Below are 121,896 nucleotides of genomic sequence, written 5' to 3'. Positions count from 1 at the left end.
AAACATTGGCCTTGCCAAGGCAATATGCGAAGGCTCCCACTCTTACTAAGCGTGATCGAGGTGCCCAGGGTATGTTTGCTCTCCCAGTTTCCGTCAAATTTACTGCCTCCTTGGAAAGCATCCCATCCTTTTGTTTCTTCTGACATCCTAGGGCCACCTGTCAATCAATTTTTTCCTTGGAGATCACAATGCAAACAGGTCCCAGAAATCTAGGGGCCCTGAGGAGTTTGCTCTCTTCCCTAATCTCTGTCCCCTCCCGCATCTTCTGCCCCACTCACTGTACTGGATGTCCGGTCAAAAGCTAGAAGATGCAGATCCCTGGAAAATTGAAGCAACAATGTTTTACTTTTAAGTCTCAGGCACTAAATGTGATGCTGCATTAGCATTCTGATCTTTCTCGAGCCTTTACCCTGAATTTCTGCCTTTGGGCAGAACCAAAACATGTCAAGGACAAAGGAAGACACCTTATCTATTCCTTAGAATTGTGGAAGCCACAAGGCAGAGCCTGTGGCCTTTGTCATTCCTTTTGACAGCCCACCCTGTTTCCTGAATTCCAAAGGATCCAGTGCTTAGGTGAGCCACTAGAAATACTGAACAAACCAACACTTGCTTTGAAAAAAGATCTTTATTCAGCTTTTCTATCATAAGTAAAGGCTAAGAAGTATACCACATCCAAAGAACCTAGCTTATGATAAGTAAAAAAGAGAGAGAGAGAGATTCCATCTAGAAAGAGCTCTCCTGCTTTTTTTGTTCTCTGTTGGCTCAGAGCTGCCTGCAGGATTTGAAGATATTGGCATCTGCTTGCCTGACATTTTGTCCCAGCATCAAGCCTGTGTTTCCAGGAAAACCGGCCACTACCTGTCTGCACTTGCCCTTCACCTTGTGCCTGTGACAAGGTAAATAGAGTTGGGGGGCTGCTGGGTGCCAAACTCTGGGGTCCCTTTTCTTCCTTTCTCACATGGGTTCCAGAGCTGGTGGGGCCAATGTTTGAGCACCACTTAAGTCCTCCTGGTTTTACATCCTAGGGCTCCAAGGCCAACCACTGGCCATGAGGGTGCCATGAGGCCCTAGGGTGAAGACTGCCACAGCCAGGAAGACTCCAGAAGAGATGGCAGTGCCTGCGGCGTCCCTGTTGGCCCCCTGTCACCAGTCACCCTGTCCTGTGTCCTCTCCATAGCTCCCACCCCACTGGAAGTACGATGTACTCAACTTATCTCTGAATAGCATCCCCTCCCCATGGAATGTAAGCTCCATGGGGACAGGGGGCAGGGGGCAGGACTTTGATCTCTTTCTGTTTGTCTCCTGGCACATAAGAGTCCTTCGACGAATGGTCACGGAATGAGTGCTTATGTGAGGTAAGAGCCTAGAATCAGCTGGACACGGGCACACCAGGACACATGACACGAGGAGACAGAGCCACCAAAGATGCCGCGTGGGGTGGAACCCAAGAACCCAGAGGAGGGTTTGTGATGACTACCACTACCCCACACCTGTCCCTGTCACCGGTGCTACCACAGCTGTTGACCTGTCTCAGCCTGGACCAGAAAACCTGGGAATCAGTCTGCTGATATGTCGTCATCCACACCGCCAACAAAACAGCAGAGCAGGAAATGCGATCCCTGTTCTAGAAGAGGAGGAAAGTGGGATGGCCGACCCCCGAGGAGACATCAGCCTTGTGAGCAGCGGGAATAAACCGATCCTGCCTGCATCCCCACGGCCTAGACCCCGATTCCGCCGTGCCCGGGGACACGGGCCCCTGTTGTTATTACTGTCATGCGTCATAATGTTATCATTAATGTTGTGTTGTTGATATTGGTGACAATGACCATAGTAACAAAAGCCACCATTCATCACCCCCAAGAACTTAAACCAGGTAGAGGCCAAGGCAGTTTAACATTATTTTATTGTAGCTCCTCAACAGTCCTAATAGGGAAGTATTAACATTTTTGTGTTACAGATGAGGAGTATGAGGTTCTGGGAGTTCAGATCCCAGAGGACAAAGGTATCGGTGTCGCGGGGGAGAACTCTCTTGCCCGAGCACTACACATGGTCCCCCGTAGACCGGGAGCCCATGGAAGAAGGCGGGAAGCAGATCTAGCAAACTCCACATCGCCTGGTGTGGCACGGCAGGCCTGGCACACGGTGGGTGCCCGATTTGAGGCAGACCACGACACCGACAGAATCATCCCGGGTCCCCGCGGGCCACAGGCCTAGGGGTGGGAGGGCGGCCACCTGGCCAGGCTCCTCTTCACAGTCTGCGGGGCCTGCAGCTGAATGGGTCCCAGGACGACGTCCACCTTCTCCTGGTAGGAGCCCACGTCCCTCTTGGACCTCACGATGCAGCCTCTGCGGCAGCGGGAGAAGTAGTCGTCCGCCCGGCACACCACCATTTTACACCGCAGGTACACGGAGGGGAAGCGCTTCAGGAAGTAGAAGGAACTGAATTTGAAGCGGGCAATGCGAGGCGAGGGCGGAGAGTAAGATTGGTAGGTTCTGTCCTTGGCACACCTGGAAGAGGAGAAAAGCAGCCTGTCAGCCCTGGGTGCGCTGCCTTTCTCAGGACACGCCCGGGCCGGGCGTGGAGCCCCACGGCCTCCTCTAGGCCCGCGTTCCCAGCTGCACCTTCCTTCCCTCAGTACGTGTGGTTCACACATGGCCTGGCAGCCTCCAGGAAAATCCTAGTTCTGGTACCTCAGCAGCATCTTAAAGTGGGAAATCAGCCCAGGGTTGCCGCACAGACAAGCAGGCCCCGGATTGCACAACGGGTGCCCAGTGACCATGTGCTCAGTGGCCCTGGCAATCCAGGTGATTCGGGGAGGTCGCGGGGCTCAGAGAGAGGGCAGGCAGGCAGGCAAGAAGATGGCATTTCCTTTCCTTTCCTGGTCTCAGGGCCAGGCAAGATGACACTCGGCTACTCTCCAGTGTCTCTGGTGCCACCCTCTCTCCGGGGCTGTGTCTGCTGACCTGGCCCGGGTGGCTGTACTTTCCACACGAGCCTGACTACCCTCGGCGTCCCCTACTCCAATATCAACCACCTCCTTCTTCCCTCAGTCGCCTCATCTCCACTGTATTAGAAGGAACATGACCAGAATCCCCTGAAAGAAACTGTACTAAGATATGGATGAGGAGTATCTCCCAGCTCCACCCCGAGCTGAGGAAGGAGCTTGCCTAACCCGTGAGTGTCTCCTACGGTAGGATTTGGCATGATGTAGCGAAGAGGAGAGCAAAGAAACTGGCCCGTGGGGTTTTAGGCGGAGATTTTTTGTGGTGGACGGGAGCTTTCCCTAGGGCGGCCCTGACTCTGCCTGCGAAATGTGACCCGGGGTCTACTCGCTGTCTTCCTTCTGCCTTCCAGAGGTTCCTTCCTCCACTTTCAACACACATTCTCTCAAATACCATGTTCTTTTTTCCCACAGGGGTCACTTTAGCCGCAAAGGTGAGAGGGAAAGTACCCAGAGCCTCGTCAGGAAGTAGGACAGTTGTAAAGGAGGTCAGGGTAGCTCAGGGGCTGCCGGGAAATGATTGCATTCCCCAAAAAACCACACTAGTCATGGCGGTCTGTGTAGGCCAGAGCTCCAGAACCCAGGCTGCACTTCAGAATCACTGGGGGAAATTTGAAAAATACGGATCCCCAAACCCCACCACAGACCAAATAAAGAGAATGTGCAGGTGGGGCCTGGGCATGGGTGTGTTTAAAGCTCCAGATTACTCTGAAGGGCCCCCAGGTGGGTGATCTGGTTGATGGCGAGATGTACCAATGCATCCCTGTACTCTAGGGACAGCTGGGCCCACATTTACCCCCCACATGCACATCCCCCTTTCCTGAGGACACTGCATTATCTTATATACATATATGCCAGAATTTGGCCAAAAAGAATCTTTTAGCAGAGAAGAGCCAAATCACTCATTTGTGTTAATCTCAATCGTTTGACATAAATTCCAATGTCACCGTGTTACTATTTGTAGAAAGAGAATTTGGGTAAGCTTCTCTCCCATCTTTGCTGCCAAGGGGGTGGGGGGGGGGGGGCTGCCGTGAACGGAGCCAACTGCATAGATGGAACGAGACAGGCCTTAACACCTATTTACCAAATTGACACATACTCAAACTGTGCCTGGAAAGAGATGCTGTTTTTAGTATCTCAGGGAGGTGTAAGATTTAACCTCCCAACCCTGATTCATAACAGAGCCCCTTAGCCTATCAGCACAACCTCTAAATTGTGCTTCTATGTGATTGTTACTGAGGTGCCAAGGGGCGCCTGGGTGGCTCAGTCGGTTGAGCGTCCAACTTTGGTTTAGGTCATGATCTCGTGCTTTGTGGGTTCAAGCCCCGTGTTGGGCTCTGTGCTGGCAGCTCGGAGCTTGGAACCCGCTTCAGGTTCTGTGACTCCCTGTCTCTCCTACCCTCCCCTACTCATGCTGTCTCTCTCTCTCTCTCTCTCTCTCTCAGAAATAAATAAATAATCCAGGGAAGCAGGACTGTAGTAGAGAAGCGCAACCTGGGTACCAGTAACCGCAGTCTGGCCACCACTGGCCACCAACTGGCTTGGTTGGAACCACAATTCTCAGCTTCTAGGTTAAGGGACTCTTGCTGACCCCTGCTACTCACCCACAGCCTTCCTTGTGGACCACCTTCTGTGCCTGCTGTTTGCCCAGGGCCGCATCTACTCCCTCCCATCTCATCCTCCCAACAGCCTATGATGTGGGCATCACTATGAGCATCTGATGGGTGGGGAGACCGGCTCAGGATAGATGCCCCTGCCCGCCCACAGCAATGCAGCTGGTCCATGGCAGAGCTGGCATCTCAACCTCTATCTGCTGCAGAACCAAGGCTTTCCCCACCACACACATGTCTTCTTATGGAGTTTGGTCACCTGGGTCAGATCCCAGTTACAGCTAACCTGCTTGGTGACTGCTGGTGACTCATTCACTTCTCCACCATCTCCACACATCTGTCTCCCTATATGTGAACCAGGAATGACAACCTGAATGGTTACATTGGAACCACCAGAACCCAAGTCTGCATTCCTTGAGACTTTGGGCTACTTGGGTTTGAACTGTCAGGTGAAGGCTAACATTCACTCCATGCAGACACTCCTTACCCACTCCGGATAAGATCGTAAGTCAAAGATGTAAAGTCATTGGAATATGGGGACGCCACACAGGTATCCACAAACAAGGCCAAGGAGGCATCAGAATGGAGGATCTCAGCTTGAAGGTACAAGTTCTGGTTCAGGTCCACATAGTACGGACTGCTGGTCACAGGATACAAAAATGAAGATGATGTATAAAAGGAAAGGTTCACATTGAAACTGCTATACTGCACTTCCTTGATGTCGACGGTGTCATTAGCAATGTACATGGTGTCAATCCAGGTGTTCTGGAGCACCCTGCAGCTGATATGAATGCGGAAGTCCTTATGCCTCTTGATGATGGCATTTGAAGCAGCTGCTTCGAGGAAGTTGGAATAGATGATGGTATCATTATTGGCCTGGGAGAGGAAGGCGAGAGAGCAAAGTCAGGCAACTGTCACCTGCTAAGGGAAGCTCATTGCTGATTTGGGTGACAACGAGGGGAAAGTGACTCAGCCAGACTTCAAAACCCTCCCAGGACCACACAGAGAAGGCACGTGGCTGCTACCATGGCTCCCACGACCTGGGCTGGGCATGCTGCTACACCAGCAGGACTCCTTCCTTTCACACAACTCCCTTCCTCTACCATGTGATGGGGACCACAGTGTGGGCCAGGTGTTAGGGTTTCCTGGGAGCCGCTCCTCTTGGGAGGACGGGCGTGTCTGGATGACCCCTTGCCGTGCTGCACAACTAAGCTGCCCGGACTCTGTGGCTCAGGGCCCTCTGTGCTGGCTTTGCCTCCTTCTCACCATGGCTGGGATAAACCAAGGGAGGTGGCTATGTATTTGACGTATTTGGAGGAGAGGCTGGTGGGATCAGTTGTCACTGTGCTGTTCGGATGGCTCAGTAGCTATTGCAGCTTGGTGTCTGAGGCTGCCGGGACGGGAAGCGACCTCAGGGGTGGGGGCTCCCCCAGAGGCTCAGGTGGGCAATTGAATGGGCTGCAACAATGCTGGCGTCCTTCCCGTCACACTCTGCTTTTCCACTCCCCCTACCACGGGACCGCTTCCTACTGTGCCTTTTACAGCAAATTCATAGGAATGTTGATCTCTCATGCTGTTCGATGTGCCTAAGAGTGACCTTCTGGGGATGAGAGCCTTGCACTCCATGGTCTATGAGCATCTCAAGGGAAAAATGATGTCATCAGGACTTGGCATGGTGTCAACAGTTCTATCAGCATCAGTCAAAACCGTGGAATGAATTAAAGGCACAAGGGACAGGGCTCAGCAAAAGTACTGTCATGAATGAAAAATGGGGCCCAGATGGCCAAGAAGACACAGATAAATGCGGCCCTCTGGCAGCTTCATGGTCATGATCACCTGGCCCCAAGCGAGGTGAGCCCAAGCCAATGGTTGCCAGGCAGAGGCAGGGGTAACACTCCCCCTCCCAGTGTTACGATGGCCAGAAGCAAACTTCTTTTTGCTAGCCAAGTATGAATTCTCACAAGCAACTGGTGCTTTTGCAAGAACAAGAATGAAAATAACACCATGGTGGTGTCCTAAAATGTGAAGCTAAATTACTCTTAAAAAAAAAAAAAAAAAGCAGTTTGCCATGTGGTCACATTTCGTTGTGTGCCCTGTCCAGAACAAAACCCAGTTCCTATTTGGGAGTCTAGACAAGTTCTCTGCTGCATCCAGCACCTGTATATACACCTAAACACCATTGTTCTTCAGAACAGAGTGTGTTGGGGGCCAGCTGGTGGCTCAGTTGGTTAAGTGCCCGACTCCTGACTTTGGCTCAGGTCATGATCTCAGGGTTTGTGAGTTCGAGCCCCACATCAGGTTCTGTGCTGACAGTGGGGAGCCTGCTTGGGATTCTGTCTCTCCCTCTCTCTCTGCGCCTCCCCCACTTGTGCTCACTCGCTCTCTCTCTCCCCAAAATTAAAACCAGAGTTGTTCGAAAGGCTTTCACTTCCTGCCTGCAGTTGCAGAACTCAACTGAATTTGTCCCTTCCAGAAAAACACGTGGAAGGAGAACATTTTAACAAGTAATTTAAAGTGTTTTTGCCAGCACTATAACCCTTCCTTCCCCTCCTTTTCCTTTTCTCCACTGGGAGGCTGGGGAGGTCTCTGCAGCCCCCAGACAGCAGGGGAGTACCAGAACCTTCTGGACTCAGGTCTGGGGAAGGCATCCTTCTGGTGGGGTTGGGAGACCTTATCTCTTCTATGCCCACCATCCATGCATGGAAAATACACTATATTTTCTAAAACAAATTAAAGAAAAAAGAATTGGCTTTATGTTTGAGTGAAAGTGGTTGTCAAAGGCAACCATATAGATGTCACTTGGTTACTCCTTCAGAGACCAGCTGAGGTGCCTTCAATGTCACTCCAGATACTGAAACCAAAGTTTTCTTAGAATTCATATTTGTCCCTGACTTCTGCGGTCAAGCTAAATTCTGAATCCACTCCAAGCAATGAATGTGGCGTGAAGGTTTATTTGTTGATCATAAAAAGCAGTTCTGACTTTATATTACAATTCATTATCAGATGTCTGCTCAGTCTGGAAGGAACTCACTATGTAACGGGGAGTCTTGCACATAAGTCAACTACTATTCTCATGAAGTCTCAGACTCGGGATTCCACTTGGCGTCCCTCCCCTGTGGTGGGGGGACCTCACCTATTCAGACACACCAGCCAACACTTGTCAGATGCTGCGTGCCGTCCAGCCTTTGAATCCTGGCTCTGCAGTTCATGACCAGGTGGCCTCAGGCAAGTGGCTTAACCTCTGCAAGCCTGTGCTTCCTCACGATTACATGGGAATAAAAGTTGCCCCGAGAACTTCGGAAGTCATGTAGAACTTAGTTCAGTTGCTGGCATACAGATTAGTGGTTAATAATATGATTATAAAGGGTTGGGCACCACTGGGAGCTGCAAAAACGAATAAGACGTTGGCTCTGCCCTGAGGCCCTCAGCCCGGTAGGGGACGCAGCCATTTAAATAAATGGAGGAAGGACAACGTAGCATGTGTTGCCCACCACCAGCCAAGTTAGAAGAACCAGCACCGGCACGTTGCTTTGGTGGTTCCTAATGGAGACGAAGGAACATCGATGAGGTGACCCAGATGTCAGAGTCTCCAGGCTGCACGTTTGGAACCAGGAGGGATAATCACCTTTGGTGCGCTGACTCCCACTGACTAAACTCATGGCACACCAGAATCCAACAGAATTAAATTATAGGGCAAAATATAAAAAAGCCAGGTTGACTAAAATGTTTGCATGGTGTGAGTGATACGCTCCCTTCTCTGCATGTAGGTCTCCCTGACCCACTCAGTTCATCTCAGAAGGAGAGCTGGTGTCTGTAGGGACTGAGGAAAAGGAGCCCGTGTCTGTAGGGACTGAGGAAATGGCCACAGTGGCAATTTAGACCCTCAGGCCTAGGCGCCCACTCATGGCCGACAGGCCAATCTGTTTGGCTAAATGACCATCCCCTTCGTCTCCCGTTGTTTCTTACGTGTCAAAGGATCAGGAATGACCTTGCCAGGTAATGAACAGCATCTTCCCGGCACCTGACCCAGTGCTGGGTCACGGCAAATGCTCAGTACGTCTTTGGTGAGTTGACACCCTCTGAATGTGTGTGTGTGCTGCACACATTATATATGTTTGAGCATTTCATGTTGTGTGTTTACTGCAGTCCTAAGCCACGTAAAAACATTTGCACTGCGCCTGTTCCCTGAAGACCAAATCTTGAAATGATTACTTAGGTGTCAGCCAAACGTTCAGAACTTAGATAATTTAAAGTGAGTTTACATAACATTAAATGCCACCATTGTAAGGATGCCACTCAGCGAGGTTTGACAATCAGCACCACCACAAGAGATGGAACACTTCCACGAACCAAAACAGCTCCTTCCTGCCCTTTTGCAGGCAATCCCCTCCGACCAGGTTGGCTTGCCATCACTCACTTGTTCTCCGTGTCTGAATTTTACACACAGGGGATCGAAGAGTAAGTACTCCTGTGTGGCTGGCTTCTTTCACTCTGGGGAAGGCTTTTGGGATTCCCAGAGTCTGGCATTTGCCCTACTGTTTCTTGGCCAAGTGGTGTTGGGCAACCTGCTTGACCCCTCGAAGCCCAACCTCCCTATTTTTAAAGTGGGTTGATAATGAGAGAACACTTGACGGGGATTTGGGGAGCGTGACACCGGCTAATCCCAGTGTCTGGTCCCCGGTAGGATGAGCAACCGTCCAGTTTGCTCAGGATCGAGGAGTTTTGTGGGATATGGGACTCTGCCATGCTGAAATCTGCAAAGTCCCAGGCAAGCCAAGACAGTCGGTCACCCTAGATGGTGACAGCTCAGCAAATGGTAGCTGCAGAGGCTGATTTTCTGTGAAGCTAATGAAACTTAAGCCTCAGGGCTTCCCACATGCATGGTTTTGTCCAAGGCCTAGTGGTGTGTTGGCATAGCCATATATTTTTATGAGATTTATAAAAGGTCGCATTGTTCTCTTTAATGAGGCACCCCTCCACCCCCACCTCACCAACCCTAATCCCAAACTCTATAAGCTTCAGGCCCTATAAAACCTGGAGCTGCCCCTGGGAGACGCTACGGTCATTGCTGATGTGAGTGGCAGCCTGCCTTGCACCCTCTATGCCCGACAGGGTGGGGAAAACTGGGTGCGGAAGGCAGCCTCCTTCCTCATCCTTACATTTGGAAGTGGCTGTAGCTACATCATAGCATCAAGGGACAGGTTGAAATCTTCACCCTGATTACACTGACTGTAGCATCATGAATTCAAGAAACACAGCATACATCACTTTAAGAAAGATCACTCAGTAGGAGAGAGAGTAGAAAGCCTTAGGCTCACCTGCTTGATGGTGCCACAGCCTGAGTATGGAATTGTGAATGTCACCTGGCTGGCCGTTATCTGGGGCTGACACCGGTAGCTTTCATTCCAGCTGGGAATGAAAAGGTCCCTGGCAGAGTAGCCCAAGGATTGGAGGTAGCTCCTGCTCACGCTGGCTTGCATGTGATTTGGCAGACAAAGCAGCTCTGGTGACCAAGGGAAAACAACACCGGCAGTCAGCACCGCAGCAAGCCCGCCAGGCACCCCTCCCGTAGAAAGGCGCAGAGACCAAGATGGCGGATGAAGGCAGTCCGCATCGGAACAGGCTTCATCCCAACCCCCACCTGCCCCCTGGCTCGGGTCAGTGTCATTCTCACAAGACCCCTTTGAGGGCACAGGAACTTAGGATTCCCCTGATGGAGAAATGGAGGCAGGACACGAAATGGGTAAAATGTTTTGCCAACCTGCCATTTATCCATAAAGTAATGCTCCAGTTGAAGGGTTGGAAATTGTAAAATAAAGTCCTTTAGCTATGGAACAAGTCAATGCTTAAAATCCTGACTGCAAAAGAGAGCTTGGATATCACCTTGCCCGGTCCCTAAGCCAATCTGTAAATCAGTCCATTTAACAGCTCAAATCGTGGCCATTAGCTGGAAGCAGCTGAGTGAATGGTTCAGTCCATCTTGAGATCACAGCCAAACGTGCTGTCTCAGGACACAGTCTCAGTGGCCCCAAGGTCACCTGTGTCCCCTGGTGCGGACATCTCACCATGTGCTGAAAGTATGACCTCACATTTAGTCTCTGATGACCACAGTAAGGTCACCACACTGCCCATCGGCCAGTTCTGGCCCTTGACCTCATTTCTGGGCAGCCAGAGTCCAAGACCACTGCTCTCGGCCCCTCCCAGCACCAGATAAGCCTCGGTGACCTGACAAGGTTGCCCTAGTTTCTTACTTCACAACCACAGAAGGGTTGGGCAGCAGAAGCCTCTCAGAGGTGCCCTTGACAATGAACTCTCACAAGGGGACTTACGGGTGCTGTCATTGGAAGGACGGGAATAGTAGTCGACCTGGAAGCCCCTCTTTGTGATGCTGCCATCGCTGACGAAGCGAATGGACATGAAGTTCGATGATGAAGTGAAGGAGCCCCTGGCTCCATCACAAACGCGGGCAATCAGAGGGGAGCTGTGGGAGGGGCCGTCAAACACTTCGATATAGTCGTAGTTACAGCCTCCTTCAAGCCTGCAGGGACAGAACACAGAGTTTTGGCTTCGATTTCAGCCAGGATTTAATGCAGGGGGTCAGACTTCAGTGACGGGGGCCACACCTTTGTGCCAGAAATGGCGACTTTCTGAAAATAATAGCTGAAGATAATATAGTGACATTCACCTTCCGGTGACTTCCATGGATCTTAGTCCTGCCTTTTGGGGTCACACATATGAATCTACAGCCCCTCTCCTGACACCCCTTTGCACCATGAAAGGAAGGGATCACAGCCTGCCTTAGACTGTTTCTTCAATCAAACAGACCCTGGTTTCCGATAGAATAATATAAATATTCATGAATTCATAGTGATAGAAATAGGCAACTGAACTAATAAATATTGGGCAAGTCAAATAACCTCTCTGAAGGTTAGGTGGTCAACCTTCCTCCAGAGGATTGAACGGGCTTTAAGTACAGTCTCTGAAATCCAAATTGAATTATAATGATGAGGAAATTAAAATAATATTATATCTTTTACAAGACTCCAAATGAATTTCCAAGGCAGAGATTCGCAAGGGCACCGCAACCAAAAAGCAAGAGAGAAAACCATTCTGTTCAAGAATGGCTGTTACAGAAAAAATAATGGTACCCTCCTTCCTGGACTCTAAAATACCTCTGCATGGTCACTCCCTTCCTTGGACCAATATTATATTAATGTGGCTTTGATGTTGTCTCTCCTGCTTAAAACAGTGATTCCCACTCTTCATTGAATGAGGAACAGATAAATTAACCTCTGCAGTAGTGACTTCTCCACCTCTGCTTGACCCCAAGAACTCATCCCAAAAAAGGAAGGAGTGGAGAGAAAATTGTTTAAAAAAAACAAAACAAAACAAACAAACAAAAAACACAACCAGGGTGGTTAATAGGATTCTCTATGTTGCTATTACTCCAACAATCATCCCTCCTATTGGATAATATTTTCCAAGTATTTTCACATATTTCTCTCTTTCACATATTTCTTCCCAGTAGCCAGAGAGGAGAGGGAAGCAGGTATTTTATTCTCTTGCTTTGACTCAGGTTCAGGAAAATTAAGTGACTTCCTGTGGTCACATAGCAAACTAGTGACAGACTTGGGACTTTAAACCAAGGCTCTTGTCCTGGCTGCACCTCCACGGGCTGCCTCTGTGCTTGATAAACAAATTGAACCCATAAGAGAACATGTCAACTGGGCAAACATCATTCCTGAAGGGCTAGGTGCCATTTGCTCTGTTCTGAAATATCCGTGAGGCAGCCCCACACACTTACTGGACATCTCTGAAGACAACAGTCACACGGTAGTTGTTTCGGACCTCGATGTCCCACAGGCATTTGGCATTATTTGGATAGTTCCCAGGATAGAACGGGCTGGAAAAGTGCCCCGATGGTTGGGACAGGAAGCCTCCACAGGAGTAATTTGCTGTCGGGATGAAACAAAAATGTTGAGGACCCCCAGAGCCCACGGCACAGTCACCTGGGGGAAATTTTTAAACAACTCCCTAGACAGAAACCCAGCAGGAGGTGTCCTAGACCCAGACTGTCCAGAGAGGCTCTCCTAACCCCCGTCGCCCCACCTGGTGGCACTGTCACTGAGGGGAAGAAGAAAGGGATTTCTCAGAGAGCCCAGAACTTACTGTTCGGGTAGGTGACGTTGTAAACAGGAGCTGTTGATAAAGAGAAAAGATAACAATCAGTTTCCCGGCATCATGGACACAGTTGTTGTCCTCGCTTGTGCTGGGAGGAAATGTGCCGACCCTGGGTTCAAAGCCAAATGCTGGATACTTGCCCTCAGGGAGCTCACAGCCCAGAGGGATGGATGGGAAGGAGCAAATCCCAGCATAGCAGGATGGGGCTGTGATCAGGGTAAGCCCAGGACATGGTGGGAGCCCAGAGCATTGGCTCCTGACCCAGACTAAGCAGAGGAAAGAAGGCAAGTAATTTGCTGGGGGTGAGGGGGGGTTGGGGTTGGGGGGATGGATCAGGCAAAAAAGTACAGGGGCATTCCAGGCAGAGGGAACAGAATGTGCAAAGGGACCCAGGTCTGAGAGTACGTTGCACATTTAAGGAACATCAGTGTGGATGGAGCAAGGAGGGGTTGGGGAGGAAATGAAACAGACAAAGGAAGTGGATCATGGAGAGCTCTAGAGACTCTCCCAAGCAGTGGGGATCTGTGGCCAGATGGCCCTGGGGAGTCACATGAAGGGTGCAAGGGTGTGGAGGCTGGGACCAACACCTGCATTTCATAAGGATGCCCAGGTGCTGTGTGAAGAATGAAGGCAGGGAGGCTGAGGGGTCGCTGCTGCAGGAAGCAGGTGGTGAGGAGGGGAGGGGTGGGGACAGAGGGGAAAGATCTCGGGAGCCAGGGGTGTGTTGTGCTTAGAGCAATTTTGGCCACAGCTCCGGAGCAATCAGGAGCTCAGTTCTCCGGGCAGTCAGGAGCTTCTACTGGCCCTGCATGGAGTTCAGTGATGAAACAGGACCCACTGGCCTGCACTGAGCAGGGTCTGGTGTCCTAGGGATAGGCAGGACCTACACGGGTGGCTGGCCTTTCCTAGGGACTGACCAGAGAGCTGAATCTCAGGCTGGCCAGGCTACTGATGAACAAAGGGAGCCGAGAGAGAGGCCCAGCCCTCCTCAGGTAGGGACATTAGTTGCAGGGTTGCCCCCAGTGCTGGGGAAGGCCTTGGGGACAACTCTTGTGAAACCGAGTGGGACATCTTGCGCCAGCAGTGGAGAGGGCAGGCCAGGCAGCGGGCAGGAATCACGGGTACTTACCCTGTGTTGTTGGGTAGCTTCCTGTAAAGGGATAGAAAAAAAGCATCAGTCACTGAAGTGTGTCTGGAGGAGGGGCCAGAATGCGGGAGGGGCACACCCAAGTGACACAGTCTGACCTCTTCAGTGAGCGCATTGTGCTGTGGAGACCTGTGTTAGCAGGGGGAGGCCTGCACACATCTCCCCAGCTGCTCCCCCAGCCCCATCGTTACCTGGGGGTCGCCAGTGCCACAGCCAAAGTCACACCATCACTCATTCCTCATTTCCTACTTGTCTGGAAGCGTTCTAAGGGTTCATGCGCATGAGCCACTTAATTCTCTAATCGCCCTTGGAAGCAGGCTTATTGTGACCATCTCCTCTCCATACACGAGGAGACTGAGGCCTACAGACATGACCTCATTGCTAAAGGTCACAGGGCAGATAGAAGGGTGAGGACACACTGCACGCCAGCTGTGTGTTCAGCGTGATGGCTCTGGGGCCCAGAAACCCACCGGAGACACAGTGGCCCCTGCATGGTCTCCTGGAGTGGGAAGGCCAAGGGCATAAGCTGACAAGCTCCGGTCTGCCTCCACTTCCAGAACTGGGCCACAAATACCATCAGCCACCGGCCCTTAGCTGTCACTCTATAGCAGGTCAGAGGTGAGAGGGGCCTTCCATGAATGACGTCATGTGGTACCTGAGCAAATGACTCCAGCATCTTCCCGGTGGGCACAGTCATGGGAGAACCAGCCTCGGTTCCGGCACTGCCAGAGAGTAGATTCTGTCCCCGAGCACACCACATCGTCCAGGGTGATGGGACCAGAGCCGGGCCCAAAATGGGCATTTCCCAGGGCTGACACTGCATATCCACACCGCAGCTGTCTGCAGACCACTTGGGCATCCTGAATGTCCCAGGAGTCATCACAAACCGTCCCCCATATGCCATTGTGGTAAATTTCCACACGCCCGGCACAGGCACCGTAGGAGGAATTTGAACTGACTAATCTCAGGCTGGCATCTGAAAGACACATGGCATAAGAAATGATGGCCACTCCCACAACAGACCTCAAAGGCCAAATAACCCATGGGCCTTTCTCACTCCTAAAGTCACCAGGCGGCTGATCAGGGTACAGACGTCTCCAAGACCAAGCTGGAAGGGGCTCAGACCCTCTCACCCTCCAGATGGGAACATGTTGGTTCACAGTAAGGTCAGTCACCAGGTCTCCAGGGAATTTCGTGGCAAACCCAAGACCAGGCTGTGTCCCCCATTCCCTTCATCTCTTAGCCTTCGTTTACCAGTCAACTGTGAGACAAGGAGGAGGGATGTTTGATTTCATGTGGGAACCACGATACCCAGAAGCAGGGTCCACATAAACACACTGAGCCTCCAAGGTCAGGTTGATCAGGTTTAGTGTGAACGCACCTCGAGGAAAGGAGTTATACCAAGCAGAAAAGCCGGTGCTTTGGATACTGATGTCACTTCGAAATCGAACGGTCATTCGGTTGTAAGAAGAGGTGAATATTTGCCTGGTGCCATTACAAATTTTCCCCAGCAAGTTACTGCTGTTCAGCGGTCCATCAGAGATTTCGACATAATCGAAATTGCAATTGCTGTTCACCTCCAGCCTGTATGAAAAAGTGGATTCATGTCAACATTGAAATCTCTATCACTCCTGTATTTTACAGATAGTTTGGACTTTCACGGGCAACGTTACTGAATCTAAAATATTCTTTGAGCTGTTCCTCAATCAGATTAAAGGAATTCCCAATGTTGCCGGACGCTTCATGGTAGGATCAGAGCAATGTGACATGTGGTCCATTGCATCTGAGAGTGTAAAGCATCTCAGCCCCGCACACAGCCCAAACCGTGGAGGACCATCCTTTGCCAGATGACCTGGCTGTTACTCACTGCAGACTGTTGAATCCCAGATTTATGCGATAGCCGGGGTTCACTTCTATTTCCCAGACACACTCAGCATTGTTGGGGTAGTATCCAGGGTAAGATGGGCTGAAAAATGTCCCGCTGGCATTGAATAAGAAGCCACCACAATTTGAAGAGGGTCCTATAGAGGAGAGAGAGGGACACACCAACATGGCAGGTTTCAGGTGTGTTACAACAAGCAATTGTCTTTTGGGTACGAGTCCTCTGACCTTAGAACATGACTCAGTTTTTCCTCTCTTGGGCCTGGTCCTGGGCTGCCTCACATTAGGGACCTTGATCTGAGGATCTACCTCCCCCAAAGGGCCTAGAAAAGTGACTCTCTGTCCAGAGGTGACCCAAGCTTCAGAGAGAGCATGAGTCACCTTGAAGCAAAAATGCCAAGAAAGCAACAAAGTGATGATTGTCATTGTTCAGGGGATTACAAGGATAATGCTGGCTGAGTGGGAGTGTTGGCCCATGGAGAGCGCTGTGTAAAGAAACTTATTCCCTAGGGTCTCCTGCCAGTTGACAAGAAGCAGTGTAAAGTGGGGTCGAAAGTAGGGTTTCTGCCACAGAAGGCCTGGGCTTGCAGCTTGACTCTGCCGTTATCAGCTCCATGATCTTGAGCAAGTCACTTAACCTCTCTGCCTCAGCTTCCTTATCTGAGAACTGGGAGTGATCATAACATCTGTCTCATCAGATTCTTAGGAGTATTAAATGAGACAATACGTGAAAACTCTCAGAGCATTTCCTGGCACATAAGAAGCACCCAACAGTATTAGCTATTACTATTTAGCAGAGAATGACAAATAGTATTTAGCATTCAAACTTTCGTTGGCCAGTCTAATAGGCCATTTAAAAATATTTAGATACTCAGGTGCCTGGGTGGCTCAGTCAGTTAAGTGTCCGACTCTAGATTCCGGCTCAGATCTTGATCTCACAGTTTGTGGGATCAAGTCACGCATTGGGCACTGCACTGACAGTGTAGAGCCCACTTGGGATTCTCGCTCTCTCTCTTTTCCTTTCCTGCTTGTGCACTCTCTCTCTCAAAAAAATATATATTCTACATCAAGGATCATTCATAATAATGAAGAAATATAAATAGCAATTGGGGATTAGTTAAATAATTCGTGATCATAACTGTGTAATGAAATACAATGCAGGCATTAAAACGATGGAAAGAGAATATTCGATGACATAAACAAGTGGCCATATAATTTTTCAAGAATGATGGAAAGCTACTGAACAATAGCCATATCACAAGGGAAAACTGGTACAAACATGGTTATTTGTGAAATTACCCATTTATCATCTCCCTTCTCTCAAAGCTTTGGAGAGCCTCCAAGAAATAAAAGCCTTTAAGTCTATTCCTTGAAGAATCACTTATTTCATTTCCTTAAAGGAAAGGGAAATAGATCTCCTTATGAAAACAAAAATCATCTACCTGGCAGGGGGGACGTAAGGGCTGAGGGTGTGGAAGGTAGATGCAGGCTGTGTGTGTGGTTTGGATGCGGTGTGCAGTGGGGCAGACCTAGGGAGGCTATGTGTGCACGTTGAACTGGGCTGTTCATTTACAGGCATCTCCTGCCTGGACAGCCAAGCCTGGGGATGAGAACCCCATGCGCTCAGGTGGAAGAACGTGATACTTACTCCCAGTGGTTGTAGTATGTGGGTACCACCAATCTAGAAAGAAAATGAAATGCTTTTAGGTTTAAATTCCACGGTCATTCATTTGGTAGAGAAAGCTCAATTCTTTTGCTTAATAAAGGGCTTCTCAGAGCCCAGACATTTCTCATTTACACTGCGAATGGTTGGGGTGGGCTAGTGTGTGTAACACTTCCCCACACACATGGCACCAAATATTTTTGCAGTAGGGCAAGGCACACTTTGCAGATTGCTCTCTCGATGTGAAGGGATTCTTGAAACAGACAAGCACTTGTACAAGTTGTACTGGGTCGTGTTTCTTAAATGATCACGGTTCTGACTCGAACAATTATTTCATCTGAAATGACCAGAGGGTCCCAAACCTCTTCCACAGCAGCCTCTCTGAACAAGCGCTGGCCGCAGAGAGTGGCAGGGGCCCCAGAAGGGCCCTCAGGCTAAGCTAAGTAAGAACTAAGGTCCTGGGGACTCAGCTGGTCACTGCAACATATCCCAGAGTCCTCAAAGAGAAGAGCCTGGTCTTCTCCTCCTATTTCTAGAAATATTAGAGGAGAATTCAGGAGAGGGGCCCACACTGTGCAGAGATGTGCCTACTCACCTGGGGTAGTAGAGGTGCTCTGGGAGGCTGTGAGAAAAGAAAATACCTTATCAGTCTCTGTGAAGGACATTCCGGAAGAAGCCACTCAGGATTCTGAGAAACAGAATTGCTGAGTGCCTGTCCCGTTTATCACTAAGAAAGACTTTCTAGGAGTGGTGCAGAGGAGCTGAATGGTAAATGAAAAGCTTCGAGGCAGGTCTCCACAAAAAAAGTGTTGCAAGAATTTGTTCTTACAACCTTTATGCACATTAATATGTGGCTCTGCTCTATGGCCCCAGCTAGAGAAGATGTTCCAGTCCTCCCACAAAATTCAAGGACACCAGGGATGATTGGTCATGCAGTGTCTTTCAAGATATGAAGGAAACTGCCTGCCATTAGAGAACTTCAGAAAGATTAAGAGACCTGTGAGAGAAAAGAGCTTTTTTTCTAGAGAAAATTACAAATAATAAATACAGTCCCAATTTTGTGAAGACCAACCTAAGCAGATGACACCAGCATCCTCCCCATGGCCACAGTTGTGCGAGTTCCAGCCGTTGTGGGGGCAGCGCCACAGGTAGGACTCTTGCCCGGAGCAGCGCACGTTGTCCAGGACAATGGGCCCTGAGCCCTGACCAAAGCGGGCACTTCCCGGGGCCGACACGGCCCAGCCACAGCCCAGCTGACTGCACACCACGTCGGCGTCATTGGTGTCCCAGTCGTCATCACACACGGTGCCCCAGGAGCCTCGGTACAGGACCTCCACGCGGCCCTGACACCGGTCACTTCCATTCACCAGCCTCAGAGCCAAACCTGATTCATTCCCTAGCAGGAGACAGAAAAATTATCTTCTTTTTTGTTACTGTAGGAAGAGTTCCTGAGGTCTGAGTGGATAAGACTTACTACAGGGACCGTGACTTCTGGGATCAGGTTAAGGTTGCCCAGCAACAGGACTCCCTGAAGCTTGCTCATCATTATTCATCATCCAGGGGCTACTTTAGGTGCCCTTGAGTGTCAGATGACTTATGTACGTTCACTGATTGGTTGCCCACAATGTCATCGTTTCAATTGCTGACCCAGGTCATGGGATACAGGGGCGATGGTGAAAGCCAGCAGCATGACCTAGTACCTCAGCAACCAACCAAGCACTTACTTCAAACCCAGAGATCCTACCCAGCCGCCACCAAGGAGATGTCTTAGGACCTAGCATTTGGAGTGTCTACCTTTACCTGACTGTCCTATATATCATGGACCCTACCTCTGGGCCTGAGGCTTCTTCTGAAGGTTCCTTTACTGCTGACCACTAACTCATGTCACCCTCAAGCCCGAAGGTTGTACTGAATCTTTAACAGTCCATGAACCCTCTGAATATCATGACAGTGAGCAGGAGTAACTATCACTGATTCCTAGCTGTGCATACTTAGAGCTGCCCAGGTCTGTGGGTGGCAGAAAAGAAACAAAACATGGTAGCATTAGGCCTGCTGGCAGGAAGGGTATCTGCCAGATTCAGCACGAGACCAGACATCATGATTCCTCAGGCTCACCTGGACCCTGCCCTCACTATCCCGTGAGATGTGCTTTGGCACTGACCCTGGTGTGGTCCTCAGGCCTTCAGGCATTTATAAAATGGGGGCCATGCTCTCCAAGCAGATGGACACATGCAGCAAGCACATGAAAGAAATGCCCAATTCTCTAGCCGTTAGGAAAATACAAATCCTAACCACAGAAAGATAGCAACTCCTGCCCACAAGGATGACTACAATAAAGGACCAGAAGAAGTCTGAGGATGTAGAAAAAGCAAAACCCTTAGATGCTGCTACTCCTACCCAAAATTGGTGCTGCTTCTGTGTTAAACAGTTCAGTACTTCCACGAAAAGTAAACATAAAATTTTCATTTGACCCAACCATGCCACACCTAGATATACACACAAAAGGTCTGGAAACAGGTGTTCAAACAAGAAAATTGTACACAGAAGTACATGGAAATACTACTCAAAATACTCAAAGGGAGAAACAATCAACATGCCCTTCAACAAATGAATGGATAGAAAAAAGGATAGGGATGCATCCTGACAATGCATACATGCACCACGATGGTGAACCATGACAGAGTCTACTGCCTGAAAAAAGCCAGTCACACAAGGCCATGTATTGGCTGATTCCATTCATATGAAATGTCCAGAATGAACAAATCCATTGGCACAGAGGTGATGACCAGGCTATAAAGGGGCTTGGGATGTGAATGGTTAAAGACATGGGATTTCCAACAGAGGTGATGAAAAATTCTGGAACTAGATAGTGTGATGGTTGTACAACTTGGTGAGCACACTAAAAAGCTCAGGATTCTACACTTTAAATTGATAAGTTTTGTGGTAGATATAGCCCAGAGACCCAAAAAGCAGAAAAACAAAAATTATTTGGCCATCTACTATAGTCTTGAGTCACAGAACCCATAATCAGAGTTTACTGCAGAATTAAAATGAGCAGGAGCTGAGACTCCTGCTGTCCCTATGGAAGACGAGCTACCAGAGTCTAGGGGAAATCCAGGCGCTCTAAGTTGCCCCATAGACACTGTACTGTCCGCACAGAACTGGACCCTATGCTAGAGGCCAACTCCAGAGCAAAGTGCAATGTGGGCTGACACCCCAGGGAGAGGCAATGCTCTGTGCCCGGCTACACAAGCATGGACAGCATTCAAGAGAGACTACCTGGCAGAGGGGAAAGCTGCAACAGGGGAGGTCTTTCTTCATGTCAGAAATCTCTTGCCCTGAACTTTAAGTACAGAAACCATCCTTCCTATTGTATAAACCAGTGAAGACTTCGTTCCATAAGGTTTAAGTAGAGCATAGTATCACATCCAGTCCCTCTCTCCTGAGGAACAGGAAAGTGGGCATGGGGACCCTGACCAGGCTATCAGAGCACATGGACATGGTTCTGGTGACTTATCTACTGCCAAGAAGGTGCTCAAGTCCTTGGAAGACATGTCACCAGAGATATGTGGACAAATGGAGTCTTTCACCTGGTGACATGGAGACCAAGGGCTGGCAACTGCCCCCCACATGCAGAAAGCACCCAGGGTGAAGCCATGCACATAAGAAAGTGCAAGTAAGGGGGCACCTGGGTGACTCAGTTGGTTAAGCAACCAACTTAGACTCAGGTCACAATCTCACAGTTTGTGGGTTTGAGCCCTGTGTCGGGCTCTGTGCTAACAGCTAAGAGCCTGGAGCCTGCTTCAGATTCTGTGTTTCCCTCTCTCTCTGCCCCTCCTCCACTCACACTCTGTCTTTCTGTCTCTCAAAAAAAAAAGTAAAACATAAAAAAGTGCAAGTAAGAAAAACAATGGGGGGAAGACAGTGCTATAACTTTTACATCCAGTTTTCCTGAGCTAGAGCTTGCACTACTGTCCTCAATATGTGAGCCATTGACTCTCTACTAGCATAAAGAGGCTGAGCTAGTTTCCTATCACTTGTAAACAAGAGTGCCCTGACTAGTAGCTCCCACAAAGCGTGGGTGGTGGAAATCATAATTCTTGTGGGGAAAGGAAAACCCCACACTGGACAGGGTGGGGGGAACAGAGGCTGAACCCAACATTCAGAAATTCACCAATGCCAGTTGATTAATTTGTTTCATGTTTGCTGGTTTGACAGGATCCAGGATGCTTACCATAGAAAGAAGTCGTATACCACCAATCTGGAAAAAAAAAAAAAAAAAAAAAGCACAGTCAGAAAGGAGGGGGATAGGATCAAGGTTAGCTAAGTGACCAGTAAGTAGAATCAAGGACAGTGGGGTCTCAGGAGTTCTGCTGGATGAAGTGGAATGTGGCCTCTGCGGAGAGCCTACTATGAGCCAAACGCCTGCCCTTGAATGTTCACGACAATGGCAACAAGGTGGTACAATCTGCAATAACAACTGCCATGCACTCCTGACAGAATGTTCTTAGGAAAGGCATTCCTTTGGGAAGGCTCCATGTGGGATAATGACATGAAATACCTATTTTCCCATCCCTGTAGAATTTGGTCCAGACGATGCTTTCAGACACAACTGACCCTGGAAGAGAACATTGACTGCCACCAAAAGCATAGAGTGAAGATTGTGCAGTTAGAGTGTACTTAGACCACTGAGCCAGACAGGAAAATCGATTGTGGATTCAACCAGAACTGTCTACAGGATAGAGAGTGATAAGGGAAGGTTCAGGGAGTCAGAAAGATGCCACAGTCCTATTTGTAGCTATAACTGGGGCCTAGGACAGGAGGAAGGTGAGAGACATGGGAAAGAGTCAAGAGGCAGCAGAACTCACCTGGTCTGATCGTGGGCTGGGACTGGGCAGCTGTGAAGAGACAACAGCACATGAGAAGGGTGCACAAACCTAGCACAAATGGATGCAGAGGGGAAGGAACTAAGCAGGTAGACACCTTGGAAGTGAGTCCCCAGCTATGGAGGTGGGTCATGTGATATCCACACCCTGGAGGATGCCTGACTTCACAGGGCCTGGCAGACACAGAACATGATTTCCCAGGTCCATGTATACAAGCGGTGCTTGCCTCCATGTATACCAGCGGTGACAAAGTTGACACAAACCAATCAACTGCCTTGAGCTTTGAGTGGCTCACGATGGCAGCAAGACAGAGGAATACAACTACCCCAAAATGCATGTCAATCTTTCAGGCTTAAACAGCGGTCATAACAAGGTATATCTGGAATCACAATTCTCGAGGGGGACATATACTGGGACGAAGGACCTCAAACCTGGAGCAGCAGTAGGAACACATATACTGGTCTGCAAACCTGATCATAGGATGCCCATGAGAGAACTCCAGCAGGCGGATCTTTTGCCACTGGCTACAATGTTGCAGGAGGCAAAGAATGGCATCACGGGGACTTGCAGTTAGGCATTTGTCCTAATTTATCATCTAGACAAATGGCAGCCTGACAAAAACTGACACTGACACTGACACTGGAGGAGAGTAGAGGAGACGTGAGGAAGACAAGGATGGTATAAAGAGCCTCTAACGATCTGATCAGAACATGACGTCTCTCTTCCCTACCCGACAGCAAGAGAAACTCCCAACGACAAGAGGCTCACCTGAACAGATGACACTGGCGTCCTCCCCATGGGCACAGTTGTGCGAGTTCCAGCCGTTGTGGGGGCAGCGCCACAGGTAGGACTCTTGCCCGGAGCAGCGCACGTTGTCCAGGACAATGGGCCCTGAGCCCTGACCAAAGCGGGCACTTCCCGGGGCCGACACGGCCCAGCCACAGCCCAGCTGCCTGCACACCACGTTGGCGTCATTGATGTCCCAGTCGTCGTCACACACGGTGCCCCAGGAGCCTTGGTACAGGACTTCCACGCGGCCCTGACACCGGTCACCTCCATTCACCAGTCTCAGGGACAAACCTGCCTCGTTCCCTAGCAAGACAAAGAACAAAACCCACTGTCCATGTCTATCTTCTGGCCAAAGGCTTAAGGCTTGGTCCAGAATCAAAAGCTTGCTCACGGCCAGTCTTCCCTGGGCATCATTCCCCTTCGAAATTGCCAAGAGCTTAATCTTCAGCCCATGCACCCTAAGAGCTGAGACACCTAGACAGACCTGTCCAAAGGATGTCACGATGCAGGAAAGGACGCTATGACGCAATGCATGTGAGTACGAAGACAACCCCCATCCACACTGGGCAAGCTCACAAGGGCACCTTCTAGACAACGCTGTCAGGCCAAGACCACTGCCCTGTTGGGCAGCTTGTTGGCTTCTGTAGGGTACTGCCTGGGTTCAGGCAGAGCCCAGATTGCCCTGCAACTTGGCAACAAAAGGTGGAATACTAGCACATGGGCCCCCTTCTTCCCAAGGCTACGCTCCACGGCCTGCCAGCCATGAGAGAGGTCTCAGGATATTGGACAGACCTCCAAGCATTACATTAACCTCCTGAAGAATGGTCCGCACTGAACATCGATCCCACTGGGGTCAGGAGGCCAGCCCCATAGCGTCAGACCTGGGATCTGAGAGTCACCTCTTTCTGCTACCAAACACACACAGAGGGGCAAAGAGAGCAAAGACACACCCCGAGTCTCCTCCTGTGACTTCCATAACCAAACTTTATGGAGAAGGAGAGTGAGCCAGGGACTTGGGTACGAATATTTACTCCTTGTTGGTCTTACAGGTGGGTAGACAGGGGGGCCAGGTACCCAGAAGTCGTGACAGAGGGAAGAGCGAGACGTAGACATCTCGGGAAGGAGTCTTCGAAAAGAGTGTGTGGCGGGCCTCTTGACCACTGACACCTGCAATTGTCACCTTGCTGCACAGGCCTGCTGCTCGGCCAGCCCTGTTGGGAATGAAGGCTCTGCAGGAGGACCACCGGGTCCGTCCACGCCCATCTCGAAACCTGGCATGTCATTGTCTCCCTCAGAGGGCCTTTGCATCCTACCCACCCTGAGGTACGCATGCCTGAGTGGTGCTGGGTCAACCTGAAATGAGTCAGATATCCCAGTGCCTGTAACACACCATCACTGGTTACACTTTCACCCCCAGGGCACTGTTCATCTGCTTTGGATGGATGCACGGGACACAGATGAATCTGAGGGCGTTCCAAACAGCGAGCGATGGAGAGAATCCAGCATGCTCTGAGGTCCCTTCAGGAGAAGGGCAGTGGTCATCCGTGTCCCTTGTTCCACCCAACGTGTCGGCCCAGATTGCATTACAGCTGAAATCCAAACACAGAGGCCAGTTCCCTGAACCTGCACGCAGCTGTCTCCTGGGACAGCCTGAAACAACTAGATGAAACCTCCTGGGCTGATGGCCAGACGGGCCTCTTAGAGCTCCAGGTCTCTTTAAGAACCGCTGTGGTGACTAACTGACAAGCAGAAACACGGGATACCCATAATTTCGACCAAGAGCGGTGCTTCTCCCTGAGCGCCGAGAAGAAGGATGGGAACCATGAAAAGAGACATTCCCAGTGGGGTCACCTGAGACTCACCCGGGCAAACTGTAGATTGGGGTGAACAGCTGTAATAGAAAAACACCTCAAGGCAGACACAAAAGCACACAGGTGCTCCAACTGGATCCAAGGTCGAAGAAATCAGCCTAATCTCACAAACAGATGACTCCACGTGTCCTTGGGCAGACACAGCAAGGGCCCTCCATGAATCTCTCAGTCCTCTGGGAGCCGCACCCTATGTGGGGCCCCACTGCCATTGCTTGCCTTGCTGGGCCTGAGGACCGGCTTCCCGGCAGACGGAATGCCACCAGCAGGCCCACGAACACCCTCAGAACCACTGCATCCACGCCACGTGGAAACAGCTAGAATGGGTTGGACAGTTATGCTACGAAGATCCCAAGCCTCTCATCCCAGGTGCCATGCGCTCAGCCTTGACAAGGTTTCACAGGCTTTCTGCAGGGGGCCAAGCTCAGGCCCCGGGGTCCTAGGTGGCTCATCAGTGTTCCATGTACCACTCACCAGCCATTCCCTACCTCGATCCCCTTCTCCACCACTATCACTGTCGCCCCAGATGCGCCATCTAGACTGCAACCCTGCTCTCTAGGTTGGCTTCATGGAGGACCCAGAAGCAGAGGGCCACAAAGGAGTGAAGGTGGCTCATCTTTCAACCACATTCCCAAAAGGTGCGCCTTGAGAAAAGGGCCCTAGGAAATCAGGTGTGGACTCAGCAGATGATCCAGCTGACAAGCAGGGGGTCATTTTGCCTGCCCACCGAATGGTGAATGCACCTTGTCACCCACAGCGTCACCGATAAGCCCAAGCAATTTCTGTCCACAGAAAGAGGGCAGCTGCCCCTGTGGTCCACCTCTGTGGCACTCCAGGGGACAGCTGCGCCCAGGAGACCTAGAGACACAGATATCCAGGAGAGGTCGGGTGGGGACCCTGGAGAAAGGAGTGTGTCGGTTCTCAGTATTTGCCATGAGAGTTTTGAAGTTCACCTGAGCAGATGACACTGGCGTCCTCCCCATGGCGACAGTTGTGCGAGTTCCAGCCGTTGTGGGGGCAGCGCCACAGGTAGGACTCTTGCCCGGAGCAGCGCACGTCGTCCAGGACAATGGGCCCTGAGCCCTCACCAAAGCGGGCACTTCCCGGGGCCGACACGGCCCGGCCACAGCCCAGCTGCCTGCACACCACGTCGGCGTCATTGGTGTCCCAGCTGTCGTCACACACGGTGCCCCAGGAGCCTCGGTACAGGACCTCCACGCGGCCCTGACACTGGTCACTTCCATTCACCAGCCTCAGGGACAAACCTGTTTCGTTCCCTAGCAGGAGACAGGAAAATTATCTTTCTCTTCCTCCCTGGAGGTCTCAGTGGACAAGAATTACGTCAGGGACCATGACTTCTGCATGCAGGTTAAGGTTGCCCAGCACAGGACTCTCTGAAGCTTGCTCGCCATTATTCATCATTGAGGGGCTATTCAGATACCCTGGAGGGTCATGAGGTTTACGCATGTGCACGGTTTGGTGGCCCACAATGTCAGCATTGGGATTGCTGACTGGTCATGGGAAGCAGGGGCGAAGGGTGAAAGCCAGCCGCGTGCCTCCCTACCGCGATGACCAACCCAAGCGCCTACATCAAGCCCAGAGTTCCTACCCAGCCACCGTCAAGAAACTGTCCTAGACCTAGTGCTTGCAGACTCCACCTTCCCCTGACCGTCCTGTATCGTGCGCCCTACTACTGGGCCTGAGGGTTCTTGTGAAGGTTCCTTTATGCTGACCACTGACTCGTGTAACTCTTAAGCTCCGAGCTTGTACTCAATCTGACACAGTCCGTGAGCCCTCTGAATATCCTACCAGTGGGCAGGATTAACGATCACTGACTCTGAGCTGTGCACACCTACAGCAGCCCGGACCTGTGGGTGGCAGAAAAGAAACACAACATGGCAGCATCAGGTCTGCCGGCAGGAAGGTCATTTGCCAGGTTCAGCATGACAGCACACCTCATGAGTGATTGGGCTCACCTGGACCCAGCCCTTTGCACCCTGGGAGCTGGGCTGGGGCATGACCATTGTCTGGTTCTCATTCTTTCAGGCATGCGTTCAATGAGACCTCTGGTCTCCAAAGAAGATGGACACATGCAACAAACCCATGAGAAGACGACCGCTTCCGCAGCATTAGGAAAGGCAAGTCCTATCCACAGAGAGATGACTACAATGAAAGTGACAGAAGAAGTCGTGTCGTTGAGGATGTAGACAAAGCACAACTTCCAGACAGTGCTAATGGCACCCTACTTTGGTGTGGCTACTGTGGCAAACAGTACAGTGCTTCCACAAGCAAGAAACATAACGTCATCACTTGACCCACACATTCCACCCCTAGGTATATACCCAGGAGATCTGTAAACAGCTGTTCAAATATCAAAATTGTACACAGCAGTCATGGAAACACTATTCAAATGAGTCAACGATAAAATTAATCGACATGGCCTTCAACCGATGAATGGTTTAAAAGAAAAAAAAGGCTAGGGATTCATGGGGCCACTGTGTACGTGTGCCATCATGGTGAACCTTGAGAGAGTCTGCCATTGAAAGAAGCCAGCCACAAAAGGCCACATAAGCACGAATCCATTCATACGAAAATGCCAGAGTAAATAAATCCATACTGATGGAAGGCAGACAGGTGATGACCAGAGAGAAATGGGATTGGGTGTGAATGGTAACGGCATGGAATCTTCATCAGGGGCACGAACAATTCTGGAAGTAGATACTGTGATGGTGGCACCACGCTGACTATCCTAAAAACTCCGCACTCTAGACCTTAGGCTGGAGAATTGTGGGGTAGCGGTTATGCCCAGAGACCCCAAGAGCAGAAAGCAAGCACTATTTGGCCATTGGCTACAGTCCTGAGTCACACAGACCATCATCCCCGTCCTACTGTAGGACTGAAAGAAGCAGGAGCAGACACCCCTACGGTCCCTACGGAAGACGAGCTACCAGGCTCTGGGGGCAATCCAGGCCCTCTCAGTTGCTCCACGGACACTGCACTGTCAGCACAGAACTGGACCCGAAACCGGAGGCCAGCTCCAGAGTAGAGCGCGACATGGCCTGACACCCCTGGGAGAGGCAAGCCTCTGTGCCTGGACTGGGCAAATGTGGGCAGCATTCAGCAGAGAGCACTTGGGACAGAACAAAGCTCTGACAGGGAAGAGCCTCTTTCGGTCGGAAACCGCTTGCCTTGAGTTGTAGGTACAGACGCCATCGGTCCTATGAAGTCAAGTGGCCAAGACCCCTGTCCATGAGGGTCAAGGAGGCCCTAGTATCACATCTTGTCCCTGTCTCCTGAGGAATAGCACGGTGGCCATGCGGACCCTGACCCGGGAATCGGAGCCCATGCACATGGTTCCGGTGACTCATCTCTTCCCAAGCAGGTATCAGAGGCCTCCCAGCACATGTCAGCCAGAGAATGGGTGACAAACAGAGTCCTTCTCCTGGTGGCATGGGGACCTGGCGCTGGCATCGGCCCCTCATGTGCACAAAGCACAGCCATAGTGAGCCCGAGCACATAAGAGAAAACGGTGCTAAGACAAACACTGTGAGCAGCCGGTCCTGGGACTTGTACATCCCGTTGTTCCTGAAGCAAGACCCACCCACCACTAATGTCCTCATTATGGGAGACACTGACTCTCTCCTAGCCTAAGACAGGTGGAGCTGGGTTCCGGTCACTTGCAAACAAAAGCATCCTGACTAGTAGATCCCACAACCGGTAGGTGGCAGGAAATCATAATTCTTGTGGGGAAACAGAACGCCCCACACTGACTACGGTGGTTAGGGCGGAAGCCGAACCCACATTTAGGAATTTCACCCACGCCAGTTGGTTATGGTGTTGATGATAATATTTCGGCAGGAAATCAAGGATGCTTACCGTAGGAAGGACTTGTATACCACCAATCTGGAGAGACAGAGAGAAAGACACAAAAAGTAGAATTAGAAAGGAGGTGGATTCAATCAAGGTTGGCTCAAGTGACTATAAGGTGGGGCCAAGGATGATGATGTCTGAGTAGTTCTGCCGGATAGAGGAGAAAGGGGTCTTTGCCGAGAGGCTGCCAGGAGTAAAATCCCACTGTCGAATGTCCACCACAACGGCAACAAGGTGGTGCCATGTGCAAGGGTAACTGCCATGCTATCATGACACTGTTGTTGGGAAACGCATCGCATAGGCTCCACGTGGGGAGTAGGACGTGAAACATCTCTATTCTCACAACACATGGAGCGTTTGGTCCAGACAATGCAATCCAGCAGAAATGATCCCGAGACAGCCTGTCTGTCACCTAAAGTCTTAGTGAGGACGGTGTACCCAGAGGACTCTTATTTCACTGAGCCAGTAAGGACAGTCCGTGTGTTGTCAGCTCAACTGGGAGTGTCTACATAACTGAGAGGGACCAGGGAAGGCCCAGGAGAGAGAAAAGCTCCAGAGTCCCCCTTAGAAGTAAAGTTTGGGGCCAGGGCTGGCTTACAAGAGGAGACAGATGCTCAGGAGTCAAGAGGCAGCAGAACTCACCTGGTGTGGTCGTGGGCTGGGACTGGGCAGCTGTGAAGAGACAAGAGCACGTGAGACACCGCACAGAGCTGCCCCAACCGGACGCAAGGGGGAAGGATCTGAGCGGGTCAGATGCCATCGATGCTGGTCCCCAGCCACGGAGGGTAGGGCCCGTGACATCCACACCCTGGAAGGACGAGCCTCTTCAAAGGGCCAGGCACACCAAGAACATGATTTCCCATGTCAAGGTGAGGGGCTCCATGGCTACGAGTGGTGAGCGAGTTGACACAAACCCAACGTGTGCCTTGGGCTTTCAGCTGCTCACCGTGGCAGCAACACCGAGGAGTCCAGCCCCCGCCAACTTGCCACGGCTGATCTTTCAGGCCTAAGCAGGGCTCATGACAAGGTTTGTCTGGCAGTCATTGCAGAAGAAGCTGGCCCATCGCACCACAGACCCGCCGCACGGACCGGGCGTCACCCCTCCAGCGGGGGACACGCAGTCAGGGGCTCAGGACCCCAAACCCGCGGCGGCCGTAGCCACACGCATACAGGTTGGTCTGCAATCCTAGCCCCGGGATCCCCGCGACAGACCCCCATTCAGCAGGCTGATCACTCGCCGCCACCTGCACTGTTGCAGGAGGGCCAGTAACGGCTTCGCGGGGACTGGCAGTTTGGCACGTGTCCTACTTTGCCATCTCCACACCTGGCAGCCTGACAAAAACCGACACTGACACTGGAGGAGAGTAGAGGAGACGTGAGGAAGACAAGGATGGTATAAAGAGCTTCCAACGATCTGATCAGGACATGACGGCTCTCCTCCCTACCCAACAGCAAGAGAAACTCCCAACGACAAGAGGCTCACCTGAACAGATGACACTGGCGTCCTCTCCATGACCACAGTTGTGTAAGGTCCAGCCGTTGTGGGGGCAGCGCCACAGGTAGGACTCTTGCCCGGAGCAGTACACGTCATCCAGGACAATGGACCCTGAGCCCTGACCAAAGCGGGCACTTCCCGGGGCCGACAGAGCCCAGCCACAGCCCAGTTGCCTGCACACCACATTGGCGTCACTGATGTCCCAGCTGTCGTCACACACGGTGCCCCAGGAGCCTTGGTACAGGACTTCCACGCGGCCCTGACACCGGTCACCTCCATTCACCAGCCTCAGGGACAAACCTGCCTCGTTCCCTAGCAAGACAAAGAACAAAACCCACTGTCCATGTCTATCTTCTGGCCAAAGGCTTGAGGCTTGGTCCAGAATCAAAAGCTTGCTCACGGCCAGTCTTCCCTGGGCATCGTTCCCCTTCGAACATGCCAAGAGCTTAATCTTCAGCCCATGCATCCTAAGAGCTGAGACACCTAGACAGACCTGTCCAAAGAATGCCACGATGCAGGAAAGGAGGCTATGATGCAATGCATGTGAGTAGGAAGACAACCCCCATCCACGCTGGGCATGCTCACCAGGGCACCTTCTAGCCATCGCTGTCAGGCCAAGACCACTGCCCTATTAGGCAGCTTGTTGGCTTCTGTAGGGTCCTGCCTGGGTTCAGGCAGAGCCCCAGACCGGCCTACAACTTGGCAACAAAAGGTGGAATACTAGCACATGGGCCCCCTTCTTCCCAAGGCTATGCTCCACGGCCTAGGAGCCATGAGGGAGGTCTCAGGAGATTTGACAGACCTCCAAGGATTACATTAACCTCCTGCAGAACGGTCCGCACTGAACATCGATGCCACTGGGGTCAGGAGGCCAGCCCCATAGCGTCAGACCTGGGATCTGAGAGTCACCTCTTTCTGCTACCAAACACACACAGAGGGGCAAAGAGAGCAAACACATACCCCAAGTCTCCTCCTCTGACTTCCAAAACCAAACTTTATGTAGAAGGAGAGTGAGCCAGGGACTTGGGTACGAATATTTACTCCTTGTTGGTCTTATAGGTGGGTAGACAGGGGGGCCAGGTACCCAGAAGTCGTGACAGAGGGAAGAGCGAGACGTAGACATCTCGGGAAGGAGTCTTCGAAAAGAGTGTGTGGCGGGCCTCTTGACCACTGACACCTGCAATTGTCACCTTGCCGCACAGGCCTGCTGCTCGGCCAGCCCTGTTGGGAATGAAGGCTCTGCAGGAGGACCACCGGGTCCGTCCACACCCATCTCGAAACCTGGCATGTCATTGTCTCCCTCAGAGGGCCTTTGCATCCTACCCACCCTGAGGTATGCATGCCTGAGTGGTGCTGGGTCAACCTGAAATGAGTCAGATATCCCAGTGCCTGTAACACACCATCACTGGTTACACTTTCACCCCCAGGGCACTGTTCATCTGCTTTGGATGGATGCACGGGACACAGATGAATCTGAGGGCGTTCCAAACAGTGAGCGATGGAGAGAATCCAGCATGCTCTGAGGTCCCTTCAGGAGAAGGGCAGTGGTCATCCGTGTCCCTTGTTCCACCCAACGGGTCGGCCCAGATTGCATTACAGCTGAAATCCAAACACAGAGGCCAGTTCCCTGAACCTGCACGCAGCTGTCTCCTGGGACAGCCTGAAACAACTAGATGAAACCTCCTGGGCTGATGGCCAGACGGGCCTCTTAGAGCTCCAGGTCTCTTTAAGAACCGCTGTGGTGACTAACTGACAAGCAGAAACACGGGATACCCATAATTTCGACCAAGAGCGGTGCTTCTCCCTGAGCGCTGAGAAGAAGGATGGGAACCATGAAAAGAGACATTCCCAGTGGGGTCACCTGAGACTCACCCGGGCAAACTGTAGATTGGGGTGAACAGCTGTAATAGAAAAACACCTCAAGGCAGACACAAAAGCACACAGGTGCTCCAACTGGATCCAAGGTCGAAGAAATCAGCCTAATCTCACAAGCAGATGACTCCACGTGTCCTTGGGCAGACACAGCAAGGGCCCTCCATGAATCTCTCAGTCCTCTGGGAGCCCCACCCTGTGTGGGGCCCCACTGCCATTGCTTGCCTTGCTGGGCCTGAGGACTGGCTTTCCGGCAGACGGAATGCCACCAGCAGGCCCACGAACACCCTCAGAACCACTGCATCCACGCCACGTGGAAACAGCTAGAATGGGTTGGACAGTTATGCTACGAAGATCCCAAGCCTCTCATCCCAGGTGCCATGCGCTCAGCCTTGACAAGGTTTCACAGGCTTTCTGCAGGGGGCCAAGCTCAGGCCCCGGGGTCCTAGGTGGCTCATCAGTGTTCCATGTACCACTCACCAGCCATTCCCTACCTCGATCCCCTTCTCCACCACTATCACTGTCGCCCCAGATGCGCAATCTAGACTGCAACCCTGCTCTCTAGGTTGGCTTCATGGAGGACCCAGAAGCAGAGGGCCACAAAGGAGTGAAGGTGGCTCATCTTTCAACCACATTCCCAAAAGGTGCGCCTTGAGAAAAGGGCCCTAGGAAATCAGGTGTGGACTCAGCAGATGATCCAGCTGACAAGCAGGGGGTCATTTTGCCTGCCCACCGAATGGTGAATGCACCTTGTCACCCACAGTGTCACCGATAAGCCCAAGCAATTTCTGTCCACAGAAAGAGGGCAGCTGCCCCTGTGGTCCACCTCTGTGGCACTCCAGGGGACAGCTGCGCCCAGGAGACCTAGACACACAGATATCCAGGAGAGGTCGGGTGGGGACCCTGGAGAAAGGAGTGTGTCGGTTCTCAGTATCTGCCATGAGAGTTTTGAAGTTCACCTGAGCAGATGACACTGGCGTCCTCCCCATGGCGACAGTTGTGCGAGTTCCAGCCGTTGTGGGGGCAGCGCCACAGGTAGGACTCTTGCCCGGAGCAGCGCACGTCGTCCAGGACAATGGGCCCTGAGCCCTCACCAAAGCGGGCACTTCCCGGGGCCGACATGGCCCGGCCACAGCCCAGCTGCCTGCACACCACGTCGGCGTCATTGGTGTCCCAGCTGTCGTCACACACGGTGCCCCAGGAGCCTCGGTACAGGACCTCCACGCGGCCCTGACACTGGTCACCTCCATTCACCAGCCTCAGGGACAAACCTGTTTCGTTCCCTAGCAGGAGACAGGAAAATTATCTTTCTCTTCCTCCCTGGAGGAAAAGCCCTGGAGGTCTCAGTGGACAAGAATTACGTCAGGGACCATGACTTCTGCATGCAGGTTAAGGTTGCCCAGCACAGGACTCTCTGAAGCTTGCTCGCCATTATTCATCATTGAGGGGCTATTCAGATACCCTGGAGGGTCATGAGGTTTACGCATGTGCACGGTTTGGTGGCCCACAATGTCAGCATTGGGATTGCTGACTGGTCATGGGAAGCAGGGGCGAAGGGTGAAAGCCAGCCGCGTGCCTCCCTACCGCGATGACCAACCCAAGCGCCTACATCAAGCCCAGAGTTCCTACCCAGCCACCGTCAAGAAACTGTCCTAGACCTAGTGCTTGCAGACTCCACCTTCCCCTGACCGTCCTATATCGTGCGCCCTACTACTGGGCCTGAGGGTTCTTGTGAAGGCTCCTTTATGCTGACCACTGACTCGTGTCGCTCTTAAGCCCCGAGCTTGTACTCAATCTGACACAGTCCGTGAGCCCTCTGAATATCCTACCAGTGGGCAGGACTAACGATCACTGACTCTGAGCTGTGCACACCTACAGCAGCCCGGACCTGTGGGTGGCAGAAAAGAAACACAACATGGCAGCATCAGGTCTGCCGGCAGGAAGGTCATTTGCCAGGTTCAGCACGACAGCACACCTCATGAGTGATCGGGCTCACCAGCCCTTTGCACCCTGTGAGCTGGGCTGGGGCATGACCATTGTCTGGTTCTCATTCTTTCAGGCATGCGTTCAATGAGACCTCTGGTCTCCAAAGAAGATGGACACACGCAACAAACCCACGAGAAGACGACCGCTTCCGCAGCCGTTAGGAAACGGCAAATCCTATCCACAGAGAGATGACTACAATGAAAGTGACAGAGGAAGTCGTGTCGTTGAGGATGTAGACAAAGCACAACTTCCAGACACTGCTAATGGCACCCTACGTTGGTGTGGCCACTGTGGCAAACAGTTCAGTGCTTCCACAAGTAAGAAACATAACGTCATCACTTGACCCACACATTCCACCCCTAGGTATATACCCAGGAGATCTGTAAACAGCTGTTCAAATATCAAAATTGTACACAGCAGTCATGGAAAGGCTATTCAAATGAGTCAACGATAAAATTAATCGACATGGCCTTCAACCGATGAATGGTTTAAAAAACAAAAAAAAAAGGAAAGGCTAGGGATTCATGGGGCCACTGTGTACGTGTGCCATCATGGTGAACCTTGAGAGAGTCTGCCATTGAAAGAAGCCAGCCACAAAAGGCCACATAAGCACGAATCCATTCATACGAAAATGCCAGAGTAAATAGATGCATATTGATAGAAGGCAGACAGGTGATGACCAGAGAGAAATGGGATTGGGTGTGAATGGTAACGGCATGGAATCTTCATCAGGGGCACGAACAATTCTGGAAGTAGATACTGTGATGGTGGCACCGCGCTGACTATCCTAAAAACTCCGCACTCTAGACCTTAGGCTGGAGAATTGTGGGGTAGCGGTTATGCCCAGAGACCCCAAGAGCAGAAAGCAAGCACTATTTGGCCATTGGCTACAGTCCTGAGTCACACAGACCATCATCCCCGTCCTACTGTAGGACTGAAAGAAGCAGGAGCAGACACCCCTACGGTCCCTACGGAAGACGAGCTACCAGGCTCTGGGGGCAATCCAGGCCCTCTCAGTTGCTCCACGGACACTGCACTGTCAGCACCGAACTGGACCCGAAACCGGAGGCCAGCTCCAGAGTAGAGCGCGACATGGCCTGACACCCCTGGGAGAGGCAAGCCTCTGTGCCTGGACTGGGCAAATGTGGGCAGCATTCAGCAGAGAGCACTTGGGACAGAACAAAGCTCTGACAGGGAAGAGCCTCTTTCGGTCGGAAACCGCTTGCCTTGAGTTGTAGGTACAGACGCCATCGGTCCTGTGAAGTCAAGTGGCCAAGACCCCTGTCCATGAGGGTCAAGGAGGCCCTAGTATCACATCTTGTCCCTGTCTCCTGAGGAATAGCACGGTGGCCATGCGGACCCTGACCCGGGAATCAGAGCCCATGCACATGGTTCCGGTGACTCATCTCTTCCCAAGCAGGTATCAGAGGCCTCCCAGCACATGTCAGCCAGAGAATGGGTGACAAACAGAGTCCTTCTCCTGGTGGCATGGGGACCTGGCGCTGGCATCGGCCCCTCATGTGCACAAAGCACAGCCATAGTGAGCCCGAGCACATAAGAGAAAACGGTGCTAAGACAAACACTGTGAGCAGCCGGTCCTGGGACTTGTACATCCCGTTGTTCCTGAAGCAAGACCCACCCACCACTAATGTCCTCATTATGGGAGACACTGACTCTCTCCTAGCCTAAGACAGGTGGAGCTGGGTTCCGGTCACTGATCCCACAACCGGTAGGTGGCAGGAAATCATAATTCTTGTGGGGAAACAGAACGCCCCACACTGACTACGGTGGTTAGGGCGGAAGCCGAACCCACATTTAGGAATTTCACCCACGCCAGTTGGTTATGGTGTTGATGATAACATTTCGGCAGGAAATCAAGGATGCTTACCGTAGGAAGGACTTGTATACCACCAATCTGGAGAGACAGAGAGAGAGAGACAGAAACAAAAAGTAGAATTAGAAAGGAGGTGGAGTCAATCCAGGTTGGCTCAAGTGACTATTAGGTGGGGCCAATGGTGGTGGTATCTGAGGAGTTCTGCCGGATAGAGGAGAAAGGGGTCTCTGCTAAGAGCCTGCCAAGAGCCAAAATCCCACAGTCGAACGTCCACCACAACGGCAACAAGGTGGTGCCAGGTACAACGGTAACTGCCGTGCTATCATGACACTGTTGTTGGGAAATGCATCGCGTAGGCTCCACGTGGGGAGTAGGACGTGAAAACATCTCTATTCTGCCAACACATGGAGCGTTTGGTCCAGACAATGCAATCCAGCAGAAATGATCCCGAGACAGCCTGTCTGTCACCTAAAGTCTTAGTGAGGACGGTGTACCCAGAGGACTCTTATTTCGCTGAGCCAGTAAGGACAGTCCGTGTGTTGTCAGCTCAACTGGGAGTGTCTACATAACTGAGAGGGACCAGGGAAGGCCCAGGAGAGAGAAAAGCTCCAGAGTCCCCCTTAGAAGTAAAGTTTGGGGCCAGGGCTGGCTTACAAGAGGAGACAGATGCTCAGGAGTCAAGAGGCAGCAGAACTCACCTGGTGTGGTCGTGGGCTGGGACTGGGCAGCTGTGAAGAGACAAGAGCACGTGAGACACCGCACAGAGCTGCCGCAACCGGACGCAAGGGGGAAGGATCTGAGCGGGTCAGATGCCATCGATGCTGGTCCCCAGCCACGGAGGGTAGGGCCCGTGACATCCACACCCTGGAAGGACGACCCTCTTCAAAGGGCCAGGCACACCAAGAACATGATTTCCCATGTCAAGGTGAGGGGCTCCATGGCTACGAGTGGTGAGCGAGTTGACACAAACCCAACGTGTGCCTTGGGCTTTCAGCTGCTCACCGTGGCAGCAACACCGAGGAGTCCAGCCCCCGCCAACATGCCACGGCTGATCTTTCAGGCCTAAGCAGGGCTCATGACAAGGTCTGTCTGGCAGTCATTGCAGAAGAAGCTGGCCCATCGCACCACAGACCCGCCGCACGGACCGGGCGTCACCCCTCCAGCGGGGGACACGCAGTCAGGGGCTCAGGACCCCAAACCCGCGGCGGCCGTAGCCACACGCATACAGGTTGGTCTGCAATCCTAGCCCCGGGATCCCCGCGACAGACCCCCATTCAGCAGGCTGATCACTCGCCGCCACCTGCACTGTTGCAGGAGGGCCAGTAACGGCTTCGCGGGGACTGGCAGTTTGGCACGTGTCCTACTTTGCCATCTCCACACCTGGCAGCCTGACAAAAACCGACACTGACACTGGAGGAGAGTAGAGGAGACGTGAAGAAGACAAGGATGGTATAAAGAGCTTCCAACGATCTGATCAGAACAGGACGTCTCTCTTCCCTACCCGACAGCAAGAGAAACTCCCAACGACAAGAGGCTCACCTGAACAGATGACACTGGCGTCCTCCCCATGGGCACAGTTGTGCGAGTTCCAGCCGTTGTGGGGGCAGCGCCACAGGTAGGACTCTTGCCCGGAGCAGCGCACGTTGTCCAGGACAATGGGCCCTGAGCCCTGACCAAAGCGGGCACTTCCCGGGGCCGACACGGCCCAGCCACAGCCCAGCTGCCTGCACACCACGTTGGCGTCATTGATGTCCCAGTCGTCGTCACACACGGTGCCCCAGGAGCCTTGGTACAGGACTTCCACGCGGCCCTGACACCGGTCACCTCCATTCACCAGCCTCAGGGACAAACCTGCCTCGTTCCCTAGCAAGACAAAGAACAAAACCCACTGTCCATGTCTATCTTCTGGCCAAAGGCTTAAGGCTTGGTCCAGACTCAAAAGCGTGCTCACGGCCAGTCTTCCCCGGGCATCGTTCCCTTTCGAACATGCCAAGAGCTTAATCTTCAGCCCATGCACCCTGAGAGCTGAGACACCTAGACAGACCTGTCCAAAGGATGCCACCATGCAGGAAAGGACACTAATACGCAATTCATGCGAGTAAGAACACAACCCCCATCCACGCTGGGCATGCTCACGAGGGCATCTTCCAGCCATCGCTGTCAGGCCGAGACCACTGCCCTGTTGGGCAGCTTGTTGGCTTCTGTAGGGTCCTGCCTGGGTTCGGGCAGAGCCCCAGGACCTGCTGGCAACGTGGCAAGAAAGGTGGAATACTAGCACATGGGCCCCCTTCTTCCCAAGGCTACGCTCCACGGCCTGCGAGCCATGAGAGAGGTCTCAGGAGATTGGACAGACCTCCAAGCATTACATTAACCTCCTGCAGAACGGTCAGCACTGAACATCGATCCCACTGGAGCCAGGGGGCTATCCGCATAGCGTCAGACCTGGGATCTGAGAGTCACCTCTTTCTGCTACCAAACACACACAGAGGGGCAAAGAGAGCAAAGACACACCCCGAGTCTCCTCCTGTGACTTCCATAACCAAACTTTATGGAGAAGGAGAGTGAGCCAGGGACTTGGGTACGAATATTTACTCCTTGTTGGTCTTACAGGTGGGTAGACAGGGGGGCCAGGTACCCAGAAGTCGTGACAGAGGGAAGAGCGAGACGTAGACATCTCGGGAAGGAGTCTTCGAAAAGAGTGTGTGGCGGGCCTCTTGACCACTGACACCTGCAATTGTCACCTTGCTGCACAGGCCTGCTGCTCGGCCAGCCCTGTTGGGAACGAAGGCTCTGCAGGAGGACCACCGGGTCCGTCCACACCCATCTCGAAACCTGGCATGTCATTGTCTCCCTCAGAGGGCCTTTGCATCCTACCCAGCCTGAGGTATGCATGCCTGAGTGGTGCTGGGTCAACCTGAAATGAGTCAGATATCCCAGTGCCTGTAACACACCATCACTGGTTACACCTTCACCCCCAGGGCACTGTTCATCTGCTTTGGATGGATGCACGGGACACAGATGAATCTGAGGGCGTTCCAAACAGCGAGCGATGGAGAGAATCCAGCATGCTCTGAGGTCCCTTCAGGAGAAGGGCAGTGGTCATCCGTGTCCCTTGTTCCACCCAACGTGTCGGCCCAGATTGCATTACAGCTGAAATCCAAACACAGAGGCCAGTTCCCTGAACCTGCATGCAGCTGTCTCCTGGGACAGCCTGAAACAACTAGATGAAACCTCCTGGGCTGATGGCCAGACGGGCCTCTTAGAGCTCCAGGTCTCTTTAAGAACCGCTGTGGTGACTAACTGACAAGCAGAAACACGGGATACCCATAATTTCGACCAAGAGCGGTGCTTCTCCCTGAGCGCCGAGAAGAAGGATGGGAACCATGAAAAGAGACATTCCCAGTGGGGTCACCTGAGACTCACCCGGGCAAACTGTAGATTGGGGTGAACAGCTGTAATAGAAAAACACCTCAAGGCAGACACAAAAGCACACAGGTGCTCCAACTGGATCCAAGGTCGAAGAAATCAGCCTAATCTCACAAGCAGATGACTCCACGTGTCCTTGGGCAGACACAGCAAGGGCCCTCCATGAATCTCTCAGTCCTCTGGGAGCCCCACCCTGTGTGGGGCCCCACTGCCATTGCTTGCCTTGCTGGGCCTGAGGACTGGCTTTCCGGCAGACGGAATGCCACCAGCAGGCCCACGAACACCCTCAGAACCACTGCATCCACGCCACGTGGAAACAGCTAGAATGGGTTGGACAGTTATGCTACGAAGATCCCAAGCCTCTCATCCCAGGTGCCATGCGCTCAGCCTTGACAAGGTTTCACAGGCTTTCTGCAGGGGGCCAAGCTCAGGCCCCGGGGTCCTAGGTGGCTCATCAGTGTTCCATGTACCACTCACCAGCCATTCCCTACCTCGATCCCCTTCTCCACCACTATCACTGTCGCCCCAGATGCGCAATCTAGACTGCAATCCTGCTCTCTAGGTTGGCTTCATGGAGGACCCAGAAGCAGAGGGCCACAAAGGAGTGAAGGTGGCTCATCTTTCAACCACATTCCCAAAAGGTGCGCCTTGAGAAAAGGGCCCCAGGAAATCAGGTGTGGACTCAGCAGATGATCCAGCTGACAAGCAGGGGGTCATTTTGCCTGCCCACTGAATGGTGAATGCACCTTGTCACCCACAGCGTCACCGATAAGCCCAAGCAATTTCTGTCCACAGAAAGAGGGCAGCTGCCCCTGTGGTCCACCTCTGTGGCACTCCAGGGGACAGCTGCGCCCAGGAGACCTAGAGACACAGATATCCAGGAGAGGTCGGGTGGGGACCCTGGAGAAAGGAGTGTGTCGGTTCTCAGTATTTGCCATGAGAGTTTTGAAGTTCACCTGAGCAGATGACACTGGCGTCCTCCCCATGGCGACAGTTGTGCGAGTTCCAGCCGTTGTGGGGGCAGCGCCACAGGTAGGACTCTTGCCCGGAGCAGCGCACGTCGTCCAGGACAATGGGCCCTGAGCCCTCACCAAAGCGGGCACTTCCCGGGGCCGACACGGCCCGGCCACAGCCCAGCTGCCTGCACACCACGTCGGCGTCATTGGTGTCCCAGCTGTCGTCACACACGGTGCCCCAGGAGCCTCGGTACAGGACCTCCACGCGGCCCTGACACTGGTCACTTCCATTCACCAGCCTCAGGGACAAACCTGTTTCGTTCCCTAGCAGGAGACAGGAAAATTATCTTTCTCTTCCTCCCTGGAGGTCTCAGTGGACAAGAATTACGTCAGGGACCATGACTTCTGCATGCAGGTTAAGGTTGCCCAGCACAGGACTCTCTGAAGCTTGCTCGCCATTATTCATCATTGAGGGGCTATTCAGATACCCTGGAGGGTCATGAGGTTTACGCATGTGCACGGTTTGGTGGCCCACAATGTCAGCATTGGGATTGCTGACTGGTCATGGGAAGCAGGGGCGAAGGGTGAAAGCCAGCCGCGTGCCTCCCTACTGCGATGACCAACCCAAGCGCCTACATCAAGCCCAGAGCTCCTACCCAGCCACCGTCAAGAAACTGTCCTAGACCTAGTGCTTGCAGACTCCACCTTCCCCTGACCGTCCTATATCGTGCGCCCTACTACTGGGCCTGAGGGTTCTTGGGAAGGCTCCTTTATGCTGACCACTGACTCGTGTCGCTCTTAAGCCCCGAGCTTGTACTCAATCTGACACAGTCCGTGAGCCCTCTGAATATCCTACCAGTGGGCAGGACTAACGATCACTGACTCTGAGCTGTGCACACCTACAGCAGCCCGGACCTGTGGGTGGCAGAAAAGAAACACAACATGGCAGCATCAGGTCTGCCGGCAGGAAGGTCATTTGCCAGGTTCAGCACGACAGCACACCTCATGAGTGATCGGGCTCACCAGCCCTTTGCACCCTGTGAGCTGGGCTGGGGCATGACCATTGTCTGGTTCTCATTCTTTCAGGCATGCGTTCAATGAGACCTCTGGTCTCCACAGAAGATGGACACACGCAACAAACCCACGAGAAGACGACCGCTTCCGCAGCCGTTAGGAAACGGCAAATCCTATCCACAGAGAGATGACTACAATGAAAGTGACAGAGGAAGTCGTGTCGTTGAGGATGTAGACAAAGCACAACTTCCAGACACTGCTAATGGCACCCTACGTTGGTGTGGCCACTGTGGCAAACAGTTCAGTGCTTCCACAAGTAAGAAACATAACGTCATCACTTGACCCACACATTCCACCCCTAGGTATATACCCAGGAGATCTGTAAACAGCTGTTCAAATATCAAAATTGTACACAGCAGTCATGGAAAGGCTATTCAAATGAGTCAACGATAAAATTAATCGACATGGCCTCCAACCGATGAATGGTTTAAAAAACAAAAAAAAGGAAAGGCTAGGGATTCATGGGGCCACTGTGTACGTGTGCCATCATGGTGAACCTTGAGAGAGTCTGCCATTGAAAGAAGCCAGCCACAAAAGGCCACATAAGCACGAATCCATTCATACGAAAATGCCAGAGTAAATAGATGCATATTGATAGAAGGCAGACAGGTGATGACCAGAGAGAAATGGGATTGGGTGTGAATGGTAACGGCATGGAATCTTCATCAGGGGCACGAACAATTCTGGAAGTAGATACTGTGATGGTGGCACCGCGCTGACTATCCTAAAAACTCCGCACTCTAGACCTTAGGCTGGAGAATTGTGGGGTAGCGGTTATGCCCAGAGACCCCAAGAGCAGAAAGCAAGCACTATTTGGCCATTGGCTACAGTCCTGAGTCACACAGACCATCATCCCCGTCCTACTGTAGGACTGAAAGAAGCAGGAGCAGACACCCCTACGGTCCCTACGGAAGACGAGCTACCAGGCTCTGGGGGCAATCCAGGCCCTCTCAGTTGCTCCACGGACACTGCACTGTCAGCACAGAACTGGACCCGAAACCGGAGGCCAGCTCCAGAGTAGAGCGCGACATGGCCTGACACCCCTGGGAGAGGCAAGCCTCTGTGCCTGGACTGGGCAAATGTGGGCAGCATTCAGCAGAGAGCACTTGGGACAGAACAAAGCTCTGACAGGGAAGAGCCTCTTTCGGTCGGAAACCGCTTGCCTTGAGTTGTAGGTACAGACGCCATCGGTCCTGTGAAGTCAAGTGGCCAAGACCCCTGTCCATGAGGGTCAAGGAGGCCCTAGTATCACATCTTGTCCCTGTCTCCTGAGGAATAGCACGGTGGCCATGCGGACCCTGACCCGGGAATCGGAGCCCATGCACATGGTTCCGGTGACTCATCTCTTCCCAAGCAGGTATCAGAGGCCTCCCAGCACATGTCAGCCAGAGAATGGGTGACAAACAGAGTCCTTCTCCTGGTGGCATGGGGACCTGGCGCTGGCATCGGCCCCTCATGTGCACAAAGCACAGCCATAGTGAGCCCGAGCACATAAGAGAAAACGGTGCTAAGACAAACACTGTGAGCAGCCGGTCCTGGGACTTGTACATCCCGTTGTTCCTGAAGCAAGACCCACCCACCACTAATGTCCTCATTTGGGAGACACTGACTCTCTTCCAGCATAAGACAGGTGGAGCTGGGTTCCGGTCACTTGCGAACAAAAGCATCCTGACTAGTAGATCCCACAACCAGTAGGTGGCAGGAAATCATAATTCTTGTGGGAAACAGAACGCCCCACACTGACTACGGTGGTTAGGGCGGAAGCCGAACCCACATTTAGGAATTTCACCCACGCCAGTTGGTTATGGTGTTGATGATAATATTTCGGCAGGAAATCAAGGATGCTTACCGTAGGAAGGACTTGTATACCACCAATCTGGAGAGACAGAGAGAGAGACACACACAAAAAAGTAGAATTAGAAAGGAGGTGGAGTCAATCAAGGTTGGCTCAAGTGACTATTAGGTGGGACCAAGTATAATGGCATCTGAGTGCCGGCTAGAGGAGAAAGGGGTCTCTGCTAAGAGCCTGCCAAGAGCCACAATCCCACCATCAAATGTCCAGCACAATGGCAACAAGGTGGTGTCATGTGCAAGGGTAACTGCCATGCTTTCGTGACCCTGTTGTTGGGAAACGCATTGCGTAGGCTCCACGTGGGGAGTAGGACGTGAAAACATCTCTATTCTCCCAACACATGGAGCGTTTGGTCCAGACAATGCAATCCAGCAGAAATGTTCCCGAGACAGCCTTGTCTGTCACCTAAAGTCTTAGGACCGTGAACCCAGAGGACTCTTATTTCACTGAGCCAGTAGGGACAGTCCGTGTGTTGTGGGCTCGACTGGAAGTGTCCACATATTGAGAATGGTCAGGGAAGTCCCAGGTGGCAGAAACAGTCCACTGTTCTCCACTTAAACTACTGACTGGATCCCCAGGTAGGCAGTACCCTGACTGAGATACTCAGGAGACAAGAGGCAGCAGAACTCACCTGGTGTGATCGTCGGCTGAGACTGGGCGGCTGTGAAAACAAAAGTACATGAGACACAGTGCACAGAACTGATATGACTGGACACAGAGGTAGAGGACCTGAGGAGGTCACAACTTTTGAAGCTTGTCCCCTGCCATGAAGAGCAGGGCACAATCCACCCACACCCCGGAAGGATGCTCCTTGTAAAAAGACCAGGAAGACCACAAATGTTACATCCAATAGTAAGGTGATTAGCTTCATGTCTACAGGTCATGACCATATTGAAGCAAAAAAGATCATCTCTGGAGAGCTCTTGGCAGCCCGCTGCACAGGCAAGTGCAAGGAGTCCAGCCCCCACCAACATGCCACGGCTGATCTTTCAGGCCTCAGCAGGAGTCATGACAAGGTTTGCCTGGCAGGAATTGCAAAAGCAGCTGTCCTCCGCAGCACAGTCCAGTGCACGGACCAGGCATCACATTTCTCGCGTGGGAGATGCAGTCAGGGACTCAGGACCCCAAGCCCAGGGCCACCATAGGCACACACATACAAACTCTGTAATCCTAGGTGGGATCCCCATGAGAGTCCTCCATTTTGCAGGAGGATCTTTCGCCGCCTGATGCAGCGTTGCAGGAGGCCCGTAATTGTTTCATGGAGACTTGCAGTTTGGTTCTTGTCCTAATTTACCATCTCCACACCTGGCAGCCTGAAAAAGCTAATACTGATTCCAGTGGAGAGTTCAGGAGACTTGAGGAAGACAAGGATGGTATAAGTAGCTTCCAATGAGCTGATCAGAATGTGAGGTCTCTCTTCCCTACCCCTACCCCCAAAAGACAAACACCGAATGATGAGAGGCTCACCTGAGCAGATGACACTGGCGTCCTCACTATGGCCACAGTTGTGCGAGTTCCAGCCGTTGTGGGGGCAGCGCCACAGGTCGGACTCATGCCCGGAGCAGCGCATGTTGTCCAGGACAATGGGCCCTGAGCCCTGACCAAAGCGGGCACTTCCCGGGGCCGACACGGCCCAGCCACAGCCCAGCTGCCTGCACACCACGTTGGCGTCATTGGTGTCCCAATCATCATCACACACGGTGCCCCAGGAGCCTTGGTACAGGACCTCCACGCGGCCCTGACACCGGTCACCTCCATTCACCAGCCTCAGGGCCAAACCTGCCTCACTCCCTAGCAAGACAAAGAACAAAACCCACTGTCCATGTCTATCTTCTGGTCATAGGTTTAAGGCATATTCCAGACTCAGGGGCTTGCTCATGGCCAAAGTGCCCTGGGCATCATTCACCTTTGAACATGCCTAGAGTTTAATCTTCCTCACAGGGAAATAGTGGAAACATCCTATACATCCTAGGCCTTAGGATATTCTGATGCAGGGAAGCACCTTAAGATTCAATCGAGGTGAGTAGGAAGATAACCCCAAACCCCACTGGGCCTGCTCAGGATCGAGCCCCATAACTACTGGTTGCAAGCCAAGACCACTGCTCTGTTGGGCAGCTTTTTGGCTTCTAAGGACCCCTGATGTTTTCTGGAAAAAGCCCCAGGACTTGATGGCAACTTGGCACAAAAGGAGCAGTACCGTCATGTTGCCCCCCTCTTCCTGAGGCCCCACTCCATAGCGTGGGAGCCATGAGCAAGATCACAGCAGGACTTGTGAGGGATCTAAGTATTACATTAACTCCCTGCTGAAGACTCTTCACTGAACTTCATCCCATGATTCCCCTGACTCAGGTGGCCAGCCCCCTAAGATCAGACCTAGGGTGTGAGAGACACCTCTTTCTACCACCAAACACACACACACACACAGGGACAAAAATAATGAAGGGCACACCCTGCGACTCCTGTCAGTTCCAAACCCAAACTTTATCTAGAAGAAGAATGAGTCAAGGGGATCATTTACCTATATTTGGTGTTACAGGTGTGGAGTTGGGGAGCCAGGTGCCTGGAAGTGATGACAAAGGGAAAGGCCAGAGTTAGACATCATGGAAAGCAGTCTTTTAAAATAGTTTTTGGCAGGCAGCTGACAATGCACATTGCAGCCTGCCACCTTGCTTCTATTTGTGATACACAAGCCTCCTGCTCAGCCAGCTCTCTTGGGATCAAGGCCATGCAAGAGCACAACCTGGTCCGTCCACATCAGTCTCCAAGCCTAGCATGTTCTTTTCTCCCTTACAAAGCCTTTGCCACCTCCCTGCTCTGAGGCATGTAGTCTGAGCAGTTTCCCACACTCTGAAGCTTGGGCAAAAAGAGTCAGGAGCGTGGTGGGTTGACTTGAAACCAGTCAGGTATCTTGGTACCCGAAACTTGCCATCAGTTATTACACTCCTATCCCCTGGGCACTGTCCCTGCCACTTTGGATATACATGTGACCCTGATGAATCTGAGGTTGCTGAAAGCAGTGAGTGATGAAGAGAATCCAGCCTGCTGTCCCTTCAGAGGAGGTTAATCGTCATCTGTGTCCACTCTCCCACTCATCATATCAGCCAAGATTGCCTTACAGCTGAAATTCATGTAACGCAGGGCCAGTTCCCTGAACCTGCAGTCCGCTGTCTCCTGGGAGAGCCTGAAAGGACTGGATGAAACATCATGGATTGATAGACAGATGGGACTTTAGAATCCCAGGTCTGGTTAAGAACCACCTGTTGGGGACTCTATGATGGGGGTGGGGGACAAAGCATGTACATAGGTTCTCTGAAGAACAGTGGTTCTCCCAGAATGGGTAGAAGAGGCATTGGGGGCGGGGGGGGATGAAGAAAAGGAACATTCCAAGTACGGTCATAAGGACTCACCTGGCTGGCTTGTGGACTGGGTGTGAGTAGCTGTGAGAAAGAAACTTGAGGTTAGACACAAAGCGACTGGTGCCCCAACTGGATCAAGCTGGAAGATTATGAGACTATGCATACAGAGCTGATGACTTCATGTGCCCTCAGTTAGACAGAGCCAGGGCCCTCCATGAATCTCTCCATCCTCTGGGAGCCCCACCCTATGTCCCGTTGCCATTGCCTGCCTTGCTAGGTCTGAGGGCTGACTTTCCAGCAAGCAGAATGCCACCACCCTGCCTGCAACAGGCTGCCAAATCATTGTGTTCATTCAGCATGGGAACAGCAAGAATGAGTCTGGGCAGTTATCCTAGGAAGACTCCAATTCCACCAGCCCAGGTGCAATACTCTCAATCTTTACAAGGTCTCTTGGGCTTTCTGCAGGGGTGAAGCTCAGGTCCCTTAGTCATATGTGGTTCTTCAGCATTCTATGTACTACTGAGCGGTCATTCCCTGCACCTTCCCCACTTCCAACTGCTATTCACTACCTGCCCAAATGCACAGTTTGGACCGCAATCCTGTTCTCTGAGTTTGCCTCACTGATGACCCAACATAATTTGACCACAAAGGGGTGAAGGTGGTTCGTTTTCCAACCACACACAAGATGTGTGCCTTGAGAAAGATCGTCCTGGGAAATTGGTGGTGTACTGAGTAATAATTCCACTGAGAAGGAATAATGGCTCAATTTTTCTTTCCACTGAATAGTGGATGGTTCCTTTCACCCACAATGCCATTGTTGCTGCAAAGTCATATTGGTCCTTCTCTGTTGGCCTAATAGCGGAGGAGAACATACTCTACCCTTTCTTTCTTATTGTACATCAGTTTCCTGCTGTCTCCAGGAAGCCTTAGGAGGCACAAGATATCTCAGAGAGGGTTGGATGTGGGCCTTGTAGTATGCAGTGTGTTTGTTCCCATCAAAGACCACTTCAAGAGAGAGCCAGGAATATTTGTTTCCCACCTGAACAGATGACACTGGCATCCTCCCCATGGCCACAGTTGTGTGAGTTCAGCCATTGTGGGGGCAGCTCCACGGGTAGGACTCATGCCTTGAGCAGTGCACATTGTCCAAGACAATTGCCCTTGAGCCTTGACCAAACTGGGAATTTCCTGGGGCTGACATGGCCCAGCCACAGCCCAGCTGCCTACAGACCATATTGGCATCATTGGTGTCCCAGTCATCATCACACACAGTGCCCCAAGAGCCTCAGTACAGGACCTCCACGTGGCCCTGACACCAGTCACCTCTACTCACCAGCCTCAGGACCAAACCAAATTCAGTCCCTAAATGAAGACATAACATTTCTCTTACATGTTGCCACAAATGACAAAGTCTTAGGACTCTATCATATTCCTAGTGCTTCACAGTAGGTGAAGGTCACTGAGAGTTTTAACTAGGCTGGACTCTTAAAGCATCATGAGTTAGAATTCTTCAAGGTTAAAAGGACAGTGACTTCTCTCCCCAATCTAAGCCACTAGAACTTCAAGGGGAAGTAAATGCACCTTAGTTTGTAGCCTTGAGAGGGCTTAAAGACTATCCACAAGTTTTTTGTCTGAGCAAAACAGGGACACAGCTCGACCCATGACTGTCCCATGCTGAAGAGAATTCTTGTCTGATGACACCAGGAGGTCTTGTGAGTTCTCATACATATCTTGGGCTCTGAGGTTCGCTTAGAAAACATTTTTCACATGCTCCTTCTGGCTCCATAGTCAAGTCTTTGGGGCTAGAATGGCTGGGACCAGTGCATATTTGTGGGATGAAACAGGTAACTCTGCAGTCTAGAGACTGATTCCACTGGTCTCTGACCCAAGGCACCCAGGCTCCTAGAGATCCCATATTTCAACTGATTCCTCCCCACCAACTACGGATGGACAATGAAGGAAGCTCCAACTCAAGCCGGGCCCTGGGTCACAAGGGACCTTCCTTTGTGTTATATGCATAAAACACTCTTTCTCACCCCAGTTCCTAGAATTCTTCCTGAATAAGAGTGACACCCATGTATATATTTGGCATCATTACCCACCAAAAAGGAGCCAAATAAAATTAATCATTACCTATTGCACCAGTAGTCCCAGTATCCTCTGTAGTGCTATCTGCATAGATAGATTATAGAAGGAGGGGGGAAAAACATAAAATGTAAAATTAGGTCCCTTCTGAGGAGAATCAATAACTGGAAGTAAAATAGAACCTGCTAAGGAAACATTATTTCTGACCTGGATTTCATCTTGCTATGTGACTTTAGAAAAGGGAACAAACCTGTCTAGCCTCAAGCTCTTTCATTCATTCTAAAAGACTATTTTGGAAGAAATCTCTCTTCATTAACCTACTGACCTTGATTCTGACCATCCCACACGTGACCTGTGCAGGGCTCCAGGGGACAGATGTAAAAATAACTTTTCTAATCCTTATGCTTCTAACTGATTTCTCTTGTCTAATTGCATTGGCTAGTATCTCTTACACAGTGTTAAATGACAGGGGTCCCAAAGGCCATCTTGCCTTGTTTTCTACTCTAGTGAAAATGCTTCTGATGTTTACCCATTAAGTAAGATTATGGCTTTAAACCTATGATTTTCACATTGTTTCAAGGAGCTGTGGTGTTCGTCCAAGGCCCCAGCAAGATCCTACCTGGTGCTGGGACCTGAAGAAGAGATGACCTGATTGCTCCTCTTAACCCACTCTCACTAAAGCATTCATTTTGTTTCTGAATCCCCTATTGGACTTCTACCTGAGGTCTTTTTGGATCTAGAGAAAGTTGACTCCCACATCTACCCCACACTGGCGGTCCTGACAAGAGTAGGTCTATGTAAGTCCTATATGCAGTCTTGTGTCGTAGTCAGATATTTAAGCCCCTGAGTTCCTCACCTGCACCCCTGGGTGGACCGGTTGCACCAAAGAACTTGTCAGGCCCAGCTGTTACTCCTAATACATAGTCAGAGGAAACCACTCTAGAGAGGAGCAGGTTCATCCTCTTACACCTGCTACAAGTAAGAATCTTGGGAAGACATGGCTAAATTTAACAAAGCCAGTGTCCTCCTCAGCTCTGGTGACATCTGTGTCCTTAATCATAGGGAAGAGAAAGAGGTAAAGTCAGACTTCACCCCATGGCCTTTAGGGACAGGAAAGCATAATGCCCGAGGAACAGAAATGCCGGACATGTGTACCACTAAGATTCCCAGCTGATCCATGCTGACTCCTAGTCAGGGGCCTTCATGTGAAGGCTCTCCTTCTTTTGTCCTAGGGTCAACATTTCCCATGTGATAATATGGCAGTGACTTTCCTTCCCAAAGCCCAGGTTGCCAGAAACTCGAGCTGTATTGACTACCTCCCAGCTGTTTCATTGGAGGTGCCCCCAGGGGGGTGCATGGGACCTCTGACGCCCATAAGCTGAAGGACCATGGTTACTTTATACTGAGAAGGAACCAAGTTGGTCTGATATGGGCTCAGGAAAATGCACAAGCACGCAAGGATGCTACCCCAACAGGTTTGCACTTGCCTCTCCAGGCCCTGCAGCCGGAGACCCAGCACCCCAGCCTGGCCAGGCACCAACGTGCAGTGGTGAGGACCACAGGGGTAGGCCCTGAGCATGAGCAACAGGGCCTTCCTGGAGACAAGACGCCAAGCTCCACCTTGGAACTCCTTGGAAGTGCCTGTGCAGGTCAATCCCTCCCCAATCTCAGGGACATGGTCCCATTGAGGCCTGAGGCCTTGTTCAGAGGCTCCCTCTTTGTTGCTGAGCACCCCTATCTCTTACACCTTTTGCACCTCTTCTGGATCAGAGATGGCCCTGTGAGTACAGTGAGGTAATGAGCCCATAGTGATCCCATACAACAAATGTTACCTTCTACCGCAGCTGTTGCCAGGGATGCCTCCGTGGGAGACAAAGAAGCTAGAGTGGAGAAAGGAAGAGGTAATCAGTATTGGCTCTCATTTGAGAAGGGGTGGACTTCTGTTTCCTTAGCTCTGAAATAAGGGCTGTATGCAGTGATCCAGAAACCCCACCCACTGCTGACAGGCTCCATTTCTTCCTTACAAAACAGAATTCCTCTCTCTGTCATTTCATCAGCCCTTATTCAATGCTGGAATGCCACCAGAGATGTTCTTTGTTCCTAGCACCAACCCCCGCCTCTGCCTCCACTGTCTCCATCCAAAAAATAACCCAGTTGACTAACAGCCCCACCTGATTTACAAGGGCGCATTTCCAATACAAACTGCCTATTTCTATAGCTTACCCACACCCTTAAATGACAAGTATCTACCATCACTGAGATATTCCTGAAGAGGTGGCCCCAACTAAGAATAAAGGCAGTTTTTTCAAAGATGCATCCCCAAATGCTGAAATAAACCACTCCAAAGTGACTGCTCGGAGGCCCGCACTTTCTGGGGGAAGCCATTCTCAAGTGATGGATTATCTGGGTCACGTCCCGTGCACGGGGGCATGTGCACACACCAGTCCACATAGCAAATGCCAGAGGTCACTCTAAAGATGGATAATTTATCTAGGAATCCCCCTTTGGGGGACACATTGAGTGTTATCCTCAGGGTTTCTTTGTGGATTAAAAGACCACTTGGTGCTTGAACACCCACCAGCATTGTGTGAACAAGGAGAAACTCGGCATTGGCGTGTGCTAGGTTGAGCCAAGGAGAAGTTCTCTCTTCCACTGTGAGTGTAAATATCTTTTGCTTGTCATTTAATCCCCAGTAAAGAGAATACACTGGTTACTTCAGTGTTTGATTTTGGTATAGATTTAAGTTTTAAGGACCAGAAGTCCCTAGTCCTTCTCTCCTGACTTTAAAAGGAGGAGATAGGGCCACATAGGAAGGCATTTGGTCATCCCAGGCCAGGGATCATCAGAACGATACCACTGGGTGTTCCACTGACAAACTCTGGGGGAGCCTGTGATTGAAACCCACCTGCACCGCTTCCCAGCTTTAGGACTCCAGGCAAGTCACTTGCCTTCTCTGAGCCTGGGATCTCACCCTTTCTGAGTGAAAAGGAACGTGCCCTCTAACATCAAATAAGACATGGCTTAGAGTAAAGCAGGTAAACTGCAAAGTGCTGTGGGCATGCACCGTGACGTAGAGGTCAGCAGGAGCCTCTGCCATCCAAGGGGCACAGGCGACCACACGAGGCGAGGTCAGCTCTACCTGAGCACACAACTCCAGCGTCTTCCCTGTGGCCACATTCATGGTTGTACCACCCGCTGTGGGAGCAGCTCGACAGGTAGGGCTCCCATCCTGAGCAGTATACGGAGCCCAAGAGAATGTTCCCCGAGCCCTGACCAAAGTAGGCCCCGCCCGGGGCCAACACCGCAAGGCCACAGCCGAGCTGCCGACAGACAACATCTGCATCCTGGGTGTCCCAGTCATCGTCACACACGGTGCCCCAGTAGCCTTGGTACAGGACCTCCACGCGGCCCTGACACCGGTCACCTCCGCTCACCAGCCTCAGAGGCAAACCTGCATTGAAAGAGTGGAAAGCTCTCGTCCTCTCTCTGCCCCCTTGGCTTTCACTCACCAGTACCCCCTGTTCCCCTCCTCCTTCTGACCACTTCCCCATCTCCTTCACCCCTGTTTCTCCTCTCCCAGCACCTTACATATTGCTGCCCTGCCACACGCTGTCTTAGCCCTCTTCTCATGCTATCTTCCCCCTGAAAGAGCTCATGTGCTCTGAGAGCTTTCCAGGAGGAGGGACCCCCAAAGCCACCTCTCCAGTGCTGATCAACCCCTACAAGCCCAGCCAAGCTCTAGACCAATATTCCCAGTGACCTTCTGGATAGCCGGGCCCTGCTGTCTGGTACCCAACACAGTCTCTTTTGTCTACTTCAATCATGGAGTCACCAAGCTCCACATGAGCGGTGTTGGAAATCTGGTTGCTATATTGGATTCCCCCTCTTCTGTACCTCTTGTATCCAATGTATCAACAGGGTTGTCTTTCCTTTTATTCTCACTGCCATTTTGCTAGATCTTCCTTCTCCTGAGCCTGGCCTACTCCAGGGCCCTGTCAGCGGACTTTCCTGCCCTCTGCCCCTCTCTCTTGAATCCATCCCATTGATGGATTCCATAAGCATTTATGGAGAGCTTACTCTATGCCCCCTCCTCTGCTGATGGGATTGATCTGTTTCCCCCTGGAATGTCCCAAGTCTTGTTTTCATAAATTGTGAATATGTTCAACTCATTTTCCTGCTCAAAGCACCTCACTGTATTCTCCACTTGATCAGGGTCAAGTCTTGGATGGCATTCATCCAAGAGTGGGCCTCAGGTCACCTTTCAAGCCTCCTGACAGAGCCGGGGTGCCACCGTCATGGGCACCTTGCTCCTGCCTGACACGATCCTGCTGAACCACCTGCGCTGTGGGAGGAAAACAAGCAGCAGGGTCTGAGGAATCCAGCCCAACACTGTGACAGCAGGAGCTCGGTCTAAGGTGTGCTTTTCAATGGTTGGTTTGTGGTTATGAGAAATTTATGGGGGGGGGGGGACCAGAGAGGGTGGGATGGGATGGAAGATAAGGGGGCAGGTGGTTGCTGTGGTCTTTATAAAGGAAGGAATCAGAGAAAGAGAGAGGAAATGCCAATCGGGCTGTTTCTAGAGTATTCTAGAGGTGCATTCCAGGCCTCCTCAGTCTTTCCTGCTGCCCCTTCAGAATGTCCCTGCAGAAGATCTCTCAGTCTCCCTGCCCTCAGCTGCCCTTTACTGGTGGTCAATCACCAAAAAACTGCCCTCCAGCCCCTCCCAGGCCACTTTTGGACCCTCAGGGCAGCTTCTGAAAGGACAGAGATTGGTCTCAACAGAGCCAAGAACCCCATGGTAGGATCCACTGTCCTAAGTGGTCACATCAAGGACTCTGACATATCAAATTCAGTGCAAAGTGTGCACAGATGCTCAGAGGTTGAGGAAAGATGGATAGATTTAGTAAGAATAGTGAACGGAGGCAAAGGCACCTGTTCTGGGTTCAAATTTCTGCCCAGACACTTCCCCACCCTGTGGCCTTAGACATATAACTATTGACAAGTGACCAATCTGTGCCCCAGTTTCCTCATCCGCAACCTGGGGGTAATAATACTACTTACCTCAAAGTGTTGGAAAGATTTCATGATAATAGCACTTACTGTGTGCATTAGCTGAGCACGTACTACGTGCCAAGCAGTATTTTAAATGATTTTTTTATACATTAACTCATTTGGTGTATGAAACTGATTTTGTGCAAGGTACATAGAAAGTGCTTCGGAGATGTAAGTTATCATCAAGATAACTATCGCGAAGAAGAGGCACTGGCTTTTCTTCACCTATCTCTCCTGACACCAATCTGAAGCTAATCTCACGCGACAAATGAGCGAGACGCAGAGAGAAGGAAGGAGAATGACAGTGAGACTGGCTGAGTGCGGACCTGGGACACGCCTAGGGTCTCAGCATCCACTGGTCCTTCCCTCTCCATCCCTGCGTTCTAAAGGACAGGTGCTAGCCCTGTGGCCAAGACTGCACTCAGCCTCAACTAGCCAACAGCAGCAGCAACAGCAGCAGAACTGGCTGGCTCAGCCAGTGAGCAAAACCCCAGGAAGACAAGTAAAGAAAAAATGTCTTACCATAGTCTGTAGTCAAGGGGTTCCACAGACCTAGACAGAAACAAAATTCACCTTGAAACAGAGGTTCTGCTGTTTATAAATGATGTACAGTCACAGAAATTGGCTTGAGCGTTACCTTACAACCATGCCAGGGGGCGCTGTGGCTCACTCTTGGGTCTCTGTGCCGACAGTGTTCTTGCAGTGTTTGGGGTTTTGCAAGAATAGATTACAAGTGGGCTGGATATGGAGTGTTTGATAATTTTAGATGTCATGAAGTGCATGCCTCTTTACGCTGCCCACTTACGCTACAGTTTATAGCGTAATCTGTTCGCAGAAAGAAGGGCTAGACAAGAAAAGGCAGCGTAGACGGGTTTCCAGGATTCTGGATGCCAGTTGAATCCTCCTTCCAGTCTGAAATTGGAGTGGAGTCAGCACTCAGAGTAGCCACTCAGAGGCCCCCTAAAAAAGTATTTATTCTGGCAGCAGATGACCTCTTCCTTCTGATCCATACCCTGTGAAATTTCTAGTCTATCTTGAAGAAAACCGACATCTAGAGAACCCTGGATCTTTATCATCGGTGAGGCCACTCTAAAGCTCTCCGTGCCCTTCGACTTCAGATTAACCCTAAGGACACCTTCAGGGGCCATCAGACTTAATTTTAGTTTTTGAGTTTCTTTTTTTGAGCAAATCGCCTTCTATTTGTGAGGATTGATAGGGCATGACCTTTCTATGTTTTTAGAGGTCTTCCAAAGGACAAAAAGAATATTTATTCATTAGAAGAAAATAGGATAGGGGCGCCTGGTGGCTCAGTCGGTTGAGCATCCGACTTCGGCTCAGGTCATGATCTCACAGTTCGTGAGTTTGAGCCCCACGTCAGGCTCTGTGCTGACAGCTTGGATTCTGCTTCGGTTCTGTGTCTCCCTCTCTCTTTGCCCCTCCCCACTCATGCTCTGTCTTTCTCTCTCTCTCTCAAAAATAAACTTATTAAAAAAACTTTAATAAAAGAAAAGAAAACAGAATAAAACTGATTCTTACAGTCACTATATGGGTTCGCTGGATTCTTTTAGAACTCCAAGATACATTACGGGCTCTCAGTGATCCCCTTTTTCCTATATCTTGAGACATTTTGCTATTTCATCATTTGAGAAATTGGTTCATCATTACTCATTAATTATTAACTATCATAAAAAAAGAGTTCTATAATAGAGACAAAGAGAGAATGGTGGCATTATCTAGAAGAAAAAAATGGAGCGGTAGGCTTTATCTAGAAGAAAAATGGAATGGGTCACCATTTCTCAGTGACCCAAATATCACCGTAGCTTTCAAGAGGGTATTTTTTTAAAGACTGGAGACACTGTCTTTGTCGGATGCTTTTGGCTTTCATTGAATTAAATTAAGAATTCAGAACCTTTCATTACTTGTTATCAATGATAAAGAGAAGAAAATTGACAAAGGAAGATGTTTCGCGATAACTAGATGAGTCAGAAGAGGAACATAAAGAGATAGCAGTCCTGTAGATGCTAACAGTAATGGTGAAATTGCTTGTACAATTGAAATCTCAGACTCTGAGCCTTCAAATTATGATACTGTAGAGGAACTTCCTCAAATTCAAGAATCAAAGAGTCAGTAATATAATTCTAAGTACAAAAACAAAATATAGTGCGCTCACTCACTTCAGTGGAAAGGATTTCATCAGTGGTATTTCTCAGCAAGAACTTGGACCATCTCATTTTGCTAAAAGGACATGTGATGGTAACACTTTCACTTTTTCTAATGCTAACGTGCCAAAATCTACTTCATACAGGAGATCTGTTATGCTTAAATTCTTACATAAATTTTAATAAATTTTCTTTCACGATCTCTTTTTTCTTAACTTCCTGGTACAGGGAAAGTTAAGGCATTTGACAAACTTCTCCAGATTCTTTGTAAATGTGAGTCCTGCTGGGAGCAGAACTCAGGGGTTCAGAGATCTGTCTCTCTCTAGCAAAACCAGCAGGCCAGGGAGGGGACTGGATGCCAGAGAACCACCCCATTTGTCTCAACACTTTGAATGTGGGTTCCACACTGGACTTCTCCAGCTGCCCTGCTTCATATTGGTGATGACCCAGTAACAGGGCCAGTGAGGCCATGTAGCTGCACGCCCCTGAGGATGGAGAAGCAATCCAAAATGGAAACAAGAAGCTAGAGCATTCTTTCAACAGAGGCCACACACCTAGGAAATGTCTGCACCAGAACATCCCCACCTCATTTCTGACATGCCATCCCTGCTCCCACACTCAAGGACATGATGACAGACATGCCTGAGAGAGTCCTCTGTTGAAAACTCTGACATTTAAACACAGTACAGATGACACCACACAATTCCTATTTTCTTGTTCCAGGTATCTTGCTTAGTCACATGGCAGTCAATAAACATCAACTCAGAAGCTCTGAGATCCAGAGTCCTGACAACATCCAGCCATAGCACCAAACAGAACACTAAGGTTGTCTCTGGTTGGGCTATTTGTGCACAGTCTGAACAGACACTTCTCCACAAAAGTACTGAGACCCACTTGCTTTCTTCCAGCAATCAACCACAGAGCTGTAGATGATGTCAGCTGCCATTTTGGGAATGATGGTAAATCACTTGGAAAGAACAGCTCCCACTTCTTCGTTTTCCAGGAACAGAAATAGTCTGGTCTCTACTGCTGGGTACCATGTCCAAGGCAGTTGAGCCATCAGAATGAACCAACCAGGAAAAGCTTCAAAGAGATCTCAAAAGATATTCCCCCCAAAGACCTAGTCACTTTCCAAGGGAGCTGGTCCCTTTCCATCTAGACTCAACCATTGCCCCAAATCTTCTGGAGTAATTATTGTGTACATTTGAACATGGCATACATCATTGTTCTAGTGGGGGTGAGGAGGGCCTGAAGAAGAGCTTGAGTATAAAAACAAACCGGTGTCATCAAACCAGCCCATATCTACTGGCTAGGCCACTCCAGTTATTCTAGAAGGGAAGCCTAAGGGGACTGTGTGGTGACTCCAATAGCACTCTGGAAAGTGCTCTGGACCTTAAACACATTTACTGAAGAAGTATTACATCTTCATAGTTGAGAACAACACCATGTTTTACTATTTATATGTACTATCTCAGTTCATCTTTACCCCAACCCAGTATCCCCACTTATAGACAAGGACACGGAGTCACAAACATTGAACAAATGAGTCCAAGGACATACAGACTCCACCTCTATTGTCAAGGCTTTCAGCTATCATCCTGCACTGACTTTTGTCACAGCCACTGCCTGCTACCAACATACTCCTTGTGGTTCTTGCAGGGAAAGTGGTCCACACCAACCTACTTTCCATAAACTCAACAAAATGAGGTTTTCAATATGAAGTCACCCAGCAGCCTTCACTAAATTTCCATATTGTTTTTGTGTAGCACCACTCCAGGATAAGAGTGCTTTCAATCATTGTGGTTTTCATCTTTAAGAAGGCTTTCATCTTACATCTGTCACAAGCCCCCAGATTAGTTCATCCTCTCAGGTACCATCTACTCTGCCGTACAGTCTGCATCTATCTCAGTGGAGTTGAGGATGTTGTGGATGGAAGCTGTGTATAAGCCCTCTTCATTAAGTCTCACTATCTCCAAGAAAATGGCCAACTTAAGGGGTTGGTACAGGGGGGATAGGATGACACAAAGCAGAGATTGTGCTACATTGCTCATTTTTAATATGTCAGTTCAAGATATGATCGAAGGATGAGCTTCCCACGGATTTGCTCATGAACGCAACTCTGGCTTTGCCTTCCACCAACTCCATCCATATTTAGACAAGAATTTAGAAGGCAAACAAGAATCAAGTCCAGCTGTGGCTCTTAACCCATTTGCTCCAAAAGACAAATGATATTCTACCACCAATGGCAGGCAACACTTCAAAAACTCTATTAACTGGAAGTCTCTCTCTCTCTTTTTTTTTTTTTTTTAGTTAGAGCTTTGGAAAATGTGTCAAGGGCAGTTTGGAAAATGGAACCTAGAGATAACCTCCCATCAGGGCAGTACCCTGGCTAGATGGCTAAGCATGGAGGAGGGGAGTATCTAATGGCAGAAACAGGGTGGCTATCGTCCATCTGAGTCTGTACCTGTTCCTTCACATTCCTGACAGCAAACGCAGTGAAGAACAGAAAACCACTCTTCCTTCGTGCTCTGTCTGGTGAATTCCTGCACTAGCTCCAGACCTGAGTTCACCTGTGACTATCTTGGAGCTGGTCTCTTTCTCATAGCCTGATCACATCTCTCTCGCCATGTACCTCTTGCTCCAGCATTTCCCACAGCTGTACTTGTAACTGTGTGATTACTGTCTATCTTGCCATTAGACCATAAGTCCCTGAGATCGGGAAACACATTCTCCTGAAACACCACACAGAGAGCCCACACTGTAGTCTCTCCTGCATAGAAGGGTCCATGGCAGGACTGGTTCTCGCCAAATGAGGTAGCAAAGATATTGAGGCCATTTGGAAAGGGGTGTAAACGTTCAATGTTAGCAATGCACTTGTTGAAAAGCCTTGATATCAATCAGTCAGACTTATGATGCAGCCATGAACCACTTGGGAAAATGTTACCAACTTAAATGTACTTGACATTGAGCAAAATACAGACATTAAGAAAAAAATAAGTAAAAACAGATAGCACTTAAAATACATATATACGTATCTCTGCCACTGTCTTTGGAAATTCTTAGCACTGTCATGCTTCTGGAATTACACTCCAAACATAAAAACTTAATTCAGTACTGGGCCATGCAGCATGGTTGCTCAAAGTGAGGTCTACGGACCGTCTTCATTTTCAGTTACGTAAGAGTTCAGATTCCTGAGCCTCAAACCGGACCCTCCAAATCAGGGTCTCTGAAGGGAAGGAAGGTAGATCCCAAGAACTGGCATTCAAAAAATATCCTCATTGATTCTGATGTACATAAAAGTTTGAGGCAAAGGCAAAATAAAATTGAAGAAGAACATAACAGTATAACTACTTGGTCCATTTATTCTATAACTGAAAGAAGCTTCTATTGTCTTTGTATTTCTACAAAGGACACAAATCATGCTTTTGTGTAGACCTCATACCATTCACTAAAGGCAGTGTTTGTGCTTAAGATATAAATAACTGTATAGGATAATAGTTACATTTTAAACCAAATTCAGACATTGTTTTGAAAGTACTCACCAGGTGTTGTGAGAAGATCTGATTGGGAAACTACAAAGGAATAAGAGAAAAATCAGACATGAGTGTGTTTCATCTACAGGGATCCTGACCAAGAAATCCACATATGAACCATTGGTTTTCTTCTGGTTGACTCCGAAGTAGAGTTATAGCCACTGCATGTGGATCAACGTCAACAGATCTGTAATCTGTCTTTGAAACTTCATTCAAATTGATAAAGACTTCTTGAGTCTCTGGTGCGTGGAGAACAAGATGCTAAGCTAGTCCCAAGAAACATGGTGACTTAAAAAAAATGGCTTTTTACATCTGAAGAATAAATTCACTGTAACACTCTTTAATAATGTGGGCTCTTGTTTCTGCATACTTCCTGCTGCAGATATTTCTGTATTTCATTAAAATAGAAATGAACGTTTCATCTCTGGAGAAAAGCAAATTAGGCTTGTACCTAATTTCGTACAAATGTGGGACCCGTTCCTTTTCTTATTTCTTTGAGGGAACGTAGCCTGGCCGATTCGTATGAATGGGCATGAGGAGCTGAGAAGGCGGGCTTTGGCTTCTCGGTTCTTGACTGGCTGAAATCACTAAAAGCATAGATTGGCAACTGTTTGGTCCAAAAAACAGTCAAGTGGCTTTGTGTTGACAAAGACAGTGGGGAGGTGAAAACGTCTTTCCTTTCTCATAAAATGACAGAGGTGGTCACTTACTGAGACTTACTGACCCTCAATTAAATTCTCATTTAATCGGGAGAATTAAACGAGAGACGTAGATCAATCGTATATCAGACTGGCTGGCATGTTGTCGGCACACAACGGATGTCAGCCACCGTTGCAGTAAGAATTACAATGATGACGATAATTCTACAATTTCCAACACTCACTGTCTTTAAGCACATCACCCACATTGTCTCATTTGGTCCTCATGGCAACCCATAATGGTAGGATTCCCTCCTCTTAGAGAGTAGTAAACTGAAGTTGACTTAGCGGTAAAATAAGGTGGTCAAAGCACTCCATTGTTTCCACTTTCCCGATGGACAAATCAGTTTGGAGAGGAAGAGAGGTCACTGCTATCATGATTCTGCCTTGAGCTATGTAATATGCATTATCTCTTGGAGGCCCCCCTGAGCAGATGGCCCATGTCTTCCCCATGGCCACAGTCATGTGCGTTGTGGGGGCAGTGCCACAGGTAGGATCTGTTTCCTGAGCAGCACACATCGTCCAGGACAACCTGTGCTGAGCCCTGACCAAACCACGCAGTTGCTCAGATGCTATTCAAGAGCTTTCCATGTATCATCCTGGTTAGTCCTCAAAACAACCCATGGAAAAACGGAGGCTCTGGAAGGTGACCCAGACCAGCTGGCGGGTAGGCAATAAGGGGCAGGACTTATACTCAGGCCAGTTGCTCTTACCCATGGCACAGTTTTGCCTCTTGGCATCTATATATTTAACATTGAACTATGTGACCCAAATCATAAGGTCTGCACTTCAAGGGGAAGTAAATGTACCTTAGTTTATAGCCTTGAGAGGGCTTAAAGACTATCCACAAGTTTTTTGTCTGAGCAAAACAGGGACACAGCTCGACCCATGACTGTCCCATGCTGAAGAGAATTCTTGTCTGATGACACCAGGATGTCTTGTGAGTTCTCATACATATCTTGGGCTCTGAGGTTCGCTTAGAAAACATTTTTCACATGCTCCTTCTGGCTCCATAGTCAAGTCTTTGGGGCTAGAATGGCTGGGACCAGTGCATATTTGTGGGATGAAACAGGTAACTCTGCAGTCTAGAGACTGATTCCACTGGTCTCTGACCCAAGGCACCCAGGCTCCTAGAGATCCCATATTTCAACTGATTCCTCCCCACCAACTACGGATGGACAATGAAGGAAGCTCCAACTCAAGCCGGGCCCTGGGTCACAAGGGACCTTCCTTTGTGTTATATGCATAAAACACTCTTTCTCACCCTAGTTCCTAGAATTCTTCCTGAGTAAGAGTGACACCCATGTATATATTTGGCATCATTACCCACCAAAAAGGAGCCAAATAAAATTAATCATTACCTATTGCACCAGTAGTCCCAGTATCCTCTGTAGTGCTATCTGCATAGATAGATTATAGAAGGAGGGGGGAAAAACATAAAATGTAAAATTAGGTCCCTTCTGAGGAGAATCAATAACTGGAAGTAAAATAGAACCTGCTAAGGAAACATTATTTCTGACCTGGATTTCATCTTGCTATGTGACTTTAGAAAAGGGAACAAACCTGTCTAGCCTCAAGCTCTTTCATTCATTCTAAAAGACTATTTTGGAAGAAATCTCTCTTCATTAACCTACTGACCTTGATTCTGACCATCCCACACGTGATCTGTGCAGGGCTCCAGGGGACAGATGTAAAAATAACTTTTCTAACCCTTATGCTTCTAACTGATTTCTCTTGTCTAATTGCATTGGCTAGTATCTCTTACACAGTGTTAAATGACAGGGGTCCCAAAGGCCATCTTGCCTTGTTTTCTACTCTAGTGAAAATGCTTCTGATGTTTACCCATTAAGTAAGATTATGGCTTTAAACCTATGATTTTCACATTGTTTCAAGGAGCTGTGGTGTTCGTCCAAGACCCCAGCAAGATCCTACCTGGTGCTGGGACCTGAAGAAGAGATGACCTGATTGCTCCTCTTAACCCACTCTCACTAAAGCATTCATTTTGTTTCTGAATTCCCTATTGGACTTCTACCTGAGGTCTTTTTGGATCTAGAGAAAGTTGACTCCCACATCTACCCCACACTGGCGGTCCTGACAAGAGTAGGTCTATGTAAGTCCTATATGCAGTCTTGTGTCGTAGTCAGATATTTAAGCCCCTGAGTTCCTCACCTGCACCCCTGGGTGGACCGGTTGCACCAAAGAACTTGTCAGGCCCAGCTGTTACTCCTAATACATAGTCAGAGGAAACCACTCTAGAGAGGAGCAGGTTCTCCTCTTACACCTGCTACAAGTAAGAATCTTGGGAAGACATGGCTAAATTGAACAAAGCCAGTGTCCTCCTCAGCTCTGGTGACATCTGTGTCCTTAATCATAGGGAAGAGAAAGAGGTAAAGTCAGACTTCACCCCATGGCCTTTAGGGACAGGAAAGCATAATGCCTGAGGAACAGAAATGCCGGACATGTGTACCACTAAGATTCCCAGCTGATCCATGCTGACTCCTAGTCAGGGGCCTTCATGTGAAGGCTCTCCTTCTTTTGTCCTAGGGTCAACATTTCCCATGTGATAATATGGCAGTGACTTTCCTTCCCAAAGCCCAGGTTGCCAGAAACTCGAGCTGTATTGACTACCTCCCAGCTGTTTCATTGGAGGTGCCCCCAGGGGGGTGCATGGGACCTCTGACGCCCATAAGCTGAAGGACCATGGTTACTTTATACTGAGAAGGAACCAAGTTGGTCTGATATGGGCTCAGGAAAATGCACAAGCACGCAAGGATGCTACCCCAACAGGTTTGCACTTGCCTCTCCAGGCCCTGCAGCCGGAGACCCAGCACCCCAGCCTGGCCAGGCACCAACGTGCAGTGGTGAGGACCACAGGGGTAGGCCCTGAGCATGAGCAACAGGGCCTTCCTGGAGACAAGACGCCAAGCTCCACCTTGGAACTCCTTGGAAGTGCCTGTGCAGGTCAATCCCTCCCCAGTCTCAGGGACATGGTCCCATTGAGGCCTGAGGCCTTGTTCAGAGGCTCCCTCTTTGTTGCTGAGCACCCCTATCTCTTACACCTTTTGCACCTCTTCTGGATCAGAGATGGCCCTGTGAGTACAGTGAGGTAATGAGCCCATAGTGATCCCATACAACAAATGTTACCTTCTACCGCAGCTGTTGCCAGGGATGCCTCCGTGGGAGACAAAGAAGCTAGAGTGGAGAAAGGAAGAGGTAATCAGTATTGGCTCTCATTTGAGAAGGGGTGGACTTCTGTTTCCTTAGCTCTGAAATAAGGGCTGTATGCAGTGATCCAGAAACCCCACCCACTGCTGACAGGCTCCATTTCTTCCTTACAAAACAGAATTCCTCTCTCTGTCATTTCATCAGCCCTTATTCAATGCTGGAATGCCACCAGAGATGTTCTTTGTTCCTAGCACCAACCCCCGCCTCTGCCTCCACTGTCTCCATCCAAAAAATAACCCAGTTGACTAACAGCCCCACCTGATTTACAAGGGCGCATTTCCAATACAAACTGCCTATTTCTATAGCTTACCCACACCCTTAAATGACAAGTATCTACCATCACTGAGATATTCCTGAGGAGGTGGCCCCAACCAAGAATAAAGGCAGTTTTTTCAAAGATGCATCCCCAGATGCTGAAATAAACCACTCCAAAGTGACTGCTCGGAGGCCCACACTTTCTGGGGGAAGCCATTCTCAAGTGATGGATTATCTGGGTCACGTCCCGTGCACGGGGGCATGTGCACACACCAGTCCACATAGCAAATGCCAGAGGTCACTCTAAAGATGGATAATTTATCTAGGAATCCCCCTTTGAGGGACACATTGAGTGTTATCCTCAGGGTTTCTTTGTGGATTAAAAGACCACTTGGTGCTTGAACACCCACCAGCATTGTGTGAACAAGGAGAAACTCGGCATTGGCGTGTGCTAGGTTGAGCCAAGGAGAAGTTCTCTCTTCCACTGTGAGTGTAAATATCTTTTGCTTGTCATTTAATCCCCAGTAAAGAGAATACACTGGTTACTTCAGTGTTTGATTTTGGTATAGATTTAAGTTTTAAGGACCAGAAGTCCCTAGTCCTTCTCTCCTGACTTTAAAAGGAGGAGATAGGGCCACATAGGAAGGCATTTGGTCATCCCAGGCCAGCGATCATCAGAACGATACCACTGGGTGTTCCACTGACAAACTCTGGGGGAGCCTGTGATTGAAACCCACCTGCACCACTTCCCAGCTTTAGGACTCCAGGCAAGTCACTTGCCTTCTCTGAGCCTGGGATCTCACCCTTTCTGAGTGAAAAGGAACGTGCCCTCTAACATCAAATAAGACATGGCTTAGAGTAAAGCAGGTAAACTGCAAAGTGCTGTGGGCATGCACCGTGACGTAGAGGTCAGCAGGAGCCTCTGCCATCCAAGGGGCACAGGCGACCACACGAGGCGAGGTCAGCTCTACCTGAGCACACAACTCCAGCGTCTTCCCTGTGGCCACATTCATGGTTGTACCACCCGCTGTGGGAGCAGCTCGACAGGTAGGGCTCCCATCCTGAGCAGTATACGGAGCCCAAGAGAATGTTCCCCGAGCCCTGACCAAAGTAGGCCCCGCCCGGGGCCAACACCGCAAGGCCACAGCCGAGCTGCCGACAGACAACATCTGCATCCTGGGTGTCCCAGTCATCGTCACACACGGTGCCCCAGTAGCCTTGGTACAGGACCTCCACGCGGCCCTGACACCGGTCACCTCCGCTCACCAGCCTCAGAGGCAAACCTGCATTGAAAGAGTGGAAAGCTCTCGTCCTCTCTCTGCCCCCTTGGCTTTCACTCACCAGTACCCCCTGTTCCCCTCCTCCTTCTGACCACTTCCCCATCTCCTTCACCCCTGTTTCTCCTCTCCCAGCACCTTACATATTGCTGCCCTGCCACACGCTGTCTTAGCCCTCTTCTCATGCTATCTTCCCCCTGAAAGAGCTCATGTGCTCTGAGAGCTTTCCAGGAGGAGGGACCCCCAAAGCCACCTCTCCAGTGCTGATCAACCCCTACAAGCCCAGCCAAGCTCTAGACCAATATTCCCAGTGACCTTCTGGATAGCCGGGCCCTGCTGTCTGGTACCCAACACAGTCTCTTTTGTCTACTTCAATCATGGAGTCACCAAGCTCCACATGAGCGGTGTTGGAAATCTGGTTGCTATATTGGATTCCCCCTCTTCTGTACCTCTTGTATCCAATGTATCAACAGGGTTGTCTTTCCTTTTATTCTCACTGCCATTTTGCTAGATCTTCCTTCTCCTGAGCCTGGCCTACTCCAGGGCCCTGTCAGCGGACTTTCCTGCCCTCTGCCCCTCTCTCTTGAATCCATCCCATTGATGGATTCCATAAGCATTTATGGAGAGCTTACTCTATGCCCCCTCCTCTGCTGATGGGATTGATCTGTTTCCCCCTGGAATGTCCCAAGTCTTGTTTTCATAAATTGTGAATATGTTCAACTCATTTTCCTGCTCAAAGCACCTCACTGTATTCTCCACTTGATCAGGGTCAAGTCTTGGATGGCATTCATCCAAGAGTGGGCCTCAGGTCACCTTTCAAGCCTCCTGACAGAGCCGGGGTGCCACCGTCATGGGCACCTTGCTCCTGCCTGACACGATCCTGCTGAACCACCTGCGCTATGGGAGGAAAACAAGCAGCAGGGTCTGAGGAATCCAGCCCAACACTGTGACAGCAGGAGCTCGGTCTAAGGTGTGCTTTTCAATGGTTGGTTTGTGGTTATGAGAAATTTATGGGGGGGGGGACCAGAGAGGGTGGGATGGGATGGAAGATAAGGGGGCAGGTGGTTGCTGTGGTCTTTATAAAGGAAGGAATCAGAGAAAGAGAGAGGAAATGCCAATCGGGCTGTTTCTAGAGTATTCTAGAGGTGCATTCCAGGCCTCCTCAGTCTTTCCTGCTGCCCCTTCAGAATGTCCCTGAAGAAGATCTCTCAGTCTCCCTGCCCTCAGCTGCCCTTTACTGGTGGTCAATCACCAAAAAAACTGCCCTCCAGCCCCTCCCAGGCCACTTTTGGACCCTCAGGGCAGCTTCTGAAAGGACAGAGATTGGTCTCAACAGAGCCAAGAACCCCATGGTAGGATCCACTGTCCTAAGTGGTCACATCAAGGACTCTGACATATCAAATTCAGTGCAAAGTGTGCACAGATGCTCAGAGGTTGAGGAAAGATGGATAGATTTAGTAAGAATAGTGAACGGAGGCAAAGGCACCTGTTCTGGGTTCAAATTTCTGCCCAGACACTTCCCCACCCTGTGGCCTTAGACATATAACTATTGACAAGTGACCAATCTGTGCCCCAGTTTCCTCATCCGCAACCTGGGGGTAATAATACTACTTACCTCAAAGTGTTGGAAAGATTTCATGATAATAGCACTTACTGTGTGCATTAGTTGAGCACGTACTACGTGCCAAGCAGTATTTTAAATGATTTTTTTATACATTAACTCATTTGGTGTATGAAACTGATTTTGTGCAAGGTACATAGAAAGTGCTTCGGAGATGTAAGTTATCATCAAGATAACTATCGCTAAGAAGAGGCACTGGCTTTTCTTCACCTATCTCTCCTGACACCAAGCTGAAGCTAATCTCACGCGACAAATGAGCGAGACGCAGAGAGAAGGAAGGAGAATGACAGTGAGACTGGCTGAGTGCGGACCTGGGACACGCCTAGGGTCTCAGCATCCACTGGTCCTTCCCTCTCCATCCCTGCGTTCTAAAGGACAGGTGCTAGCCCTGTGGCCAAGACTGCACTCAGCCTCAACTAGCCAACAGCAGCAGCAACAGCAGCAGAACTGGCTGGCTCAGCCAGTGAGCAAAACCCCAGGAAGACAAGTAAAGAAAAAATGTCTTACCATAGTCTGTAGTCAAGGGGTTCCACAGACCTAGACAGAAACAAAATTCACCTTGAAACAGAGGTTCTGCTGTTTATAAATGATGTACAGTCACAGAAATTGGCTTGAGCGTTACCTTACAACCATGCCAGGGGGCGCTGTGGCTCACTCTTGGGTCTCTGTGCCGACAGTGTTCTTGCAGTGTTTGGGGTTTTGCAAGAATAGATTACAAGTGGGCTGGATATGGAGTGTTTGATAATTTTAGATGTCATGAAGTGCATGCCTCTTTACGCTGCCCACTTACGCTACAGTTTATAGCGTAATCTGTTCGCAGAAAGAAGGGCTAGACAAGAAAAGGCAGCGTAGACGGGTTTCCAGGATTCTGGATGCCAGTTGAATCCTCCTTCCAGTCTGAAATTGGAGTGGAGTCAGCACTCAGAGTAGCCACTCAGAGGCCCCCTAAAAAAGTATTTATTCTGGCAGCAGATGACCTCTTCCTTCTGATCCATACCCTGTGAAATTTCTAGTCTATCTTGAAGAAAACCGACATCTAGAGAACCCTGGATCTTTATCATCGGTGAGGCCACTCTAAAGCTCTCCGTGCCCTTCGACTTCAGATTAACCCTAAGGACATCTTCAGGGGCCATCAGACTTAATTTTAGTTTTTGAGTTTCTTTTTTTGAGCAAATCGCCTTCTATTTGTGAGGATTGATAGGGCATGACCTTTCTATGTTTTTAGAGGTCTTCCAAAGGACAAAAAGAATATTTATTCATTAGAAGAAAATAGGATAGGGGCGCCTGGTGGCTCAGTCGGTTGAGCATCCGACTTCGGCTCAGGTCATGATCTCACAGTTCGTGAGTTTGAGCCCCACGTCAGGCTCTGTGCTGACAGCTTGGATTCTGCTTCGGTTCTGTGTCTCCCTCTCTCTTTGCCCCTCCCCACTCATGCTCTGTCTTTCTCTCTCTCTCTCAAAAATAAACTTATTAAAAAAACTTTAATAAAAGAAAAGAAAACAGAATAAAACTGATTCTTACAGTCACTATATGGGTTCGCTGGATTCTTTTAGAACTCCAAGATACATTACGGGCTCTCAGTGATCCCCTTTTTCCTATATCTTGAGACATTTTGCTATTTCATCATTTGAGAAATTGGTTCATCATTACTCATTAATTATTAACTATCATAAAAAAAGAGTTCTATAATAGAGACAAAGAGAGAATGGTGGCATTATCTAGAAGAAAAAAATGGAGCGGTAGGCTTTATCTAGAAGAAAAATGGAATGGGTCACCATTTCTCAGTGACCCAAATATCACCGTAGCTTTCAAGAGGGTATTTTTTTAAAGACTGGAGACACTGTCTTTGTCGGATGCTTTTGGCTTTCATTGAATTAAATTAAGAATTCAGAACCTTTCATTACTTGTTATCAATGATAAAGAGAAGAAAATTGACAAAGGAAGATGTTTCGCGATAACTAGATGAGTCAGAAGAGGAACATAAAGAGATAGCAGTCCTGTAGATGCTAACAGTAATGGTGAAATTGCTTGTACAATTGAAATCTCAGACTCTGAGCCTTCAAATTATGATACCGTAGAGGAACTTCCTCAAATTCAAGAATCAAAGAGTCAGTAATATAATTCTAAGTACAAAAACAAAATATAGTGCGCTCACTCACTTCAGTGGAAAGGATTTCATCAGTGGTATTTCTCAGCAAGAACTTGGACCATCTCATTTTGCTAAAAGGACATGTGATGGTAACACTTTCACTTTTTCTAATGCTAACGTGCCAAAATCTACTTCATACAGGAGATCTGTTATGCTTAAATTCTTACATAAATTTTAATAAATTTTCTTTCACGATCTCTTTTTTCTTAACTTCCTGGTACAGGGAAAGTTAAGGCATTTGACAAACTTCTCTAGATTCTTTGTAAATGTGAGTCCTGCTGGGAGCAGAACTCAGGGGTTCAGAGATCTGTCTCTCTCTAGCAAAACCAGCAGGCCAGGGAGGGGACTGGATGCCAGAGAACCACCCCATTTGTCTCAACACTTTGAATGTGGGTTCCACACTGGACTTCTCCAGCTGCCCTGCTTCATATTGGTGATGACCCAGTAACAGGGCCAGTGAGGCCATGTAGCTGCACGCCCCTGAGGATGGAGAAGCAATCCAAAATGGAAACAAGAAGCTAGAGCATTCTTTCAACAGAGGCCACACACCTAGGAAATGTCTGCACCAGAACATCCCCACCTCATTTCTGACATGCCATCCCTGCTCCCACACTCAAGGACATGATGACAGACATGCCTGAGAGAGTCCTCTGTTGAAAACTCTGACATTTAAACACAGTACAGATGACACCACACAATTCCTATTTTCTTGTTCCAGGTATCTTGCTTAGTCACATGGCAGTCAATAAACATCAACTCAGAAGCTCCGAGATCCAGAGTCCTGACAACATCCAGCCATAGCACCAAACAGAACACTAAGGTTGTCTCTGGTTGGGCTATTTGTGCACAGTCTGAACAGACACTTCTCCACAAAAGTACTGAGACCCACTTGCTTTCTTCCAGCAATCAACCACAGAGCTGTAGATGATGTCAGCTGCCATTTTGGGAATGATGGTAAATCACTTGGAAAGAACAGCTCCCACTTCTTCGTTTTCCAGGAACAGAAATAGTCTGGTCTCTACTGCTGGGTACCATGTCCAAGGCAGTTGAGCCATCAGAATGAACCAACCAGGAAAAGCTTCAAAGAGATCTCAAAAGATATTCCCCCCAAAGACCTAGTCACTTTCCAAGGGAGCTGGTCCCTTTCCATCTAGACTCAACCATTGCCCCAAATCTTCTGGAGTAATTATTGTGTACATTTGAACATGGCATACATCATTGTTCTAGTGGGGGTGAGGAGGGCCTGAAGAAGAGCTTGAGTATAAAAACAAACCGGTGTCATCAAACCAGCCCATATCTACTGGCTAGGCCACTCCAGTTATTCTAGAAGGGAAGCCTAAGGGGACTGTGTGGTGACTGCAATAGCACTCTGGAAAGTGCTCTGGACCTTAAACACATTTACTGAAGAAGTATTACATCTTCATAGTTGAGAACAACACCATGTTTTACTATTTATATGTACTATCTCAGTTCATCTTTACCCCAACCCAGTATCCCCACTTATAGACAAGGACACGGAGTCACAAACATTGAACAAATGAGTCCAAGGACATACAGACTCCACCTCTATTGTCAAGGCTTTCAGCTATCATCCTGCACTGACTTTTGTCACAGCCACTGCCTGCTACCAACATACTCCTTGTGGTTCTTGCAGGGAAAGTGGTCCACACCAACCTACTTTCCATAAACTCAACAAAATGAGGTTTTCAATATGAAGTCACCCAGCAGCCTTCACTAAATTTCCATATTGTTTTTGTGTAGCACCACTCCAGGATAAGAGTGCTTTCAATCATTGTGGTTTTCATCTTTAAGAAGGCTTTCATCTTACATCTGTCACAAGCCCCCAGATTAGTTCATCCTCTCAGGTACCATCTACTCTGCCGTACAGTCTGCATCTATCTCAGTGGAGTTGAGGATGTTGTGGATGGAAGCTGTGTATAAGCCCTCTTCATTAAGTCTCACTATCTCCAAGAAAATGGCCAACTTAAGGGGTTGGTACAGGGGGGATAGGATGACACAAAGCAGAGATTGTGCTACATTGCTCATTTTTAATATGTCAGTTCAAGATATGATCGAAGGATGAGCTTCCCACGGATTTGCTCATGAACGCAACTCTGGCTTTGCCTTCCACCAACTCCATCCATATTTAGACAAGAATTTAGAAGGCAAACAAGAATCAAGTCCAGCTGTGGCTCTTAACCCATTTGCTCCAAAAGACAAATGATATTCTACCACCAATGGCAGGCAACACTTCAAAAACTCTATTAACTGGAAGTCTCTCTCTCTTTTTTTTTTTTTTTTTTAGTTAGAGCTTTGGAAAATGTGTCAAGGGCAGTTTGGAAAATGGAACCTAGAGATAACCTCCCATCAGGGCAGTACCCTGGCTAGATGGCTAAGCATGGAGGAGGGGAGTATCTAATGGCAGAAACAGGGTGGCTATCGTCCATCTGAGTCTGTACCTGTTCCTTCACATTCCTGACAGCAAACGCAGTGAAGAACAGAAAACCACTCTTCCTTCGTGCTCTGTCTGGTGAATTCCTGCACTAGCTCCAGACCTGAGTTCACCTGTGACTATCTTGGAGCTGGTCTCTTTCTCATAGCCTGATCACATCTCTCTCGCCATGTACCTCTTGCTCCAGCATTTCCCACAGCTGTACTTGTAACTGTGTGATTACTGTCTATCTTGCCATTAGACCATAAGTCCCTGAGATCGGGAAACACATTCTCCTGAAACACCACACAGAGAGCCCACACTGTAGTCTCTCCTGCATAGAAGGGTCCATGGCAGGACTGGTTCTCGCCAAATGAGGTAGCAAAGATATTGAGGCCATTTGGAAAGGGGTGTAAACGTTCAATGTTAGCAATGCACTTGTTGAAAAGCCTTGATATCAATCAGTCAGACTTATGATGCAGCCATGAACCACTTGGGAAAATGTTACCAACTTAAATGTACTTGACATTGAGCAAAATACAGACATTAAGAAAAAAATAAGTAAAAACAGATAGCACTTAAAATACATATATACGTATCTCTGCCACTGTCTTTGGAAATTCTTAGCACTGTCATGCTTCTGGAATTACACTCCAAACATAAAAACTTAATTCAGTACTGGGCCATGCAGCATGGTTGCTCAAAGTGAGGTCTACGGACCGTCTTCATTTTCAGTTACGTAAGAGTTCAGATTCCTGAGCCTCAAACCGGACCCTCCAAATCAGGGTCTCTGAAGGGAAGGAAGGTAGATCCCAAGAACTGGCATTCAAAAAATATCCTCATTGATTCTGATGTACATAAAAGTTTGAGGCAAAGGCAAAATAAAATTGAAGAAGAACATAACAGTATAACTACTTGGTCCATTTATTCTATAACTGAAAGAAGCTTCTATTGTCTTTGTATTTCTACAAAGGACACAAATCATGCTTTTGTGTAGACCTCATACCATTCACTAAAGGCAGTGTTTGTGCTTAAGATATAAATAACTGTATAGGATAATAGTTACATTTTAAACCAAATTCAGACATTGTTTTGAAAGTACTCACCAGGTGTTGTGAGAAGATCTGATTGGGAAACTACAAAGGAATAAGAGAAAAATCAGACATGAGTGTGTTTCATCTACAGGGATCCTGACCAAGAAATCCACATATGAACCATTGGTTTTCTTCTGGTTGACTCCGAAGTAGAGTTATAGCCACTGCATGTGGATCAACGTCAACAGATCTGTAATCTGTCTTTGAAACTTCATTCAAATTGATAAAGACTTCTTGAGTCTCTGGTGCGTGGAGAACAAGATGCTAAGCTAGTCCCAAGAAACATGGTGACTTAAAAAAAATGGCTTTTTACATCTGAAGAATAAATTCACTGTAACACTCTTTAATAATGTGGGCTCTTGTTTCTGCATACTTCCTGCTGCAGATATTTCTGTATTTCATTAAAATAGAAATGAACGTTTCATCTCTGGAGAAAAGCAAATTAGGCTTGTACCTAATTTCGTACAAATGTGGGACCCGTTCCTTTTCTTATTTCTTTGAGGGAACGTAGCCTGGCCGATTCGTATGAATGGGCATGAGGAGCTGAGAAGGCGGGCTTTGGCTTCTCGGTTCTTGACTGGCTGAAATCACTAAAAGCATAGATTGGCAACTGTTTGGTCCAAAAAACAGTCAAGTGGCTTTGTGTTGACAAAGACAGTGGGGAGGTGAAAACGTCTTTCCTTTCTCATAAAATGACAGAGGTGGTCACTTACTGAGACTTACTGACCCTCAATTAAATTCTCATTTAATCGGGAGAATTAAACGAGAGACGTAGATCAAACGTATATCAGACTGGCTGGCATGTTGTCGGCACCCAACGGATGCCAGCCACCGTTGCAGTAAGAATTACAATGATGACGATAATTCTACAATTTCCAACACTCACTGTCTTTAAGCACATCACCCACATTGTCTCATTTGGTGCTCATGGCAACCCATAATGGTAGGATTCCCTCCTCTTAGAGAGTAGTAAACTGAAGTTGACTTAGTGGTAAAATAAGGTGGTCAAAGCACTCCATTGTTTCCACTTTCCCGATGGACAAATCAGTTTGGAGAGGAAGAGAGGTCATTGCTATCATGATTCTGCCTTGAGCTATGTAATATGCATTATCTCTTGGAGGCCCCCCTGAGCAGATGGCCCATGTCTTCCCCATGGCCACAGTCATGTGCGTTGTGGGGGCAGTGCCACAGGTAGGATCTGTTTCCTGAGCAGCACACATCGTCCAGGACAACCTGTGCTGAGCCCTGACCAAACCACGCAGTTGCTCAGATGCTATTCAAGAGCTTTCCATGTATCATCCTGGTTAGTCCTCAAAACAACCCATGGAAAAACGGAGGCTCTGGAAGGTGACCCAAGACCAACTGGCTGGTAGGCAATAAGGGGCAGGACTTGTACTCAGGCCAGTTGCTCTTACCCATCGCACAGTTTTGCCTCTTGCCATCTATATATTTAACATTGAACTATGTGACCCAAATCATAAGGTCTGCACTTTTGCACAGGCAGGCACACCCGTGCACACACAGGGCTAGAAGAAGATAAAGAAACAGCAGAAGAAGTTACTATTTAAAGCATCAACCAAGGCAGAGGTATTCACTGTTTTCCCAACACTTGATAAAAATTCTAGAAAAGAAGAGAAATCATAACTGATTATATCCAGAGTCTTAGTTAGATCCTCCTGTCCACACCTGCCTCTGCTGCCTCTCTGAGTGGCTGCAACCCCCAGGGAACACCCTGAGGGGGAGAGATCTTAGGAAAGGGGTGTCACTGGGCAGAGGCCAGCATGAAGACTCAGGACCTATCTTCTGGTCAGTGTGGAACCTTACGAGGAAGAGGCCCGGGCCCTGGTAGACCCCATCAGAAGAGGCCCTTCCTTGCCCTACATCTAAAACCCAGCAAGAATCTCCATAGCAGGCCCTCCTGAGTCCTTGGGGGTGGCGTTGGGCCCCACAACCACCCAATCCCAGAGTTCAGTTACCACCTGGTGTCTGTGTCTCTTCAGAAGTGGCTTCTATGGTTGATTCTGTCACTGATCTTGCTGAAAAATACAAAGAAAAAGGGCCACATGAGAACTCTTCTGAAAACCAGCATTAAATCTCACCTCCCTGCTAATTCACGCAGAGGAGGGGGTGGCATCACACTTTACTTTGCAGGGTTAGCTGGGCCTCACTCATTAAATAATTGACTCAGCAAACATGGACTCATCTCTCACTGCCCATGAGGCACTGCACTGAAAGTCGGGGAGAAGGGAGGACTCCATCACAGAGGACAAGACTCCATTCTCTGGAGCTTAGAGACGACTCAGCATCCAGTCTCGGTAGCCAGTAATCCAGTCTTACCCTTGAGAGGAAAACAGAGCACAGGGTGGGAATCTCAAAGTGAACGATTTATGGGCTTAGAAGGAGGGCAGGAAAATTCCAGAGAGGAGCAGATATTTCATCTAGACTTGAAAAAAGGCAACAAATGTCAAGAAAATATGGAGCAGAAGTAGGATTGCCAGACAAAAATTACAGGAGTCCCAGTTAAGTTGGGATTTCAAATAAACAAGCATATTTCGTAATGTAAGTATATCCCAAACACTGTATGGGACATACTATACTAAAAAATTATCTTAAAAAAAGTTTTATTTGAATTTCAGATAAACAATGGGTACTTCTTTAGTGTAAGTATGTCCCAAATAAATTTGCATGGGACACACTTACACACACACATACACACACACACAAACCAAAAATATTTTTTTATAAATCTGAAGTTCAAATTTAACTAGGTGCATTGTATTTTTATTTGCAATATCTGAATACTCTGGTGGAAAGGCATCCTGTAGGTGGCAGTAAACACATTCTCTTCACTGACCTTTTTTTTTAAATTTTTTTTATTTTTTACATTTATTTATTTTTGCAAGACAGAGAGAGACCAAGCACAAGCAGGCGATGGGCAGAAAGAAAAGGAGACACAGAATCCGAAGCAGGCTCCAGGCTCCGAGCCGTCAGCACAGAGCCCAACACAGGGCATGAACTCACAAACCGCGAGATCATGACCTGAGCTGAAGTTGGCCGCTCAACCGACTGACCCACCCAGGCGCCCCTTCACTGACCTTCATTTAACCCCCTCGCCAGGTGAACTGATGCCCTCCATCCTCCCTGTAAACCTACCGATCACTAGGGCTGGTACACTGTTTCCTAGCATCCTGGCAACTTCCGTCCTAACCAGCTTAGTTGTACAATCAGCTAGAGGCAGGTATGAGCCTCAACCTTGATTATGCCAGTCGTCCTTGGATTAAATTCAATTAAATATTAAGTACATCGATGAAATGTGGGTAAAAAGAAAATGATGGCTTTCTATAAAAATGAGGCTGAATGCTTTGGAAATAAAATCAAGTTACTAAAAAGAAATCAGGTGAGAGAGACACTGAAGAATATAAGAAAGACGTACAACCACAGGAAAGACATACAACCACATGAGAATGTCTGTGTTCATACCGCTTTGCAAGTGTCTTTCATTTCACACTTCCCTTTAGAGAAAAGGCTAGAAATTACAGATATGCAAAATTGGTATGGTTTATGCAAGAAAGACATTGGAGAACCACCGAAGATCCCTACTGGGAGAAAGTCCTAAGGCAGCAAATTGGTGAATCAAAGTGTATTTTTGTGTCTTAAGTTAAAGCGAAACACTTAAAATATGTATTCTAGCTTATGGTTCCCCATTTTAAACAACATTTTTGAGTAACCAACAAACTCCCTGTTCCAGCTCCATAAGAACAAGTTCTTTTGGAGCAATGGTTCTTCAAGCAAGGGCCACGAGTCAGCAGCAGCAGCCAGCACCCGGAATGTGTTAAAAATGCAAATTCTTAGGGCTCCCCCAGAACTACGCATCAGGAGTTCTGGAAGTGGTGCCCAAATATGTGTGTTTACTAAGCACTCCAGGTGACTCTGACACATTGGAAAACCACTGTGCAACAGCATATGTAAAGGAAACGTAACAACGAGTTCAACAGTATGGTGAGATACACTTCCTTAGACAACCACTTACGCAGCCCCTATAGGACGCTGGACCCCTCAGGCAGGGGATATATTGACATTGCATGATGCCCCCACTGTCCTTTGTAAATTTGCTCTAGCAGGTGAGGCGTCCAGGTAAGCAACTGGTGAACAGGAAACTAAGGGCTCCAGTTGAGGGATGTCCAGGAGTCTAGCGGAGATCATATGTGATTCCCCGGCACAATTCCAGGAAGTACAGAGGTAAGCCAGGCAGAGGGGAAGATGTGGGGCAAAATGGGCTCTGAGGAGGTAGGGACACTACTTCTACACTAACTGAAGGGCTCCTTCGAAACAGTCTTATAAGAATAAGAATAAAAAACAGTATTTATAAGAATAAAATACAAACTCTAGGGGCACCTTGGTGGCTCAGTTGGTTAAGCATCCAACTCTTGGTTTCGGCCCAGGTCGTGATCTCACAGTTCGTGGGTTCGAGTCCCACGTTGGGCTCTGGGCTGACAGCTGTGGAGCCTGCTTGGGATTCTCCGTCTCCCTCTCTTTCTGCCCCTCCCCCACTTACACACACATACTCTCTCTCTCTCTCTCTCTCAAAAATAGAATAAGTAAACATTAAAAAAAAAACAACACAAAAATTACAAACTCTATGCAAAGCTTCTTGGCCGTCTCCTGCAGAGGGAGAGATAGACGAATTAGGTTTCTGGCTGGAAGGACTGAATACAGAAATGTCATTCACTGTAGACCAATTTGGGTTTACTATCATTCCCATCCAAAGATTCTTCTTTGAGAGGTTCTTTTAAAAAAGGGTTCTGGGGGCGCCTGGGTGGCGCAGTCGGTTAAGCGTCCGACTTCAGCCAGGTCACGATCTCGCGGTCCGTGAGTTCGAGCCCTGCGTCAGGCTCTGGGCTGATGGCTCGGAGCCTGGAGCCTGTTTCCGATTCTGTGTCTCCCTCTCTCTCTGCCCCTCCCCCGTTCATGCTCTGTCTCTCTCTGTCCCCCAAAAAATAAATAAACGTTGAAAAAAAAAATTAAAAAAAAATAAAAAAGGGTTCTGAAGTTCATTAGGAAACATTAACAGCCTAAAACTAAGTTCTTGAAAAGGAAAGATCCTGATGGGGCAAAGTGGGGGTGCTGGGAGTGGGACCTGTACACCCAGGAGCTTGGGGGACACAGGAACATAGGTTTAAATTCTAGTGCTGCTGCTCCTTTGCCCTCTAAATGTGAGCAATCATTAACCTCACTCTCCGTCTCCTTATCTGTATGAGGATAATTACACGAACTACCTCATTAGGTTATTGTGAAGACAAAACCAGAAAAAAAAATACACCAAGTGTTTAAAATAGTGTCTGTCATGTAGCTGGCATTCAAAAAATTAGCTTTGAAATATTCAAAATATTAGCTATATTAGCTATATTCAAAATATAGCTATACGAATTAAATATATAGGGGGAAAAAACCCTTATTCTAAAATAAAATACTGACTTCGCACCAGAAAGCAACATAATTTTCAGAATGAAAGAACTAGATATTTAAACACACAAAAATAAGAAACTCGTTAGAGACCAGATACGCTGTTAAACATCTTAAACGCTATTAAACGTCTTAAAATACACAGGCCAGAGCCCCACAACAACACTTCAACCTGATCTGAAATGTAAGTACTGCTGAGGTGGAGAAACCCTGGGGTTGGACAAGAAAAAAATGACTTTTCTCTGAGTTCCCATTTCCAAAATACACGTCCTCATTTTATAGATTAGGAAACCGAGGTTCAGAGATGTTAAGTCATTTACCAAAGTCACATAGCTAATAGCTCCCCTTCCTTGCCTCATACCATCAATTTCAACTTACAGAAATTGCAAAGTATTTTATTCTTTTCTTTTAATGTTTATTTGTGTATTTTTGAGGGGGGGTGTAAAAAGGCCTGAGAGAGAGGGAGACAGAGAATCCCAAGAAAGCTCGGCGCTCTCAGCACAGAGCCTGATGTGGGGCTTCAACTCACGAACCGTGAGATCACAACCTGAGCTGAAATCAAGAGTCAGACGCTCAACGGACTGAACCACGCAGGCGCCCCGCAAAGTATTTTATTCCTAAACAATACTGTTCAAAGAACACCATATATATATATATATATATATATAGTCTGCCAGAAATTATATTTTCTGCTTATTTGTGAGATTTAAATTTCAGCTGACACTTTCACTGGTTCACACATTCTCACACCTTCAAACGTCAGTCGGGCTGATGGCATCCACATTTCTGTATCCATCCTGCTTTTTACGCTTTGCATAGGAAAGAATGTATAAGACATAAAAAGAAATAAACCCCATAAATCTTAACAAACGTATACTGTTGTTTCCTTATCACACTTCTGGCCCGGGGGCATGTCTCGTGAGAAAATGCCAAGGCCGATATCAAAAAGGTTGCTGCCTGTGTTCTCCTCTATGATTTTGATGGCTTCCCATCTCGCATTTAGGTCTTTTCACCCATTTTTAATTTAGCGTCCCAGAAACTATATACAAGGAAACAGAAATCCTGCTCAGGACCTGGCATGAGGTCGTGCCTTTGGGGACGGCTCACAGGCACAGTGGCTCTGGCCCAGCTGGCCCCGCACTGGAGCATTCAGGCTGCACCACTATGTTCAGCATGAGCCAGGCACTCTGTCAGGCTCTTGGAAATGCAAGATGTGGAGCCAGGTCCTAAATGAGCAAGACGCTGCCCTCCAGCGCCTCCCAGCATAGCAGGATCCCTAGAAAAATCCACAGATAATTTGGTGCAAGATGCCATGGAAAAATAAGAGTGATAACCATAGGATGACACACTCTGTGTGTGTATCTGTACATGTGCCTGTTTGTGTGTGTGTGTGCGTGTGTGTGTATGTGTGTGTGTGTGTGTTAAGAGTATATGTCAGGGAAAGATTCCTGGACAGGACAGGTATGTCTGCGGTATTTAAAAATAGCAGCTAAGGGTGCCTGGGTGGTCAGTCGGTTAAGCATCTGACTTCAGCCCAGGTCACAATCTCGGGTTTGCAAGTTCGAGCCCCGCATTGGACTCTGTGCTGACAGCTCAGAGCCTGGAGCTTGCTTTGAGTTCTGTGTCTCCCTCTCTTTCTCCCCTTCCCTGCTCATGCTCTGTCTCTCTCTCTCTCTCTCTCTCTCAAAAATGAATAAACATTAAAAAATAAATAAATAAAATAAAATTGAGATGAAATGGACAAATTACTTGAAAAAGTAATTTACCAAAACTGACACAAGAAAGAGAAAATGTGAACAGTCCTGTATCTACTGAGTAAATTGAATTTTGAATTAAAAACTTTCGACACAGGGCGCCTGGGTGGCTCAGTCGGTTGAGTGTCCGACTTCGGCTCAGGTCATGATCTTGCGGTTCACGAGTTTGAGCCCCGAGTCGGGCTCTGTGCTGACAGCGCAGAGCCTGGAGCCTGCTTCCGATTCTGTGTCTCCCTCTCTCTCTGCCCCTCCCCTACTCGCACTGTGTGTCTCTCTCTTTCAAAAATAAATAAACATTAAAAAATTAAAAAAAAATTTTTAAATAAAATAAGAATAGCAGCTAGATTTAGCCAAGTGAAGGCAAGGGAGAGGGGGAAGAAGACTGTAACCAGATAAAGGGAACAGCATGAGTGTTGTCAACATGGCAGAGAAACAGCATTACTGGAGTGTGGCCACAGACTTTCTCCTTGTTCCAGAACATTCGGCACCTCAACCAGACTGAGTCACATAACTTTCACTGGTGAGTTTGTGCAACAATCGTGCTCTGAAGAAAGGAGAACTGCTCACGATGGTGATTCAGGAGTGCCTCCCCGTGTCCCACATCTCCCCCCCCGCCCCGCCCCCTGTCCAGATGTCACCCACATTAAACACCTTCTCACAATGTCTGAAAACCCCTTCATTCGTTTTCTCCTTATTTCAGGCATCAGTCATTGCTAAAACCCCTGCGAAGCTGTGGGAAGGGTACACACAAGGCTCAGCAACCTGCTGGAATTCATTTGTAAGCAGTTATTACTTCCTCGTTTTGCAAAACGTTGGCCTTCAAGAAATGGGACCAAAGGAAGTTACATTAAAAATTTTCTTGCAGGGGCGCCTGGGTGGCTCAGTTGGTTAAGCATCCGACTTCAGCTCAGGTCATGATCTCACCGTCTGTGAGCTCGAGCCCCGCATCGGGCTCTGTGCTGACAGCTCGGAGCCTGGAGCCTGCTTCAGATTCTGGGTCTCCCTCTCTCTCTGCCCATCCCCCGCTCATGCTCTGTCTCTCTCTCTCTGTCTCAAAAATAAATAAAAACATTTTTAAAAATTAAAAAAAAATTTTTCTTGCAATAACTGTAGGGTTCTAGAAAAAGTTGCAAGGCTAATACGGAGATCCCACACACCCTGACCCAACTCCTCTGATGCTACCCAAAACTACCGGGGCGCATTTGTCCTGACTACCAAATCAGTGCTGGTACGTTCCCACTCACTAAACCCCAGGGTTTATTTGGATGTCACTTGCTTTTGCTTTTTCTCCCCCAGGATCCAATCCAAGACACCACTGGCCCTTAGGTGGCTAGGTTTGGATAAAACGTTAGGACAGTGTCTAGAGGCTTAAAAGTGAGCGGTTCCAAGGCGCCCTCTATGGGCCGGACACTGGGCGGTGACTTCCCGTCGATGTGGCCCTAGGAGGTTGGAACACGGTCGCATATCACAAACGAGTAAAGGGAGGCTTGCAGAGGCCCCAGAGCTGGCAAACGGCAGCGCCAAAGACGTGGCTAGGAGAGGCAGGGGTTCCACGGCCCCTCCAGCCCCGCACAAACCTGGGGGCACTGAATTTTTCTCAGGAGTTTGTGCGAGGACCAAAGCTGAGGACGGGGCCCGCTGCCATGGCCGGCGGGCACCCAGCTCCCCCACGGGGGCTCCAGCCCCGAGCCAAATGCCGAGGTTTGTCTCCTGGGCTCTTTTCGAGAAACAGCGAGAGTCGTCGGGCCAAGACGGCTCCCTGAATGCCAGCGGACCGCCTCCAGGGTTCAAACGCCGGCCCAGCCGCTCACCCGCTGCTGACCCGGCCCAAACCGCGTAACCTTTCTGAACCTCAGTTTCCTCGTCTGCAATGCGGCAGTGGTGATGCTTAACTGTGGGGCTGTTGGCAGGTTTAGATCGGAAAACACAGGCACACTCTCCACCCGAACACCTGGTACGGAGGGAGCACGTTGCAGAGGGTCATCCCCCACGTCTAAACAGCAAGCAGCAGCGCGCGCGCGTGCGTGCGCGCACACGCGTTTGCGCAAGCGCATGCCTGTAACACCCGCTGGTAAAACCACGAGTTACCGCAATCCGAGATCCCTGCGGCCGTAAGCCCCTGTGCAGGTAACAACGGGGGAGCTCGCACCCTGTCCCTCAGTGGCTGACGTGGATCTCGTGTCCCTGCTCAGCCAGTCCAAGTCCAGGGATTAATGTCCTCTAGATAAAAGCCAGAGCTAACAACACCCCCCCCCATTTGCAAGTATTTTGATGGAGACGAAGTTTCCAGCCCCCAGACTGCCCAGAGCCAGTACCCACTGCCCGGAGCCAGTATCCACTGACGTCCTCCTGACAAGAAAAGAAGGTGGGCGCCCTCGGTCACCATGTAGTCAGTACCCCGTTGACGTAGAACTGGCCCGCCCCCCATCACCAGCGCGGCGAGGGCCTCATCACGGGGGTGCTGCTTTCACGAAGGCCGTCTCCCAAATGAACCTCTAGCTTGGGAGCTTCCCCTACAAAGCCTGGGGGTAGGCGTGAGAGTTCTAGAAGTTCTCTGGGAATTAGGGTTCTTTGGCCCTGTGTTCTGAAGTTCACGAATGGAGCAAAAAGGTGACACCAAAGAAATGGGGAGGGAGATAGAAGAGAAAAAGGAAGGAAGAAGCGAAGGGAGGGAGGGAGAGAAGGAAGGAGGAAAGGGAAGCAAGGGAAAACGGAAGGGAGGGACTGAGGGAGAGACAGAGACAATGGGAAAAGGGAGAGAGATGGAGAGATCGCTGACAGGCAGACTGGCTAACCGGCCTGTTCACGTACTTTCTCATACACGGACACCGAGATTCCACAGTCACACTGATTTGTCTGTGGCCCTTTTGTGTCCATGACCACCTGACACTCTAAGAACACAAAGATATCCATGAGTTGTTGAGCTTCTAAAGCGGTGAGTGACAGACACAAATTTCGAGTCTTAATGATCTTGTCTGTGCTCAGCTCTTTGGCCTGTAAATATTACCAAGCCAGATATACCTGCAGAAATAAGTCACGTAATGAGCATTTTCAGGGGCAGTCTTACTGCCCGTTTTTATAGTACACAAACCATGTCCTCAACCAACGATCAAAATTTTAGGGCCTCTTAATAATACACACACACTCTTCCGTAACACCAGGGATTTTTCTAAGGCCAATCAATCATTTCCTTAGTTGAGCTACTCGCTGAAAACACTGACATAATGATCGACTTTTTCTAAGTACAACTATTGTATTTCTCAGCCAGAAACAAAAGGGGGAGAAAAGAGCCATTCCTTCTAAGTACTCGCAATGACAATTATCAGCAAAGACTTGCCTCCTCCTTGATACAAAACTCCCCTCGAGATGGAAATTCTAACACCAGAGAATAAGTAGATACAATTTGCTATGATTTGGATTTGCAGGAGCGAAATTAATGAATATAATAATTAGATATGATACCTGTAGATAGAACTGGACCCAGTAAAAGACATATTTGGAAGATGACCGTGGAGATCCCCATTTTGCTGGGTTCTTCTCAACTGGAAGAAAAATACCTTGACATTTATAGGTTCCCAGCTGAAAGGAGGCGTGCCCACTAGGGTGGTATATTTCTACTGCTGCCATAAATCAGTGTACACTTGATCTTAGCCAAAAGGCCGAGAAGCGATTGCCATAAATCAGTGTAAAGGAAGTGAGGACTTTTGCTAACAGTTGATGGCTAATCTGTGGGAACAACTTAGGTGTGTTAGATTGATTGCTCTGTGAACGATCTGGCCATTCTCCAACTGCAGACACACTGACAGTGATACAATTCCCAACTTCCTTTTAGGTGAACCTGTAAGACTCTCAGGTGCTCTCTGAATACAGGCTTAAGTTTAATCTTGGAGAATTTGAATAAACTTTGGGGAAGTCAGCCCCAACAGTGGGGCATAGCAGGATGTGGGCTGCTGGGCAAACATAGAACGTGGTGCCAAGGGGAAATCATCTCTTTGGGATGATTTGTTCTGGCAGTGCATGCCCTTGTTGGCCCCTTGCTTTGGAGAACAACATGATTGGAAAGTAGAAGGTACGAGGGGTGAGTTCATAGATTCCGTGGGCTCGACCTAGCTTCCACCATCTTCTGGCTCTCACACTAATCCCATAACACGGGAGCTGAGAAACCAAACCTCAGACCAAACCCCCTCCGACCATCTCACAGGCTCTGATTTCTTGGCCCTTGACGTTCACGTTGTGTAACTCTGGGAGCTTGGCAAACCCACAAAGCCTGCCCCTGACCTCCTCCTACCTTACAAACGGTCCCTCTCCTTGGGTTTGTCATGGAGGTATCACTTTTCCCTTTGGGACCCCCAATCTTTATCACCAGACTTTGGTAAACCCACCACTCTCCCCAAGGTTGCCTGTCTCGTATTTTGATCAAAGTGCTCTTGGTGGTTGGTAACCCTTGGTAGAAGCCTTTGCAGGACTTGCCTGTCATGCTGACCTGGAGGAGCAGTGCCCTGCCTCTCAGCTGAGACACCGAGGCTGTCAGATGACACCTTGGTTTCCTTGCCATAGCCGATAACCTGTGGTCTCCTGGTGTGTCATTCTAGAAGGATACCATGAACTCACGCCAGTCAGGATTCAAGGCTGGGCGTCTACACTTCGCTTCATTCAGATAGAAGATACGTTCACCCCGGGGATTTTGTTTTTAATCCTACAGCTCTTCCCAAGTTCTACTTCTCCCCTTGATGAAAGTTGGCACGTTTCTGCAGGATAGCCTCATTGATTTTCATTCTCCTGCTGTCAGCCCAAGAATTGGTAGGTCTCAGGGGACTAGAGGGCAAGGATACACATCTCCTAGGGATGCCTGAGACCAGACAGCACATCGGATTCCTCTGCCAGGGGTTATGCTAGTTTGCTGGGCCGAGGATGGTCATGAAGCCAGGTCTGGGATCATCAAAACAGGGGAGCTCTTACAGCTTAGTGATGTCTGCCTTGAGCACAGCAGAGAATAGTGGTGGGTCGGAGTAAGAAATACCTGTGAGGGAGAAAGAGGGTAAATGTATCTTTCCCTCACCGAACAAAGCACACTGCTTGGTCGTAGAGACAGATGCACATGCTGACAATTACAACAGGGGGCAGTAAGTATTAATACAAGTTGTGATGGGAACGTACAGAAAATGTATCTAAACCAGATGGCAGAGGCAGTTTCTCAGAAAAGAGGACACCTAAACGTAGTGCCGAAGTATAAACAAGGGTCATCCAGTGACCAGCAGTGGGAAGACCCAGCGAAGAACAAGGCATGACTTTCTGGACTGTGTGAGAAGGGAAGCAGGAGGGTATCCTGCCAGGAGCCTGGGAAGCAAGCTTCATCGATAGCTCTGCCCAGCCCGGGAGCATCCTTCTCGAGAGCTTAGTGTGATTTTCCCAATGGCACAGTATCCCCATTTTCGTTATTTTGGTGACTCTGTTCTTCTTCCTCTTTGATCAGTAGTCAAGAGCCAAAAAAAACAAGGGCGTGTGTGCTTTTTTTTTTTTTCCAGAAGACTCCAGGGGGAGGGAAGTGGAGGGGACCTACCTGTCATTTCAAAGCCACTTGGGGATGTGTCCCAGGTGGGAAAATGGTTAATGTCAGTGGAGCAGGAAGAAGGTGGACGTCCCTAACGTGCGGGATGGACACAATGGGGTTGAGGGCACCACCAGGTAGGTCCTTCGTCACCAGAAACCCACCTTGTCCCAAGGCCCTTTGTTGGTTATAAGACCCTGTTCAGAGAGGCCTTCCTGTGTGTAGAGGAGGGCTCTGGGGGAACCCAGCCCTCCAGCAGCATCTGCTCCCTCTCCCTTTCCCCTGCCCATTGGCTTAGAAGCACCTGCGTGAACAGCACGTCCGGATGGAAGACTGGAGCTACGGAGCTGCCATTAAGAACAACAGAACAGGGGCGCCTGGCTGGCTCGGGGGGGTTAAGCCAACTCTTGATTTTGGCTCGTCATCTCACAGTTCATGGGTAGAGCCCAGTTCATGCATTGGGCTCTGTGACATCAGTGCGGAGCCTGCCTGGGATCCTCTCTCCCCGTCTCTCTGTCCCTTCCTCGCTCGCTCTCTAAATAAATAAATAATTGAAAAAAGAAAAACAGGACAGAGCAGCTCATCAAAGCTCCGAGGCTCGGCACGCAGGCCCCACGTGGGAAGGGCCTTCCCCAGGCAAACCGTACTGATGGCCAGCTGCCTGCAGACTCCGGAGGTGGAACCAAGCTCCCCACCTCCGTCCCAGAGGGATGGCCCTCACTGGAACCCTGGAGGCATGCACATGGCTCTTACTTTTTTCAGCACTAGAAACCTTTCCTAAATTGAAATTCGTGGGAAGCCCCCAAATGCAAAACGGAGGAGGAGGGGTCCGTGCCAGTTCAGACAGCTCCTCCTCCTTCCCGTGCTCACCGTCCTCCAGCTTACCACCCCCACCACCACCCTTTCCTCCTGCAGGCAGCCTGGGGCAGAGCTGGGCATCCCTTGAGGGAGCTCTACCCTTCCGTTTACGGGACGGAGAACTAGAGGCCCAGTGAGGCTCCGGGCATTGCCAGAGGCAGTGCCCCGATGCTGAGCTGGGGTTCCAGGCAGATTCCCCAGGGCAGGCAACTGCCCTCAGCTTACGTGGCCTAAGCCCTGCTTTCTTTCAAAGATTGGCTCCACCCACAGGCAAGTGCCCTGCCTGCCCCTCTGGGGGGCTGGAGGCAACACAGGTTCCCATCGCCTCTGCAGGGTGTCTGATCTCTGAGCCCAGGGGCCCTGTGACTGGGACGGACCAGGGTCGCTGAGCTAAGGGTGCAAGCAGAAGGCTGGGGAGCCTGGGTGGGAAGGGGTGGGCGTCTTCGGATATTGCTGTTTGTTTCTGGCCACTGGGTCCCAGAAGTCTGTGTGACCACGGCTCACCTTCGGGTGTCAGGCTGACCTCCAAAATCTGATTTTGCCCTTGCTAAGTAACACAGCAGAACGGCTAGCCATTGTTACCGTTCTAATAACCCTTCGTGCACAATGCGTATGATGCATACGGTACCAGTCGGCTTTGATCTCAGAAAGCCCGTCTTCCCGACCAGGCTACAAGGGACCCCCCGCCCCATCCAGCCCCACCACGATCTGAAGAGCAAGCTGTCTCAGGGTTTCCTGCTGCTCCTCTGTGATCACGGTGCCTCAAGCAGAGCAGGTGCTCAGCAGGCATTGGCTGTTGAAGGTGGGTTATCAAGAGCAGTCCCCGCTCCTGTTTTCCAGGGTCACCAACATGCGGCCTCGAGCTGGGGACTCTGTGATCCAGAGACGGGAAGTGACACACAGAGCCAGGCCGGTGTCCAGGACAGCTCCCAACAGAAACGGCCTCCCATCAGAAGAATGGAGAGTAGGAGGATTGATACAGCTTGCTGTCCATCAGGACACAATCCAACTGCAGAATCTTCCAGAAAGAAACACTCGAATGACCCTTGAAAAATAGAAGTCTGATCATCTTACTCTCATCTTTCTCAAAATAATGCTGCAAGCCCTGGCATGGTTTATAAGCCCCACAGAGCCAGCCCCCATAGCCTCTCCTCTCAGCACACTCCAGTGATAGTCCAGCCTCAGGGCCTTTGCACTTGCTGTTTTCTCTGCCTGGAAGATTTTCCCCCACAAATCTGTGAGTTCACTCCCTTCCATCCTTCAGATTTTTTCTGATATGTATTTCCCCCTTGCAGCCTTTCCTAACCACCCCTATTTAGGCCTCCCTAACCCCTTCCTGGCTCACCATTCTCCACAGTGCTTCTCACCATCTGGCCTCCTTATATTTTATGTCTTTACTGTTTTGCCTATCTGCTCCCACTACAATACAAGCTCTCCAAGGCAAGGATTCGTGTCTACTATATCCCCAGAATCTAGAACAATGCTTAGCACATAGTAGGTATCAAGAAATATCAAGAAATATTTGCAGATGGAATTGACTGAATGGACATGAGCAGATCCGAAAGAAGGAGACCAGGACTGTTCACACAGAGTGACTTCTACATTAACTGGGTATTGAGTATATGTAAAAGATAATGCTGTTTATTCATCTGCTTACTTAGCAAATATGTCCTGAGTACTTACGATGTGCCAGGCACTGCTCTAGGTAATGGGGCTAAAGTCCAAAGCCAGGGAGACATAATCCCTGCCCTCATGGGCTTTACAAACTAGAGCAACACAGACAATAGACAAGAAGTGAATAAGTAGAAAGAAGCATTTCAGATTGTGATAAGAATTATGAAGGAAATGAAAAAGGCGATAGAATAGAGTATCAGTGGTAGAAAGAACTACTTTGAATGAGGTGCCCAAAATATCACACTAGCTCGGTAACTGCTTCAGAGGAATCTGAGTCTCAGAGAGGTTAGGTAACTTACTCAAATCACACTGCTAGAAAATGGCAGAACCAGAGCTTGAATCAAAAGTGGGACTCCAGGGCCTGGTATTTTTCCACTAAACCCCAAAGCCCTCCCCACCTACCCCTAAGAGATTGTATTTCCAACCAAATGGTGGGTCTTGGGTTTGAGTGCTATCCACCAAAGGACATCTTGATATTCAGAAACATTCAAAGGAATGGGTAGAGAAAGAAAACAAGCTCTGAGGTCCTCGGGACAGGTGCAGAATTTTTTGACACGGGTCCTATGAAAGACACTAAGTGGCCTGTCCCCAAAAGAGTGAAGGGAGAATATTTTTAAGGACAACATGAGATCTAGACCAACACAACTGGAAGCCTCGTAGGCAGCTGCTGTCCAGAGTCGGCTCACAACAAAATGGGAAAATAAAAGGAAACCAAACCTGTGGCTTCCCAGTTCCTCTCTGCTACCTGTCTTTCCCTTTCTCTCCCTCCCCTTAGACACCCAGGAGCCATCTCCTTCACCAACGATCACCATCTTCCCCAGAGTTATTTCCAACTCTTTCCCACTGAGGCACAGGTTAGTGAAGCCCAGTGCACTGCCTCTCCAGGGGGGTTATTATACCTGAACAGGGAACCCCTGAGGGCAAAAGTCCAAGGACAAAGTGAAGGAAGCAGGGGGAAGGAGCCTGGGGGACAGTGGGAGCACCCTCACACAGGATGGCAGCATCATGGAGTGTTAGCCTTTTCAAGTTCAATTCGCCCCAGGGCGATCAGATTCTAGTAAATCCAGTAACACTAATTATACTCACCAGACACTAATTGGTAAGCCAGGGGCCAATTCGTTCATTTACAATAGGAGTATACTTTGGCTCCAGAACCAGTCTGCTTGAAAGACCAAATTATATACCAAGAGTTTGTTTGGTGAGCAAAGAATGGGAACAAGGAAACTGGATGGTCTCCAAAAGAAACTCTTATCAAGATAATGGAACCTGTCATTGTCCTTGGGAAGGTTCTGCACAAATAACTATTCTGGGCACCTCTAAATGCTTGTGGTTAGGAGTGCACCCGCAATTCCCCAACGTGCAGCCCCTGCTATGGAAGAGATACGGGAGACTCTTCAGTAGGCCACCTCCAGCCGGAGCATGCGAGAACCGGGGCCACGGCCAATTTGGTTCATGCCATTATTTGTGTTCAATCCAAGTTGCATTGGTGGTCGTTTTGCTAAATTAAAAGGCTGAGATTTAGTTATTTTAGGAGAAGTCTTGGGATCCAAAGGGGCTGATGATTGGTCAGTGCCTACCCAGAGGGCATCCTGCACCATAAGATAGTCCCTCATCCTCGTCTCCTTCAACACCTCTACCCGTGGCTGGGAAAAGACATATAAAGAGGGATGAACAGAAACCAAAGATACCACCGGTATGCACAACAATCTAAAAAGACTGAGCAGCTGGTGAAGCTAAACATGATTAAATGCAGCGCAAATCAGACTTGTCCTTGAGTCTAAAAATCAACTGCACCAGTCCTGGATGGCGGGATTTTCACCAGGCATCTGTAAGGATAACTGCAGTGTTAGAACGGACTGGAAAGGTAGTAGGAATCCAGTGGAATGAGGCAGCACTGAAAACAAAGCATCTAGGTTCATCCTAGTTGCTGCTTGGGGCCCTGAAGGACGAAGGACCCAGTTCCCTCCAGATGGATTAGGACATACCTTGAACACTCCAGACATTGATGCACTGAACCACTGGTTCTCAAAGTGTGGTTCCTGAACCCACATCAGCATCACCTGAGGACCGGTCAGAACTGCAACATCTTAGGCTGCAGAGCAGGTCCTAGTAATCCGTGCTTCAGCAAGCCCTCCAGCTCGCTCACAGGCGAGCTGCACAAAAGAAACCTCAAGGTGCACCCGCACATGCCTGGCTCGCATCCCCAACCAGGGTCACACATTTGAGTAAAGCATGGCCCTGCCCTGCAGGAATGTGGCAGGGCCAGTGGCAGTGGGGAAGATTTCAGGGGGGACAGGAACTGAAGCCAGGGTCTACTGGATGCCGGGGGAATAAGGCAAAGGAGGTGGGGGAGCCCAGAATGTCCGGCTCTGCTTTGAGTCATCTACACCCATGGCTTTGCACCTTTGACCCTGATTCTCTACCCGGCCTCTGCTTCCCCTGTCTTTTGCTACCTGCTGGCCATCTCCACCTGCGCAAAAGCCTAATCTGCACATTCAGTTGATTTAAGCCTGTAGGGGATGGGGGAGGGGCCCTGGGAAAGATGCACTGAAGGTCTAACAAGCAGCCAGTGTGGCTGAGATTGAGCCACAAATCAGAGGGGCCCAGGCCCAGGGGAGGGTGGAGAAAACTGTCCGGTGGTTTCAGGGGTCTGGAAGGTGAAGCTCATGGGTGTGATGAAAGGAAAGAAGTGAAGCCAGGGTGGGGTAGCCAATGAACTTGGGGGGCGGGGGGGCACAGGGGTGCCAGTGAGGTGAGGTCTGGGTCTGTCACAATCTGTGTGGAGCTAAGGACAAGAGAAGGTGAAGGCTCTATGCCAGCACTGGGGTCTGGCAGCAACAGGCTGAGGTTCTGGAAGTTTCTAAGGCCCAGGGCATGGCCGTGGGGAATAAAGAAAGGTCACTGGGAAGACGGTCCAAGAACCGAGAGACTCTGCCGGGTGCCACGCTTTAGGCAAGAGGTGGGCCTGTTGTTTCCAGACCTTCGCTGTAACGGGCCCGTCCATTTTCAGACAAATTTTATTTTGGGACTAACACAATGCCGCCATCTTTTATTGGCAAATGAAAATGTTTTTAAAGCCCAATTTTCACCACCACCATTTCATAAACTAATGGACATTTAACCACAAAGAGACAAGAGTGACAGAAGCTCAGATTCAAGGACGGTCCTTCCCGAGAAGAGGCCTTGTTTTCCTGCTTTGCCTCGGACCAGTACATCTTCAGTATGGTGGTGCCATCCCTGGTCCAGTGGCAGAGACCCACAAGGGCGTCCCCAGCGAAGAAGGGCCAGGGCCCTGGCTGGTGAAGGCTACTCGCTCCACTGCACAGCCCCAGGGCCTTCCCCCCCCCCCACCTTCAAACCTGGACTGGCCCCACAGTCCCTTTGCCCCCTTCCAATCTGGACTCCATCCAGAAGCTACAGTGACCTTTTAACAACACAGGATGGATCCATTGTTCTGCTGAAGGCTTCAGGGCAATCCTCGTGTGTTCTACATTAAGACCAGGCTCAATAGCAGGGCCCAGGCTCACATAGGGACCATGTGTCTAGTTGTCCTGAGGGTCCTGATTCTTACTTCTTATCCCAGGGCCTTGACTGCTGGAACCCACCTCTGCTCCCACCAGTGTTCTGGTTGGGTGGTTTGATGTGGGCGTCTACCCTCTGCCCACCACCCTCTTTCACCTTTAACAAGGCATGTGAGCCTCGGGGCACCTGGGTGGCTCAGTTGGTTAAGCGTCCAACTCTTGATGATTTCAGCTCAGGTCATGATCTCTCTGCCCTGAGCATAGAGTCTGCTCGGGATTCTCTCTCTCTCTCTCTCTCTCTCTCTCTCTCTTTCTCTCTCTCTCTCAAAATAAGTAAATAAACATTTAAAAACAACAACAAGGAGTGGGAGCCTTTCAAGCCAGTGAGGCAACACGGGGCAGGGAGGGCAGAGGAGGGAAAGGGAACAAGGAAGAGAGCAGTGTTGGCTCACGGGAGTGGGTGATGCTGGTGGTAAAAGATCCAGATTCAAACCCAGCATGACTATTCCCAGTGCTGCTCATCTTCATGCTTCACCCCCAGGATTGGAGGTTCAACATGAGGGGAGGCTAGCAGGGCCCCCATTGGGCCCAAGCCGCCTGCCCTCCAGGCTCAGAGATGCTGCCTCCGTCTGGCTCTCATTCTGACACTGAGGAAGGAGGCAGTGGCTCTGACCTCCAAGCAAAGTGGGCCAAGGGGAGCAGCTCAAAGGACACACATCACCCAAGAGGAAAGCTTTTTATTTAAAAAGGGGATCATCTGTTGCCCACATTGGCTGGAGTCCTGAGTGAGCTCAGGTGACAAGGGTGGCCCTGGAGACAAGGAAACCATCACCTCGGCCCCTCCACTCTGGAGAACTGGTTCACATTGGGTTTAAGGCAGTGGTTCAAATCCACTGCTTTGCTCGCCAACAATCACCAAGTCAGTTTTTGTCATGGCCTTGACAGGTGGTGTTGAAAACCACAACAAGTCCTATACCTCCAAGGAAATTGGAACAAAGGAAGAGCCTTAAATGCATACGGGGTAATGACAAGCACGCGACAGCCAGCCAAACCAAAGAAACAAAAGTGCTACTGGTGTCACCAGAGCTTAAGAGCAGCACAGCCATAATGGACTTCTTATGCGTGTCCAGTGAAGAAGGAAACCACGGTTGATGGCCTCCACAAAGCTGCCTCTGACTCTCAAGCTAGTTCCTTGAGTGAGAAATGTTTCATTCATATTTCCTTCTTCCTTATTACAACATGAAGCCCAGAGAGCCAGTGCAAGTGTGTGTGTGTGTGTGTGTGTGCACATATGAGCATGCATGTGTGTGCACAGGCAGTATCCCTAGGAGACGGCTGACCCACCATTTCACTGGATATAATCGGGCGAACACATTTTTTCCATGGCCTTATAGGGTGGTTTTGATCAGGCTGAGATTAGTGCCAGGGGTCCGGCTCTGCAGGGAGCTGGCCCCAGGCCAGAGAGAACCAGCCCTATGGGAGGAACCGCTCTTACCCAAGGCTGGGGTGGAGCAGCTGAGCCCTCCATCACATCTGGGGTCACTCCCAGCGTGGCTTGGGCTCTGCGGAGGGGCTCCAGACTGGGAGGCGTGCCAGGGTTCAACCTTTTCTTCACGTCGAAAGTCCCAGGGCATGGGATGGGCTTTAACCGTTTCTCATTCCTCCCGGAGAGATTTATTCAAGTTCTCCTTCCTTCTCTGTCATGGCCCCACCATGTCTCAGAAAACCCGATGAATCTCTCTTGCTTCCCTCCACGAAGACTTTTCTCTCTGATGGCCGCCAGGGTCGCCACCGTCACAGTGGGTCTCTTGCCCACGCGCCATGTTGGGCTGGGCCCTTGCTCCAAAACAATTTCATGCCATTTTCAAAACCGCATACAGAGTCCCAGCAAAAAAGAAATGTTTGAGAGCACGTATATGGAAAACTAACGGTAAGCTAGGAAAACAAAGCCAGGATAAAATCACAAACCATAACCGGAAATAGGATAAGGCCCTCCACCAGGGGACCGGATCTGCTCCACGTCAACTGAAATTGGGGCCCTGTGCTTCCTAGCGTCAAAGCAAAGAAGGAAACAAGATCAGCACGAGACTGAGCCCAGTTGTTGCTCTGAGAGGCATTACTTTTCTTATTCCTGAGGCCTGAAAAGAAGTGTCTCCCTGAAAAGAATGGCCTCAGGGACAGATTACCTCGGTGAAGGACAGTGGCTTTCCAACCAGAGTCCCACATGCCAGAGGTGACAGGGGTGTGACAAGGAGGTTGAGGGACTGGTTGTGCTCCCGTGCCCCCTTCCTCCCCTCCGGCATCAGCTCCAACGAGTGGCTCCTCTCTGGGGGACCCTTGGAACGCTGAGGTGGCCTGTGCAGCCCAGAGATAGGTTTCTGCTGCCTTTCACTTCCTGCCTGACAGGAATGTTGCCTTTGACTTGATTAAAACCGTCCATCCCGCTCTATTTTCTAGCACCCAAAACTCTCGGGAGGCTGTCACTTTTATATGCAGACAGATGTGCAAGAATCTGTCTCATACGAGAGGCCCCACATCTGGATCCCCTACTCCCTTCCTCCTCCTCCTCGTCTTCACCGCTGGCTGCCCAGGTACTGTGTTCAAGCCCTACTTGGGCTAACAAACCTCCTCTGGGAAGGGTAGTTTTTCTTCTAACATTGTTATTCCCTCAAGAATTCTATAGAACTATCTCTTCTCTCCTCAGAAACCAAGAAGAAGGGGGGCAGGGGGGGGGAGCCATATATTCGACAAAGAGAGAAAGGCAGCGTCCGCCACATAAAATATGCAGAATATCCTCCATCACCGTGTGTCACGGGTTCTGTGTAAGTCTTGCCATTGGATGAAGTGACCACGTTGAGAGAGGAAGAGTGTAAAATACATTAAAAGTGTATCTCGACTGCAGATGGTTCCCAATTTGAGACATGTTAAAAACGGGACAAAACACATATATGTTAGAATCAACAAAATAGGGGCATCTGGGTGGCTCAGTCGGTTGGGCGTCCGACTTCAGCTCAGGTCATGATCTCGCGGTTTGTGAGTTCGAGTCCTGCGTCGGGCACTGTGCCGACAGCTCCGAGCCTGGAGCCTGTTTCAGATTCTGTGTCTCCCTCTCTCTCTGCCCCTCCCCCGCTCGTGCTCTGTCTCTCTCTCTCTCTCTTTCTCTCTCAAAAATAAATAAACATTAAAAAAAATTTTTTAAAGAAATCAACAAAATAGATAGGTTAGAAAAGGCTGTTTTCTGACATATCTTCCCAAGACAAAAAGAGAATTTAGGGGCGCCTGGGTGGCTCAGTCAGTTGAGCATCCAACTTCGGCTCAGTTCATGATCTCACAGTTCGTGAGTTCAAGCCCTGCCTCTGGCTCTCTGCTATCAGCACAGAGCTTGCTTGAGATCCTCTGTCCCCTTCTCTCTGTCCCTTCCCTGCTTTCTCTCTCTCTCTCTCAAAAATAAAAATAAAACATTTTAAAAGAGAGAGAGAATTTCGAGATCGCTTAATCAATGCCCCTTATTTTCCAGGGAGGAAATTGAGCCCCAGAAGGTGATGTGTCTTGCCCAAGCCGCCTGAGTCTGGAACCCAGTCTCCTGACCCCCTCTAGTCAAGCGTCTTCCCGGTCCGTATGCTGCCTCTTTACCGATTTCTAATGGCCTGTCGCCTTGCTACTTTTCAATAATGCACTGCCAACCCATAGCAAGCTGCAAAGAGAGCTGCTCGATAAAAGTAAAGATAAGAGGGCCAGATTTTTCCAAGTTGGCTTCCTGGTTGAACCAGAAACCACCTTGCCTCCTATTGCCTTGTGGCCTTGTGTCCTGGGGACAGAAAAACAACAAGCTACTTTCTCCAGGTCCTCTGGAAGCTGTCTTAATTGAACCGTAGAAACTTACACAGGGTAGGGGCTTGCTCCATTTCCGTTTTGTTTTTTTCTGTAAAAGCTACACACCGTGGCAGGCGGCCGTGGCTACTCATTCTAAGATCGGGGTCACAGAGCTGTGCTGGGTCGCGTAGAAGACAAAACTGGTTTAAAACACAGACGCCTTGGCCCCACACCCTGACGCTCTGATACACTGACTCTGGTGTTGGGCCTGGAGATTCTTCTGTTCAAACTTCCCAGATGATTCTGGGGCACACCCAGAGAGACACTCTGAGCAGGGCCAGGAGGAAATTCGGATTCATTTGAGAATAGCAGAAAAGCGGTTTGGGCCGCACGGTGAGGGTCTTCAATAACTCCTGAAGGACTCTGTGTCTAATTCAGTGTGAAATGGGGAGCCCTGGCAGGGTCTTGAGGAGGAGAGTGGTGAGAGATGAGTTTTATAAAGACAGACGGAGGAACAAGAGAGGGCAGTGTGCCTGCGTTGGGATGCTTGGAGGCGCACGCATATTTAGAGTGTGTAATCATACCCAGTGCTGTGCCAGGGGTCTGGAAAGCTACTAGGAAGAAGAAAATGATCCTTGCCTGAAGGAACTTACAATCCAGCCGTGGAGAAAGGTCACTGGCACATCGGAAAATAACCCATGAAAACCACTTGGCCCCTTAAAGGCCTCTGCCCCAGAACTGGCACTGGAGACGTGGGCTGGAGCCCTCGGGAAGCATATGGCTTTAAGAAAATGGACTTGAGTGAAATTAAAGACCTTTCTAAGCTTGGATCTGGGGAATAGATAAGAGTTAAATCTATGCTAGAAAAAGATTTACGAGGTGGCACCTGGCAGTGCCTAGGCATCTACGAATTCAGGCCTTCATCTACGTTACCTATCTGCTTTTGATAAATAGAAAGTCACTGGTTGTTTTGAACTATTATCTCACAAATATTTTTTTATGTAAAAGGTAAAAGTGGAATCACTAAGAGCACAGAGGCTGGCTGTGCTGTGTCTGGGGGCGGTACGTGCCAGGGGGCTCTTGGAAGCCAAGTCCACGGGTTTGAGGGACCTATCCAGACGGCACAGAGCAGTTTAGGGCTTCAGCTGGGCCTTGGGGATGCCATCCATCCAGAAGATCCTGGACATTTCTGGGAAAGGTAGCATCAGATCTTGTAAGTGTCTGATCACAAACTACTACTTTAGATAATTCTTGTGTGTTAATAGAACAGCAGCCAGGGTGAGTTAAAATGAGGTACAATTCGAGTCTTGGGCTATCATTTCTGCACAGATTTAAAAGTCCCCTCAAAGACGAAAATTAAAAAAAAAAAACAACAGTCTTGTCAACAAATGGCTGCAATAAGTGATCAAAATTTAATTTCCAGAGCACTTCCAATTTTTTAAAAAGGAGAAAACGTTCTCTCATTCCATTAGCTGCCTTTTAGTTTTGTTGATCGTTTCCTTCTCAGTTCAGAAGCGTTTTATCTTGATGAAGTCCCAATAGTTCACTTTTGCTTTTATTTTCCTTGCCTTCGGAAACGCGTGGAGTAAGAAGTTGCTGTGGCTGAGGTCAAAGAGGTTGTTGCCTGTTTTCTCCTCTAGGATTTTGATGGTTTTCTGTCTCACATTTTTAAGCCCTTCATCCATTTTGAATTTATTTTTGTGTCTGGTGTAAGAAAGTGGTCCAGGTTCATTCTTCTGCATGTCGCTGTTCAGTTTTCCCAGCACCACTTGCTAAAGAGACTGTCTTTTTTCCATTGGATACTCTTTCCTGCTTTGTCAAAGATTCGTTGGTCATACATTTGTGGGTCCAGTTCTGGATTCTCTATTCTGTTTCATTGGTCTGCGTGTCTGTCTTTGTGCCAATACCATACTGTCTTGAGGATTACGGCTTCGTAGTAGAGGCTAAAGTCCGGGATTGTGATACCTCCAGCTTTGGTTTTCGTTATCAACATCACTTTGGCTATTTGGGGTCTTTTGTGGTTCCATACACATTTTAGGATTGTTTGTCCTAGCTCTGAGAAGAATGCTGGTGCTGTTTTGATTGGGGTTGCAGTGAATGTGTAGATTGCTTTGGGTAGTATCACATTTTAACAATATTTTTTCCTCCAATCCATGAGCGTGGAATGTTTTCCCATTTCTTTGTGTCTTCTTTAAATTCTTTCATAAGTTTTCTATGGTTTTCAGCATACAGATCTTTTACTTCTTTGGTTAGGTTTATTCCTAAATACTTTATGCTTCTTAATGCAATTGTAAATGGGATCGATTCTCTTTCTGTTGCTTCATTATTGATGTATAGAAATGCAACCGATTTCTGTACATTGATTTTATATCCTGTGACTTTGCTGAATTCATGTATCCGTTCTAGAAGTTTTTTGGTGGAGTCTTTCAGGTTTCCCATGTAGAGTATCATGTCATCTGTGAAAAGTGGAAATTTGATTTCTTTGCCAATTTGGATGCCTTTTATTTCATGTTGTTGTCTGATTGCTGAGGCTGACTTCCAACACTATGTTAAACAAGAGTGGTGAGAGTAGACATCCCTGTCATGTTCCTGATCTCAGGGGGAAACTCTTGGTTTTTCCCCACTGAGGATGATATTAGCTGTGGGCCTTTCATATACGGCTTTTATGATGTTAAGGTATGTTCCCTCTATTCTGAATTTTCGAGGGTTTTTATTAAGAACTGATGCTGTATTTTGTCAAATGCTTTTTTCATATCTATTGATAGGATCATATGGTTCTTTTCCTTTCTTCTATTAATGTGATGTATCACACCGATTGATTTGCAGATATTGAACCAGCCCTATAGTCCAGGAATGAATCCCACTTGATCATGGTGAATCATTCTTTTAATATACTGTTGACCTAGCATAATACCCTCCAGTTCCATACACATTGCTGCCAATGGCCAGATTTCATTCTTTCTCATTGCCAAGTAGTATTCCATTATATATATAAACTACATCTTTTTTATCCATTCGTCACTCAATGGGCATTTAGGCTCTTTCCGTAATTTGGCTATTGTTGAAAGTGCTGCTATAAACGTTGGGGTCCAAGTGCCCCTATGCATAAGCACTCCTGTATCCCTTGGGTAGATTCCTAGCAGTGCTGTTGCTGGGTCATAGGGTAGTTCTATTTTTAATTTTTTGAGGCACCTCCACACTGTTTTCCAGAGCAGCTGCACCAGTTTGCATTCCCACCAGCAGTGCAAGTGGGTTCCCATTTCTCCACATCCTCGCCAGCATCTATAGTCTCCTGAGTTGTTAATTTTAGTCACTCTGACCAGCATGAGGTGATATCTCATTGTAGTTTTGATTTGTATTTCCCTAACGATGAGTGACGTTGAGCATCTTTCATGTGTCTATTGGCCATCTGGATGTCTTTTTTGGAAAAGTGTGTATTCATGTCTTCTGCTCATTTCTTCACTGGATTATTTGTTTTTCGGGTGTGGAGTTTGGTGAGTTTGTTATAGATTTTAGATACTAGCCCTTCATCCAATATGTCATTTGCAAATATCTTTTCCCATTCCATTGGTTGCCTTTTAGTTTTGTTGATCGTTTCCTTCTCAGTGCAGAAGCTTTTTATCTTGATGAGGTCCCAACAGTTCATTTTTGCTTTTAATTCCCTTGCCTTTGGAGATGTGTCAAGTAAGAAATTGCTGCGTCAGAAAAACACAGATACCATATGTTTTCATTCATATGTGGATCTTGAGAAACTTAACGGAAGACCATGGGGGAGGGGAAGGTGGAAAAAAGTTACAGAGAGGGAGGGAGGCAAACCATATGAGACTCTTAAGGACTGAGAACAAACTAAGGGTAGATGGGGGGTGGGGAAGAGGGGAAAGTGGGTGACGGGCAGGGAGAAGGGCATTTGTTGGGATGAGCACTGGGTGTTGAAACCAATTTGACAATAAATTATATTTTAAAAATAAAAAAATAAAAATAGGAGTTCTAAAACTAAAAAAATATATACTGTTGAATTGAATTTGCTAGTATCTTTTTGAGAATTTTTGCATCCGTATTCATCAGGGATATTGGCCTGTAATTCTCCTTTTGAGTGGGGTCTTTGTCTGGTTTGGGAATCAAGGTAATACTGGCTTCATAGAATGCATCCAGAAGCTTTCCTTCTGTTTCTGTTTTTTGGAACAGCTTGAGAAGAATAGGTATTAACTCTGCTTTAAATGTCTGGAAGAATTCCTCTGGGAAGCCATCTGGCCCAGGACTCTTATTCGTTGGGAGATTTTTGATAACTGATTCAATTTCAAATGACATATTGGATAAAGGGTTAGTATCCAGAATCTGTAAAGAATTTACCAAACTCAATACCCAAAACACACATAATCCAGTGAAGAAATGGGCAGAAGACATGAACAGACACTTTTCCAAAGAAGATATCCAGACGGCTAACAGACACATGAACAGATGCTCAACATCACTCATCATCAGGGAAACACAAATCAAAACCACATAGAGATACCACCCACACCGGTCAGAGGGGCTAAAATTAACAACTCAGGAGACAACAGATGTTGGCAAGGACGAGGAGAAAGAGGAGCCCTCTTGTACTGTTGGTGGGAATGCAAACTGGTGCAGCCGCGCTGGAAAACAGTGTGGAGGTGCCTCAAAAAATTAAAAATAGGGGCGCCTGGGTGGCGCAGTCGGTTAAGCGTCCGACTTCAGCCAGGTCACGATCTCGCGGTCTGTGAGTTCGAGCCCCGCGTCAGGCTCTGGGCTGATGGCTCAGAGCCTGGAGCCTGTTTCCGATTCTGTGTCTCCCTCTCTCTCTGGCCCTCCCCCGTTCATGCTCTGTCTCTCTCTGTCCCAAAAATAAATAAAACGTTGAAAAAAAAAATTTAAAAAAAAAAAATTAAAAATAGATCTACCCTATGACCCAGCAATAGCACTGCTAGGAATTTACCCAAGGGATACAGGAGTGCTGATGCATAGGGGCACTTGTACCCCAATGTTTACAGCGGCACTTTCAACAATAGCCAAATTATGGAAAAAGCCAAATGTCCATCAATTGATGACTGGATAAAGAAGATGTAGTATATTTACACAATGGAATACTACTCGGCAATGAAGAAGAATGAAATCTTGCCATTTGCAACAATGTGGATGGTACTCGAGGGTATTATGCTAACAGAAATAAGTCAGTCAGAGAAGTACAGATATCATATGTTCTCACCCATAGGTGGAATTTGAGAAACTCAACAGAAAACCCGGGGGGAAGGGAAGGAAAAAAACACAGTTACAAACTGAGAAGAAGTCAAACCGTAAGGGACTGTTAAATACAGAGAACAAACTGAGGATGGCAGGGGGACTGAGGGAAGGGGGAAATGGGTGATGGGCATTGAGGAGAGCACTTGTTCGTAGGAGCACTGGGTGTTGTATGTAAGTGATGAATCATGGGAATCTACTCCTGAGGCTGACAGCACACTGTATACTCAGTACGTTAGCTAACTTGACAACGAATTATATATTTTTTAAAAGGATAAAATGCTTTATTTTATTTAAAAGAGCAAAATGTATCCCTGTCTTTCACTTTACATTTGTGTAAAATGCACTTCCCTAATAAATGTTTTTAAGAAGGATAATACATTTGTATCTTCAGCACATGCAATGGTGATAAATTGCCCCATAATATTCAGATGGAAGAAATTCCATAGTAATTTTCCTAATCTAATCAAATCCTTACACAAGCCTAGCGTTCACCAATGCTGATGAAAAGCTCAATGCTTACCATTCTTCAGGGGCCCTCCTGTCCCCTAGATTGGTCCTAGGCTCTCCCTGAGTGGGTGGTTGATACTGTGTTAAGCCCATCCACCCACCACAATAGCTTGTTGAGGCATGTCTTAGTGTATCTACTTCCTGCCCAGGCCAGCTTGCTCACATAGTGGTGGATGACCCTTGTGTCCAAGCCCCTAAGCTGAGTACCCGGGCCTTTACTGACCCACAGGCTACCGGCCCAAAAACTCTAGTTTGTGATTAAAAGCGACCATAACACTCAATTTCTGAAGAAGGTCCAGACCGACTTTTCTTACTGGAACAGGGAAAGAGATCCTCACTGAAAAAACATTTAAGGGACAAAGACAAAAAGTAAACTTGTGTTTTGATGACATCATGGGTTATGCTCATTTAATGTATCACACGAGCAAATTTCTAAAGGACAAATACAATTTTTAAGTAAATTATAAAATAAAAAAAAGGAACGGTTTCCCATCATACACAGGCTCCCACCTGTTCTCAAAGGATTTATGAGTCACAAACCAGCCCCAGAAGGAATCTTAACTACATTTGTCTTTACCCAATGGAACTGCTCTTTGAACTTCATGAAAAACCATTGTGTGAATGGAACCCTATTAATACGGCAAGTGGGGAAGTTGGTTAGTTAAGGCAATCCATCAGGACCCCTCTAATACCTTAAAATATCACTTCCTAGTGATTTGGGGAGGGGGGAATCAGACTTTTTTTCCCAGTTTTATGGGGATAGCAGACACACAGCACTTGTAAGGTATACGGCATAATGATGTGACTTACCATACAGCATGGAAAAACTATAGTTAAGTTTAGATACTAGCCATCCTCTCACATGGGTGTAAATCCAAAGAGAAAGAAGAAGAAGGAATGTAGTTTTTACTCTCTGAGCAGCTTTCATATCCCCCACACAGCAGTAGTGACTGTCACTGTCATGCTGTGTGTTCCATCCCTGCTACTTGTTTATTTTATAAATGGAGCTGGGGTGTGTTTTTTTTTTTTGTTTTGTTTTTTTAGTTTTTTCTTCTTATTTATTTATTTGAGAAAGAGGGTGGGGGGGGGGACAGAGAGAGATAGGGAGACAGAATCCCAAGCAGGCTCCACACTCAGCGAGGAGCCCAACGGGGACTCGATCTCACCAACCGTGAGATCATGACCTGAACTGAAATCAAGAGTCAGTGGCTTAACCGACTGAAACCACCCAGGCGCCCCAGGAGCTGGGCTTCTTAAGTGTCAGGTCACTCAGAGGTTTAGTTTACTTCTCTTTACTTTTTTACTTTAGTTACATTTTTCTTTCATTTCGGCTGAGAAATGGGAATTAAAGAGGCCAGCTGATTGGCCTTGTAACCGAAGAGCAGGAACACACAAGCTCCAAGGACCTCTTCGCGTCTCTGCTTATGAGCTCCCACCCAGCAGCTGAAGATCCGAGGACCAGCAAGGACTCAGGGAACGTTCAGGCCCAGTCCTTCCTCTCCTCCCCTCCATTTCACAGACGAGACAACAGAGCTTCGGGGAGGTCAATGGAGTAGACCCAACCCCTCCTCCTCCCACTGGCCCACTCTGCCTGCGAACAGGCCTCATGAGGAAGGGCTGCTGTGGGCAGGGGCAGAGGGCTGCTTGTCCTCCAGAACAGACAGGAGGGCCACCAGGGTGAGGGAGGAGCATCTCAGGCAGCTTCTGCTCTATGCAGGTGCCACTGGCCGTTAGTGTGTTCCGGAAGGACTGAGCAAAGTCTCTATTAATGAGTACCCACCTCAGCCCCCAGTGTGCCCCAGAAGCCCTTGTACAAGGGGCAGATTATCTTAGCACCCTTTGTGTGGCAGCGGCTACGGCAGAGGTCGCCGAGGAATCAGGGGGCAGCTTCCTGTTCGTGCTGCCAACACGGATTGCCCAACTCCCCTCTGTCACCTCAGCTCGGTCACCTTGTGCCTGTTTTTCCACGCTGCGGGTCCTTAATCTTTTCCAACCTCTTCCTGGTCAGTCTCCCTCCTTCTCTTTTGACGTGCCCGTCTGGAGCCAAAGCAGCACATGTCCTAGCCTCCCCTTTGCTTTGCTGGTTTTCAGGGCCTTCTTCCTCACCCTCTGCCCAGCCTACTCTGTGGCTGGGCAGTCGCATCTCAGAACTCGGACTTGGTCCTGCCAGAGAGCCTTGGGTTTCTTGACCCTGGCCTGGCTGCCAGGCCGGAGACTCTCCCGCTGCATTGGTACCTGCCCGTCTCCCTCCTGATTGACTTCCTGTTGGCTTGTGCATGGAACAGTGTTCCTCCCAGCTGTCTCTTTCACAGCCTTCCTATACCAGTCCCTCTCTGTTTTTCTTTGCCTCAGGCTGTGTCCAGAGTGTCGCGGCCATCTGTCATCATGAGCTTGTGAGGTGACACCCAAAGCATCAGGGTGTGCATTTAGGTGTCCTCTGTCAGGGCATTTGGCCAGGATTTGCTGGCTGCACCGTGTTTATCACAGAACATGCAGATGTCATATCTGGGGATCTCTGGACAAGAAGGGACTCGCTAAGAAGCCAACTTATCCACCCGTCTTCTAGTTAGAATACGTCTCTGAACCAGCCCCAGGTGGTGAAACCTACATATTGTGCAAGGCACTCAAAAGCCGAGGCCCCGCTACCCTTGGGCACACTTTCTCATGGAAAATAAAGTGTACAGCCATGAGAATAAAAGTTGTTAAACACTGCCCAAAATAAGGAAGAGAAAACACCCATTTCCCTTTGTCCCACCGCTGCTGGGGCAATAATTTTCCTCCCATCCTCCTGGGAAGCCTGCAGAAACAGGAATGGGCCGGACTGGCCTGCGTTCATGCCTCTCTACCACTTACCTGGCCGGCACGTATCCTCTGCCCTCCATAAGCAGGCGTGCACGCGTGTGCGTGCACAAATCCGCACAGAGAACCAAAAGAGATTCAGGTAGGAGTTGTATATTAAACCAAGCCCGTCACTGAGGATTTTTTCCAAATTCATTTTGAACATTACATTTTAGACAGCGTCATCTGTCCGGCCCGCATGTTACGTGAATTCACCTTCTACCAAGTAACATAGTTCATGGCTCCTTCCCTTGTTCTGAGTGGACCACTTCCATGGACTTCAAAGAATAACTCCATTTTATCATTTCATCCTCCCTGATTCCAGAAACTTCTTCAACCCCACTTCAGCTTCATCTTTCTATTCCAAAGCTTCTTCCTTTGTCTTCCTTCAGGTGGTGGCATATCTGTGTGCAGGAACATCCTAGTTTCTTGACCGTACCCAGTCACACCAGTCCCTGAAAGGCAACAATTACAATTCTAAAAGTCCTTTTTTTTTTTTTTTTTTTAGATCCTCACAGAAAAGATGGAAGCCATTTGTACTTTAAGCATAAAGGGGATTTTCCTCCCTAAATGTAGGTGCTCCATTTGACCATCTAGGCCCTTCTGCCTGCTCACAGTTTCATGCACTTTCTGTGCCTCCTGACAGTTTCATGCACTTTCTCCTTTTGGTTCCCTGACGAGTCAAGTGCCATTCAGTCACGTGCCTTTTGGAGGGGTTTTGTTCTTTCTTCATTCTCTTCCACTGAGGATTGGAAGAATAGTGCTCACAAAACTCATGCCATACACGAGCCATCCCAGTGTCTGTGACTAGAGAGGACAAGCCCTCTTTTTTTCTGTTCCCATCCAACAAAATCAGGGAAGGACTCTGATTGGCCTAATTTAGGTCCGATGCTCACCCCGTAGCCAATCATCAATGGGGAGTTGCTGGGGTCTCAAGAACATGGCAACCCCCACTCAAATGGATGAAGCAGTTTCCAGAAGCATAAGGAAGGCCATTTTCAAAAGAATTAAAGACAAAATACTCAAAACAGTAGACATCCGCAATAAAGTATTTCTAAGCGTGCACGTAGATATAGTGAGTTATGATGACATCACTGCCTAAAGACATGTTTACACATAATAAATGCATTAAACAGATGTTATCAAAATGCCAATAGCTATTATAAGATGGTAAACCGTAGATACTGAATAACTGTATTTTTTTTAGAAAAAGTTAGAGTTAAGCATTAAGCTTAGAAATTTGTTAAGAATTAAAACAAGAAATACAGAACTTATACCCTCCACATCAGCAAAAGAGGAGAAGAACATCAATCTAAGTAAAGGCAGGAAGGAAAAAAAATATGCAGACAGAAAGGATGGTAAGCATAAAATGTAAGAGAAGATGTTTAAAATCAGTTCAAATATATAAGAAATCAAAATAAATATAAATAGGTTATGCTCACTGTTCAAAAGAAACAGACTATCCACTTGTGTTTTTTTTTTTTAAATCAAGCTATATCTTGTCTATAAAGTCATGCCTAAACCAGATGACATAGAAAACATTGGAGGGGCGCCTGGGTGGCTCAGTCGGTTGAGCGTCCGACTTCGGCTCAGGTCATGATCTCGCGGTCCGTGGGTTCGAGCCCCACGTCCGGCTCTGTGCTGACAGCTCAGAGCCTGGAACCTGTTTCGGATTCTGTGTCTCCCTCTTTCTCTGACCCTCCCCTGTTCATGCTCTCTCTCTGTCTCAAAAATAAATAAATGTTAAAGAAAATTTAAAAAAAAAAAAAAGAAAAGAAAACATTGGAGAAAGCCACACACCCCATGAAAGTACTAAACCCAAATCGGCGTGGTGACATCAATTTATAGCAAAATAGTAAAAATCACTAGCAGAAATAAGAGAAATGCTACATGGTAATAAAAGAAATAGTCCACAAAACGTTGGTGGCATCTGCGAAAATAATCTTGAAACGTATCAAGCAAAAACTGGCACAATTGCAAAAAGAAATTCATAAAACCACAACTGTGGTGAGGGTTTCAGCAGGTCGTTCTCCATCACTTACAGATCAAGCAGGCATAAGCATAAGGCATCATCATTAAGCATGTGGAAGAGCAGTGTACGGAAGGGAGACATTGGTCACCATCCGTGATGAAAAGTCAACCACTAATGCAATTTCAGGAAAATCATAAAAGGCGTAAGTTTCCACGCTGTGATTGTGAATGTCCTTGCTCTTGAAAATCATTTGCCCGTGAATACCATGACTGACAAATAATTGCTACTGGGAAATGATTAAATATCCTGGAATACAAGACCCATTTGTAGAACTTGCCAAAGGGAGACAATTTTATAAAAACAAGAACAAAGCAGTCCTTGGCTTTTTATCATTCCATCGGTTTGAAAAAAAAAATGGTATCAGGCTTAGGGAACAAGAAGGCCACCAACATTTCCCAAGGTCTCCGCCCTAAGACCTGTGACCTACTGACTGGAGGCCTAGTCACCATTGAGGAACATTTTGTAGGGCAATGGCTCCCATCTAGATTTTTGGCAGGAACTCGAAGAATACAAAATGCAAACAACACTAAAGATTACGACAGAATTTCCATCCTGTCTATAAAAGCACACAGTTTATGTGATATTCACTCAATCGCTCTTTACCACCATGTTCTGTTTGATCAGGAATGTTTATTGCCCTGACTATACTCTCTTACATACTCACATCCTCACATCCACATCTGTCTCTGACCCAATTTCACACTAGGCCCCCCTGGAGTAAGATCAGGGAAAGAGCTACTTCACTTCAAAGGTCCTGCTTAATTCACTGAGCCTGCAGTCAACACGACAATAACGAGATAAAACAACAATGTATTTCAAATGCTCACCCACCTCCACTGACCCTTCTTGAGAAGAGTTCGTAACACGTGGAGGGGCCACAGCCCAACACTTGAGAACCGCAGTTTTAGGGTCTCACTATCTTTACATCCCTTCATAATGCTCTGCTTGTGTTCAAGTCAGTTCCTGGGAGGGAAAAGGGAATAGTTAATCTGCATCATCTATTCAATACGAATGTAGAGAGTGATTGTTCCATGTCAATTCCTGGGCCAAATATTGGGATTCAAAATGCGTTGGGGCACCTAGGTGACTCAGTCGGTTAAGCATCCAACTTCGGCTCAGGTCATGATCTCACAGCTTGTGAGTCTGAGCCCCGCGTCGGGCTCTGCGCTGCCAGCTCAGAGCTTGGAGCCTGCTTCAATTCTGTGTCTCCCTCTCTCTCTGCCCCTACCCTGCTTGTGTTCTCTGTCTCTCATAAATGAATAAATGTTAAAAAAAAAATTCAAAAAAAAATGTGTAAAAGAAGGTCGCTGCCCTTGAAGAGTTTATGATGCAGCGGGCAGACCCATATAAACTGGTAATAACAATACAGCATGATAAGATCACAAAAGAGGCTATGTGGACACCTAGGAAAGACTCCGTGCCGGAGGGAGTGGCACAGAGCGAGAGCATTGGTCATAAAGGGTATGCTTGAGCCAAGTCACGAAAGAAGCGTAGGCAGTGAGGAGGCAGGGGGCGGGCTGGCAGCTGGGGAGGGCTTTCAGGGCAGGGGGGTTAGCGTGTCCTGGCCATGAAGATAAAACAAAGCACGGACGCACTGGGAGAATTGCCAGGGAAGCATAACGGAGTGGGAGGCAAATGGTGAGAAGTCGGGGCTTCAGAAGCACGCCGGGGCCGGACCGTGGGCCTTGTGTGTGCACCCGATCCGGGAGACATGGTGCATCTGTTGTAGAACGAGGCTCAGCTTTATCCCTACAGAAATTTTGAATGGATCTAGAGGCCTGTAATACCTACCTCTTTGCTTTGGGCTTTTTCTTTGGGTTTTGAATCAATTCTTTAGCCCTTTGACCTGTTTCCAGCGGCTATCAGACAGTCTCCTAGAAGTATTCTGTGCCCAATGTCTACAGGACAGGCTTCCAAGTTTGACATTCAAGTCCCTCCACTTATCTCCATTCAATCTACCAGCCCCTGTACAAAGTTTCTGCTGGCCAACCCCTGTTCCAGCAACAGCCTTACCCTGCTTCAGCTCTTCCCATTTGCTTACAACAACCCAGCTCTAATTCTGCAACTTTATTCATCCCCTAAGACCCACCTGAAGCTGCTGCCTTTGATGGAGCATGAGAAACTGTCCGCTGAGCCAGCATTTCATATATATATATATATATATATATATATACATCTAGCATCGTCCAATTTCTTATACGTTTACTTCTCATCTCCTGGGCTTAACTGTGAGCTCCTGGACGCAGGGAATGTGTTCATGAGGACATACTCTGCTTTTCAAAATACAGATTGTGTTAACATGGATCAGAACCCGAGGTTTGTTCTATCATTGTAGAAAGAGGGATCCATGATTGTGAAGGCGATACTAAAAGCCTAGCACCGACCTAAGACGTCTTGACTTAACAGAGTACAGGAGACCAGACAAGGACCCACATTTTCACTATGAGATCCAGACTATTTCATACTGGTTCCTGCATTGCCAAAGTCATCTCCTGGCCCTTCAGTCATATCAGCAAATGTGAACATCCATAAAGGTCTGAATCACTAAACAGCAAGACGTGAAAAATATTTACCGCTGAAAGTGGCGATGTAAATTTATGAGGGGACTTTCCCTTTCTACTGCCTAAACTTTGACATTGTTTAAATCTATTGCGCATGCATAAAATACAGTCACAATAAAAACAATTAACAAAGCGTCGATGCAAAATGACCAAAAAGCTTATAAAAACAATCTCGTGTTCGCCTGGTGTGTTCCTTGCCAAGGAGTCAACAACAAATTAATCATGGATTCAGCAAATGCTACTAAAGCAAAGATGACCACGACAACCACGACAGAAGCATTTTAATTAGCAGTGTGTCTGCCTTGTTAGAATTTACGAGAACTTCGGGAAAGATGTATTGGGCAGCTCAATGTTCTATATGAGCGTATGATTTCTCTCCTAATACATTTTTCTACCGCAAATAAAGAAGCCACAATCATTCCATAGGTCCTTAAAATACCCAATGGAAGCACTTCTACTATTTGATGGAGTTTCTGCCACAGGACAACAGTTGGAGAATCAGAGATCATAATCTATTCCATGAATATTTATTGGGGCTACTATGTGCCAGGCGTTCATTGTGCAGTGAGCTACCACCACAGGGGCACAGGGCAGCAGTAAGCTCTATCAGGCTCTGTGCATCGTGCCGCGTATCTTAGCGACGACTACCTCATTTATTCTCATGTAGTCTATAAGACAAGTATTAATATGGTCACAGGCCCTTTGCAGAAGCCTTCCTGGGGCTTCCAGACTAGAGGAGGAACAATAAACAAGCAAACACGTGGGTAAAGAGGGACTGAACCGACATTTCTCCCCTTTATCCACTCCTAGTTTATTTTTGTCACCCAAGTAATGTGTTTGGACATACTTCTTAACCACCAGAAAAGAACCATGTGATCCGTTCCAGATTTGCCTCATCCCTTCCCATAAGGCGCTTATTGGGATGGCTTGCTTGAACTTGACCATAAAAATACTTCTAATGAGTTAAGAGCCATGAAGGCAATTCTCATTAGTGTGGGTATTCTAATCTGAGCACCCAGACCTTTCCCTGGGAAAGACATCCGAGGAATGCTCTCCTCCAAGGAGACCCAGATTCTGACCTTGGCCAAATGTGTGATTCAAGGAAGAAGATTGGGGTTAGCTCCCTGGACGCCCAGCTTCGAAAAGAGTAAAGGGCTGGTGAAAAGTAGTAACTACCCGTGCCCTTCTGCATCTTGCCGGACTTCAAGCATAGTTCACTGGAAGTGTTCCGTAACGCCTTTACTAGTAATTTCCTTTAAGCTACAAGTTCCAAAACCTAGTCCCATAGACCTATGGGCTTGAAGGCCCATGGACACTTAATGTGCAGGGTATGAGTGCATTTTCCAGACACTACAGAGTTCATGGTTTTCCTCCAATTCTCAGGAGAGTTTGAGCTTTACAGGTTGATGCCCAAAGTGTATGAAAACACGTTCTGCAGTCGTGGTCACCCACAGGAGGGCACCAACCTGCCCTGGAAGACCAGACGACATGGCAGCAGTAAGTTCTCTCAGACTCTGTGCGTCGTCATACGTATCTTAGCAACAACTACCTCCTTTATTCTCACGTACTTCCTAAGACAAGTATTAATATGGTCACACCTCCTTTGCAGAATAATTAAGGGGTCTCAGGCCTGCAGGATTAACCACTAATTACCTTTGCTCTTCCTACAGGCAGAAGCACTTGCTATCTCCCATGGGAACCCAGGATCACTATGATTACGGAGATGCTCTACTTACTCCCATCGCTGTTAAAATCAGATCCAGGGCGAGAGGCCAGAAGGCCCCAAAGGTGTCTCCGGCAAAATCTGACTTAGAAAAAAGGGAAATCCAGACGGGTTCCCAAGACCTCACGCTGCTAGGAGCTGTGACGCCCAGTGCACGCCTACTTCAAAGAACCATTGTGCATCTTAATTACAGGTAAATAGATGGACATAATAGTCTCTGTTGACTCTTTTCAGGTCTAGCCATTTAATTAAGATCGGCTTCCGGGTGAAAAGCCCAAGTTCCCCACCCCCTGTCGACACCACTTCGCCAAAGCTTATAATTCAATTCCACTCAAGCATAGTCTATGTGACATGTGCCACCTCACAAGGCAGTAGGCCCCAGGCAAGTGTGGGAGGGAGGGTGGTCACACAGGTGAATAAAACATTTCATATATCCGCCTCGGCAAAAAATAGGGATGTAGGATACATTTTATGTGATCAAGACAGTTCGGAAAATTGGGCACAGATCGTTGCTTCCAGTGTTTTCAGGGGTCAGACTGAAGGGTGATAGCAGTGACGAAGATCCACTTGTCCCCCCACTTAACATCAGGGCTGCTATGTCACATGCAGTGTCTCAAGACACCACAAAAATTCTATGAGGTCGATTTTACTGGCCCATTTTAGAGATGAAATAAAGTCGAGAAAAAGGCCCAATGGCACAGAGCTAATAACTAAGCAGCTGAGTAAGAGCTTAAACCCAGTTCTATTCACCCCCAGAGCCCTGCTCGCTTCCTACCGGCTCCCGCTGCAAAGCCTCTGCTGTAATGTGGATTTACTCTCCGGTTCATCTGTTTTATGGATGTGATCTCCCAAGAAGTATATTTCAAAATAGCAGTTTAAAAAATATGGTGTCATTCTATGTCCATCAACTGATGAATGGGTAAAGAAGACGTGGTTTATACATGGAATGGAATACCACCTGGCAATGAGAAAGAATGAAAGCCTGCCATCTGCAACAACACGGAGGGAACCGGAGGGTATTATGCTAAACGAAATAAGTCGTCAGAGAAAGACAGATACCATATATTTTCACTCGTACGTGGAACTTGAGAAACTTAACAGAGACCATAGGGGAAGGGAAGGAAAAATAGGTTACAAACAGAGAGGGAGGCAAACCATAAGAGACTCTCAAATACAGGGAACAAACCGAGGGTTGATGGGGGGGAGGGGCGGGCGGGGAGGAGGAAAATGGGGGATGGGCATTGAGGAGGGCACTTGTTGGGATGAGCACTGGGTGTTGTAGGTAAGCCACGAATCACGGGAACCTACCCCCAACACCAAGAGCACACCATATACACTGTATGTTAGCCAACTTGACGATAACTTAGATTTAAAAAATAAATACATAATTAAACAATTAAAAATACAGTGTCATTCTAGACTGGAGCACCACACAACACAGATCCATGATAGCAAGAGTTACAGCCTTCATGCTGACCTTCCTTTTCAATGCCCTTTTTAAGAAATCTACCATTCGCCACTTTTCCATACATTTTGTCACAAGTAACTCACATCTTCAACCACAAGCCCAGGGCTAGCGTCCAGAAGCCCAGCTACCGGGGAACTGCCTGACCTTAGCTGGTCAAGCTGCTTTCTTTTGCTTGAAAATGAGCATGAGGAACCATACCAGCCTCGGAGCATTCGGCACAGGGACATTATCCGGTGTGCCCATCTCTACACGGGAGTTAATCATTTACAGTATTTCTTCACAGCTTAGACAATGCCAGTAATGAAGAGTAATGAAATAATCTGCCAGAAAGATTAGTGTTTATTGCTCCATTATGTTATAAAACAACCAGATTGCCGACATTTAGGTTATCAAATGCTTGAAGTGTGGGAATACATCTTGTCCTGATAACGGCTTTATTATTATGGGTAACTCCGATTCCTAAAAGTTGTCCAAGCAAAGTCCACCACCCTCTGTGTTTCAAACATCAAGCTTCTAGAAGCCATATACCATACTATCAAGTTGTCTACTGATCTGATGTGACGTGTTGAACGGGTAGAATAATAAATTTTTATTTCACACAACTGCTGACATATACTGGAAATGCCATAAAATGTCTACTGTTGTTACTCCTAATAATGCTTAATAGAGGGCAATTATGAGATATGATTTACCCTACTGTTCGGTACTCTACAGAAGTCTAAAAAGAAAATCAACCACAAAAATCAGTTGGTCCAGTCCAGGTGTACTAAGGCCCCAAACTTCATGCTAATGAAGCTCATAAAATGGCTAAGATTGTTAATATCTTGAAAAGTCATACTGTTCTCAAATCTTAGGTCGGAATCAAGGGGTCTGGGAAGGGTTTTGGAACCCTAATATGAATCAGGTAATGCAGACACAAGTGATCTTTAGAGAATCGCACATTCAAGGGATGCAGTTGACCTGTCTGGGTCCAGGGCGGTGCCGTCCCTTGGCAGGATGCCCATCAGAGAGGTCCTGGGTTGACCCACACCTGGTGCAAGGAGCAGAAATGCTAACAGTTCTAGTCCTTGCTCTCCACTATTCTTTTCAGAGGTGAGGGCTGCGGTATAAGGATAAAGGCCACTTTAACCTTGGGGAAGCTGGCTAATTTGTTTAGTTAGCAATTCAAAGGACGGGATAAGCCATTATGCATCATAGAAGGCAGATATAATTACAGGAATTTACCAAGCCCCTCCTCCTTCCAGAACCTTCCAGCCTCTTGGCCTCCACAGCCTTCATCTTATATCCACCAGCCTCTCACCAATTCCCCTCTCCTTCACATCTCCTAGGTTCCAGCTGCCTCCCCTTCTCCTTGCTCTTCGTCATTTAGAATTAGATTAAGCTCAAAGACATTTTTATTTTCATGGCTGCTAATTTAAAAATCAGAGGACCCTTGTTTCTAGTTTCATTGATAAAAACTTACGAAATATATTTGTGTTTTCTTTTGCTAATTTAAAAATCAGAGGACCCTTGTTTCTAGTTTCATTGATAAAAACTTACGAAATATATTTGTGTTTTCTTTTGCATTATCAATTTTGTTTTCCTTGTATGATGGGGACCCTCAGTCACTCGCTAATTACCGCTCGTCTCTTTTGTGCAAGGTTTTGAGCGGGACCTCTGAAAACACAAAGATTCTAGATGTGGTTTCCTTGAGGACAGAGACGTGTTTCACTCACATCTGCCTTGCTTTCCACAGAGGCAGTATGCTCAAAAATAGAGCGATGGCTCAAAATATAGCTACTGAATTAAGTGGCTCCAGCCTTCAGAAGCTTACATCCTGGCTGGAGAGGTGGCTATAAATGCAGGGAAAAGAAATCCCAACACAGACTATATTCATTTCTTATGGTTCCTATAACAAAGTACCACAAACTGGGTAGTTTAAGACAACACAGGGGAGTCCGAACGGCTCAGTTGGTTAAGTGTCCAACTCTTGGTCTCAGCTTAGGTCATGATCTCATGGTTTGTGTGTTTGAGTCCCACACTAGGCTCTGCTCTGACAACGCAGAGCCTGCTTGGAATTCTCTCTCTCCCTCTGTTGCTCTGCCCCTCCCCTGCTCGCTCTTTCTCTCAAAATAAATAGATAAGCTTAAAAATTTTTTAAACAATGTAAAGTTATTATCTTATAGTTTGGGAGGGCAGAAGAACAAAGTGGGTCTCACAGTTTCAGATCAAGGTGTCTGCTGGTCTGTGTTTCTTCCGGAAATGCCAGGGGAGGATCCATTTCCTTGCCTTTCCCAGTTTCTGGAGGTGTTCATGCCCTTGGGCTCGTGGCCCCTTTCTCCACCTTCAAAATGCACCTCTCTAACCTCGGCTTCTGTGGTCACATCTTTCCTTCTGAGCCTCCTGCCTCCTTCTTATAAGGACACTTGTGATCACACTGGGAGCACCCAGATAGTCTGGAATAATCCTCACGTCTCAAGATACTTAATCACACTTGCAAAATCCCTTTTGCCATCAGAAGAAGCATATTCACAGGTTTTGGGGATCAGGAAGATGACACGGGGGGTAAGGGGGCAGTAGGGATGCTCAGCCTGCCTCAAACAGGCACAGACCTAGGAATCCAGGAAACAGGGTTGGGGCAGGGGGTGCCCCTCATGTGGGAGTGGTAGGGTTGGGATTTCTAGAACGAAAGGTTTTCCAGCTGAGCCATGAAGGATAGTTCAAGTTGGGGGGTAAGAGTATAAGCTCTGGGGACAGGCAAACCTGTCACTTCAGTTCTCTTGCATGGAGACTAATATAATACCTGTCTCATTTATGGGAAGATTAAATAAGATAATATATGTGAAGGGCCTGGCTATGCTGCGTAACTAATGCATAGAACATTTGGAAACGTGAGAGATGACACCCCCCTTAACTCATTACAGACTTGTCCCCCTTGAGGCTGAAACGACACAACAACAGAGACGTCGTGCGTGAAAAATACAGCATTCGAAGAGTCGCCAAGAAAACATCTTATGGTGCTACTCTCCTTCCCAGAAGTTACAAGTCCCATATCTAGTGGTCAAGGTCTCCTGCCAAATTGGCTATTCCCCTCCAAAATAAAAAGAAGCTGAGGGTGCGGTCGAGCCGAAGGAAATGCCCTGGGCTCCAAGCAGGAAACCATTTCCGCAACAACCCAGCCCACACTGCAGCTGGGCAGCGCCATCTTGGGCTGTGCCTGAGTGCTGGCTATTGTCCTCGCTCACCTAGGGAAATGTTCCCTCCTCAGGGTTTCTTCAGACAAGGTTTCCTTTTAAAGCATTAGGTTGGGTTGGTGAGAGAAAAAAAAAAACAACAAAAAACTAAATCTGATGGGGACTGTTAAGGATGATGCCGACAGTGGGCAGCTGCTTCTACCATGCTGCTCGGTCACCCGTAAGCGTGCAGAGCCAGTGAGTTTGGGGGTCAGCACTAACCATGAGGAGCATGGGAGGCTCACGTTCTCCCTCTCTACATGCCAGAACCCTAGCTCAGGGAGGGGATGAAACCACAGGAACAGGAAAGTCACAGCTACCCAGTATTCTCTGCGTGTGCTACGCAGGTGACATTGGAACACGGGGGAAAGTGGAGAGCAGAGGTGACACCTCACGAAGGCGTTGGGTGCCTGCGACTCTTCAAGTCCTTCAGCTTTTTGGTCAATCAGGTCTGTAAGATTTAAAGATTAAGGGGCTCACCGCCCTAAGCCACCTGTTGAGGGTGTCAACACAATCCCCGCGATTTCTGTGGCTCATACTCAACACCGATGTTGGCTCCAGCTTCCTGTGCCCACTGGGCTCTGCGGCTGATCTCATGATGGCATCACCACCTCACCCGTTCGTTCCTCTTTGTCAAGCATTGACCTAAAGTTTCGTTAGCAAATCTTCCCTGGAGTCTGGGGGCAATGAAGGGAGTTTACAGAGGATCAAGGACTTCAAAGAGAAATACCTGCTTCAGTTCCTTCCACCTTCAAGAGTTTCCCACTGGCTTCCTGTTGTATTCTGCGCCTCTTTTCCCCTCTGCCCTTGGTTTTTCTCAGCCTGTTAACCTTTCTCTCAGGGCTGCCCAGGAAAAAACCCCAAATTTCTCTTGTCTTAAGACAGCAGTTCCGCCGTCTCCTCCTTCTTTCTTCTCCTCTTAGTTCAGGGGTTTCGCCTTTGCAGTCCCAAAGGCCTCCAAAGTCTACCCCGAGACAAAGAACCATCTACCGTAGTGCATAGCAGCTCCAGACAGCTCTGGGTTCACACAGCAGTGTCCTCTCTTCCACCAGGCTTGTAAAAGCCACTCTTGCTCTGAGTCTCCAGGATCATCTTATAAAGATCATTCACCCACACTGGGAGCCAGCATGATGCTGCCTTCTGCTTGAACAGTGCCTCCACGCCTGTGTGTCTCACAGACCTTGAAGTCAGAAAAGACCCTGGAGTCGACTCCCTGCTCTTCCTACCAGAGCACCCTGGGCCAAGCCAGTTAGCATATCTGAGCCTCACTGTGCCCATCTCTGAAATGGGGATGATAATACCCACGCTGCACGTGTTGTAAGGATGAAATACAAGAGTGGACACACCTCTGTCTTCAGCAAATGGTGGCCATTCTTGTCCTGATTGTCACTACTTAGAAAAAACTCTTTCACTCATTATTCTTACTCTTTAATCCTCTCAAAACTCTATGATGTAAGTGGGCCCAGGAATCATTAGACCCATTTTTAAAAACCGCAGAAGTAGGGGCACCTGGGTGGCTCAGTCAATTGAGCATCCGACTCTTGATTCGGCTCAGGTCATGATCCCAGGGTCTTGGGATGGAGCCCCAAGCAGGGCTCCGCATGGAGCACGGAACTTGCTTAAGATTCTCTCTCTCTCCCTCTGCCCCTCTCCCTGGCTTGCGCTCTTTCTCTCTCTCTAAAATAGATTTTTTTTTTTAATGTTATTTCACCAACGACAACGACAACAACCCACAGAGGTCAGGGTTCCCCTGGCCAAGGTGGCCCAGTTGAGTGGCTGACTGAGCTAAGACCAGAACCACGGCACCCACTTCCCTCCCCAGCAGAACTTCTATAAAACTGCAAGCCTCCAAGCCGCCACACTAGGCAGCCGGAGGTGGGCTAGGGAGGGGAGTGGACTTTGTCCTGAAGTAACGCGATTTTTCCAGCCACTGGGTGTGACAGACGTTGAAAGCAGCGTGCTTCCCAAAGCCTCAGACCGGACGGTTCTCTCCTGCTGGCAGAAGCTGCAAGATGGGTTCCGGGCACAGGTGTTTGCCATCTGGGGAGCTGTTTCCTTCTCTCCAGGCCAGATGAAATGGGGGCATGGGGTCCCTAACAAAGTCCAGACTGACCCTTTCAACACAGTTTCCTCTTTTGCTCCTACGTTTTATTAATTCCACTGCTGTGCCCTTCCTCCTGCCAAGGCAATAGGTTGATGATAAACACACATTGCAAAAGTGGACACTGGAGGACAGCAGCCCAGAGGCCGTGGGGACAGGGGCCTCCAGAGGGCGGGTGTGGCTCCGGAGTGGGTCAGATGGCCGGTTTGGGCAATGGAGTTGGCTTGGCTTCGTGTTTGCATGAATCAAGGCTCCTGTGGTTGCAAGAAACAGAAACTGAGCAGGTTCGAAAGTGGCTCATGCCAAAGACAGATTCATTATTAGCACTTGGGGGTCTGGAGGTCCGCGGGAGTGGGTGGGAACCAGGGCCTGCACTTGTCGAGACACCCTCCTTCCCTCTGCTCCGTCCATGCCCCCCGTCTCTCTCGCTCTCGCTGCCCTTCCCCTCTCTCTTGCTGCATTTTCTCTGCTCCTCAAGAAAACCACAGGCTGCCAACAGTTTTCTCATTTGAATTTGCTCCGTCCAAGGGACCCACAGCTTGGAGCCTCGAATCTCTTAGTTCCGACCAAAAAGGCCAACAAGTGAAAAGGCAGAACTTGACACAGCTTTTAAGTGCAAGTTACCCAGGGCTGAGTGTCAGCTGTCTTCATCAAAGAATGGGTGCCCATGAGAGTGGGGCCCTGTGCCGGGAGACAAGCTGCACTGATTAAGAGGCTGCTTGGAGGCCCATCCCAGTTTCCCTGTGACTTGGGTGAAGGGGCAGTTCCAAGAAAAGTTGTGAATGGGGAGAGGACATGAAGGAGAAAAGCCAGCAGGTGTTCAGTACAATGTTGTCTGTACTTAAGGCAAAAAGCACCTGCAGAGGTCACCTCCTACTGTTTCTGGTGTATTCTGTAGAATACATTTTAGCTGGAGCTCAACTCAGACAGAAATTCACCACCTAAGATCGGGAACAGGAACACTTTCAGAGGATGGCCGGGATGGCAGGGGATGACAGAACATTTCAGAGGAGAGCTGCATTTCCTTTCTCAAGTGTGACGTTAGCCCAGAGGATAAAGGACAGGGGCGGCGGTGGGCATACCAGCTGCCGTTAAATTTGCAACGTGCTGTGGGGCCCCAGCAGGCAGAACTGGGGCAAAACAGTGGAACTTACCAGAACACAAATTTTTGACCCAGTACAAGACTGAGCTGCCTTTGGGGATGGGGCTTCCCTATTCATAGAGGGGGTACAGGCAGGGGTGGACAGCCCATGGTGGTCACTGGTGGAGGAAATTGAGCTAGATGAGTCCTAATATTTCCTCCAGTGTCAGAGGGGAGCTCAGTGTTGACCTTATGCGCTGGGTCACAAGCCCTCCTTTTATGGGGCCAACCTGATAGGCTGCCATCGCTGGAGATTGGAGAAGACATTGAACACAGCATGTCCTGAAACAGCACTCTTCCTGGGGGCTGGAAAGTCACTCCCTCTGGTAGGTCTTGAAAAGGTTCTCTGGCCAACTGCCAAGCAAGGTACTGTCACCTGCACCCCCCCACACACACACACATAGGCTCCACAATGTGAGAGAGGTACATCGATTCCCACTTTACAGATCAAGGCACTGAACCCCATCACCATAAAGGTCCATCATTCGGGAAATAGAAAAATTAACTGGGGCATAATATTCATATTATGGAATACTAACATGGAGCAAAACAGAAATATGTGTGTGTGTGTGTATTTTATAAACACACACACACACACACACACACACACACACACACACACAGGATAGATCTCCAAAAACAAAGTTGAGTAAAAAAAAAAAAAGAAAGTTGTAGGATAATACACATTAGATATCATTAACGAAATCCCTAAAGCCCACAGAAGCCAATACCCACTGCTCATAGATACATATGTAATATATAAATATATGAAAAAAGTGACACGCCAAATACCAGGGGGGTGAGGAGGCAGGAAGGGTGGGATTGGGCGAAAGCAGTCAAAGGAAAGTTCAGATATGTTTGTAGGGCGTTTCTTTTTTTATTTATGAAAAGCAAATACAGTAAAGTGCAAACCATTGTTAAACCGGGTTAGAAGAAAGATGGGAGACAGGAACAAACCGAGGCCCGAGCCAACTAAAGAACGTTTTCCAACATCGCCTGAGATGCTGGCTAGAGTCATTCCCAGGCTGCGCACCCAGCAGCAAGTGGATTCTGACCCAGTTCTGCTTGGCTGCTGCCCCTGCCTCACATGGGGCTGGCCCCATCTTGTTCGACAGCCCCTCCTCCTTACTCGCCCCCATTTCTCCCCCCACTCACTGCCTGGAACCCCAGCAGCCTCAGCCAGTAACACCAGTGAGAGCTCAAGAGGCCCAGGGAAGGGAATTGCTGAGAAAGTATCTGATGATGGCAGGGGTCCAGGGGCCTGGGGGGTGAGCACAGAGGAAGGCAGAAATGACTGTAAATAAACGTTTCTGGCCTGACAGCTGTCACCTGGAGAAGATCAACTTGTCACCTTGGTTCCCAGCACGAGAAGGAGACAGGTCTGGCGTCCCCAGGCCGGGGTTCTCAGCTAGAGTGCCTGTTAGCAAGCAGGTTCCCAGGCTCTGCTCAGGGTGGGGGTGCGGGGTCAGGATCCCATGGCGGTGGGGGCCTCAGACCAGGTGTGTCCCCACAAGCGAATGCACACTGGCTTAAACCAGATCACAGCCCAGTGCCACGGGGCAAACTAAATCCTGCTAATCTTCAAAAATGGCAGAAATGCTCAGCAATAAAGAGAACTATGACCAAGGAAGAGAAATACAGCAGCAGAGGAAATAAGGCACCCAAACTGAAGAGCAAAGAGGTGCTCCCAGTACCAAGTGATGCTCCCCTGCCCCTTCGGTCCTAAAATAGTCCCAAATTTCAAAGTGCAGGAAGCCGGAGGCTGCAGGGTGCTTCCCACAGAATAGGCGGGAGCGGCCAACAGCCGCTCTTTCCATCCGCTGCTCTAGCGTGCCTTGCCTACGACACTCTTCTAATGTATGGGGCTGGGGAGAGCCTGTGCGTAAGGTCCCTGCTGTCACAGGGGCTTTTATCTTAGCAGGAGAAATAAGCAATGGACAAGTAAATGTGGTCCGTGTGTAACATGTAAGAGAAGGGGCTGATGTGGCCGGAGCATGGAAAGAAGCAGAGAGGTGGGGGGCTCAGAGCCACTCCCCCAGGCCCACAGTGCTGTGCACAGATGGGGCTGGAGGAAGCTGCCCGCTCCTGCCCCCAGCTTCGCCCTCTCTTGGCTGCTTCCTCCGGGCATCCTTCCCTTTCACATCCAGGTCCCCTGGCACCTCCCGGAGTTTCATGCGGCCAGTTCACCCCCTAGTGGACACACCTATGCCGTCACCATGGCCACAATGTTTCATGGAACCTCTGCTCCTCTCCTAGCCCAGTAGGAAATAATTTAAGTATCCGGGGCTCAGAGGCAGTGTATCTCCCTTACAGATAAAGAAGAGGTTATAAGAACAACCCGTGGGAGCAGAGGGGCCCTGTCTGAACAGAGACCAGGGGGTCCCAAATCTAGCAGCCCAACCCAGCTAAGCCGGCTGGGCGCGGGAGATGCACGAAGGGAAGAGAACACTTTAGCCAGGCAGGGGCACCTGCAGCAGGTGGACAATACGCGGGCCAAAAGGCATCACCCACGAGCCCAGGAGGGAGGTAGGTGATGGTGGCTTCGTGGAGTAGAAGCAGCTCTCTCCGGTCATCAAAAGCCTCCCCATCCTGCTGGGGCCATAAGGAATTCTGTCACGAGGACAGGGCACTGTTTGCAGAAACCCAGGCAAAGGTGGCCCACCTGAAATGCCTCCCTGCGCCACACCAGCCCAAGGCACGGCGCCCCCGGGCCACGTGAGTCAAGAATGGATTTTCTTCCAGCAGAACACAGGTTTCCGTCATAGGAAAAGAATGGGTCAGGTTGTGGGCACAGGGCTTAGAACCCCGGGTGGGCGCCACGAAGGGGCCAGCGGCCACACTCCCAGCGGTGGCAACTGGGTTTTTCATTTTTTTTTTTTCAACGTTTATTTATTTTTGGGACAGAGAGAGACAGAGCATGAACGGGGGAGGGGCAGAGAGAGAGGGAGACACAGAATCGGAAACAGGCTCCAGGCTCTGAGCCATCAGCCCAGAGCCTGACGCGGGGCTCGAACTCACGGACCGCGAGATCGTGACCTGGCTGAAGTCGGACGCTTAACCGACTGCGCCACCCAGGCGCCCCTGGGTTTTTCATTTTTGTTTCAGGGTCCACTCTGCAGGCTTGAACCTGCTGGGAGAGACTCTGGCTTTGAGAAGTTCTTCTCTAAAAAACACTCACTCCTCACCTCTGCCCAGAACACCTGTCTCGGGTCTGCAACCTGGGCCAAGGGAAGCGGAAGGGGGCCGCTGCTGGAGGCCAGCGGGGGAGGCTGAATCGGAGGGAAGCATTTTTCTGGATCAGACAGGGGCTTCCATTTGGCTCTAGGGCCTGACCTAGAACCTCCTATTGTTCAGAAGTTTGCTTTTGAATTTTAATTAACAGACTTTTTAATTTTTTTTTTTTAGAGCAGTTTTGGGTTCACAGCAAAATTGAAGAAAAAGTTCAGAGTTCCCGGGGCCTCTCCCCCACCAACCCCCAGTTTCAATATCCCTCACTAGCCTGGTACATTTGTGACGACTGACGGCCCTGCATTGCCACATGTCCTTATCACCCAGAGCCCACAGCCGCATTAGTGTTCACCCAGTGGCGTAGATTCTATGGGTTTGGACAAATTGTGTGTCTGTCATTCGGTATCATACAGAATAGTTTCATTGCCCTAAAACTCGCCCATCCCTCTTTCCCCACGAACTCCTGGCAGCCACTGATTTTTTTCCTGTCTCCATGGTTTTGCCTTTCCAGAATGGTATACATTTGGAACCATAGCCTCTACAAATGGGCTTCTTTCACTCAGAAACATGCATTTAAATTTCCCCCGCGTCTTTTCATTGTTGGATTGCTCATCGCTTTCAGGCACTGGATAAAATTTTACCGTCTGGATGTATCACGCTTTATTTATCCATTTGACTGCTGACAGACATCTTTGGTTGCTTTCAAGGTTTGGCAATTATGAATAAAGCTGCTACAAACGTGTGCAGGATTTTGCGTGGACATGTTTTCTCTCCCGTCGCTTTTCAGTGTTTTTACTCTTTGCAGGTTTTTAGCTTAACACACTCAACGTAATTTGTACTGATGGGAAAACTGTGGCTGACACGTGTT

The 121,896-nt window shown here is 48.8% G+C and overlaps 1 protein-coding gene across 1 annotated transcript; it reads right to left on the bottom strand.

The window, feature by feature from the left end:
- Positions 1-1,885: 1,885 nt before the first annotated feature.
- DMBT1 (deleted in malignant brain tumors 1) lies at positions 1,886-83,067 on the bottom strand. Its single transcript, XM_047072452.1, is given in 39 exon segments — positions 1,886-2,508; positions 5,100-5,488; positions 9,931-10,115; positions 10,942-11,150; positions 12,417-12,567; positions 12,782-12,811; positions 13,923-13,943; positions 14,596-14,916; positions 15,322-15,524; positions 15,808-15,961; positions 17,470-17,502; positions 18,080-18,106; positions 18,557-18,880; positions 21,719-21,745; positions 22,353-22,382; positions 23,139-23,462; positions 25,981-26,304; positions 28,904-28,930; positions 29,540-29,569; positions 30,381-30,704; positions 33,224-33,547; positions 36,139-36,165; positions 36,783-36,812; positions 37,624-37,947; positions 40,467-40,790; positions 43,390-43,416; positions 44,024-44,053; positions 44,860-45,222; positions 46,800-46,829; positions 47,788-47,838; positions 47,841-48,110; positions 51,973-52,284; positions 60,714-60,839; positions 63,420-63,467; positions 64,727-65,038; positions 67,161-67,190; positions 72,340-72,369; positions 74,307-74,363; positions 83,007-83,067. Coding segments are annotated over 39 exon segments (6,207 nt in total). The 3' UTR covers positions 1,886-2,210.
- Positions 83,068-121,896: the final 38,829 nt, after the last annotated feature.

Source organism: Lynx rufus, unplaced genomic scaffold, assembly GCF_022079265.1.
Source record: "Lynx rufus isolate CCGP_SWC_20201006 ecotype Redwood Valley unplaced genomic scaffold, mLynRuf1.p SCAF_11, whole genome shotgun sequence".
Lineage (NCBI taxonomy): Eukaryota > Metazoa > Chordata > Mammalia > Carnivora > Felidae > Lynx > Lynx rufus.
Note: the sequence above shows the minus strand (reverse complement) of the source record. Positions and strands in the feature narration are given on the sequence as shown.